Here is a 104,769-nt window from a genome sequence, read left to right as displayed (position 1 = left end):
GCGACCGGTTTCATAGCTTTTGCGAAATCTTTAAAACTACTTTATTTACTATAATTTATTTGTACGAACTCAGTAAGAATAGAAAATTCTAACGAATATATTATAAGAGCAGGTAATTGGCTTTAATACTTTCGTTATTTTTTAATATCTTTTTTTTTACACTTGTGACGTCACTTTTTCTTCCTATGGTTCGATAGTCAGATAGCAGAAGGGACCATCTGAATTTTTTCTGTTTTTTCGTTTTCAAAAGTTTTAATCAATATTTCAGTAAATATACATAGAAAACAAAGAAAAAAAAACACCACAATTATGAATGGCAATTCATTATTGAAAAGCAACACTAAAATATTTTGGTTTGGGGATTGAAGTCTTGAAATTGAGTTGTATTTTAGCTCTCCTGAACATTTTTGAAAATTACAGATGGTCCCTTCTGCCATCTGACTACCGAGTTGTTCTACAAAATCTGTGTTTTTTCTACTCTGGTCAAATAAGCGTACTTATTCGTAAATTATGACGACATATCTATGTCACAGGTGTATTTTATTCATTCAATTCTTAATAAAAATGCAACATTAAATGGTTAAAAACTCTGGCTTACGCACTTTGTGGGTAGTTTCATAGAATTATTATTTATAACAACTACGTATTTTTTGCTTATTTTTTTACAAAAAAATGTGTTCGTAAGTTTGAAAAATAAACTTCAAATAAGATTTTTTACTCTAAATAATGTGTTTTTTTATTTTTTTATTTAAACTACTTATTGACCATTTTTGATGGAATTTCAGTTTAAAGATGCCCATTAGAGGGTGAAAGCGATACCGACGTGAAAGTACAAGTACCAAGTATTTTAAAATTAATAACTTATTTGTAAATATAAGTTATTACATGACTAAATAATGTGTTTTAATTTTAACCTATTTTTAGTATATTATGCAAAAAAAATTATAAAAGTAGGTAGTTTAGGTACTGATATTTTTGTTATTATGTCAAAAAATACTATTGTAGGGATAAAATTTTTCACCGAAACTCTAAATTGACCGAAAATTAAAACAAGGAAAGACGTTATTTTTTCACCTAATGTAGGTACTTACCATAATATACAAAAAAATAAGGAGTAGACTTCAAATAATATGTATCTTGATATTGTCGGAAATCAAACCCAGGATATGCAGACATCAGGACTTGACATTGGCTGGATACGGGGACACTGTGGAATCCTTGGCAATGAAAAGTCTGACGAAAAGGCTCGGGAGGCTACGCTCAAAAAGACAGCCCCCGATTTCGCCGATTTCCCGCTCAGTTTTGCCAAAAGGAAAATAAGAAGCAGGACCCTTCAACTCTGGAACGATCGTTATTTGAGTGAGACTGCCGGAAGTATTAGTAAAATGTTTTTCCCTACCATTTTCCATGCCTATGATTTCAGGAGAATGCAGAATGCTGGCTACGAGCTCACCCAAATACTTACGGGTCATGGTGGGTTCATGAGCTACCTGCATCGCTTCAAGCTCTCCGAGATAGACAGCTGCCCATGTGACGATGAAACTCCTCAAGATGTCCCTCACCTGTTGATGCATTGCCCCTTTTTCAGCTTTCAAAGGCAACAGCTGGAGGCACGATGCAGAAGCCTGGGTGAGGTTCTACGCAACATCCCATTGGTGATGGGTAATAAAGAACTCAAACGAGAGGTAGTATCATACATGGTCAATGTAGTGCAGGCAATTGGTAAAATAAACCAAAGTAGGGAAGAAAATGCCGAACACTCCTCTAGTGGAACGGAAGGCCTGTTGACTACTGCCAACAGGCCGGCTTCTCCTGAAGAGTTTTAAGTGGTTTCCTCTCCACATGAGCAAATGCTGAGAAGTTACCGATTGGTCCACATAAGTATATCCCTCCTGATCCTAACAGTTTAGATAAATTTAAAGAAATTTAATTGCAGAAAAATCCACCTTTTTATATATAATCCTTGTATATTATAAGCAAGGTAAACAATAAAGCAACTCCCATATATATAAAAAAAAAACCCAGGATATGAGGTCGAGAATTGTAGGTAGCTTATAGTTTTAGCCAAATAGAGGGAAGGGATAAAATGAATCAATACATTTTGGGAATAATATAAAATATTCTCTTTTACATAATAACATTATGTTTATTATCAAATATTTTCGATTACACATACTAAATAATTACTCATAAAAATTTTATCTTTGAATAATAATTTTTCATTTGGACATGTTTCAAAGTTTTAAAAAATCTTAAAAGAAAACGTGTTATTATTTTTTTTAAATACAAAGAGTTAAGTGGCATTCCTCGGAATAAATTTGTATTAGAGATGTATATTGAGAATTCTTTATTTTTTTACACCAGACTTGATGATGTAGCAAAAGTAATGAAATCGGTAAATTGTTCCCAATTCATTGAATGAAAGATTTACCAATATTTTATAAATTTTTAATAGTGCTTACAACGTCTTTATAAAAATAATATTTTTATTTGAAATGTGATGGATTAATAATATACAAAAATGGTATGTTATGAAGTCGTATATTACTACTGTTTATATTATTAAATATGTTTATGGTAGTTTACATATATATATACGTTTAATGCTTAATTTGTTCTGAATATAATTTTAAATTAGTTCAAAAAGAACATAACATTGAAAATTTGTTTTGTCATAAAATACTGAGGTACATATCTAAAAATATTTTCCATAATCGGATTTTACATGAAAAAGTTATTAACATTAAAGAAACATTTGAATATGTAATATTACTATATACTATATGTATGTATGTATGTACATATACAAAAATGTTTACAAGGTATTACATTGGACGGGATTCTGACAAGTGCCGGACTCAGGCAAGTAAATTAAGTTAAAAAATGTTAGTTGAAATTGAAAATTATTAATAAGATAAAAGTCAAAAAGTTTTAAATTATGCAACTTAAATGACTATTTTTTGTTGTTTATAGCTGTACATTAAAAAAAATATTAAAAAAAAAAAATATTATCATAACTAATGGTTCTTATTAAACTTTATATTTATAAGGCCACTTATTTTTATTAACATTATCGGAATTTGTTAATTTTAAGTACTCGTCTAAAATATTTCGATAGGTATATTATTCTTAAATTCAATAAATTTCAAAAATTTTGTCGAAAACAAAAGTTTACGATACAAAAAAGTTGAGTTAATAATCCCAAAAGAAGAGATTTCAATGATTAAATTCAAGCCTTCTATAACTATAAACTGTATGTACTAAAAAAATCCTCTGCAAACAGTGCTGTAACGTCGGGTTACATGAAGCAAAATACGAAGTATTTTGAAATACAGATGGTATTTAAAAACAAAAAAACTAACACAAATATATAATGTTTAATCTATTTTCCATAGTTACTGTAAGTAATCACAAACTAAATTTAAGCCTGTTTAGCAAAATACGAATTATTCCCACACATGGGTTAAATATAACTCAAAATGTTGAATCGAATTTGTATTAATTTATTTGTTTCTTTTTAACCTTTCGATAACCGCTTCCATCTACATACATTTTATATTATAATGTTGTTACTTTAAGGCAAGAAATTCTAATGAAAAAGTATCAAAGTGATAATAAGTAAAAAACATGTTTTATTGATTTGAAATAAGAGATTCAAAAAATAATAATTGCCTATATACTTAATGACATTATAAAGAACTAATATTAATAGAGAAATCAAGAAAAAGCACGCTTTGAACAGTGTCCAATATAAAAATTATTTCCTCCAATATCAAACGGTAAGCAACATCCAACACAACCATTTTACTATAAAAACACAAGTGCATTGTGCTTTTTAGGTACATAGAAACATGGTTTAATGACAATTGTTTTATCTATCGTTACTCCATTGTTAAAATTCGATATCTATTCAAAGATTTTAGGATCCACTAAAATGATCTTGCATTGAACAATTCTTATCTTGACGCCAATTATGAGAAAAACTAAAATATCAATTTTTTGGGGGAAAAATGACAAATATTTACGCGGCCACGCAATGTTTGTTTTAGTCCTCCAAAATTTTGATAAAATGGAGAATACAGTTAATGTTATGGCAGGACTAATGGTATTTGATTTACATGGGTTAAACTGAATAAATTAAATTTTTTATCTTAAAAATAAATCTACGTTTTTCGGAACAAGATTACAAATTGTGACTTATATAATTTGTCTTAAACACCACTAAAGGCATTATTGAATCTAGGTACACCTAAAAATCATCAATTTCAAGGAATCTAAAAGATTTTAAGCACCGCGTAAAAACTTGCAAGAATTACATTTAGAGATACACGAAAACGCAAGAGTCAACCTCGGGTTTTTACGCAATATTACAAAAAACACATGTTGTGATTAAAATTTGACAAATGTTTTTACGCAGAGTTTCGAGATGGCGGCGTTCCTAGCGCAGAAGAAGCGACAGGGCCGGCAACAGGAGGAGGGCCGTGGCCGCGCCCAGGGCGGGGGCCCCGTTGCAGCCGTCGGTGTCGCAGGTCTCGCAGAAGAGCACCCTGATGTGACCGGGGCCCGTGGAGCTGCTGGAGCAAGTGCCGACCGGCTGGTCCGGCATCTGCCAGGCGCATGCGCGAATCACCGTCAAATCCCCGCTCACTGAAAAAAAGACAATTCAAATGGTTTAACGGGATATTTTTCATATTCACATTATTTTTTATCTTACCAAAATAACATTAGAAATAAAGAAAAAAATTAAGGCGTTAAATTTGACCAAGTTAGGGCAGGAAACCTCGAGTATCGGCTCGAAATTATGAAGGCGCAATTCTCTCCGATAGCGAAAGTATTTGCCTCCTAAACATGGTTTCAGTGATGTAAAAGATGTCGAACTCCAAAGTGATCATGTTCAGCTGCCTGACTGCTCTTCCATTGTCATCAATGGATGACACCTACATAATACATAAAACGTCATTGTTGACGTCTAAATCTAAATACAATTATTGATGGAAAAACCGCTAATAATTATTATTATTGTTAATGTTGTACCTTAGCACGCAGCATTATACTAAATTATCATATAAAAAATCAAAAGACTCCTACGACATGCAGAAATATATTTATTTAGAATACATAAAACTTAAAATGCATGTACACAAATAGTTGTAAAAAATATGTCTGTAAAAAATTCCAAGTGTTCATTATTTATGATATAAAAATATATGATGCATATACTTATAAAGGGTCAGTTTGTAGAAGTTAAAGAATATCAATAGATAAACATGAAGAAGTAGAGAAATTGAAAAAATAACATTTTCAGGCGTTGCCTAGTATGTAGGTGAAATAATTCAATTAGATGAATCTCACCCACATATATAAAGGTTTCAGCTCTTTAACTTCACAAACATCAACAGATGAAAGAATTGAAGGAATATAGATGTTCAATTATGGGCAGAATGGTGAATGTTACACAGTGTGTAAAGTTGCCACTTAAACTCTTGCATGGTAGGGAAACGCGCTGACCATTTAACCACCAGGCCACAATTATACAATATTGTAATAAATAATTCTCAATTCATTTTTGTTTTATTTTAACTTTGATTATTATTTTTTATTTATTTGATATATTCACGGACTTATTCAGTGCATTTAACAAGAGAAAATACATTCCTCCTTTTTTGAAATGATATGCATATGTATAAGTACAATTGAAATACAATACTATCAAAGAAAATTAACGCTATGACAAAAAAAAAATACCACCTCAAGATAAGATCTGATCAATTTTGGTGATTGTGAAAAACGAGAAAATTGAGAAAAACGTACACCAAAACAGTCCAGATCTGGACAGGATTTTGTCGCGTGTTTAAAATGTGACACAATCAGGACACCGGTGCACGCAAGCCATAGTTTGTGCTGTGCTGATCAAGGAACAGCACATTATTATTTCGCAACCCGCGGATAGGAACATTAAATGCTACTTGTTCCAATAACGACGATGCATCAATTAAGTAAATAAAGCATTAATATGGAGGCAATGTTATTTATACGTTTTTGTGGACTTGAGATTAAATTTGATTCGGCCTACACAGAAGAATACCAGATCACGAAGGCATATTCTAAAAGAGGGCGGACAAGTTAGCGTTAGAGTGCTTAAACTTTGAACGTATTTGTAAAGTCACTGGATGTTCTGCTAACAAAACCTACGGGTTTAAGGAACTTATTGATCATAGTATCAATGTGCTCATTAAAGCTAAGTTTACAGTCAATGATAACTCCGAGGTCCTTAATACTGCCGTCAAAAGAAAGAAGGACGTGTCTACATAAAACAAAAAACGGAGAAAATAAATATTTTATAACTCGGAGATTTAAAAATTCGCTGTGTGAAAAATACTACAAAAATTAAGTGTATTATTATGTGACAGTATGTATTATGGTTTGCCCTAACGGAATATATATATTAATTTTAATAAATTTTACGTTATATATTTAAAAATTACCATTTTCTTTTTAGTAAAAAAAATACAATGCAATGAAAAGACGTTTCTGGGCAGAAACGCGCTTTTTATTTAGTAATTAAGTAAAGGTCTTTCTTTCTTAGTCTTAATATGCCAATTGATTCTACTCAACTAAATAAAATAGACGCTACTGTCCATTTACTGCTTTTAAAAATAGTAACGCCGACCTAATAATCAATTAGCTTCGAAATTACCAGCAGATCTTTAACTTAATTGAAAACGAGTAGGTACTTTCATTTCAGATGTTTTAAAAACGGAATAGAAAAAAAACTAAGTATTTTAATCAGTCTTTTATAATTATATAAGTCAGAACAGACTTTTATATTTAGTTATATTCAAGACTTTTTGCAGTTTAGTCTCATTTATTAGTGAAAATAATAGGGTTATGGTTATTTTAGGAGGATATATGTATTTTTAGTAGATGCGTATTTTTTTCCTTATTCCGAATATGTATTTAACTCATTTTCGAAAAAAATGTTAGATGCGTCCTTCTTTCTTATCACGGCAGAATAGACTTGACTACATCAAAATTAATATTTTCGGTTTCGTAATCAAATGAGATAGGTTTTTCAAACTCTATAAAAATACATTATACCTACAATTAAAGTCCAAGTAAGTTTAAACACCTAATAATAATAAAATTACACATTATAAACATTATGAACTAACTCGTTTACGTCGTCACAATTGTAAATGTTTTGATTTCCGAAATGGGCGGTTTTGCTAGCCTCGTTCTTGTATCGAGATTAGAAAATACTGTACTAAACACCAAATTAGGGTAATAATGCGTTCTATTGCATAGAAGAAAAGCGTTGCAAATTGTTGGTTTAACAAACGGGTAACGGACGGTTTCATCGACGCGCTTGCGATTCTCAACCTGAGTACCGACAACCCATTGTTTTGCTGTAAACAATAGCTAACTTCGTGATAAATAATCCTAGACAGTTTTTGTTTGGCTCTGTAGTGTTATTATTACTCTGAGGCTTGATCAGTATTGAACTTCTGTCATAACTTTCATCTACTGCGCTTACAAGCGGTTGCAGTTATTATTTTTTAAATATATATTTTTTTATTAAATTAAAAGTAAGAACGCTAAGCAGTTAAAACGCTCATCGCATGATATTTTCAGACTTGAAAAAAAATATTTTATGCATATTTTTTTCCTAAAACCAGTGTACTCCTGCTAGTGTCTGATATCCCTTGAGACCACGGCCCTCAGCTTTGAATAAGACGATAAAGAAGAAAGAGGAATCGCCAACACATTCTCAACAGCCTTGTGGTGTATGTGGGTAGTGGTAGCGGGTAACATGTTATTCAGAAATATAAGGATAACCATCGACGAACAATACTGCCGTGCAAGCAAAAAGGAAGATATTTGCAAAAGTAATATTTTACAATATGACACTTTTTAGTATTTATTAATTTATTTTATATATTTGAAACTTCAAACACCAAAAATAAATACTCTGGCAGACTGATTGCTAAAAGCAATATCTTCCAGCCTACCATATAACAGACCGGTTAAAAATTTGTACTAAAAAATGAAAATATGTATCAAAAGATACATACCTACATGAAAAAAAACCTAATTAATTAAAAATGACAGCTATTTTTTAATGGGAAGATAAGGCTTGCACACATTAACTTAAATAAAAGTACATTATGTATATTTTGGAGCGCAAAGGTTTGAATAATATATCGTCGTTGCACATCAAATATGTGCCATGTGACTCGGAGCACATTCTGAGAAAATCGATAAAAACGATTTAAAAAAAAAAACTAAACCGAAAATAACACTTCTGTGTATGAACGAAGTAGGAAAAATACAGTGTTCTTCAATAAAGTAATATATTTATTTAAAATATTAATTACTTTATGCCAAAAAGTCGCATTTTGATGATTTTCTCAGAATGTGCTCCGAGTCACATGGCCCATATTTGATGTGCAACGACGATATTATAAAGAAGTGAGAGAGAGATATTGAAAGTTTATGCGCTGATAAAAACGAAGCCACATGAGTTCGGAGCGAAAGGATGATGCATGGTCGTACTTTTTGAGATTGAAAATAAAGGGATGCTTTGATTCTGCAAACGCTTCAGACGATCTATTAAGCTAGGGTTTCCTAGGACAGCGGTGCCCGTATTTTAACGGCCGTAGTGAACGGTGATGCAGTGGACAGCCGTCGTAAAGGTGACTAGAGTGTGGTTTTCTAGAAAAACGGTGTTATCAACACCATTTAACACCGTTTTCCTAGGAAACCACTCTCTAATCACCTTTACGACGGCTGTCCACTGCATCACCGTTTACTACGGCCGTTAAAATACGGGCACCGCTGTCCTAGGAAACCCTAGCTTAAGTTCTATATTGGCATCAAGATAGCGAATATTAGCATACCACAGAGAAGACAAGATAATAGATTGGAACTTTTTTTTTTGTTGTGGTTAGAAGAAAATTCTGAAGTCTTTTCAGTGAATGGAGGGTGCGATAAAACTTCTTCGCAGCCTCAGTAATCTGTTCTTGCCACGTTAAGTGTTGGTCCATAACAATGCAAGATTTTAAACTGTTTTTGTGAAAGGAATCCCATATTGGTCGATTTCTAAGGTAGGAAAGATTGTGAAATTTAGAAACGAGATTATCTATGCCTCCAAATTATAATCGCCTGGGATTGAGATGCAAAGTAAATGTATTTCCTTGAATTTGGAATATTACAGCGTTCCGCGTTGTCGATAATGCAGTGCTTCACAGTTAGAAGATAAAACAGAAAAAACCAAGATGGTGACATTACGTCAGATTTTTACATGGCCGAAATAAATAAAGAATATAGGTTGTTGGAATAAATCAAAAAATCAAATTGGAAGGAGATTGACTTAATTAACAGAAATGTTTTTTTTTTTAGCTTTTTACGGGTAGGAGTAATGATAAAAACTGTTAGTTTAGTTTGTTTCGTGATGTAAAACGATAAAATAAAAGTTTGTTTTTTTTACACAGCAACACAAGTATTTTATCGGTTAATCAATTGAAAGGAATTAATATTTTGTATGTATATCTATATTTACTCATTTTTTTTATGTGTGATATTTTAGAACTTTTAATTGCTTATTATTATTTTTTTGTTGTGATGCATTTTTGTCTCTATTTTAAATTATTTTGTGCACATAGAATTCAGAATATTCCAGAAACTGCATACGCGCATCAAACAGAATACGTCTAAACTACTCTTAAACGTGTAGTTTTACGTTTTGACCCATTAGTTTCTTTGTAGACGTCGCTCAGTATGCAACTTCCGATTTGAATTCAACTATGACGTGTTTAAAGTGTAGTTTCGTTTTAAAGTGAAGAAATACTGCTGGGTTAAAAAAGAAACAAGATGGGATCATATTTCATGTGTAAGTAGCAAATGCTTGACTTAAAAATTGAATTATTTTTCCATCTGTGATTGTCAAATCGTCAGATTGTCAGATTGTCAAAATTGTCACCTTGTTAGTGTTGCCAGGGTAGTCAATTTTTTACATTACTTTGCTATCATATATAGCATAAAAATATCCGCCCTATGTAAATTAAAAAAAAATAAATAAATAAAGTTCAAAGTTCATTAATTCCATTACTTTTATTAAATGACCCTTTCCTTATCTACTCTGTTGTGTCAATCAATGTTTCCGCGTGTACAATAAAATTTTAGAGGACTTTAAAAAATATATATAATTATCTTACATTTGTGTTATAATTATATTTTTCGCGATTTGGCAGCATTACGCGGTGACTTCACGCATGCGCGCGGTGAAAGTGGGGCGAGTGGTGTGTTTTTTGGACACAGTCCGACGTATTCAAGTATGATTCTACGCTCCTTTTGGACTATTCTTAATTCTATGTTTGTACACTCGCCGAACACAAGAACCTGACTTTTTTATGCAAGTTCAACCTGAATTGGTTTACTTTTTATTTCTTTATGTATTGTTTTTATGGTTCAAACAGGTTAACTAATAAAACATTTAAAAAAATATATATTTATTAAATGGTTCGAAATTTCTTGTCGAGCATTACCTCATATTTAACTAATTTTGTGATTTTTTACAAAAAACTGCCGTTTGGGTGTGGCGGCAGAATAGTCTCTAATCCATCTCAGCGGAAGAAGTTAAGATAACAAAATATAATAATATTCAAGGAGTTCTTTACCTATACACATATCAGTCATTATGAAGTCCTTTGACGGCTAAGCACTCTAACGATTAAAAGCAATAGTACTTATCTACCTAGTAAATAAAATTAGCACCTACTATGCATTCACGGAGATTGGACCGTTGTGCACGTACAAACCACGAGCTCACTGCGAGATGTCGAATGATTGGCCCATTTCGCAAGACGGAAAAAATCGAAAAAAAGATGATATGTGTGAAATAGGCTATTCTCCGTCGGATATCACGCGGCTGGTTTGTTTTTTTCGAAATTCTTACAATAATGAACAGACTCTAAGTAGCTACCCAGTCTACTCACCTACTTATGGATATAAACATCCACTACTGAAATTACGCTGTACTCATGGATAGTATTATTATTATGGTGGTAAACTCAACAATCGCATAGTATGGTTTGTAAATTTAGCGGAAATTGCGTATTATTGTAATCACACTACAAATTTACCTACATCGTCAGATATTATTAAATTTTATGTAGTTTTTGTGAGTAAATATAAATTCAAGGCTGGCGGATATATTATAATGATATTTCATCGCAAGCATCGTTCTAAAATAAAAACACAAATAATTATTGTCAAACGTTCAATGTCTGTCACGAATTGAAAAAGAAGTAATAATGCTTCGTTTTTTGGACAATTAAACTTGTTTTGCTTAACATTTATGAAATATATGTTGAACAGCCTACCGAGAGACGTGGGATTACCAGTTTTAGACTTTTCCTCTCTAACCATATATCAGAATGTGTATTAGTGACTTATTCGTTTTTGTTAACTATTGCTTAATAATCTATTGTGCTTTTTTATCATGTTTTTGTAGATACTTTATTATATCAAAATTCATGATTGGGCAAAATTGTCATGTTTTACGGTATGAAGAAATTCATGTGTTTCGTTTTCCACTATCAGTTTTTAGGTTAAAAAATTTTACGGCGATAAAATCAAAATATCTTGCATTTTTCGAATGCTGTAAAAACAACTTTGACTTAATGTATTTGACTTACCTACACTTAAATACTACCTACTGTAAACTACAATGTCTTGCCCAAAACTGTTATAATTTTAAAAAACATTTTATTATTTACTTTTATGTATTAAGTATTTTATCTTTATTTATACATATGTATATCTATAAAGCATTATGTAATTCAATACTTAAAAAAAAATATATATAAAGCGTGTTCATTAAACCCTGTCACATCCGAAACCAGGATGATCATTATAAGCAAGAAGAGATATTAGCGCATTAAAATACATTTTTGGGACAAATATATATATTTTTTAAATATATCAAAGAAGGCAAATGGTTGCCTACTTCTGCAGGGGAGAAATAAGGAGGGAGAGTCTTATACGCCGCTGCCGATAACCGCGTGACCACGCTCCCCTCGCTTCTCCCTTGCAGAAGTAAGCAACCGTTTGTTTTTTAAAATATTTTATTGAAAAAAATTCTTTGTTCCAAATATTTTTTTTAATATTCTTCTATGTCTTCTTACCCATACTGATCATCGTGGTTTCGGATGTGACAGGGTTTAAAGAACACCCTGTAAATGTTTACTACATACATATTTATTAGACCTACATATTATTGTCTTGTTATACCATGAAACGGTTGAATTTTAATATTGTACCTGCCATTTTAATGCCCTCTGGGCATAAATAATAAATAAATAAATGTAAATTAATAGAAACGAATCAAAATACTAAATTTTCTTATCTACTTACTTCTTAGAATCGCCGAAGCAAGCTTTGATTTTATTGACACTAAATTGTCGGTAATGACTAAAAAGTTTTATTGTGAGAATTTTTTAAGTGTTTTTTCTATTGTGTGCAAAATTATTAGCATAATATAGTGCCATGCTAAAAATACCCACCGCAGATAGAAACAATAATAAGTATGTGTAAGAAAACAAACCTTCATTGTTAACGTGGTTCAATACGATTGGCTGTATTACAGGTTAATATTTGCAATGTGTCATGCATGGACTGCATGCTTCATAAGCATTGAGTCATTTAAGTCTGTAAGTAGGTACACAATGATCTCTAGATTTTACAAATGGTTTTTCCTGTCTATTTATCCTTTAAATAAAACACATGTATTAGAGTTTTTATGATTTATGTAAAAATTTTAAATTTGGGGCCATTTTCAACGAGTTGTTAATAACTCACTGGTAATCAAATTGTGTTAAAGCGTGATTCAAGCTTCGGACCTTTGATTCTCGCGTCCGCAAAACTAGTCAGCAGGCGTATTTTACCACAATTTCGTTTCGTAAGATCGTTCGTTCGTCATATATCCATCGCTCTCGTTCCCTCTCATACGATACGTGTGAATTTACGAAACTAATAAGTTACAGAATAAGGCCACAGGTAACCACAACTCGATTCGAAATCGTAGAAATATTCAATTTTTCTCACTGAAGCGAGATGGAGAGACCCGAAGGAGAAGTACAATCTAAGGTACTGGTCGGCAAACCGCGGATCGCGAGCCGCATGTGGCTCTTGAGCCACTCGAGTGCGGCTCACACAACCCAAGTTTCACTCTTCGATTATTTTGTCAACGGATTCTAATGAAGAACTTTAAGGATTATTGCCACTGAAATGTCAAACACATGGCGAGGATATTGCAAACGCCGTCATTAAATGGACAGAAATATCATCTTACACTCGAAAAAATCGTTTCAATTTCAACAGACGGGACAAAAAGTGTGACCGGAAACAGAAAAGGTTATGTCTCACGAGATACTTGTTTATCATCTCCAGAAGACATCTCCAGAAGAAATTCAATATTTAGGAATTGGTTATCAAGATTGTAAACACAATTGGTCAATTTTCGCCAATTCAAAGAATTTTTAGTTGAAATAGAGAAAGAATACGCAAATCTTCTACCAAATAATAAGGTCCGTTGGTTTTGAGGAAACCTTTTTACACGAAAATAAATTTGGCTCACCAAAGAAATCTTTATTCTTGTTCCAGTTGTCAGATGGATAGATGAGGACTGGAGAAGGATAAAAAGGAAGCAGAAACTGGAAATGGATGGTCAGAGATAGGATCCGCTAAAGAGCACACCCGGAGAAGACCAAATCTTGCCATGAGATCTTGCGTCGAGATGAAGAAAAATGTATTATTTATTTATTTTTATCATATCATATACATAAAATTAAACAACGTTGCTTTGACTGTATAACTTGGGTAATTTTCCCCGTTCTAACAGTAAAAAAAAGTAATCAATACATAGATAAAATAAATAAAGGTAGTAGACATAATGAAAATATAGTAAAAACATTGTAAAATACATAGTAAAAAACATAGTAAAAAATGTAGTAAACGACATAGTAAAAAATGTATTACGAAACCCAGTAAAATACATAGTAAAAACAAAATACATTGTAAGAAACATAGTATAAGAAATAGTAAAATATGTATACAAATATAGAAAAAAATATATTTGAAATAAGATAGTAAAATACGTAGTAAAAACGAAAAAAATTTGAAAAAAACATAGTAAAAAACACAGTAAACATGTGGTTAACGATATAGTAAAAAACGTTTTTAGAAACTCAGTAAAATTCGTAGAAAAACAAAATTCATTGTCAGAAACATAGTAAAAGACATAGTAAAATATATTAATAAGTATATAACAAAAAATATATTTGAAAAAAAAAGATAGTAAAATACGTAGTAAAACCAAAAAACACAGTAATAATATACATTTTTTAAAATGCGTATATACCATGTAAAAAAAAGTAGTAAAACAGAGTAAAAAATAATAAGGATCTCCGAAAATTCAATCAATATAAAAGTAAACATGTATGATAACAATTCAAATAAAAACATGTGTTGGCCATCTAAAAGCCACAACCAACTCCTCAGACTCTCTGCGACCAATTTCACTGAGGAAAGTTGTCAGTAACTTCTTTAGCTTGTGGCTATTTCAACATTTCCGTGGTTCTGGCATCATATGTATTATATAACTTTGGTCCGATGTACATAGGTGTATTGTCTCTGTGCTAAAGAAGTTCTAACCATTTGTCGGGAAACCAGATTGCTACTGGAACTCCGAGTGTCATAGTCATGAGAAACTGATGGGTGTGTATCTCTGTTAGTGTGAGTGACCACCACTGCTACTACTACTACTACTACCATCACGCCATTTCCCCGTAGGGGTAGGCAGAGAGAATGGACCGCCACACACGTCTATCCTGGCATACACTCCTAGCCTCTTCCACATTCATACATCTTGTCATACATGCCCTTCGGTTCTGTCTGCTTTTGACATGACCAGACTTAAGATTTTGACCACCACTGCCCTCAGTAAATATTGCTGTCTGATTTCAAGCCCTTTAAACGCCTTGAATTGTTATCATACAATCACTTTTATATTGGTGAGGCTTTTTCTGAACGGTTCTTATCAATGACTTTTATGCTTTTGCTGCTGGGCACATGCATAATTGCTTAACGTATTATTGCTAATATTGCTAAACTCTATAATGACGTAAGGTGTAAATTACAGTGCGAAGTAGAAGGATTTCAAGTCATTGGGTCTCAGTATATGCCTTAAGGTAGGAATAAATGTATCATACGTTTAATTTCATATGAATTTGTTCAATATGCATATCCCATGAACTGAACTGATCCTATGAAATAAACTGAATCATTGAATGTAAAAAAAAACTGTGATGACTGTACTCAAACATTGTTATAAAATATAAAAACATATTTTTTTGTATACGTTCGTGATTGATTTATTGTACTATGAAAAAAAATAAAAATATTTATGACATTAATCAATGAAGATAAAGAACAATTGATTACTTTTTAAGGTAAAATAAAAGTGATTGAGTTAGATCTTCAATTAAAATCTTATGTGCCTATTATTTTTAATTATAATCAGTTTTATTGTAATGAAATTAACACGTTTTATGCAAGGTTTTGATTTTTATTTTATGACATTAATTCAAAACATCTTTAGGAATAAGAATTATGTCTTGATGGATCGATACAATTGAGAATATATATATATATATATATATACTCGTATATATTTGTATCTACACATACATAATATTTATAGTAGCAATTGATGTGTTCCAAATTGTATGATTATAATATGTTGAAATACCTACCCAATAATTTATAAATGTAAAGCTTGGCCCAATAAAGTAAAGTAAAAAAAAACAAAATGTGATGTTTTAGCTTACGTTTTTAAGCAACTAAATAAGTCCATTTTGACGAAAACACAACAAAAATTTAACTTTATATATTTTTTACTCAACTTTTTTTTAATGCAACTGGCCCTCAGTATTTTATACTATTTTACTCATATGTAGTTTGTTTATAAGGGGGTGATAATTAATTGACTAAAATTTTATTGTGGTATGAAAAATGAAGTCGAATTAGGTAACCATTTTTAAAATGTTTGATTTATATTGAATATCAATCTAATACCCGTATGCAGAGACAAAACTTAAGGTGAGGAAAGTACATTCTAATTTCAAATGCAGAGAATAACTCGAAGGTGAAGACAATAGAATGTACTCTTCTCACCTTAAGGTTTGTCTCTGCATACGGGTATAAATGTTTCAACGTACCAATCAGTAAAACATATTTCTTAAATAAGTCCAAAAAATCACCCTATTAAAATGCTTAAAACAGCATGTTGATAGCGCCTGCGTCGCATTGTAAACGCGTCTCAACGCGGAAAACTGATGACGTTACAAGTAAAGTCCAAATGACTTTTTAATATGGTTATTTTCGTACCTAGTTGCTCGGTCTTTTTGCAGACGGAGCGGGCGGCGTTGACGTAGGGGTAGGAGGCTCCGGCCCCCGTGCTGGGAGCGTCACAGTTAGTCAGGCTGTACCCGTGAGCCCCCCTGGGCACGGTGGAATTGAAGGGGTCCCCGCAGCGGGGGTCCAGATCGGAAGCGCAGGTCCAGCACTGCACGCCCCAAGCTGGAAATAAAATAAAGCATATGAAAAAAAAAACAAATTAGTCGGGATAGAAAGGACACATTAGTTATCATCTGAATGGAAAGATAACAGAATTGTCTCCAATCTATATTATAAAACAGACAATACAGTTTATATTTTTTTAAAATTTTAATGTTTGTTTGTCCGTTCGAAACGGCAAGCGTAGAGACGGTGACGTGAAATTTGAATACGACTTTTTAGATCCAATTTTTAGGTTGACCGTGTTTTTTTTTCCCTAAAAATTTCCCCGTGTTCTTTGATATAAAATCAAACTCAGTATCGGAAAGTCGTAGCGACTTGAAATTTAGAAACAACATTTAAAATGCCATTTCTGCATCAACCGGGGTTAAATATTTATAGGCCTTTGTCGGTATAAAATGATAATTCTGAACCGTTTTACTATATGAAATTATTAAAGTTTTAGTTATATGATTTTTTTAAACTCCACTATTCTGAGAAGAAATACCACAAGATTAAAAAAAATAAAAATAACTGACTAACTAAAAATATCGCAATATATTATATTTTTTACTTAAAATATAAGGATTAATATACTTCTTTTTCGAAAGTGAAAATATTATTCATTTTTATATCTAACAAAAAAATACATTTTTTATATCCCGAAAAAACTTAATATGGAATGTAAAATATGTAATACTGGCTTGAGCCCAAAAAAAACTCTAAAATGTAGTCGATGCTATGAAGTATTTCATTACAGCTGTACAGGAACAACAGCAGAAAATTATAAAAAAATGACGAAAATCTACCAAGATAGCTGGAAATAAAAATTATGTTTGAATCGATCTCGAGCAAAACCTGGTGATATATATTATCTAGTTATCATTTATGTAAATTTAAGTTTTCTGTTCTAAAATGTGTATATAATATTTGTATAAAACAATTAAGTATCTTCGTCCCTAACTAATTGAACATGTTCAAAAAATATAATAATACGTTTAATAAATATAGAAAATCAGATTTGACTTTACTTCCCATTGTATTTGGGGCCTGGGATATATTGGTGATCTTTAGGGACACGGCATAATAACACCGATAAAGATCGCTAGGAAATGCATCGTTATTTCATCCTATAATATTTTGTAATATTTTTTCAGAAACACGCTATGTTCCAATTCCATGCGAATTTTCTTGATAAAAGGCTTAAATACTCCAAATTCTATCTAGAACATTTATCTTTATTTAGACCGCTTAAAAAATGGTAATCCTGTTAAAACTATGAACAGTTGAATATTCACATAAAAAAAAATAAATTCAACTATGTTTTGAGTATGTCCAAATGTTTGTAGACAGGCTGGATTTCCACTCTAGGTATTACCCACACAAATAAACGCATTGAATTACAGGTTACTAGGGAAGATACTTCAAATTTTTCGTGCAAACATAGGTATTTTCATACAGAAAATTAGATTTGACTTTATAGACAATTGAAGATAATTCTGACGACTTCCTATTGTAATCGGGGCTCAGTTCAACAAAACTTCTTTAAGTACAGTAATTCCCTACGATTAATTGATTGATAACAAGTTATGTTAATTAATTAATGCAAAGGTTATTTCCATAACCGGTTGAGGATTATTTAATTTATTATTTCCATCATTCGGTTATGCGCATCGCTACTTCTTTTTATGAAATAATTGTCTGCATTCCACCATAAACTAATGTTTGCATTATAGAAATCAGTAAACAATAATCTGCAAATTATCATGCGGATAAAAGATGTTGAAATCATTTCAGTTTCAGTGATGCAGAGCAGCGTTTATTTGCTATTGTTAAAATACAAATTACAATTTGTTACCCATTAAGTCTAAAGGGTTACGTCTAAAGGGTTTTCGGTGGGACATATTTTTTTTTAGACAGGGTTTTTTACAATATTTTATTTGTATTTAACATATTTATTTTTTATCGTTAAACAGACAATGTAGAGTATTTCGAAGAGATTTCATCAGTCCTTTTTTTTAATTGAAGATCTTTCATGTTAATGATGGTTTGAATGTGTATATTTTAACACTTCGTATCCCGGAGCCGTGTAAACACGTGATTATATAATCATACGCTGTGTCCCGGTCCCGTGTTTTCAAGTGGTTTACCAGTTGCCTAAAAAAGTGCATTTTATTGACAGCTAGTGACTTTTATGAGTACTTTTTTGCTGCTGGTAAACCACGTGAAAACACGGGATCAGGACACAACACGTGTTTATTATAATCACGTGTTTACACGGCCCCGGGATACAAAGCACAAAAAAAGGAGTGAGGCCCTGTATATGTGCGAACATTGCAATGCGTAATGTGGCTCTCCATAAAGGCCAATGTTGTCAAAACTATCATACAAAAATGACTTATTTAATTGTTTTAAATAAATATGATTAGTTTTAATTCATTTAACCCAGTATTTTCATAACTATGACACTTTTAAGGAACCCTTCACAAAGCATAAAATTTAACAAAAATGGGCCGGGCACAGGGTAAATTCTATGTGTATCCGGCCGGTGCTCAAGGTGTTAATAAATTAAAAATAAAAGTATCTTGCACGTATAAACATATGAACTTATTTAAATAAAGCTAATCTGTAAAAAGTCGTATAAATCACTCTTACAAAAGTTTTTAAAATCCATGGGTAATTAAATTAATTTTGCATTTTTACACAGTACAAATTAAAATAAGTAATTTATTTTTAAGAAACAAAATAAAAACTTAAACTCATTTTGAATTGATACATCATAATCTTCGTAGAAAAGAAAATGTAGATATTAAGACTTATGATCTGCTTTAAGCTGGTTATATTAATAATTTGCACAATGGCAATGTGACAAAATGTGCAATGTGTTAATGTCAGAAACCATGTAATGCAGTCTCTCACAATCTCTTTTCAAAGCAATTTTTCAGTTTTTTGCTAAATATCTTTATGAAATTCTTCGATAGTTAAATTTAATACATGTCTAGAGAGATTTAGACATATACAAAATATTGTTGACAAAACAGCTAGTCCGTAAAGCCTATATAAACATTATGAATATTTTCAAGCTTTTAGTAGTAAAAAAAAAAAATATTCCTTTAAGTCCGCGTAGTGGCCTCGTGTTCAATGCGTTTGCCTACCATAAAGCAGGTTTTGCGTTGAATTCCCGACATGATTGACATAAAATATTTATTTAAACATGTATTTTTGCACTTGAATACACATAGTTCCTAGACTGGCACCTGAATCATAAGACTGATCATTTCACCTTCATGTGACAATGTTTCTTTTATCAAGATACGCTGCAGTTGGTATACATACCATACGATGGTAAATCAATGAGCAGGTATGTACGTGCACAAAATAGACGAAAGAATCGAAGGACTTTGGATTTCCAAACGAATTTTTTTCCGTATTACGATCGCATAAACAATATCGTAATTATATAATTACATGTAAATATTAAATGACACAGATCCACTTTGCTGTATTCCACATTCTAGTCAGTGATGTCGCGCAAATTTGTCTATTCGCTCCAAGGGCTGAAGCATTAACTTTATCTTCACACCATCGGCATTCCAACGTATTCTAGTATTATTTTATTAAAATATACAAATGTAAGGATTATTTAAACTCATGCACGAATTATAAATTCATTTGATTAGGTTACTCTGTTTTGACTAAACTTTTATAATGATTTTAATAAAAAAAAAAAAATCGTTCCCTTTTTGTGTTTAATTTAACTAACAAGCGTTTTCACCGAAATAGAACTGGTCCTATAGAGTTTTATCAAGAAATATCTACAAATAACAAAAATTATTTGTATCTTTTCCATTATAATAAGTCTTATTTAAAAACATTTTTATTAGCTTTTCAAATATGATTTGTTATAAACCCATCATTTTGATAATAATTATTTATTTTAAATGTTTGAAAAAAAAAATTAAAGTTTCAATTCCGAGATATTTTTTTCGTTTACCTATTTTTTTAAAATACTTACGGTGATCATGGACAAGAGTAGATACAACTGTTTTTTGGAAAGGAATATCGATTGCTTTCATTTTGTATTTACAGTTTACGTTATGATTTAGGTTTTATGCTTTATATCACTAAGCAATAATTGAAAGATCAGATCCGAAATTCTCTCCGTTTTAAGATTCAATCTTTATCTATAAAAACTATTTATTGTTGGTATTTTCGTCGAGCGGTATTGAAAACCGTCTTGTGTTTTTTTTTCAGATCCACACATTGCAAAAACAGTTTATTTTTTAGCTGTAATGAACTGTTTTTATTTTATAAAACTCCTTTGTTTACAAAAGTCGAGCGGCAGAAAAAATCAACAAAATGAGTTATTAAACTTATTCGCCAGCTCGCCGAGTCGAGAGGTAAAACTTGAGGTTTGTGGAGAATCTTCGCGAACTTCCAAATCGTTCGTTATAAGTTGTGAGCCAGGCCCCTTGCTCTGAGCGAACCTTCCCGAGTACCCAATCGTACCGCGGGCGGAGTCAGGCACCATGACGCTAACAATACACTAATATTTTATTGTGACTAGCATCACGTTTTAGAAATCTAACATAGATACGCGTTTGATCGATTCAAACTGTTCTTGCGGTGCGTGCAGTAACACAGTACCCATAAACCCACGTGACCCGAAACCGGAATTCTAATTTGTCTATGGTAATTACTTATGATGATTTTAGCTTTTATAAAATGTTTGGATTTTTGCATGTTTATCTGTGCAGGCGGATAAAAGATTATCTGTTTAGCATCTTTACGCCTTTAGTATAATAATAATAACTAATTTATTTATTTATTTTTACTTTTACATTGTTTGTATTCTATTTTTTACACAGAATAATGTTCCCTCATTGAGGTGTCCCGTGCTGAGGGAAACATTTTACAAAATGTGAAACATGCCTTAAATTAGTTATTTAACAAAGTTAACATAATAATAATAATACGTAATTAATCTAATCAACCTAATTATCATTAACATAGTAAACAATATAAACTAAAACAATCATAACAAACATAACCAATTTATACAGACCGATAGAACAAATATCATAAACAGTACACACATTTTACCTATTTGGCTTGATCCACTCATCGATCCGTGCGCAACCCACCTCCACTCTCCATTTCTTAGTAGCAATTTTATATTGAGAGTACTTATTTATTGTCCTTAATGGAAGTAGATTGTACACTTTAACCGAGTAGTAGGCCAATCCTCTTTGTTCTAAGGTTGTATTAATTATTTTTTTGCAGCATCAGGGTAGAGTATCCAGTAACTCTTTTATTTGTAATGGAAGATAGAGAATAATGTTTATGTGCGTTTAGTAACAGAGCTTTTACATAAAGTTGTTTTATAGATTTTACAGTAAGATTTTCGAATATACCGAGAGAGCTGGTTCTGATTACACAACAAAATGTTTTCAGCAATCAGAACGTTAATTTGGGTACTAATATAGCGCAGCAAATATCATTACGATGGTCATGATTCATCATTAACTTGCTTTTACTTGAGGTTTAAGAATGATGTTTAATGATTCATGTCATCTTCTAAGGTTCTCCATTTTTTCACTCCCACTTCTTCACTATTACTATCTTTAAATTAGTACCCTCGAAGTACGAAGCTACATTCCTTTCTCATGACGAAAGTATTAAAGACAATTTTTCATCCTATACGCATATTAGAAATATTTAAATATGAAAGACATCCATCATGTCATTCGCATTAAATACGTTAAACGTAATAATTCAGAATATCTTCATATAAGATTTGAGAAAAAGTCGTTATAATGTTCGCCGCTTATAAAGAGACGAGTATTCGGTACATTGAAAAAAAGATTGTATTTATAATGCTAGCAATTTATTTTGATTAGGTTCTAATGATTATGATTATAAGTAAAGAAGCAATACCTACCAAAGATATCCCAATGCATCTTTAGGGGTGTTTTATGGTTTCGGAGTCATAATAATAGTTATAAACATTTTATTCCAGAAAGCTAGTAGGGGGTGCAATATTGCGCCTTCTATGTACTGTAGTGCCGCAGAAATGTTTCGGAAAGGTAGGGTTCCTTCTTTCGACTCTCTCCTGAAATTCAGGATCCTTAAGTTTTAAGGGAGAGTCGGATAAACAACCTCCTAATTCTTGCAGTCCAACCATGGCTAAGTTCCCCAGTAAAACTGAAGTGGTTGGACTTATTAGGACCCTTCTGAAGGGTTTCTGTTGCACAACTCAATTTATATATATAATTCTTATGTACGTGTGATGTCACTGAACTCCTCCTAAACGGCTTAACCGATTTCGCGTGGTTTTCAAAGAAATGTAGATCTTTGCGCTGCGCGTGTTCGTAGATATTAAAATCTTTAATCTAATATGTAAAACATAAGTATGGCGCATAAATGTTTTATTCATCAATTTACCAGGGTTGCATTTGAGGAGAATGCATACACAAAAAATAGAAGGGTGTTGTTTTTTTGTGTATAAAAAAGTTTGTTTTTGAATGTTTACAAACAGCATTAGTTATTGTGGATCTCAATAAGATTCTCTCCTTACATTCCTTATAATTTCTACCCATTTATTTCTTTTTATTGGATTTTTAGTGAAACTGAAATAATATTAACTGACATTCAATACATTTTTAATAATCGTATACCTACATAAGTGCACCCTTCTTGGTGAGAAGATCGGAGTTTGACATTTGCAAAAAGAATTCCGTATTTGTAAAATATTTAATTTTATTTGGATACCTAGGGATACCCACTTAAATTCAATATTTGAATATTAATAATTCATCACACTTACAGAAAAATGATGTAATATTGCACTTTTTTTATTTTGCTTCGGGCAACAGCAAATCACCCAATGACGAAACGAAAATATTGAAATGTCGAACTCAATATCAAGTATATATAAAGTTTATCGAAAATTCGAATATCAAAAATATGTTTGGTGAACCAGCTTATAGAAGGCAAGCCAACGTTTGGGCAGGACAGCGTCAGTCAGGTCCGCTAGTTATTATATCTGTATCTTAAAGGCAAATCCAAACGTCAAATTTTCACAAAAAAAAAAACAAAAGCCTAAAGAATCTACTTTCTCTAAGCAATTTCTAGTAATTTATAGCATTCATTTGTATTTTCAGTATCTTAATACATTGGTTCTTTCATTATAAGAATGACATTTTTTCAAAATCAATGGACATGATCATAAACTGGATACAAATATCGAAATGTGATTTCTTCAAAATCTGGATTTGCACCCGTCTGCTTCTGAGATACAGGTATTTAATTATGCACCTATTAGTAATAACTATTGCTTTCTGGACGAATTAAAGTACTTATTAAAGTATTAAGCGACCTGATGTATTTCTTCAAATACCCTAAAATAAGCTTTATTTCATTAAATATTAAAAATTTATAACGCAATATGCCTTCAAACAAAAAAGTCTCAAGCAAAACTTTTTCTCGACTATTTATGTAAATTATTTGAAAATATAGTTTCCGGGCTGGCACTTGAATGAGGAAGCTAGCCCTACGGGAAATTGAATATACAAAATGTATTCCTACGCGCCGTAAAAATTAAAGCATTCAATTGTAGAAGTTTCTTGAAAATGTATGAAAAATATATACAAAAAAATACTAAAGTTCGTAGGTTTTCACGGCCTTCAGAATACAGATAGTGTTTTTCTGGGTTATTATGCCGTGTTTGTGGGCTTTGTATTGCCCACAAACACGGCATACAAACACGGCAATACAAAGCCCACAAACACGGCATAATAACCCAGAAAAACACTATCTGTAAAAAAAATACTACTTTGAATGACGTTACTATTTCTTGCGAATCAACCAAATTATAGAGTTGTGGTAGATTTCCGGTTTACGGGAAGCTTACTGACCAATCAGCAGAACTCACCAAGAAGAAGAAGAGAACTTAAAACGTCACACGCATAGTAATTTAAAAATTTCAAAACTTTACAAAAATCATAGCGCTGATAATACGATACACATTATTTATATTTTTTTAATTTGGCTTTGTTTAAATAGTCTATAAAAAACAGTTTTTTTTTTAATCACCGAACTTCTTCATTGTGAGAATAATCATATTGCCTATATAATAACTGATCAATTGATGCACCAATGCAGAATACAGTGCCGTATGCACCGCTACGCGAGGAAATGGTAATGATGATGATGAGATTGGTCCCCACTCTGTGAAAATGTTTGTTTATTTTTATTAAATTATCATAAGGAAAATCTAGTGTTTAGATAGTATGATTTGGATATACTAAAAATAGCGTTAATCTGCACTGAAAAGGACTGACACCGAAACCGAGCCGAAAATTAAATTTCATCACAAGAAAAAAACAGTTAATATTTCACATCTTTCCCTGTGCATGTCTAGCGACGCGCGTCGTGTCTCCACACTTGTTACAAACATAGGTTATTACTAAAGTGAACCCAGGGGTTAAATTAGTTAGAAATTAGATGATCCTGTACAATAAAAACTGGTGACTCACAAAACAAATAATCAAATTATTAGTCATACAAAGCTAATATTTTACCGCCATGATTTCATATTAAATTATTATTGATTGTCAAGTAAAGAGGGAAAAACGTTCATTTGTTTAAGTACTACCCCCATAATGTACGGCTGTCTATAAAAAAATCAAGTGACAGTTTAACCATTCTCGTGCAATGAATGAGTAGAATTATATTGGCAGTTAAATAAATGACGATTATAAATAAGATGTCTTTTTTTTGATAAATCAAATAATTTGAATAAAGCTTCGAAGTAAATTTTTTATCTTATGGATTTTAGTATTTTCTTAATTATCATTGATGTATTTTGGTTATTATATTTTCTTCTTCTAATAGAGATCTTCTAGACCATCTTAATATTTAAATTGTTTCTTTATCCTTCTTCTTTCCTTCCCATCCCCTCTCCTCTCTTCATAGTATAGTGTTAATTTTTTTTAAAAGTCAAATGTTTATCAAAATATCTATAGATTCAATTATAAATAACGATTATTGAAAAAAAAAATGACAAATTTGAAGTAAATGTAAAATCATCTTTAAAATTATATTGGACTGAATTATTTTAGATCTGATTATATTATAATAACAGTCAAAACAAATCACGAAATTCTTAATTTTTTTTATCGCGTAACAAGAAATTAGTGGCCAGTTGTGGAGTGGTTAAAGTGATAATTTATCACTTATGAAATTCTAGTTTTCGTTCCCGGCTAGGTAAACTGTTATTTAAACTTTTAAATACAATAATTTTAATAAAATATTTTATATGTGCGATATTCTGAATTAGCATTTGAAGCGTATTATTGATAATCGTGAACACATGACCTAAATGTACCTCTATTTACGTGTACACACGCTCAATATATGGCATGTAATGGTGACCTCCGTGGTGTAGTGGTCAAGACGCTTGACTCACACACAGAAGGTTCCGGGTTCGATTCCCGGTGAGAACACAACAATTCAAATACAATTTTTCTCAAGCCTGGGTGTACCGTGATGTAATCACTACTATAATTGGGGCTCCTGGCCTGTTGTGGTGTAAAAAAAAAACATTTATAAATAAATAAAATATATTTATATACGAATTAAGACGAAATATTTTGCAACATATTTATTTTTTTTCCTTAAGTAAAAACCCGTCAAGGCTTTATTTTTTAGGCCTGTAGTAATTGGAAAAGAGAGAATATGGAAGGAAACATAATCAGAATATAATGCAACACTTAGACCAATTGAGAAAAAAACTTTCTTGATTTTTTTTCTTGCAACAGGCAGGAATCGAACCCGAGTGGTCAGTTTCGCAGTTGGCTGTCTAACCAACTGCGCCACGGCAACTGTCAAATAAATTTAAACATTGACACACACAGGTTATTTTGTACGATTCATTCATCAATCATTATGACTCATGCCCTAGATTATATAAACATAAGTAACAGGTCTTAGTGTATATGTGACTTAGTAATTAGAATTGTATTATATATAGTGTATTTTACAAATAATCACCGGTATTAATTTGATATTCTTAACTACTGTAAACAACATGACACGTGTACCTTACGTTGTGTGTAATTAGAAAGACAATAGCGAAGTGTTGATCAAATAACGTCGAAAGGCACAATTCGTTTAGCAGTTTTTCCACGCCACTACAAAAAACACAATTATTCCATTGACGCAAATACTCTCCATACTAATTGGTGTCAACTGTGTATCGAAGGACAACCTTAGTCATTCGTGTTACTCAACATGGCACTTGTTATCACATTACTAGAATTATGCTAACTTTAAATTGCGTTTTTAGTTTCAAGATAATAAGTCGATAACTGAAGAAAATCAGGTTTTCTAGTTTGCAATGTATTTATCTATGTTCCACGTACAAAACGCATAATATAATTTTAATCGCTCCTCGGCGATAAAAGTGGCACAAGTCTATTTATGAATTAAGTATGCAGAATTGGCGGCCTCTGAGGTAAACTGGATGAGACACTCGATTCACGTACGGAAGGCTCCGGGTTCGATCCCCGGTGAGAACACAAAGGTGTGGTGCGATTTTTTACTAGCCTTGATGTTTTGTGCTGTTCACCACTGTAGTTAGGCCTCTTAGCCTGTCGTGGTTCAAAAATATTACAAATTGCAAAATTAAACGTTTCTGGATATATTTCCTACCTGCATAATTCTTAAAAATATTCATTTGATATAACATAAAAGCAAAAATGTCAATATTATATACTATAATTATTTTTACGAAACAATAGCAACAGAGTAATTATTATGCCATTGTTATTTTAGAAAACGTTTAAATACAGATAGCACTTTGATGAGTGAACTTTACGTTTTCTCTTTGTTTTAAGGGATAAATGTTAGTTTTTTGGCAGTGCGGATATGTGTGTAACTGCTTCTCTGTTAAAATGAGTTTTTGGAATTGTGCCATTATTGTTTCCCGGGTGCGATACGTATAAACAAAAATATGATAAAATGAATAAAGATACTAATGATAAAAAGTTATATTTCTTTGTATCATACAGAAAAGGTGAAAGTAACAAGATCTAGCGCAACGTTAATCTGACACGCATCATCATCATTCCCTTTCCGCACCTAATAGTGCTTAGGCATTGGTATACAAATCGCAGAGTTACATGAAGGTGAGGTGATCATTCTTACGCTTTGGGTGCCAGTCTAGGGACTATTCTGGTGTGAAAACACCCTTTTAAATAATATTTCATATCGAACATGTCATAAAATCGAACCCGAGACCTCTTGCATAGTAGGCAAAAACGCTGACCATTACACCACGAGGCCGAGTAAAATCTGACACTAAATGACATAAAAAATATTTTTTATGTCTTGTGCTTTAAAACGTATTTTATTGGATATGTTAATCAACAAATACTATGCAAATTAATAATGTTTGACTTTAAATCACGAATTATAAGGATTTAAAAAAAGTTTACCATGAGGAATGTTCCTCCTTAGTTTTGCCATATATGCATGTACACATTAATAACATTTAAATTTTTTTTTACATTTACATTTTTTTTTGCACCACAACAGGCCAGGAGGCCTAATTACAGTGGTGAATTACATCACAGAGCACCCAGGCTTAAGAAAAACCACATTTTAATTTTTGTGTTCTCACCGGGAATCGAACCCGGAACCTTCCGTGCGTGAATCAAGCGTCTTGACCACTACACCACGGAGGCCGTAAACTGTAAGAGCATATGTGTTATTCTTACTGTTGTATAAAATTGAGGGAGGGTGTCTCAAAATCTCTATGATAAACAAAATTGAGGTATTTGAAATGTGGTTATGCAGGAGAATGCCGCGTATCTCATGGGCTAATCGAGTTTCCAACGAAAGGGTACTGAATATAATGGAAAAATATAGATAACTATTACCAACTGTCGAAATCACCACATATTCCATGGAGAAAAATATGCCCCCTACAGCTCAAAATGGACGGGAAGATAGAGGGTAGACGTATGGAATATGGCTCAGGAATCTTCGGCAGAGGTTTGGAATACCAGATGCAGCAATTCTCTCAACTGGCGAATGGCCAAGGATCGAGAGGCGTCGCAATTTGCAATTGGTGGTCGCCAACTCTCGATAGGATCGGTGCGAGAAGAATAAGAAAATGATAGCTTTGTGTGATCGTAAATAAATCTACAAAGGAAAAAACATGGAAACTCTTAATTGGGTTTTTATTTAACATGAATTAGAAAGTGAAGACATAGTTCCTATGCCTTAAGTAAGATTAATTACTTCTTTGATTTTAGATCATTGATATTGGTCAGCAGTTTCCAGTCCCGTTGTTTTTCATTACTAAATTGGGCCACGTCCATCAGTTAATTAAGATGATTCAATTTAAAAAGAATTTGAGGACAGAGTGCAAATACCCTGTCGAACAAAAACTGTGGAGTAATTATGAAATAATAAAAATCAGCATTTAAACCTAATGATCGGAAGTTAATTTCGAAAATATATTTACTAACACAAAACGAGTAGTTTGTATGAATGCGTCCTCAACAAGCAAGAGCTCGCAGTCACAAAGACAAAATAACTAGATGAGCCTATTTATTATTAAAAAAATAATAACTGTTATTGGAGTAAAGACAAGCAGCGTGCGTTGTTGAGTCGATATACATGTATCTAGAATACAATATTTTCTGCGATAAACTTGCTTCGAGAAATCATTAAGCAATTTTTAAACCGGTTGACCATAGTAAAATGGGCGACCATTTTTGGCAAGTTATTCCAGCCTGAAGCCACTCTGCTGGAGATGGAAATGTTTTTGTGATTGAGATGGGACGATAGAGCTTCCAGCGATGACCCCGGAAATAAGTTTTGGATTAAATTGTGAATCTTTTGTAGAAGGCAACCATAATGACCATTCAGAATCTTGTACATGATCGCTATTAAGTCTTCACTCTATGTTCGTTCTTGCAACAAACTTAATCCAAATGTTGTCGATCTACTATAGTAGGGCACCTTTATTAGGAAGTTTGAGATTTTAGTAACTCATATTTATACTTTCTTCAGTTGCTCAGTGTTTTTGTTGAGTATGGAACTATATACATGATATTCATACAGTAATAGAGGTCCTATATTACGTCTTGTGTATTTTAAGTAATATATTAACTAATTTCAGAAACAATGTGTTACACAAAACTGAAATGTCTGTATTAAAAAGCTGAATTATAATGTTTAAAGTGTACGGCTTTCATTATTACGCAACAAACAGAAAAAGAGCTGATTTTTAGATTTTTTTTTCACTAAGCGGAGATTTTGTGGTTTGTCCCTTGCAGCAATAATTTACCTAAAAAAATTACTAAATAATAAAAAGACGATACTAGAATTGAATGCTAAATAAGTATAAATTTAATATTCCTCCAATAATTTAATCAATAAACCCTTATTTTTTTTCTTTCAAATGTTAATTTTGTTTATAACTGCAAGAACTGTATATGTTCATGTTGATATATGTTTATAGTCCCCATAATGCTAAATGCCCAAGAAGTTATTTTTACGAAAATGGCGTTTAGCAATCATATGCAACTGTTATTTATCAACAGCCGAAGAGATTGACCGATGCTAAAGACATAATAAACCCTAGCCCCCGAATAGAGATAAGTCAAAAACAATGGGGGAGACCTACGCTTCACAGTGGACAAATGCGGGCTAATAAATATGATGTTTAAATTATTCGATTATTCAAAGCATATAAAATAGTTGTTGTTACTGATGCGCTGTGGTAGGGGCTCTGTTCTAACTTAATCCACTTCTATTCATCATATCGTAATATAATAATAAATACCTTTTTTATTGGCTTAAGATTAACGCCATAGTAAACGTTCTGGGGCACAGAGTTATAGTGTAGATAATAGAAACATTACCTCGATGTTCTGGGGTACAAGAATTGTACACGGTACTAGACGCAAATCATAATCGGACACGCGGTTTTGATCAAGTAACCTCCGATTTTGATTCATAATTTCCATTTTTTTGCATTTACAAACATGTAAAAGGGTAACATTAAAGGTTACAAAAATATATAAAATTACAAATACGTACGTTCATCTGAATTGAATAGCAATTAAAATTATTAAATTGATATCCCAGAAATTTTGGCACATTAAGCATAATAATCAAGTGAAACTAAGAAAAAAATAATGAAAAAATGTGATTTTGGAATTAAACTTTTTTATAATAAAAAAATTTACCCACGAACCAAAAAAAAGTATTATAAATAATTAAAAATATATGTATATATATCGTGGGTATACATACTTAAATGATTTATTTTATCTTAAATCTTGAAATAGGGTTCACATATTACATGAAATAGAAATAAAGTGAAACTTTAGTAGAAAAGTATTATGTTAAAATACCACCACGTTTATTTTTATAGGTACAGTTAACATCAAACTAATGATACCTACTACTACCCTCTTAATTTTTTTCTCCAAATTAATTTGAGAAATACATTTACTAAAAAAAAACAAAATGACTTTTGGTAGTGATTTCTCTCTGCTTTTATTTCACCGTTTATTTCTAAGCTTACAATGTCAAACACCATCTTGAATGCGAATGCAGGAAAAAGGCAATAAAAGGCAGATGTTCGAACAGTTATGAGGAGTGAATATCACGCATCATGGCATCATGGCATCATGGCATCATGGCATCGTGGCATAATTACACGTTGATTTTATGACATCAGTGATTAAACAAATTATGTAAATCATTATGGCGTCAATTGCATTTTCAAATGTATCTCTGTTTTTAGGTAAATCATTGGACGTAACTAGTAAACCTTCGCATAAATACAATAATATAACATTATCCGTATTCAGTGGCGCAAAGAGCATTGCACTGATTTTAAAATTTGCTGCTTATTTTAATCATTTTTGCTACATAGAATGTAAAGTGACCAATTTTACACTTCGGGTGGCAATACAGGAACAATAAAATATCGCAGTGCAGAACCACCTTTAAATACCATATTACACCCCAACCCTGACAGAAATTTAACTTCGAACCTAATCTTGCGAACGCCCCAACCACTACACTACGAGGCTAACTTATTTCCAATCAATTTCTTTATTCAAGATTTTTCCTCGAGATCAGCCGTCGAGACGAAAACACTCGTCCGGGTTTCTGGTTCTATTTCACATACAGAGCTTTATTCTTTATCTCCCAGGACACAGAGTAAAATACGTACACACAAAATATACCTGGCCTTCAATTATGAAAGCTATCTTCATCTGTTTATATCGAGACGGTATATTTAACTTCTGTACCATCTGTATCTACCTCGCTATGTTCTACCTACTTGTCATCTCGACATCATATTATGATGAAAACAAACCAATGAATGACCGCAACAATTTAGTCCGCGCACCTTACGTCATTAACATTTAAAATAGTTCTCATTTATATTTTAAATAGGCTTCTGTGATAAAAAGTGCTCACTTCAAAGCGATTATAACTTTCAATGAGTCCCAATTCAAGATTACTAATTATTTTTTTATAGTGGCAACTTTTTTACGCCTAGATACTCTTAGTATTATTATTTTGTTTTTTGCATCTAGTCACTCGTTTCGGAAACTGACAGTTATGTCAGAATTTTATTTGACTTCAAAATTGACTTATTTCTCTCTTATATTTTGAATAGGCTTTTAAGAAAAAAAAGTACTACTTTGGCATTGACCCGACGAAATGTTCTTTTGTAATAAATAAATAAATATGTTTATCCTTTATTTGCTTAAAATACATAAATTAGGCAAACCATGTTAGGTTTGTTTCGTCTTTCTTGGCCATAATCGACCCACTTTCTCATTTCACACATATCACTCACATTTTCTCTCAAATTTCCTTCGTTAACTCCTAAACTATTGTTTTAGAAAGTTTAATACACATTACACATCCACCTAAGCAAATACAGACACACGTAAGTCACTATTATCATTATCATTTGATTCCAATAATCGTTATATTGACCGCCATTTTAACCCAATCTAACACATAGATAATGTGTATATAAGCGGTGACTTTTATATTCAATCACTGCCACGCGTTATGTATAAGTAGGATAAATAGGAATATAAATATGTGCATTGTAACGCGAGTTAAGATCATCTCATAAACTTGAATGAAAAAATATTTTTTTATCTTCGAATCTTGCATGCTAAGGAATTAGGCCCTTCGAGCCTCATGTAATCGGCCCCCCGGGCCTCTCTTGAACCGCCTAGGGCTTCGATTGGTAAGGGTCTCGAGCACCTTGAAATATCGCCGCTTAAGGCTTCACAATTTGTACTTTTCAGTGCAATCTAAACGTGATAAAGAAAAAAATTATCACTCAGAATAATGCTACCGAACCCGCACAAAATTTACAGATATAATACATTCAATATCTATACAAAAAGTTCGGTTAGTAAGAGATTAAAATTGAACAGCGAAGAATCTGTAGTTTAAAATAATAAAAGTCAGCCATCGTTAACTATTACATGCAAGTCAATTCAGCCCATCGGGCCTCATATAATAAGCCCTGCGGGCCTTAATGAATTTGTTCTAAAGGTCTTGGCTAATTAGAATCTTTGATGTGCTGTAAAGTTATCCATAATACAAAAAAACACATATTTATGAATCACTTTGTAAAGCGCTCTCGAGGGATTGCATTACGAAAATAGAAAATACGTTACCCATATTAATAATATTAAGAAAAAACATGTAGGACCTTACTTATTTATTTATTTATTTGTTCTTCTAAACACACGAAACAATACTGGTGTATGGTTAAATGCGACTAATCTCCACTTGATTTCTTTTAGCTAAAATTTCACTCGAGTGTAGAAACTAAATAAATTCAACCAAAAAGAAAATAATAAATAAGCCACCCAGAAAATAATAATAAACACCCTAGTTTTACCGGACCGAGTTTTGGCGTGATACGCGCAAAACAGGCCCGAGCATGACAGACACAATCAATAATTTTTAGAATAATAATATATAAGTATCTTAATACTGTTTCAGTATGTGCAATGTGAGTTAACATTATTTTTTACAAATCACGGACGCTCCCAAATGATTCATCGTGACCGGACTGGTAATTGTACTAGTAATTCAAATACCCCAAAGAAGATAAAAAAACAAACGTGATGTGTTTTTAGAATGAAAAAAGTCAACAACGCAGCTATTTTCTTCAAAGAAAAAAAAACCATTTACCACCTTAAACCGGTTCAATGATATGTATATTTAGGATACTATTAACACCACTAAATACTTTATTGAGTGTACCGATTTCAGGCCAGTTAATACTTGTAAATGCGTCATCAGTAAAATAAATAAAATTGCAAGATTTTTTGTTTAGAAACCTGTTTGAATTTCTCGTTGACAAACGCGGAAAGAGGCTCGAAAGAGTTTTCTGTAATTTAGAAACCATCCACCCACCACCCAGCGCGGTGTGGAGCCACCCAGCTTTGCCAACCCTACCGATTTCGGGAGCAGTCTATTGATCTACGTAATTCGACTCGGCTACCTCTTTTTTTTTTGGAATCAACCGATTTTTATTTGATGGGGGTCGACAACGCTGGAGCCACCGAATGTTTTTCTTATAATTTATTAAATTAAAAGTGCAATGTTTGGCACTAAAATTATTTTCAGTTGACAGCGAAGACACGACTTTTGTATATACATATACATATACGAACGAGTCTCTGCAAGTGAGCAAGCTGTAAATATATAATATTATAAGCTCTGACATTTGTCAGAATATTGCATTTCTATGGTTTAAATGCTGCTGTAAAAAGGCTAAATTCTTTTATATTTTCCCACTTTATCATTTGATTTTTATAATACTATATTTAAAAAAAAATAAACATGGCGTTACTAGTTCAATAAACTTATGTTTTTATGCCTCTTTTATATTTATTGGGAAATATTGTATATCTTCTTTAGCTGTCAATATTTACACTCGACCTCACTCAATCATAATATTCTTAAGAACTTTTTTGCTATAGCGGGTATTTTAATACCAACTATTGACTCATTTTCGAGTTATCCATATTGAAATAAACACGAATAATTGAATACCGAATATTTATACTCAGGTAAGCACTATGTACACAAATACGGTGTCTATCTAAAATCAATATAATAAATAAAGAGGAACATTATGACGAAAAAAGTAAAGTGAAAAATAAATGAACTATTACGTTTTTTCAACATGTGTACATTATCATGGTACCAAAACCCGCCATTAAAAATAATTTTAAAATTACGTCAGTCATATATTTATGCATATTTAACGACATTCTTTAGTATATTGGCGCTAACCAAAAGCAAACCTTTTTCTTTCATACCCGCTGTACTTGTCAAACATTAAACTTAAATATAAATTGTGTGAAATGTATGGCAAAATATATGAGTTTGCACAACCACTCGATTGTAAAGACGTTAAAATACTTATCAAATATTTATGCAATTGCTAAAAGAGTCGGAACTCACATCATAATACCCAATCTAAAGACGTAGTTGATATTAAAAAGGTTAAAATATTAATGTTAACCTTTTCAACGATTATTGAAAGCATTATTTAACCAAGAATTTAAGAAAAAAACTACAATATTTGTGTGATTTAAAATGCTCGTCCTGATTTTTAAAAACGACAATTTAAAATCTTCGAACGATTAGTACAAATTCTTCTTATGAGAACCAAAGTACCTTAGTTCAGTCTATATTTTAAGATGTGTAATCTGCCAATCAAAAATTAATTATATTAATTTTAGTTTTATAAAACTTTTATGTATACTTTCTATCGGAAACACCTATTGAAATCGTTGATTTTATCTAATGTTTATTTCATTTACTTTTTTAATTGCACGATTTTGAAAGAATGACGTGTTAAAATGGCAGAATTTCCTTACTTTTTCAGCCAGTCAAATAATGTACTCGTGTTTGACCTGAGCTCTTCATACTTAACACAAATTAGCTTATATATCATTACGACACAAGGACGAGACCTAAAAAATAACGATTTCTATTATTTGATTTAACTGCTACTCAATATCGGCAACTTTTGACCACCATTGTGCAATGTTGGTGTTGATCTTATATTATAGTAAATTATACTAAACGTTGACGGTAACTTGCTCTTACAATACATTATGGTAACTATCGTTCGAGTCAAGATAAGGTCATTCCACGTGATGATACAAAGTACATAGACCAGTATACACGAGTAATTCAATTTTGTAAACCCGATCAATTCAAGGATATTTTCTGTCAATACACTTGCACAATAATTCAACAATTATACGTTATATCGATTGATTGGGAAACATTCTGCTGGAAGTGCTAGGCCTTTCTCAGTCTCAACCACTCTTGCCTGCTTTACAAGACATCAGGGGTGGTATTCTAGATCTTCTCTGCCCCCTAGAGAGTGATTAATTTGGAGAGATTTATTTTTTTAAAGTGACGAGACTTGAATGCACACGTGAAATCAAACATGATGATTTTCATTTAGAACTTTATTGCAACCTTAAGCATTACTCAAAACACTTAATTAAGTTGAATTAACCAAATCGTGTTAGTTTTATTACCGTTTTTGCAGCAGTATTATACACCATTTGACGTTTAATAATCAGTGTGGCCATTATATGAAGCAAAGTGTCTTTAAAAATAAAATTCTTCAAATTAATCACTCTCTAGGGGGAAGAGAAGACCCTGAATACAATCCCAGGTTCTGGACGCCCTGCAGTGTGATTATGAACGCTTTCTAGAGGCTAGAAAAAGCGTTCCACTCAATTTAAATGCTTGCAAAGATTTTTTTACCCTCAGAGAGCGTTCAGAATCTCACTGCTGGACGCCCACTGCTTACAGTTCGTTGGGAGATTATACCTGACCTACTGGAAGCGACCTGAAGCAGGACGGTGCAAAGAGTTGTCCGGTTTTAGGATTTTTTAGGGACACGAGAAGATGAAACGCGGTCTCACTTTTCTTCATACAAACGTATTCCCGTATTTTTTCCCAGGATTGTGGCACTAAAGAAATGATTATTTTACACACTATAGGTATTTACCATTGACGTGTTTCTGTTATTTTGCCTTTTTAGCAAATTGTTTCTTACGGGAGCTGGTACCATCCCAAAAACACAAAAAAGTGCTAAATGTTATCTGTCGTCTTCGGACGTACTATATACAAACATCTTAAATAATTATGAAAAAGGGAAAAGGTTCTGACTAACACAGATAATTTAATTTTGTTACTTTTTCTTAAAAAAAATAAAAAAAATAATTTCGGGGTGTGGAAAACGGGATAGCGAAACGTCGATTTTTTCGATTACAACCGTGTAAAATTAATCCGACGTGCAGTTGTCTTTTTTTTAAATTTACCATTAAATGCGGAAAGGATATAATGAAATGAAATGAAATAAAAAATAAGTAACCCAAACATTTTTTTATTTTATTTTTAACCCTTGCTTTCAAGAATGATTTTTTTACAGTCTTTACTGTAAAAAAATCATTCTACAAACGTGGTTGTAACGTCGCGTTACATTAAGCCTTGTATATATGTGTACTTATGTGACATCACCAGTCACACCATCACACTATCACATTGGTAATCTACAAAAGAAAATGATAATCAATTTCTACCTACATATAACTACATGATATCTAAATAGGTAACGGCTTTTTTTTCTGTGGTTCTGTAAAAATCATCCCATACAAGTATTGTTATTAATTTCGCTTTATACGTAGCTTTATTCTACACTGTTTTAATACAACACTTGTACAAAAGTTTAATCAAAAATATTACAATGACATTCAGCAGATATTTCCATTATGATTGAAATATCAACACTGAGCACTTGCCGACTCCTTTTAAAGTAAATAATGCCACTTCGAACGCCACATGTAATATATTATGTCAACGGTATCCTATCAAAGAAAAACAGTACTTCGGAAATAATGTTTGAAATACTATTTTCCAAATAGAGAATCTTCAAATAATAATTGTAATCTGCAAGCTTGTTTTAGTACTAAAATACTGCGATTGGATCAAAGATGTAAACTATAGGGTACTTTTTGAATGGAGAAATAAGCTGAGGCAATCGGCTAGTTTCATCGTTCAATGAGAACGCGCTTGGCGCTGTGCGCTCCTCATGGATATTTTCTTTTGCAGGAAGATAAAAACGGTGGTGGAGATTTATAAAAAAATAGCAATTATTTTCTCATAAACGAACAATAAAACATTGTTGTTGATAGTTAAATATAATGGCGAGCTGTGCATAATCGCTTATTTGGACGATTCGCCTCTGGACATCACCAGACGAGAGTTCAAAAAATATATAATAATGAAATAAGAAAAAAAAACATGTGCTTGAAAAATTTGGTGTCTCCAGCAACCAGAACCACTTTTCGTGTAATTTCCTCTTTAAAAGTGTAAATACAGGTTGCAATACTGCTTTAATAACAGGTGGCTGTTAGAACGGTATGTTTTGGGTATATTTATTTCTAGCGCAATGAAGCGATACTTTGGAAAGTCGACGCAAAAATGTAAATATGTATAATGTACCATCGTAATAGACATAAATCATAATATTTTATTACAACCGCAGAATGTAATGGCTATCAAAGAAACCAAAAAAGTGTACCCGAGTGACGAAATATAGGAAAAGAAAATGTTATATTTTGATGATTAAGTTAATATTTTGTTAAAATTAAATAAAAGTTACCATTTTTCAAAATAAACTGAAGCTTCAGCTAACCTTAGAGTAATTTTTATTTAACACTCTAAATTTTAAATTTTTTGTTTTTTTTTTGTAAAAACCTAAATATTTCCATGTTAAGGACATTTTCGACGAATTGTAAATAACTCACCAGAGGAACATGAGTATCAAATTGGGGTAGAGTGGGGTTCGAACCTCGGACCTCCGATCCGTGAGTTCGCAACACTAGCCACGGGACCACAACACGATTCGGTTTGATTGTAATTTTAAAAATCTGTTCACGGGCGATCGGACGACGGAAGAATAAAGTCATTATCACCATTACCTTTCCGCACCTAATGGTGCATAGGGCACTGCATTGGTACACCAATCGCAGCGTATCTTGATCATTTTTGTTACGCTTCAGGTACCAGTTCAGGGACTATGAAATATTCTCGTGTAAAAACACCCTTTTCAATAAATATTTCATATCGGAATATAATTGAAGAATTAGGAATAAGGTTCTTGTATGTAAATAAGAGCCAGAGCCCTGGACGAATCCTGAATACGACCATCGAGTGAAGATAATTTCGCCTCGTTGTGTATTGGATGGTGGGATCGTCTACCGTTCTTGAGGTCTGGGTTCGATTCCTGGCAGGGTAGACGTTAAATATTGATTTTAAAGATTTATTGAGCAGCAACATTTCGTTATACCTGGTTGTAAGACTGATCACCTCACGGTCATGTAACAGATGATTGAAGTACGCTGCATTTGGTTTACCAATGCAATGCCCTATGCACTATTGGGTGCGAAAAGGGATTCCCCTTGATGATGATGATTTGTCAACATATTATACTAAAAACGTTGCTTAAGCAATCTTTTTAATGCTTCGTTCAAGTAACTTTAATGTAACAAAAAAAATAAATTATTTTGTACTTTAATATACAGTTTATATTTGAAGCACTAACTTTGTGGCTATTGTTTATAATAAAATAAATAAAACAACTTTGTTTTAAACCACTAATTTTTATTTTTCACCGACCGGTTTCAAAGCAAACAAGTTTATTTGTCAAGGTTTACGTAACTAATAAATTGATTCCTTTTTATTTTATTTCTATTATGTTCACTAAATACTACACGTGGACCCAATAAATCAAGTGTTTTTTTTCCTCCTTACACGGGCTTACCTACTACACGTGGACCCAAAAACCACTTGATTTATTGGGTCCACGTGTAGTATTACTGAAAATGATAGAAATAAAATAAAAAGGAATGAATTCATTAGTTACGTAAACCTTGACAAAGAAGCTTGTTTGCTTTGAAACCGGTCGGTGAAAAATAAAAATTAGTGGCTAAAAACAAAAATGTTTTATTTATTTTATTATATTGTATTGTACTTGTATTGTGCTTGTTGCAAAAAAGTTCGTGTTAAGAGGATATGCACATATGCAGTGGAAGAGAAATTTGATTAATAGTTATTTGAACACAGCTTTTCTCTCACTCTCTCGCAAATGACCCTCCAAAAAGACAACTGCACGTCGGACTAATTATGTATATCTAAAATCAACCAAATTGACGATTTTTGGTCCCGTTTTCCGCTTTTTTTTGAGAAAGTGTATCAGAATCAAATTTGCGGTGTCGATACTTTTTTCGTTTCTTTAAAGTATGTATCTCTCTTTATATATTGATAGATAAAAGTGAGCGCTATTATGGGTTTCTGGATGGTCTTAGCTCCAATAAGAAACAATTTATCAAATAGGCAAAACGATCGACACACGCCAATAGTGTGTAAAAAAATCGCTGATCTAGTGTCATAATCTAAAGCGCGTAAAAATAATCGCTGCATTTTTGTCATTATAAGAAAAATAATTTGGCTATGTTTTATTTCATTTTATTTATTTTGTGAGAATACAAAAATAATGGTATCGTAAATTGCAAAAACAAGGCTTTATACATTTTGAATGATAGCCATCATTTTATTAAATTACCATTGATGAATATAGAAATGAGAGAAAAGGTATAAATTTAATATTTAAGATAAAAATGACAATATTATTAAATTTTACATTCACGTTTTTTATGCAACTGGCCCTAAATGGGCAATCAATATTATGGATAACTTATCGTGTGATTTTCGCAATTTTGTAACCGGTACCTTAAGGGCGCTTCATAAAGATTATTTTACGCAAGAATACGCAATTCTTAGTTTAGAGAACAGTGGGTTTTTGATTTTTTTATAAACATTATTTTATCTTTAAGCTTTTACCTTTTTTCTATGAAAGCATTCCATGTCATGTGGCTTAACGTAAAAATATTTTAATTCGAGGCAAAAGTATACCTGATGTTTTTTAATAATTTTCCGTATTAATTATTTAGCGCTGGTAAGTGTTGCCTGTTCATACTGCCATCATCCCGATTTCGCTGATTTCCCGCTCAGTTTTGCCAAAAGGAAAATAAGTAGAAGCTCCCTTCAACTCTGGAACGATCGTTATTTGAGTGAACCTACCGGAAGTATTACTAAAATGTTTTTCCCTACAATTTTCCTTGCCTATGATTTCAGGAGAATGCAGAAAACTGGCTACGAGTTCACCGAGATTCTCACGGGTCATGGTGGGTTCATGAGCTACCCGCATCGCTTCTAGCTCTCCAAAATCGACAGCTGCCCATGCGACGATGAAACTCTTCAAGATATTCCTCACCTGTTGATGCATTGTCCCTTTTTCAGTTTTTAAAGCCAACAACTAGAGGCGCGATGCAGAAGCCTGGGTGAAGATCTAAACAACATTCCATCGGTGATGGGTAATAAAGAACTCACACGAGAGGTAGTATCATACGAGTACATAGTCAATATAGTGAAGGCAATTGGTAAAATAAACCAAAGTAGGGAACACAATGCCGAACACTCTTCTAGCGTAAGGAAGACTTTTAAGTGGTTTCCTCCCCACATGAGCAAATGCTGAGAAGTTCCTGATTGGCCCACTCCAGAATATCCTTCCTGATCCCAAAAACTTAGCTAAAATTAAAAATAATTTAACTACTGAAAAATCTTCTTTTTGAAATATAAACCGAGTATATTATAAGCAAGATAAAAGTATTGCAACTCCCACATATATATATATTTAAAAAAAAACTCCCATCAACGGTAAATGAGACAACTCAGTGTTTTATTTATTTGTTAGTTAATAGACTATTAAACTAAGCCAAAATTGAAGAAAAAAAGGTTTATCGTATGATCGACGATATTATGTATGATTATTAAAAGTTTTGTTATTTTGAAATGACTTCGTGTGCGACGTCTCAAGTTCTCTTCCCCTTTTCGGTGAGTTCTGAATGGTCAGTTGGCTTTTCGTAAACCGAAAATCTATCACAACTCTTTATCATTGGTTGATTTGGAAGTAGTAGTGACGACCTTCAAAGTACTTCGTTTTTATGAAAATCATTTTAATTATTTTTTCCGTCCATTTTCGAGGAACTTCGCCGTACAATAAAATACTCTTATTTAAAAAAAACATTTATGTCCAATTTCCTGTGTTCTCTCTTCTTTTTCATATCAATAAAAAGATGTTTGACGGAGAGTTAATTTTTTTTGTGTAGAGAAGGATTAGAATAAACTTCTATCATTTCTGTCCAAGCCATTATTGTTTAATGTGACGCCCATTAATTTTATTGTTTGTAAATGGCTTTATTATTGTTCTTTTTTATTAGAAAAAGTTCACATTTATAATTTAATGTACCTACTTAAATTTCCACAGAACTGAAAACGCAGCTTTTTGACAGGTAATATCGGGGGCTTAGGGTCATAAGGGCAAAACTACAAAAAATGCTGTTTTGAGTTAAGTACTAATCTGATATTCAAACAAAATATCCTGTTAGTGACAAAAAGATGAAACTCATCCGATAAGTAGTTACCTAGATAAATTTGTGTGAAACTACAAATGAAGCGTTTTGTTTAAAGTCAGAAGAATAAAACACCTTTTACATAATTTTGTTAATTTACTAATGTAAGCGCAAGTTAGGGTCATATAGACGAAAGCGTAGTTTCATATTTTTGTCTCTAAAACATTTTATGCTCTATTAGCTGTATTTTTTATTTTCTTTATTTGTTACCCTTAAAAGACAGTATTATTTTTTGAAAGCTGTTTTATCATTTATCTCAAAACTGTGTTTTTGTAGTTTCGCCCTTATGACCCTTAACCCCCGATATCAATCTCTCAATCTCTTTTAATTTTAAGCAACACAAAAAATACGAAAAATATCAATACAAAAAAAATTAAATAAAATTCAATGCTCTTTAGGAAACGAAATAAAAAAAACAATTAACAAATTACAACGTTTTTAGCAACAAATTTTTTTTTATTTTTTTATAGAAAAAAGTTTTTTAATATCTTTACTTATTTTTTTTTAAATATGTTTTTATTCGTTTCTACTCGTGATTAAAAAAAAAAGTAATAATAAAGTTGCTTCTACTCTTAATATCCTAATGGACATCTCTATTTTAATTAATATCTCCGCTGACTTCAACTATATAATTAATTATCTTCATAATGATTTCTAATATCATTGTTTATGAAATGACAGCATTGCATCTGCAAATAATCATTAATCGTTTACTTAATCAAAGAATAATGAAGTTAAGCAAAAATCAGTCACGCGATGTCTGAAAAGGATAAAAATAAATGGGGCCGAAAGTTTACTGAGGTACCCCACCACCCCCACCGACATAAAGGGCTTTAGTTTCGCTGGCAACGGGTTTTTTGTTGTTATTTTTAAACCGATGAAACCAGTTTTAACGGTCCGTGCAAGACACAATGCGTCATCTCGATTGTTAAAATATTATTGCATCTAGTCAAGAAAATCATTAGTACCTAAAGCGAGTCGTGTTCGACTACCGATAGATAAAAAAATCTAACAATAGTTTCAACCAGTTAAGACGAAGAATTTTCTATTATTTTAAAAATAATTAAAAGAAAAAAATAATGTAGTTATTAAACGTATTAACATATTACAACAGAGATGAAGAACATTTAAGAGAAGGTAATATAGAAGTCTAGGCAGAGAAGTCTACAACAGAGATTAAGAACATTTAAGAGAAGGTAATATTGACAGGTCATGAGCCCTGTAGATGCCTAGACTTCTATATTACCTTATCTTAAATGTTCCTCATCTCTGTTGTAATATGTTAATATACACAGCTCCCCAGGGAGTTGAATCCAGTCCTCATCTACAAAAATTTGGACAAACTCAAAATATTGTTGATAAATTACCTGGTCAATGAAGAAGTATAGAAATTGAAAAAATATTATTTTTAGGCGTTGCCTAGTATGTAGGTGAAATAATTCAATTAGATGAATCTCACCCGCATAAATAAAGGTTTCAGCGCTTTAACTTCACAAACATCAACAGATGAAAGAATTGAAGGAATATAGATGTTCAAATATAGGCAGAATGGTGAATGTTACACAGTGTGTAAAGTGGCCACTTAAACCAGCCGTTGACAGGTCATAAGCCCTGTAGATGCCTAGACTGCCATATTACCTTCTCTTAAATGTTCTTCATCTCTGTTGTAATATGTTAATATAAACAGCTACCCAGGGAGTTGAATCCAGTCCTTGTCTACAAAAATTTGGACAAACTCAAAATATTGTTGATTAAACGTATTGACCGACAATATTCCATGTTTATCCAAATGTTTATTATGTTCCCTCATTGAGGTGTCCCGTCCCGAGGGAATCATTTTACATTATTTTGAAACATGCTATATATTAAACAAAATTTTACTTTTATTACAATTATATTAATTACAAATAAAATGATTTTTTACCTATTTGATCTGATATTCTACTCATCAATCCGCATGCAATCCACCTCCATTATCCACTTCTTGACAGCATTTTTTATGGTGGAAGTACTTACTTATTATTGTCCTTATGAACGACAAAACTAGGTAGTTTGTTGACAAATACTGTTTCGCCCCCTAAGGAGTTGTTAAGTTATTTAACAACTAAAAGTATTGTAGATAAACAAACTGGTCCAGAAGTATAAAAATATTTTTATGTGTTGTTAGAAGGTAAAATAATTCAGTCAGCTAAATCTCATTCACATAAATTAGAGGATAAAACACGAGAGTTTACTTTTTACCGTTTTGAAGATAACATTAAAAAATTATTGAATAAAAGTCTATTTTCGTCGTAAAAATGCTTCCAAGTCCAATTTGTTTTATTGCAAAAAACATCAGCAGTAACATATACGTAGTTTTTTTTCTCAAAATAATAATTATTTTACACTGAAAATAATCATATATTGAAATTATTTCGTTTGGTTCAAAAGTTATCATGTTTTGAAAATTGCACAATCACAAAATTTTGTATCCAGAACATCTCGTTCAAGGTGACTCCCGTGGTTAATCCTTTAAAATAAGGGTTAAGCTTTTTAACTCCACAAAAATCCATAGACGGAAGAATAGAGCAAATTCAAATGTTTAAACATATGCAAAATTGTGAATATTATGGAGTATAAAGTAGATCCTTAAACCAGCCAGCGACAGATCATATGCCCTGTAAGTGCCTAGACTTTCATATTTCCTCCTCTCAGATGTTCTTCTTCTTTGTTGTAGTATGTAAATGAACGTGTTGCTTCATTTTTTCTTATATAATTTAAGTAGGTATAATAATAAAAACAAAATGATATGTTAATTTACCTTATGACGCCATTGTCGCGAGTAAAAACTCGAGGAAATTTGTTTAAATCGATTTCGATGACACATCCCGACTGTACACATTATTTAATTATACATGGTACCATTTTTTTAGAATAATCACATAATTTTCAAGAACAATGAGAGATTTTGACAAAATTATGACATATTTGTTAGTCAGAAATGAGGCAATATTTGAAAGAAAGAAAAAATACGATCGAAGTTTGAGGTAGGTACTGTTTTAACCTTTGAGTCATAGCTTAATAGAGTCGCCCATACGAATAAATACCATTTTATGATTGTTGAACACGAAGTTAGCTACAGATTACAGCAATATAACGGGCCGTAGGTACATGGGTTGAAAATTTCAATCGCAAAACGAAACCGTCCATTAAGTCCGTCCGTTTCTTTTTTCTCTGCTGCATTGGCATGTTTTTATACTTTTAAACTACTTTTAATTGCTTATATTATATATGTAAATAAAATCAATATATTGCTGCTCTTACTATAATGTGTCATTAATTTTAAAGATGTTTTTTAAATTGACTTAAATTTATTGTCTTATATTTTACTTAAAGATTCTTCTCATCGTTTCTTTGAATCCCTTAAAATAAATATGTGAATATTTATATTTTTACTTTTTGAAAAAAAATGTTATTACTATTTTATTTTAATTTTACATCTGAGCATGTTTTTCATTCTTTATTTCAATTCTTAATTTTTAATTACTCTTACAAATTTTCTTCATTTTTAATATTATTTCCATTTGTAAATACTCACTACAAACTTTAAAATATATTTTTTTCACTTAAATTTTAATTTTTAAACAATTATCATTTATGTTTTTCTTTTTCCTTCTCTTTTTTATACTTTCATAATTAACCTTACATATAATTGCTTTATAATATGGAAACTTCACTGGTCCATTAGAATTAAGTCTAAGTGTGTAAAGTATTAAACTTTGTAACTGTACTGTATGTTTCCTAAATAAATGAAAATAAAAAATAAAAATAAATTAATGAATAAAAATAAACCAAAACCAAACCAAATATTTGAAACGCTTTTGTTCTATGCAAAAGAGTTATTATTCTGAGGTTTTAACTAATATTGTTGATCATTTGTATGACACTTAAATATTTGAGCTTAAGGAAATATAGTATTCTAAAATACCGATTTTATAGTTTATATATTATAATTTCAGGTGGACAGTAAACTCAACCGATACGAATTACATTTGACAGATGTCTTAACCGAGATTGAACGTAAATGTACGTATAGAGTATACGAGTAGGAATACATATAAACAGTGCGTGGGGGCGTGGGAAAGAGATACTAATTGAGATAAAACATGCTCTTATAAAGGTTCCCTTTATTATTTTCATTCTTGTTGTTTGTAATCACTGCGCAATTCATTTTCATACCAACATTTCCATCCATAATTATTAAATATGTCAGAAAGAATACAAAATATAATACTTATGTCTACAGTAGTAAAGCTTGTCTCAAGGGACTACTGAAATATCTCAAAATAACTTTTGGTCACCTACTGCTTTTAGACGTTTAAAATAGACTGCCTTGAAGACGACAGATTATATCTTTAATAGCTAAACAAGAATATTCCTCTCGACATATTACGTATAAAAAGTGGAAAATAAAAAAAGGTGGTGGCATAATTATGGATATTTTACTACGCAAACAGCGTAATGTGATTCTAAATAACGTTGGAAAATAAAATCGCTTAATAGTAAAAATACTCCATTATTTAATATTAAAACAATTTGTACCATAAAGTGCTTCTGATATTTGATAATTTGACAAAATGAGTTAAACAGACTAATTAACATACAAAGTTTTGTACTAAAGTCATCTTCATGAAAAATAAATGTTTATAAGTAGAGTATCATCAGTCATCAGCATGTTTAAATTAAGTTTGGTTTTAACAAAATAAATATCTGTAATATAATAATATATTCTATACTATATTATAATAAGAAAAGTGTGATCAAAAAATGTACTAAATACTATTTAAAGTATTTAATGCACATATTATATTTTTATTTTAAAATTTTACATGTCATTTGATTGCACATGCGTCATTTTTACAACTAACGGCATTAAATTGCACTTTATTTTTTAATGGTGATCTATTTGCCACTAATGTTTTCAGTATGATATTTAAATTTGCAGTGCCTTTCCAAAAAAAACTTCATTCATATTTTGAATTGTAAAGCAGGGTCCCTAGAACGGAAATCTTTTTATGCCTATCTGAGAGCCTACTGCCTCATAATGTTATTGTGAGACGAAATTTAAAATTAAAATAATTAGATGAATATAATTTTTTTAATTGAACCCTACAGAGATAAAATGTTTATGAGTTTTATGAGTGAATTTAAGACGCAAGTTAAAAAAAGCTTGGAAGGTAAAAATAATTTGTAAGTATAGTTGGCATTCGTTTAAAAAAAATCAGTTACACTTTACGTAGATACATTGTTTGACGGACGCGATATTTGGATAGATACTTACGGTTTTCTGTTGTATAAGTAATTTGATATTTTCAGGGTATATTTATTCAATTCAAAGCGTTTCATTAAAAACAACTATTCCAATATTTGTGAATGAATATATAAACTGATTTGAAAACACCATGATTTTTATAAAATATTCTGGGGCAGGTTACTGAACTTAAACTGTTCTCAATTAGGTAAGTTAATATTTAATCTGATTTAATTCTCTTTGCGGCGTTTTTATAAAATTCTAAGCATTTTATCAAAAATAACAAGTATTTAACGTGAATATTTTATAAAATTGACCGATTCGAAACACAAATAAAACTGGGGCAGGTTGGTGAACTTAAACGCATTAAGGATTGAACTATCTAGTTTGAGGGGGGGGGGGGGTATTATTATTATGTATTTGAAGCAAAAGAGTGTCAACACGGAGTAAATTGACAGGTACATAATGTATTTGTCAAATATGGTTGAATTATTGATGGATTGAAGTGCTAATGGGCCAATGATTAAACAAACAGGATGTACGAACGTGGTTTGAAAAGTATAGATAGGGCTAATTGCGACTTTGCCCTGGAAATAAAACATTAATACAAAACAAAGTTCAAAATGCGATCGGTCATTATTGGTTAGTACTTATTTGTATGGAAAATAAAAGACGCAATAAGCAATTGATTTTAAAATCTAACTCATGAAGAAATATCACTTTACAAAATATGCGTCAAATAACTTAATATTGTATTTAATTATTTGACGCAATAATTTTATGCAAAATATTTCAAATTACGTCAATTACGACGCATGTTTAAACGGATTTTTTCAATAATGCTTTGTCATTAAATATTCTAGTAATGTCATGTGATATTCTTGTGTATATATTTATTTTTAATTTTTAAAGGAATAACCCGCTAAGCCTTTATTTAGAGGCTTGTCGGCAGGTAGGATAGAGGGTATATGGTAGGAGGTAACGAAAAATACACTACAACACCCAGACCAATTGAGAAAAAAATCTTTCTTGGATTTTTTCTTGCAACTGGCGGTAATCGAACCCGCGACGCCAATTTCACAGTTAGCCGTCTAACCAACTGCGCCACAGCGCCTGTCTATTACGTCATCTAATGAGAATTTTACTCTAAGCTCTGTGTCCAGGAGGATATAGAATACAGTCATGTGTGTGAAATAGAACCTGAACCCTGGATGAGTGTTTTTGGCTCTATCAATAACTAATCAACAAACAAAAAAGTGCAGAAAAACGACAGTAATAATTATTCAAATCAAATGCTAAATGCGGGTGTTCATTAAAATATACACGGATTTTTAAATTGTTTGACTCTCGCACCTAACAAAATTCAAAAGCGGCGAGTATATTTTTAAATTACTGGAACCCTTAAGTACATGACTATTTTTTATCGTATACGTCGGTAGTTAGAATTATACAGAAAATTTCGTTTTTAACTTGGACGCCTAGCTGGTTTCTGGCTGGTTTGATTGTTTTGGAGCGAATTCGTCGTCCTTATAAATGATGGTAAGGCAAGTTTTAAACATGTTTCAGTAAACTTGAGAAAATTTTAGTGATTAAACATATGAATATGTAAGATAATAACATACTTTCAATTATTTATGTTAGTCAATTATCAGTTTGAGACCCTTTGTTAACAAAAAAAATACATTATATAATTTCTAAAGCATAAAAGACCAAAAAAAAAAATACGAACAAAAAATCAGATAACTCCTTTAGTCTCAACAGGAATAAATTCGATGTTTCCATTTTTTATTATTCATTTATAATATTATATAGGTAATATTAGTTTTCATTATATTTGAAATCAATTATTGATTTATTACATCTTTACCAAATGTAAAATTACGTAAAGATTATGCCATCTCGTCATCGAAATTTCGATAGTAAAACTTTTACTTATTTCCAAGCTTATTTATTCGTTTTTTGTTTGTCTATGTATTTTTATTTTATTGAATCAATAGACATCATACATTTTATTCCATCCATTATTCATCAATATACCATATATGTACTGTATAAGAAATATGGTTCCTTCATGAAACATTTTTTTTATAAATAGCTTAATACATACATTGATTACAGTTATTATCCATCATAAACTTGTTTTTTTTTTAAATTAGATAATTTAATGTAACGAGTCTTAAAAAAAAATTTTTTTTTTTTTCAATAATTCGTTGCGAACATTCCTCAAAAAAAGAACGAAGGTAGGAAGAAGGAACTGAGAAAGGACAGAAAAGTCTGTGCGATTATAATTATTATTTTAACCAAATACGTATATTTGAAATGACACGTTACAGGCGAGCAAAAGTTGGCATTTCAAATCGTGGTTAATTGCCTTTCTTGTCTTCATTACCTAACAGACTTTTGTTGTGATGAGACGTGATGTTTCGTCGAAAAATGCCGCCTAGAGTAATTAGAAAATGCAATAATTACACTGTAATTGTAAAAAATAGTGAATGTATATTGTTTGATTCGAAAATGTAATCAACACAAACTAATTTAGTATTATACGAAAATGTCATAACAAATTTATTTACATTATGTAAACAGATAGATTCTATTTACGCTGACTTTAGCAAGCCTTTGAGAAGGTGTGTTTAAAAAATCTGGTCGCCAAACTATCTAAACTAGGAATAAGTGGTACTATGATTAAATGGTTTCAAAGCTACTTAACTGATAGAACACTAACGGTAAAACATTGTAACACTTTGCCCCAATCTTTCTGTGCGACTACTGGTGTTCTACAGGGTTCCCGTTTGGGCCCAATACTGTTCATCATCTTTGTTAATGACATAACGGATGTATTTGATAATGTGGGATATTGCTGTTTGCCGATGACATGCAGATTTTTAAAGTTATCAATACTGTAAATGATTGTGTGACTCTGGAACGTAATTAAGATAAAATGTTCCAGTGGTGCTTCGCTCATAAACTACAACTTACTATGAAAAAATGCCAGATAATGAGATTTTTTAGAATAAAAAATCCCATATTACTTGATTATCTGATGGGTAATATACAATTAGTCTCAACTTCTGAGGTCCGCGACTTGGGTGTCGTTTTTAAACAAAAAATAATTATTCTTCATTATCACATTAACAACATAACTAGTAAACCACTGAAAATGTCAGGCTTTGTGTTACGTGTGACTAAGGAATTCAAAAACATCGGCACTTTGAAGTTGATGTAAACTTTATTAGTGAGTAGGCAGTTAAAGTACAACTCGACAATATGAACTCCTTACTACAATTGTAACCAAAATTCTCTGAAACGAGTCCAAAAAAAATTCTTAAGGTATACAAATTTTAAACTTGGAATTAGTCGTAAATTTTTAAATTACGATTTTATACTAAAAACATTAAATTTGTTAAAATTAAAGATGAAAGAAAAATTATAGACTTGTTATTGAACTTATTCGAAATTGAGGGTTCTATTTGCAAACCCGGCAAAATCCATTTTTCTTTATTTTGAGCAAATCACAAAAAACTGATACAATTCTTAACTTTAACTTTTTTTAAACTTCAATTTTTTATTGTAATCAGTAAATATTTTATACGTAAACAGTGATGACATAAGCATGATTAAGTAAAAAAAAACAGAAGTGAAATAATAAATTTAATTTTATACATTCGCAACAAACCCGATAATCCAAAAGTCAAGTTCTCCAAATTAAGCCGTATTTTCAACTGACAATGTATAATTATTTAAAAAAATTGTATTTTGAATAAGTTTCGTTTTATTGAACTTTTTCAAAGATGGTAAATGGCAATTAAGCCTTTAGTATAATTGTTAAATGAAACAGTACTTTATAATTTTCTTGTTATATTTATCCTTTAAAATATTTTACCATTTATTTTAATTTTTACATTTATTTTTAATTGTTTTAAACTTCTACTGAATGTGTAATATAATTTTTAGGTATAATTTTTGTTTCTAAATCTTGCATATTTTTATTATGTGCATAGGTAGTGATTAAAATAAATTGTAATGCGTAAGTGGACGGGAGGGGGGGAGGGTTCACCTATTATATTATACAAACATTTTATAAAGTACTTCACAGTATTACGCTGATACCTGTTATGATTGCCAGTAATCACAGGTATTCGTGGTACGAAACCGGTTGTAGCGACACGGTTTGCACGCTTTGTGTATATTCCTATACGAGTATAATCACGAGTAGTATATAGAGATTTACCATCATTAGGGGGTCAATGATTGCGGCGAATCGAACTGGGTGGCTGTGAACGAATTTAACAAAACGAAGGTGTTAGCGATCGGTCAAGCGAAAGGTGGTTTTAATGTCGTGTAGCCGAACGAAATTCCACTTTTTTCACTATGGTTTACAAAAGATTCGCCAACTACTTAGCGAAATCAAATGTCAGAAATGCAAATTCTAAGTGAATCCATGCTCCGTACATTTTAAAGAAGAATATTTTGTTAATTGTTATTATTTAAAGCTTTTTTAAAACACAGACAATCTGTTAATAAATACTAATAAATATCATCAAACATATTTTTGAAGATTATAACATAAGAAATCCAACACCGATTTGAGTTTTCTGAACACTAAGTACCTTGAATTATTTAACTATATAACTATATAACTATATAAGGACATTTTGTCCGTCTAATCTTCACATTTATTTGAAAATACCCTTACAAGGCGAAACAATTGTCACAAATTTTTGTTTGTATATTTGTAAAAATAAAATAAAGTCTGGTGAAACGCACGCAAAATGAGGAAATCATACGATTTTGCCATTTTAAAAAGAATGTTTTTTTTTAATCGCGCAATAATAAAAAAAGTGAGAAATACCGTCTTCTCCTAACGACGTTGACAAGCAAAATAGTAGGTCACAGAGGGTACGGTAGGAGGAAATCATCCTGGCTACTTAATTAATAAAATACATTGGACCAGAATAGTAGCGTAAAAGAACTGTTTCGAAATTGGAAAACAGGGAAACATTTGCTACAATGATTGCCAACGTTGGGTTTGGAAAAAAAAGCATTTGTCAATATGGTGAAATGGCCAAGCATGTTAGGGATTGAAAAATGGTATCGGATTTGAATAAACGTTTCACCTTCGCGAAACGAAGTTTGTATTCGCACTCGTTTCCATTCCATGCAAATAAATCATATTATTACTCTTGTGCTAAGTGTTCTAAACCGGCGCGACATTGAAAGCCACCTTCGTAATAAAAAAAAACAGTTTTACAACATTTTGAAAAAATCTTGCAAAAACCGTTTGGAGAAATAACTCGTGTTTGAAAAAAATGTTTGGCAGCAAGTTGTTGGTACGTACCAGCAAGAGCGCATGCGTATAAAGTTGTTTCCTAATACTACAGTTGAACTGCTAAGACACAGCTTATTATATCATGTTTTTATCAGCTAATATTGCAAATATTGTAGAAATAAGATGACGGATGCAGTAACCTCCGGTGACAACTGTTCGTCGGAGGCGATTTTTTTTGTTAAATCATGATGTATCCTGAATGCGTTCCGAGAGTCTTAATACATGAGTTTTTTTTTCAGCAAAGGTGTTCAACTGTTTTAGCTACATTAGTTAGGTTTTAATCTAGTAATTCAGTACGAAGATCTTTATCTTTATCTTGGAGGGGGAGATTTAGCAAAATGTGAACTTTCGCCCTCCACACAGCAGCCGGGCTCTTAAAAGACTTGGGCTTAGAAGGCCAGATATAATTCACAAGACGCCAGGATTTTATATAGCCCTGACCCCTATTTAAAAAAATAAGAATAATACTAGCCAAAATGAACTCAATATAAAAAAATATTTTTTAAAACAATATCTACATTTTTTTTAAAGTACAAAGTAATTACGAGATGTTGTTTTTTATTCAATACGAACTTAACGAGTTACCGGAAAGTTAATTAGGACAATACCTTGTTATGTAAAAAAAAGTTTTCATTTATAAATAATTTCAATCCCCGAATCTTCATTAATGCCTAGTGCCTACTTTATAAAACGATTGCCACATTTTTATGACGGCAACTCTCAATTCGTAAAAAAAGGCTGATCCAAAACTGTCAATCTCTAGCCCAGTTTTTTAGCAAAAACTCGCCTATAGTGAGTAACAAAAAACGTATTGTTCGTTAGTGTTTAATAATCTTTTTTACGTATGTTAATGTACCGTCTTACATCATAAAAAAAAAAAAAAAAATATTATGATATGCGAGAATGTATTCATTTTTATATGTTTATCGGATATGAGGTACATATTAAAATTATTTATTGTTGGGTTCTTAGTTATTTAGCAATGACAGGAAAATTTTAGTAAAATTCACAGAAAATTTGTCGAACGATATTTTGTTTACATTCTGAGATTTTCAGTCAATTAGATGCTTATTTCGCATTGGTATAAAAGTTTCACATTAAAGGGTCACACAAAAGTGTCACATTTGACAAAAAACTAATAAAAACCTAAATAAAATTTCGTGTTTTTTGAGAGAAATTATTGATTGAATCTACCTAATAAATTTGAACTTGTAATGTTTATTAGAAATAAATGTAAAAAACATTTTTTCCCAAAAATGCATAAGTATGAGATTTTTTTCTTAACAGCTACCTACGATTCGTTGATTAAACATCGCCAAAAACCACGGCATTTGACAGCATCAATTATAATAGCGTGATTAAACTGTTTTTTAATGTAGTAACTACCTAAACAAGTCATAGTGGTCATACTTTTTTATGAATGTACAAAGCGTGGGGTGGGTGTAATAAAAAAGCTGAAATGATATATTCAAATAGTCCAACAAAAAATGATTTGATTAAATTTATACACTTTATTACCAACAGTAGTTATCAACAATCAACAGTTAAAATTTTGATGATTTTAATTAGGTAGTTAAGAGTATACTGAAAATTCATTTTTACAACTAGTAATGCCTTCACTAGTACATATTATATGTCTTCAATCCGTGCCTCATATCTGAGGATGGTGATTACGCCTGACTCCAGGCATAGCTCGTCTGTGGACAGTCTCCCTCCATCTGGAACGGTCTTGTGCTCTTCTATACGCATTCGTCAGTAATGATTCTGATAATTCAGTGACTGTGCCGCTTCATCTTGTCGGTTGACGTCCTCGCGACCTTGTCCCATCGAAACTTCCCAGAAGAATAGTTTTCTCCAAACTATCAGAGTTCCCCCTGGAAATATGCCCAAAGAACTGCAGGATTCTTTTCTCGCACATGGATGTTAGTCTTTCTCCTATGTCCAGGTCCTGGAGTATAGATGCATTCGTGCGTCTGGCCGTCCATGAAATTCACAGTATTCGCCGCCGTCACCACATTCCGAAAGCTTCGATTTTTTTCTTTTCAGATTCCCTCAGTGATATACATATAGAGATATCACTGAGGGATTATAAAGGGATAATAATAATTTAAACATACTGTTTGTAATTAATTCAAACAATTGTAAAAATCTAGCCTAAAATAGGCTTTGATTTCAGTTTCAGTTTCAGACTGACGAATTAGCATAACTCATCGAGAAGAAGGGGAAGATAACTTGAGATGTCACGAAAATACGATACTTATTTTTTTTAAATAGCCTAGTTGAATGTCTACCAACAAACATTATTTTTTTAAACCACTGAACTTCCTCATTACTGTGTTTTAACTCATGATTATTAACAGTTTTTTTTTTCAATTTGCATAAAGTTGATAAATACTGAAAAGTGTCTTATATCAAAACGTGACTTTTGCAAATAACTGCTTTTTGGCTTATGACGGCAGAATAGGTAACTGGCTTTAGAGGTATTTTACTGAGACTGGGTCAACGATTGCGTTTACTATAAACAGGAAAGTTGGTATTACTGCATACTACATTTATATAAATAAACAGACTTTGTATTTCTCGCACATTCGTTCTAGAAATGGAAAGGAATTATTCCAACGAGAGGAAAATATTTATTTTAAAACAAGTTTGCTCGTATATTTAAGCAACGCTTACGGGCATGTATGCATAACCTTTTTTTTATTTGTTCTTTTACGATTTATGTATGACTTTTTTTACATTACAGATAATCACCGGGCTGTCCCGTGCCGAGGGAGATATTTATATAATTTTGAAACATGCCTTATTACACATAATTAAATCATAATCTCAAATACATATAAAACATAATAAAAACACATGAAACTCACAAACAAAAGCTCTTTGAATAAAAACATATTTCTAAAATGGAAGTAGGTTGTTCACTTTAATGGAGAAGTAGACCAATCTTCTTTGATCGAAATTTGTGTTAATTTTCGATTGCTTTTGCAGCATCATGGTGGAATGTCTAGTTACTCTTGTAATTGTGTTTGTTTTTATGAGAGGTATTGAATATTTTATGTATGCATACATAATTAAAACTTTTGCATAAATTCGTTTTATAGTTTTAATATTAATATGTCGAGGGAGCTTATTCTAAAAGGGACTTTCGGGATAAATTTTATTAAAGCTTTTTGTGCAACGATTGGTTGTTTGGGTAATGTGTCATTTGCACATCCCCATCCATTTACCTCATATTCCAAAACTGATTGATATACTGCATACTATATTTTTATGTTCTTTTTAGCTGATTATATTTTGTATTGTTTTAAAAAAGTAAATATGTTTTAATAATAATACATCAAAATGATCCCTGAAAACATTAATCATTTACATATTTTAGTCACATATGTACAGTATGCGTGACTACATAAGGTATTAGGGTAGATTTAAAGGGTGTGTTAAATTTCCTACATGATATGAGGTAGATAATATACCGACTGTATAGATAAAACGTCAGAAACCGTGTTTGAGAAACTGTAAATTAATAAATAAAATTATGACTTCAAAGAATAGTGACGCACAGTAAATAAAATACATTAAAAAAAAGTTATGCGTGCGATATATGGGTATGATAAAATATAGTATATCGTTTATCTATTCTCCCGCTTCCAAATATGCTTTTTTTATGTTCTCGTGTACATTTTTCGTTTAACGATTTTTCACTATACTATACATAAACATAGTCAAAACATCATACCATTTTTTGTTTGTGCACGCACCGTGTTAATGTGATTTGTGTACAGTGCTTCTATATACATCATTAATGATACTTGTCACGTCCGTAAGTATTGACTATCAAATTCAACCAGTAGGGGTTGTATTGAGGTCAGTTATACTGTGTTTTCCCGGGTTAACAACCCCCTTTAATGTGCAGGTAGATAGTAACATACTACCTGTGTAGCAAACCAGGACAGTCTCTTTGTTCGTTGACCTAGTTATAAATTATCAGTTCCTTTCTATGAAACAAGGCGCTGAAAAAACCGTAAAAAACGTATGGATGCGGCGTAAACTATCGCATAATCTTCTACTTGTTCAAGCTCATTGATCTGAACTTGAACTGGAGTCGTTCTTTTAAGAGGTGAAGTATCATTTATCTTCCTTTTTTAACGGTTTTCCTGGCAGGCGATGTCCTACGGGTATATTATGGAGAATTCTTGTATTATCCATTCCATTCACGTGGTATCTCCAGTACCGCCGTATCACTCTCCAGTATCACTGTCTGACAGGTCCATCTTATTTCAGAATTTCTAACCCTGTACCTGAGAGCACTCCCTACTGTAGGGCGCAGTACTTTCATCTCAGACGTCCTAAGAAGGCTTTTGGTCCTGCTGTGTCAGCACTGGTTTCTATAACATACAGCGTCGTAGCTGGAGCCATGAGTGCCCCTGGCGAAATTTGTATTTTGCGCCCCCGAAGACTTATTTTCTAAGAAAAGAAAGATAAAAGAAAGCTGTGTCTGCAAAGTGCGCCCCCCCTGAGGGACGCGCCCCTGGCAGCCGCCAACCTGGCCAGCCCTTAGCTGCGACGCTGATAACGTATTATGTCATGTTGAACAAATCAATTTTTGTGGCCTCAAAAGTTTTCAATGTCCTGGATGAACATATTAAATTCTGCAAAACGAAAGCCGTTTTCAGGAGAAGTGTACAAGTTTGGATTTTGTCTAAAGGAAGAGACCATTGCAAGAGACTGCTGCGCGATATTGCATAGATTTATAAACTTTTAAGCGTGTTGTCCAGATGTTTACTGAAATACATATTTATTTAATAATTTGCCTTTTTTTTTTTTGCTAATACTACACTTTGCATTATGTTGTATCCCAACTCAATGCGGAGCTCTTGGCCTCATAGAGTTAGGAATACGTAATTATTTATTTATAATATATGTATTTGTGTGAATAAATAAATAAATAGTTTATGCCCCGGGTTCGATTTTAAATAGAATCAATGTTAAGAATTTAATTTAAAGGTGGTGCACTATAACAGTTCACTGGCCCTGGACTATATTACCTAAGCGTAAGACTGATTACTTTACTTTTATGTAACAGACGATCGAAATACACTGCATTTAGTGTACCAATGCAGTGCCCTATGCATCGCTGGGTACGGAAAGAGAATTGATGATGATCACACTATAATTGATGATGTTTTCTTAGCATGGGTTAGCTCGAAGTCTTATATATTATGTAGATCGTGTTTTTTTATTTTATTGTCCTTGTTTGTTTTTGCTACATGTATTTTGTTCTGTTTGTTTAAACGACCCAAGCCATTAAAACGATAGATAAATAAATCCTCTCGTAGAAGTTGATCACGATATGCTGCAGTTGGATTACCAATTGATCGAGGTATGCACCACTGGGATCGAATAGAGAAATGAGGAAGATTCTGGTTCTATTTCATACACTTTCTTTATTCTATTATTTGTCCGGCCGGACGCGAACAGAACAAAAACATGCATGGTTAAAAATAATTCATTTACATAGTTACCATACTAACACTTAATAACCGACCTATTATAACCTGCTAAAGTATCGTAATCAATCTAATTACCTTCGATAACCCCAAGCTTACCTGTTACCGCCTATATTAACAATTTAATTGGACTGAATATAGGTACAGGTATTTGACATCCACTGAGACAAAAAATAATTTCTGTATTTAAAAAAAATAATGTTTGAAGAACTAACTTTGTATTTATTAGTTATAAAGCATGATTAAAATTAAAAAAAAACAAATTCTTTATTTTGAACCACTTACCATCACCACTTTTAACCACTATTATTTGTGGTTTTATTTTAATTTTAATTATAATATATTGATTAGGTAATGTGTTCAGGTTTGGTTTTTAATTGACAAATTATGGCAAATGTAAAAGATTTTAAAAATATTTTTTTTTATTAATTTATGTTGTCATAGCACATACATTTATTGAATACAAAGACACCGATTATAGTGACACAACCAGGATTGACACATGCCTGTGAATTTGCCCGGACTTGCTAGAAAAACCACGTTGAGTCTCTGCGTTTTGTATATTTTTTTATTTGTTAAATAGCAACAGTAATTGAGAGAAGATAAAAAAGAAAGAAATATAAAATAAAAATAATAACACTGGTTATTTAACTTTTATTCGAATGTCTATAAATACTCGTTTGTAGATATTGATCAAATCAGAGTTTAATTTATACCTTTTAGAGATTTTTTTATGTAATACGAAACGTATCTTCTGTTCATAATACGTAAACAAAAAAAATACTTATAAAACACGTTATTACTGTCTACGCGTCTACGGTAATATTTAACACATAAATCTCGAATCAAAGTTCATAATGGATTGTAGTAATTTATTATTTGTCATAAAAGTACGCATTTTAATTAAATTTAAATACAAAATCGTATTTCTATTAAAAAAAATAAATTAACATATAACTCTTAACAAAGGCAGGATAAAAACACTCGGGAGGCTTGCGTAAAAATCTCAAGGAAAATTACAAACCTTTGTATTGTTTTAATTTATTTAATTTTATCACCAAAATAGGGAAATATCACATACTACGAATACCGATAAAAATATATGAAATGGATTCAAAATAATTTATTGGATTTTCAAAATCAATGTGGATATTGTTGAGAAATGTTTTCATACATAAATGTAAGAAATAAATTCAATAAAAATACGTTCGTAGAAAAACGCGACGTGTTTGGCCTTGGTGGTTGTGACGTCAAGATTCGTGATATTGTTCTACACAAATTTCAATGGCCAGGATCAAATAAACATGAATCGTGACGTATTAGGGGCGTGGCCAATGGAATCACCGTTTTGCGGGAATTCAAAATTACATATTTACAAGTATTTTTTATGCTACTAATAATTAGTAAAAAAATTATGGTATGGCTGTGTAATATTTGGTTACTCTAAGAAAATTTACTATTTATTCTGCCAATTATTTCAACTTACGTTTTCCTAAATAATGCAGTTCTGTGTGTGAAATAGAACCAGAATCCTAAACGAGAGGTTCTGACTCAATGGCTACTCTCAGATAAAACTCCTGAAAAGCGAAATCGAGTGGAAAAGAGTCCGCCTCGTAGTGTAGTGATTAAGGCTCTGGTTCGATTCCTGTTATGGATCGCTATATGATTCCTATTTGAAATATTTTGCTTTCAAAGGTAACTGAACACCGCAGTATTTCATTGTTTCTGCTTGAGATACGCTGCATTTGGTTTACCAATTCAGTGCCATACGCACCATCGAGTGCGGAAAGGGATATTTTGATTATGATGTTTTCAACTACCACGTCTCTTGCTGACTTTACACCCTGGATTTATGTAATGAACCTTATTTGAGTTTCTTCTCCACCCATTTCACAATTTTACACACACGCCTACTGGTGATTCAACTTAAGCTGCGTTCAGAAAACTCACACTAACGCATTTAAAATCTACGGGATGTTGATTTAAAGAAACGTTGAATTAATTTTAACCAAATGTGCTATCTTTTTTAAAATTCGGTGTTGGATTAGAAGGTTGTTTATATGAAAAAATAAAATACAATGGGTTAAGAAAAATGTAATATTAATTGACTAAAATACTTTGTTTCATTATTTTTTATTTTTCAAATATTTTTTTTAAATGTTGCATTTTACTAATTATAGTCCTTTCAAGGCCATTTAAATTTTAAAAAATTAAAAAAATTAGTCAATTACTCTAAAATTAGAATGCGAAATTGTGTAGATTGTTTTAAGTATATAAATAACAAGATTTATTGTTTATCAATAAGTGTGTTTACATATTTTCTCCGATATAATTTGAAATGGGCATTTTAACTACATTCTATTAATTATTATTACGATGAACACAAAATAATTAATAAAAAACATGCCAAAAGAGATTTTTAAAAACATTTAAAATAACAATATATAACATTAAGATTTTAAAAATCAATATTCTGTAAATTGAAAATGTTTTTGTGTAAGTTTTGCGAAAGCGCCATCACTACATAATTGACCTTTTCATGATTTGATTAAATAAAAATACCTATATATTAATAAACCAGTGTTTTTTATCCATAACTTAATACTCGTACATATTATTATATTTTTACTATTAAGAATCGCAGCGAAATTCAGACGAACGCAGAAGCATCCTGTGTATATTGTATTACCATATCATTAGCAACTAATAAAGCAATAGTTGTCTATGTCACGCTCATAAACGCGTCTGGGTGCGAGAGAGACAGAGATTATTTTCATAATGCGTATGCCGTGCGATGTCATTCCATGGGCTTATTCACGGATACTACATAATGCGTATGTGTAAGTACAGCGCACGCGCCAGCTTATGGCGGCCTCCGTGGTGTAATGGTCAAGACGTTTGACTCACACGCGGAAGGTTCCGGGTTCGATTCCCGGTGAGAACAAAAAAAAAAATTAATGAAATTTTTCTCAAGCCTGGGAGTTTCGTGATGTAGTTCACCACTGTAATTGGGCCTTCTGGCCTGTTGTGGTGCAAAAGAAAAAAATAAATAAAAATAAAAATCCACCAGTACACCACTCACATAAGGTGCACAAAAACACACATCAAACATAATAGAAATTACACCATCAATTGTAATAGAAAATTAAAAACTTTATGAAGTCACTGAAATTAAATATTTAGGTGTAATGTTGGATTCAAAACTTACATTTCACCAAAACGCTAAGATGATAACAAATAAAATTGCAAAAAAATATCAATTTTGGGAAGGATCAGAAGATTTATTGATGAGGACTCTTGCAAAACTATTTACAAAGCAATTATTGCACCACACGTTAACTACAGTAGTAGCATTTTATTTTTATCAAACAAAGAAAACATAGATAAACTAACTGTATTACAAAATAAAGCCTTTAGAATCATTTTGAAAAAAAAACAGATACACGAGGGTAAAGTCGATGGTAAATAAAATGAAATTATTAACATATAAACAAATAATATTTTACAATACAATGATATTTGTTCATAAAATTATAAACTCTAATAAAAAAACAGAATTTTGGAAAAAAATTGATCGGAACCAGCATGAACACGATCACAATACTAGAGAAAAGAACAAAATTAGACTTCCATTTAGGAAAAAGGCAAAGTCACAAAATTCAATTTTATTTAAAGCAATTAAAAAGTATTACGAAATGGAAAAAAATATTTATGAAGAAAAAAATATATCAAAATTTAAAATAATGGTCAAGACATATGTGATAAACAATTTATAAATTAAATATATTTGCAATGTTATTATTAGAACACACATAACAATATGTATGATATGTGTGCCCTACTTTAAGATTTAAATATAAAAAAAAACACAAAAACATAATATGCAGAAATGTATCATAATGGAATGACATAAATTTTCATTTACGCCAACAAAAAAACTTTAATTTCATGTGTATTTAATTAGTTTTTTTAAAAATTTAGTGAGTTATATTTAAAATAGACATTAATGCGTAACAAATTTTCTTTGTTCAATTTCCATTGAATGCATCTATTCGAAAATTGTGAAATAATGTGTTCTTGATGTATGAAATGTGTTGTGAGCAATATTTATAACGTATTGTTAAATAAAACACAGTTTATTTCATCAACTTCCACTAATGGTGATGTTCGCTGTCGTACACCTCCGCAGCAAACTCTTTAGTTACCTGTATAGGTACCGGAATATTGTTACGTCATTATTCTTTTATCCAACAAAAAAAAGTACTGAACATATCAAGCTAAATCGACAACGAACAGATAGCTATACGGGACTACTAAACCTTAAATTAAAACCACGATATTATATTGCTCACTTATCAATGAATAAAATAGGAATAATTTAACAGTAAAACATTTGTGTCAATGCAAAAATATATATAGTTCTTAAGTAAATTAACAAGTCTTAGTATTCAACGCGTGGTTGATGAATGTATCTAAAGCCGCGTTGTTTTTTTGTTTTGTTGACGCCCAGCACCGCTTCACTTGTTTACATTCAAAACTCGAATGCATTCGATCAAATTATGCTTTATTTACAGAACGTGCTAAAAAAAATTTATTTACTAATATTTGGTCGTAAATACGATGCTGTTGTTACAGATTTAGTGACATTGTCTAGGTTACTATTGTGCGTTGGCGCCGTTTGGGTTTTATTTAAAAATTGCAACAAGGCGAATTTAAAATATTAAAAAAAAATATTGTCTTAAAGTCTTTAGAAAAGTAATAATTGCGGTTAAATGGTCGTTACTAAATAAAAGCGCAAAATGACACGATTGTTGTTGATTGTTTTTAAAACAAGTAAAGGAGCGCAAAAAACAATTGTTTTAACGCTGCTGTTTCAAGTGATTTTTTTAGCGGTATTTGATCCAAACTACAGAAAAACACGTTGTTGACAATAATTTAAATGCATAATTGTAATTTAGATTACCTGTGGGCGCGAAAACAATCAAGAGAGAACAGGAGACGAGAACGGCGGAGGAGATCATTTTGTCACACGCGACGAGAACACTCGAATGACTGTATACAACTGTGCCTGTCGCCTGACCGTGCTCTGTATGAGCCAAGCGTCGGATCTGGGTTGGCGTTCTTCGTTCTTTCGTAGCACTCCTCACCGCTTCCCACACCTCCCTACTCCCTCCCTCACCTACACGGTAGTTGAGCAATCGCCGATCCATCTATACTTTCATTTTCATCTGTGAGTTTAGTATATTCGTACTACGTAGGTGTACGCGAAGGTATACTTTCAATTGAATTTATGAGCGCACGGCCCTGAAAACCTTAGGACAAAATCTTGTTATTAGAAAGCACGCATTCTTACGTACTGATGTACTGTACACGGTAAGAAGCAATCAATCACGCATGTCAGGTACTACAAATATGTCATTTTATTAGCTAAAATAATTAAATAAATAAGTTAACAATATTTTGAGTTTTTCGAAATGTTTGCAGACAAAAGACTGGAATTCACAACCTAGGGAGTTATTAAGGTTAAACCAACTGGTCCAAGAAGAATTATAAAACATGGAAAACTGTTTTCAGGCGTTGCCATAAATGCAATACAGGTTTTAACTTCACGAAAATCAACACATTTTCAATTTATTTTCAATTTATTTTCAATTTCAATTTTCAATTTTATTTATTTATTAATATATATGTACATTACAAAATGGAATATCTTAATTCATACATATGGAAATAATTAAGATAGTTAGGTAAAATTAAATATATATAAAAAAAAACATATTAGTATACATAATATCCAAAGAATAATATGTTAAAAAAGTAAGAGAATCTTGTAACGAAAAACTCCCTCAGAGACGTGAAAACTGTCAAAGTCCAAAGTGATATTGTTCAACATAGAAATAGCCCTTCCAACAGGCGTAACCATTGGCAGGCTGGTCCTGTATATTGGAATGTGAAACAGTCTTTGCTGACGCTGTCTAAGGTAATTATCCTGAACATAAAAGCTAATGCTCCGCATAATTTCAGGGTTGTCAATAATACCACGCAACAATCGTAAGAAGTGCGTTGTTAAATACACATTCCTTCTAGTCTTCAAACTGCTGTAACCAAGCATACCCTGGAGGAGCTCAGTGGGATAAAGCCATGGATAATATCCGCACTCCCTCATGTAGAGAAACCGAAGTAATTTCTTCTGAACCCTCTCCACCATAAGAGAGTACTTCAACTCACACGGTCCCCAAATCATCGAGCCACTCTCGAGTCTACTTCGCAATGAAAGATTTAAAAAAATATGGATGTTTGACATGGGCAAAATGAAAAAAATGCCTCAGTGTGCAAAGTGGCCACTGAAACCAGCCAAATAAAGGTCATTAGACCTGTAAATTTCTACACTTCTACATTTCCTTCTCTGTTGTAACGTGTTAAATAAAAAAATATTATTTATTCTAAACTTCCAATTTTTAAGCACCCATTAAAATTGATTATAGGTAAATTTATTCGTCCGTATGTCCATCTATCGAAAAATGACGTTGGCAAAACACCAAAATGATGATACGTTAAATTTCTTAATAAAAAGCAACCATGGGTGAGGACGTTTTTAAACTAATCTTGTTGAATGTTTATAATTTTGAATTATCACGTGTTTTAAACGATGTTTGGACGTGACTTAAAATTGACGGTGAATGCTTTTTTTATGTCACAAAAAAAAAAACGTCACACTTCTCAATTTCAGAAAAAATCTAATATAAATAATTTTACGGTTGTGTTCGTTTCGCAAATGTCGGTAACACATAAAATGATGAGTATGGTTCTGTTAAGCGTAATTGAACGTAGTTATGCAGAAAGCAGCCAGCCATAGAAAAGTGAAACTGAGATAATAGCACTTTTGTGAAAACACAGAATAATCCAGTCTACACAACAGTTGGAATGTTTTTGACTTTAACAAATGATAAACAATGAAAACATTAGTTTTTTTATTTGACAAACAAGAATTTTATTATGGATATGACCACTTTCAATGATTTTTAAAGAACCGTAAGATTTTTCTTATGTTGTGGGTGTTTTTAGCAATTGAAAAACGTCGCTTTTCTAATTGACACCATTTTCAGAAGGTGATTAATACAGTTTTTTGTATGAAAGCGGTCTCGCTGTTTTTAGCAGAACATAGAATTGACCTTACTGCACCTGATAACATTAATACCTAATTTTTCAAAATTGTGGACTGGCTGCTTTCTGCATAACTACGTTCAATTGAAACCGGTTGAAGTTTACTGTAATATCAGTGACGTCAAAACTGATTTCACGGCATTTTAACGCTTTAGAGACATCTCTAATCCAGGATAAATTATTATATCAATTATTCTTTAAATTTATTATATAAATAAAACACGAGTGATACTTTAATCCACAAATTTGGAATATCCAGTGACCGGTTTCATCGCTTTCGCGACATCTTCGAGACTGGTATATTTATTAAAAAGTTAAATGTATTTATACAGAACAGAGGTAAGGATACATAATTCAAAGTTATATGTAAGTAAATTAAATAAAGTTATTTTTATCTTAAGGATCATTATCGACAAATTTTCTATAGGTTAACAAATGAATGGATATAATGTTATTTTAATGAGTTTAAGTATTTTATTTTATTGTTGGTGTCCCATCCTTCGTGAGTGTGGTTTTGTAATGATTTCTGAAAAACAAGGGGTAAGAAGTCATTAGTAAAATTATATTACAATGGGTAAAGTAATGGAGAATGCACATGTGTTATCTGTTCATTAAGTAATTCTACGTCGGGTTTATTTTTTAATCTATTAATTTCGAGAATTTCTAATTTGTCAAGTTTATGGCCTTAAGTATCACTCGTGTTTTATTTATATAATAAATTACAATGAACTTCCATCAAGAATTTTCACTTACAAACTTAAATGTTTTATTCTTTAAAGTTAACCTATGAATTAATAAAAAAAATTAACACCAGGAGAAACTCTTAAACAAAAGGAATGCATACAATGAGAATGAGTGATATCAGACTGGACTGGTGTGATTCTAGAGGTTGACCGACCGAAACTAGATTTTCAGCTGAAACCGAATTTCGACTTCTGTTCTAGTTTCGGCCGTAACCATTAAATAACTGTTAAATTAAAAGGCATAAATTTAAGTGTAATTTTTGATAATTTTTAGCGATTTTTGGTTCGTTGTTATGCTGTACCCGTAACTTATATCGTCACGTGCAATAAAATGCACACGAGTATAGCCGAACGTAATTCTATACATCAGGACCGCAGGTTTCTGCTGAGCCGAAGTTTCAGTAATGTTTTGGCCGAAACCGGAACCGCGGCCGAAAATCGTTTTATTGGTAGAAACCGGCCTCAACTGGATTACGTCGATTACTAAACATAGCATCGTAAGACAAATCTATAAAGCGGGGGATCTCTCCATTGAACATAAATATAAACCGATGTCATATTAATCTATCGGCGAAAATTTTTCAGAAGAATATGTGTATTTATTTTGATATTAGTTTAAAAAAATTAATATCGGACATCAGATGGATTTCAATACGGCCGGACCTTCGAAATAAATAATTTACTATTATAGATTTCTGAAAAGCTTTTGACACTTTTCATTTACAATTAATTTGTATATTAGGGGAAATTCGCCTTATTTTTTTTTAATGGGAAGGAAAATGAGCAAAAATATTAAAAAATCATAAAGTTAAGGCTGGTATTCTTAACTGAATTGCGCGCGAAGAGGTCGCTCTATTAACGTGTATTTAGTACGTAAACACGCTTTAAAAATGCGTTTTCTACGCGCGCCTTTGCGTTCAGAATACCACCCCAGCAAGGAAATTATTATCATGAGTGCCTCGAGGATCTATTCCAAGTCCGAAATTGTATATAATTTATGTGTCAATGATTTTTAATGTAATAAAAGAAGTAAATATTTGCTGACGACACCGCGCTAGTCATTTCCAAAAAAAAACATTAACAATCTCAAGAGACACTTTAAAATGATCTTAATCTATTGTAAATGTGAGTTCATGATTATGGTCGTATTATAAATGCAAAAAATAACTAAATGCTAGTAAAATATCCTCATGCAAAAAAATCGTTTTGCCAAATATTATAGCACACTACACATTTGAGCAATTTTGCTTACATTATGGTATCTTTATTCCGTGTAATTGCGAACTTCTAGCTTTTGTAGGTGAGTTTAAGTATTTGAGATCCATATAGATCATCATTTGAAATATTATTTATAATGAATTGATAGTCCGGCTCTTTTGTCGGAGTTATCATTAAATGTCCCCGGCTACCGCACCCGTCACACGTCGAGCTCTCTATTTCATGTGCCAGCAGTTCGTACGAACTATGCCCAGAACTCTCCACTTATACGTTTTGCTAGTGAATATAATTTGAACTTTCCCTTTATTGATCCATTTGATTGTAAAAAAATAACATTTAAAATGCGCGTCTTAAAACATACTTTTTTGTCTTATACTTAGTTTCAATAATAAAGTTTTATTTTATTTTATTAAATTTTATCTCTTATTCTTAATATTTTACAAATATTTATATTTTCGATACCTGACACCCTCTTTCCAATATAACACCCACACACCCACCCTCTCACTCACTTACACTCACACAAACACACTAGTATGTATTGTACGTGTATTTAATGTATTTCTGTGGATATTTGTCATTGGTTTTATTCTCTGTATATGTTATTTGTTATATTTTTATTACATGTATTACTGATGATATCCCCAATAAATAAAATAAAATAAAAAAAATATAAAAAAAACACTTTGTTTTTAGAAAACTTAAGTTTATTTCAAAGCACTACTAGTTTCGGAAGGTACAGATCCTTTCATCTACAAGTGTTATTATAAACAATGTGATCGAAAAACTAAATTGGTCTATAAACAAAGCGTTTTATTAATTATATATTTAATCAGGTTGTCCGCCAAGTTAATGCTGAGTCAATCAATAATATCAATATTTTAAAACATTTAAGTTTGTAAGTGAAAATTCTTGATGGAAGTTCATTGTAATTTATTATATAAATAAAACACGAGTGATACTTTAATCCACAAATTTGGAATATCCAGTGACCGGTTTCATCGCTTTCGCGACTTCTTCGAGACTGGTATCTTTATTAAAAAGTTAAATGTATTTATACAGAACAGAGGTAAGGATACATAATTCAAAGTTATATGTAAGTAAATTAAATAAAGTTATTTTTTCCTTAAGATCCTTAAGATATTGTTAGCCGATCTTTCGCTGTCCATTCGTCCTACATTTCCAAACCAGCGCAGAGCTCTTTCTGATTTTGTCGATAATGCTTGTCTCAGCCTTACGTAAGGTACGGATCTCAACATTTGTGCATCTATCGTACATAGTTTTACCGCACATTCGCCTGAGAGATCGCATTTCGACAGCATTCAGCCTACTTTCATCCCTGTTTTTCCAAGTCCATACTTCGCTCCCATGCATCACGGTCGGGACCAGGACTCCGTTGTGAACTGCTAATTTTGCCTCTTGCGACAAACATCGTAACGAGACCACATCCCTAATTCGTTTTTAGTTTGAATGGTTCATATGTTTTCATTGTAGTTATTGTTTTCAGCTTTAACTAGCTCATATGAAATAAATGTATTAATACTTGAAACACTTTAATGTTAATTATGACAGGTCTTCATAGGCGAAAGTCATCGGAGAAAGGCCCAGAGGTGCGCCCGACGGAGGGTTAAATAAATATTTCATGTCAAACATGTCGGAAATCGAACCCGAGACCTCTTGCATGCTAGACAAACGCACTAAACACTGCATCACGAGGTTGACAGATTACTATAATCAAAAAATGTTTGTCAAATTCTTCCGGCATAGCGATTAAACAATTATCCACGTATGACGAGGTTAGACCCACATGGCTTTCAAGACCGTCCATGAAAATGTCAGCAGATACTATTTCGTTAGAAAACAATTTTCTTTGTTCACCGATACATTATGCTAGTGATGATAAAATAAATCAAATCTTCATTCTCTCATTCACACCAACATGCAACAGTGCGTAAGGTACCACAGATCGGCATTCCAGTCACAGCATATGAAATACAAGGCAAGACAAACAGTATCAGGCTTCAGGCGATAGTGCATAAAATACTGCAATGACAAACCACATACTGAACAAAAATTTACATCGATCCTACAGAGAATCGAACTAGGAACCTTCGGTACGGTAGGAAAACGCACTAACCTAGAAACCGCGAAGCTGAATAATCTCCGCTCCATTTTTTATTTAAATATAAGAGTTACAATCGTCGTGAAGGGTTCAGCTTCTATTTCACACCCAGGACCATATTCTTCATAGTTGTGTTCAGTTTGAAGGAATACATAAGATGCAAAATAAATTAATCATTGTTAAAATTTAGTCCGGTGACAACCTTCATCATTTTATTAAATAAAATGGTTCTATATTCTTTTACACTTTCGCGAGATATTGGTAAAAATATTTTTATTTTTACTGTGCCATTTTACAAATTGTCGCACTGCGTGTTATAAAAAATGAATTAATTAGAAAATTATATTTTACCCACAAGTGAATATAGGTAAGTGTTGAGTACTTAAATATGAAGGATGCGTGAAAAATATATAAGAACGAATGCCGAAAAAGGAAATTTTGAGATAGAAAGTTTTGTTTTTTTAACCCCTAGAACATTTCAATAAACTTAAGCCGGGATGTTCGATCGTTAGTACCTAATAGCAAAAAGTCGAAAGTAATGGCAATAATTTTGAAATGGATTTTTTACTTTTGATTTTTAATCATTATTAATGATCAAACGTCCCGGCCTTATAAATATAAAGTAACCAGCTTAACGTAAATTGCCCGTACTGTTTTATATCATATAAAATGGTTTGCATTAATATTAAACGACCGCTTAATTTTTGACTGACATCCATCCTTCATCCCCTCCTGTATACATGTTTTTATTGTTCAAGTATCTCAGAAAGTACATCCTTGATATCAACTTTTATTTAACGGAAATGTAGATCACGTAAGCTGCAGTGGCGAATGGTAATTTTATTTACAGGTCAACTATAAAAAAACATACATTTGTACCTACATAGGAGGTACATAAAACAATGTAAGTAATATATACTATAAATTGATATTTTTCTGTGGTTCTCTGTGAGATACAACAACTCTCATCCATGAAATCAACTCAAACGATCTAACTTTGTGATATATTATAGTATATAGATATATTATCCATTACTTTAATATATAATTCATTAAAAAATACCACTATGAATTCGGTCGATATTAGGTATTCAATTGCAAAATGTCAACTGGCCGAATTGTTCTTGTAATTAATAGTGCTAAAAACGGCCGCGTGGAGTGCTATATGTCCTGCAATATGACTCATGAAAGTAATTATGGTCTTATGTCAAAACTACCATCTCAAAGAAAAATAGTCCTTAAGAAACAACGTTTGAAATACTGTTTTCCAAATCAAGAATCTTCAAATAATTTGTGTAATCTGCAAGTTTAATCTAGGAGAAAAAACCCGCACTGGGGTTAAGACATTTAAAATATAGTATACTTATTTGTATGAAAAAATAAGCTGGAATAATCGGCTAGTTTCTTGGTTCACATATATATGATTAGTCTTACGCTTCAGGTGTCAGTTCAGAGACCATTCATTATTCCAGAGTAAAATCACTATTTTAAATATTTCATGTCAACCATTTCGGGAATCGAACCCGAGATCTCTTTTATGGAAGGCAAACGCGCTGACTATTGCCCTACATGGCCGAAATTACTATATTATATTAAATATTTAAAATATGAATATATATATATATATATATTCATCATGCGCGCTACGAGCCCAGCTCCAATTATAAAGCATCCTCCACTCCAACGTACAAAATATTAAGAAGTAGTATATATTTATTTTTTAAATAAATTAAGGTGTCAATCCGATAAACTGCACTAGAGAGACAATACGGGAATACGTTTGTATGAAGAAAAGTCGGACTATACTTACAAAACTTTACCCCATAATGCTTTTTTAATGCATAACAAGGTGGGCAAACATTTTTAAGGTAGACAGGGGGAATGGCGCTCACTGGGTAATGGCGCTCACCCCTGTAACTTTGTCAAAATGGAATATAGCAACATTGTGCGTCACGTGAAGCGCGAGGGGTGGGGGTCCCTAATAGACAGCGATACGTACATGCAGTCAGCTCATGGCACGCGATCGTGAAATACATATCTCCGTATACGACTGCGCTGATCTAATTTTTGGTTCGGTATTTTCGTCAGTAAGTCCAGACTTTTAATACTGATATAATTATTGATATAACTTTTCTGAATACAAAAATATTCCATTTTATGATAATGTAACCAATTTTAAACAATTATATGTAAAAAAAAATAATTTCAAGTTAAATACAAAACAACCGTTAGGGATACCGTTCACCTGAGCGCCATTACCCCTTGTAGTGACTTTTTTTCTTTCTTACATGTATGCCCAGAAATCGTCAAAGAACCACCGCTAAACCGCCGAGCGAAAAAGACCTTAAATCTGCTAAAACTGCGATTGAAGAAGGGATGTCCAAAAGAAAAGCCGCAAAACAATTTAACATATCATTTACTACTTTGAGGGATCGACTAAAAAATGAAAATATGAGCAACCCTAGACTAAGTCGAAAGCCCATTTTCACCCCACAGTAAGAAAATTACATTGCTGAACAAGTTAAGTTGCTGGGTTCGCTATATTATAGGACTCAGCGTCACAGATTTGCGTAAACATGTTTATTAATATGCTGAGCTCGACAATATCAAAAATAATTTTGATTGAAGCAGCAAAACAGCTGGATTGGATTGGGTACACGGCTTTATGAGACGCAACCCTTCAGTTTCTGTACGCAAAGCTGAATATATAGCTGCTAATAATCATTGAAGATCATTTGGTATTGAAGATAATACTATATTCTTTTAATTATAGTGTAAGGCTGATCTCACGTACAAATAGGGATAATTAATGCTAATTTGTGATTGTAGACTTTACACTAATTGTTTAAGGTTGATCTTACACATACTAGTGTAATGAAAATGGGTCTTACTAGATATATTTCAAAAAACATGTTTGAGCGTCATTAACCCTTAGCCTGAGCGGCAATACCCAAAGTCAGGGGCAATGGCACTCAAACCTGATTTTTTTATTATGTTTTTATATTTCTTATAAGTTAAAGATAAATACGTTTTTGTTAAAACGTTGATTAATGAATAGTTAAAGAACTTGATTAATGAAGAGTTAAAGAATAGTTAAAGAGTTAAAGATCGTAAAAATAAAATTAGTATAACTCTTCTGGATTTTAATTTTAATAATATTTACCCTCGCTACGAGAAGAATGAATGTGACGCCAATACACCAAAAAATATGTATGGGAGTGAACAGGAAGATAGAACTCATAACAAAAAAGACAGAGACGCTGTTCTGTGACCGGCGTTTGTGAGAAAAGAGATTCAGTCGGTTATTGACAGTGATGAGGGATATGTGCGTAAGATGACCGGCGTATTTATGATTATTAATTTGTTTTGCTATAACAGGGCTAAATTACATGTTTATTTTTTTAAACTATGGAAAATTATTTATTTAACGGAATGTCTCCTTACTGTTTTTTTTTCAAATATCTGAACTATAGAATGTTACGTATTTTGCTTGTGGTAACACGATGTTACATCACCGCGCGCAAAGGAATTATTTAACGCAGTCTTTTAGGAGTTAAAAAGCTATCAGGTACTGTAAAATATTAACCTTTGTTTTTGTTTTTCTGTTAACCTCCCAAAATGCAGATTCGATGGTACACGTAGGTCGTAGGGACCGTCGAATTGTTGTCGTTATAAGATATTAAAAATTGTATAAATATTCTTAAAAAAAATATATATTAAACTCATGGCTGTCGAGGGTGGGGCAACGCTGTATACATTTCTGATTTCGGCCGATTCTTCAAAGAGCAAAGACATAATTTATATATGTACATGCAAACAGTATTTAAACTTTTTCGCTAGATGTCACTCTTTAAACATTAGAGAACGTATACGCTACTCACCACAAGATGTCGCTAATGGAAAAATCCAAAAGTAAATATTAGTTTTACAAAACAAATTTGGATTTCTTCTATTCCAAGGCGAATTAAAAATATTTTCTCAAAATTCATATCCATTATTTTAGTGGGGTATGCGAAAATAAAATGGTTATGCCAAGGAATGTTTCACAACCCATAAAAAATATGTTTATTACTACTTTGTTTATTTGCTCTACTCATTGAAATGTCTGCCTCAAAGGAAGTTTTATATAGTTACGCATAATTCAGAGAAATCTGTCACCAAAACCGTTTTATGGATTAAGAAATTGTTACAATTTTAATAAATCATTATTATTACATATTTTAAATTTTCATTTTACGATTTTATTTAATACCTTCATAAATTTTGCACGTATGGCGCATTTTCGCAAATATGATTCCGATAAGAAGGATAATTAATTGCTGCAAGATAAATGAATTATGTTCCTGATAATATGATAACAATAAGCACTTAGATAAGGGCATATAAAAATGTTAAATAAAATAACACCATGTTACGAGTATTTTACTGATTTTTTTTTAAAGAAAAAAATTCTTTTTATTTATTTGATTAAACAAATAAAATAATTTTCCTGTTTCCTCTAGGAATGTTTCAAAAGAGATGGATATTCTGTAAGAATATAACATTCTAGGCATTTACGGGGCTTATAACCTGTCGTCGCCTGGTTTAATCGAATTAAGTGGTTTATGTGCATGGTGTAATACACATAGAATTAAGAATAGTCCAGAAACCGCATACGCACATCAAACAGAAGGCGACTAAACTACTGAAAATGATTTGAATTCAACTATGCCGTTTTGTGTCCTTTTAAAGTGTAAAAATACTGCTAGGATCTTAAAGAAACATGATGCAATCACATTTCATGTGTTATTTGCAAATGTGTATGTAGCAAATGCATTACTTAAAAATTGAATTATGTTTCCATCCGTCAGATTGTCGAAGAAACAAAATGAACATTTCGTTAGTGTTGCCAGGGTAGTAATTTTTTTACCCTACTTTGCTCATCTAATAAGAGAACTAATGAAAATTGGATCTCGGATTAAACAACTCTATCGTGCACATTTGACGGACATTATCTTTAAAATATCAAATATTATTTAACATGATACAAAAATATCCGTTTTATGTAAAATAAAATTTGTTTTATATTTTAAATTTAAAGTTCATTAATTCAATTACTCTTATTAAATGACCCGTTACTTATCTACTCTGTTGTGTCAATCAATATTTCCGCGTGCACAATAAAATTTTAGAGAAATTAACATATTGCTTTTTTTACCTTATAATTAGTGTTATAATTATATTTTTTCCCATCGTGCAACATTACGCGGCAGCATCACAAATGCGCGTGGCGAAAGTGAGGCATAGTGGGGGAATTATTGGATACAGTCCGATGTATTCAAATATGATTCTACGCTCGTTCTGGACTATTTTTAATTCTATGGTAATTCATAAACCAGCAAATGACAGTCCATATAACATCGTGAGAATTTCTTCGTAACTGCTAAGATTTCAGTTTACAGTTTCAGTGCTGCAGAGCAGCGTTTATATTATAATTTTAAAAATACAAACAGGAATTTGTTGTCCACTAAGTCTAAAGACTTTTCGGTGGGACACATTTTTTTTATGACATGTTTATTTTACATTTATTTTATTTATATTTTACAAATTTATTTATAAACAGGCTCTATAAAATATCTAGAAGATATTTTTTTGGTTCTTTTTTTTCATTTGAAGATCTTTCATGCTAATGATGGTTTGTGGGAGATCATTGAACAATCTTGGAACAACGCAATTTAATTTTCGCTCTCCGAAGTAATTTGTAATTCGGGGAACAAACGGGGAGCCCTTAGTTTTTAATCTAGTGTTGTGAGTATGGGAAACTCTTTTTTTATATTACGGATCAACAAAGTGATCTACAATCAATTTGTAGTCACAAAGTTGTTTTACCGTCAGGACATTACAGAATTTAAAATTTAGTTTATTCGTGGTATATTCTAAGGAGCGTTGCCAACCCTACCGATTTTACGGCAGATCCTCCAATTTTATGGGCAAGCTATCGATCTACCGAATTCGATCGAGATTTTACCGAGTTTAAAACAATTTCTCATATAATAAAATACGTTAGATGCAGCACTAAGCAAGCACCCGTCTTGTGTTCCATTCAACTTAAGTTCCGGAACTTGACTTGTAGTCAGTAAATGTGAAGTAGCGTTCAGCAACATTCACAGTAAACTGGCATGGACCTTTTACCTTTTTTAGTCTACTGCGCATTTTGAACGGCAATGTTGACGCGACAACGTCGATTTTTCAAAACATAATTTCAAACTACCTAGAACTAAACTAATTTCAAACAATCTAGAACTAAAACTTCTAGAAATGGTTTTAACGATTAAATTTGGAAAAGTTGTCCATTAGAGCTACAATAATACGGACACGGACCGCGTCGCTAAGCATTTATCTTAATGATTTATTTTACATATACGGCAAAAATGAGCATAAATTATCTTACTGACAGATATTGCGCGGTTCAAGTTGGAAAAGAATCCAGTGATCTAGGTAGGATAACTTGTGGAGCTCCACAGGGGTCAATCCTTGGTCCACTTTTGTTCCTCATATATATTAACGACAATACTAAGTAGAGTCTAAGGGGTACTGTTCAATTGTATGCCGATGATACTGTTATTTTTTACAATAATCGTAACCTGAAATAATTCGAAAACATAATGGAGACAGATTTCAATAGTCTAGCCGACTGGATGAGATAAAAAAAATTAAGTTTTAATGTTAAAAAAACATGTTACATGATGTCTGGGCACAAACAAGACTAAAATATCAATATTTCCCTCGGAACTGGCTATATTGAAAAGACCAATGTAACTAAATACTTGAGACTATTTATTGACTCAAAACTTTCATGGAGCTACCAATTTGAGCATGTAAAATCAAAATAGCACCCGTAACTGGCGTTTGTATAGACCTCGAGTCTTGCTTCCTCATTCCGTTTTGTTTGCCGTCTACTACGCTTTGATTCATTCCCATCTATCTTATTTATCATACATATGGGGTTTTGCCAGCAAAAATCAGATCTCGGAAATACAAGTTCTTCAGAACAGAGCTCTAAGAAACATTTTTGGACTTAAACGGGTTTCCCATGTCAAGGATACCTACCGACAAACAAAGATACTTCCTTTCAAGATAATGTCACTGCATGACATAACCAATACTATTTTAAATATCATTAACTTTTCTGCTCACTCAAATTTAAAATACACATTTGGTCATAATATTCATAATTACAATACGCGTTATTCAAGGAATCTTAATGTGTCTAAGTTTCGCTCAACAAAGTTTGGCAGTAGGTCTTTGGAAAATATTGGCCATTCCGAATATAATAAACTGCCCGATGAGCTAAGACACGAAAAACAAAATAAAAAAGTGTCGCAATTAAAAAATATTTCTTAAATATTTTTGATATCGATAATTATTGATGTAGTTTATATAAGATGGTGTTTTATGTTTCTTATACAATAATGTTTTCTTTTTATTTCGGATGTATTAATTTGTATGATATTATGTATTGTCAAAAAAAGGTTTTTTCTTATGTACGGTCCCAAATGAGTTTCTAATAACTCCTGGGAGTATAAACTGTAATTTTTGCATTATATGTTTTATTAATAATAAAAAAAAAATATTTAAAAAATTGCCTCATAAACATTGAACCATGAAAAATGAAAAAAATATGTATTCAATAAAAATAATAACGTTGCATGGCAAAAGTAAACAAATAAATTCACAAAAGGAATTAAAAATATATACGTAAACAAGAAAAAGCAAAAAAAACTCAAGAGAAGAGTCCAAGACTTATATTACGAGAAAAGAAATAAAATCAAACTCGATTTATAACTTAATATCAAGTCCAGAACCAAATACATCAGCCTATTCCTTGAACTAATTACCTTGGATCTGTGGAGCTTGGGAACAGGCGAGTGCATAAGGTAGTCGGTTGGCGGGTATGTCGACCGGGCACACGAAGGCACACCAACTCCAGCAAATCTGGACAATCGATGAATGAGTTGATTACTTTATAAAGTAAAAATAAGTATCTTAGAATTCTTCTTTCGGAGAGTTTCAAATATTTAAGGAAGGTAACAATTAACTATAATTAAATAAAGCTGCCTGAATACGCAGTATGAAATTGGCATGTTTTAGAAATTTCTTCTGGACGCGCTCTAGTGAATCAGTAGCTCAATCACAAATAACTGCCGACGTGCTTAAAAACATGCTAAGCATTTGAGCGATCATAATGAACAATAATGAACATTCTAAAGTTATCGCAGTCAGAAGTCAACGCGTGTGTAATTTTTAAAGACTTAGGTCAACGCTCGTTTCGGTTTGTTTTTTGTTTTCCTCGTAAATAAATACAGTTCATTGGCAAAAAAATGGCGTTTACTTTAAAAAACAATATAATATATTACATTTGCAAAATAGTAAGGAGTATCTAATACAAAAAGTGAATATTAAATTACAATTACTATGGCGACTGCTTTTCTTGACATTTGGCTTGCCAACCGCCCGGCTAAATGCAATGAATAGCATGATAAATAATACATAAATAAATAAAAAATAGCAGTTCTGGAATATTTTCTATATTTACGCCGATGAAATTCAAATATGTGATTGCGCAGCAGGATTATACGTCGCGAAACATAAATATTTCGACTTTTAATATTAGGTGTTCGCGGATGTTTCATTGTGATCGCGAATACGATAAAAAACCATGGTGAGAAATTGTTATCACGTCGATAGTTATTTGTGATTGAGCAACTAGACGTATAATATTATTTAATAGGGCGACCAGAGTGGAGAAATATTTTTTATAGGCAACTTCTTACATGTAAAAATATTAAAAATGATATTAATGAAGAATAAAATGAAATAAAACTCTCACATTTGTTTACAAAAAAACTGTATTTATGTTAATATAGGAACAAAAAAATACAAAATGTGTACAAAAATAGGTTACGGTTGTGATTATTATTAAAATAAATAAAGTGTTATATATTCTTAAGTGAAATGTAAAAACTATCATACAGTTGTCATTACTACTTCAAAGGTAAACAAACTTAATAAATAGCTAATGCTTTTTTTTATCTTAAAATGTATAAACAATTTGGAAGTTTATCTTTTAAAATTATAATTACATTTAATACTACGTTTTGACAATCGTCTAAATGTCGATATTTTAACTGCGGTATCCAGCAATCCCAGTAATTTAAAATCTTACTGAGAGCCCATCGTCAGTGTCTCTTCAATAAACCAGAAAATCAGTATAAAGACATTAGTTCATTATAATGTTCAAGTCCAAAGAATAAGAACTATGGCAGACTTATTGCTAAAAGCAATACCTACACTTATTCTTTTTTCGATAAAAATATCTTGGTGGTTTTTCACGTTTTTTTACGTGTCAAAAACATAGATAATATGTATGTAATAATGTTTTTCTTAGTTTCTACAGATCAAAAGATTGACAAACGCGTTTGATTTAAAACTTGGGGTACCCAGATTAAATTCACTAAACCATCTAATAGAATTATTTATCACATTTTTGTATCCGTATCCTTCAAACGAGGAAAATAAATTAAACATAATTAAAAAGGAACATGGTAACAGCTAAATTTAAAAGAATCGTAGAAGTGGTATTAAAAGGACCCCCAAAAGCCAAGACGCTGGATGGGACAAGGTAGCTAAATTGCACAAGTCTTTATTATCACAAGCTTTGCATGTCTCCACTTCTCTTTGCGCGAAAATTTGGCAAAGTTTCTCATCATTATTGTCGTCAGTCACCAACTGGCATCCCCGTTTAGTCTTCTTTGTATCTCCATCTGGAAATTAACACTAAATTAGAATTGAAATACAGATGACAGCTTTCCAAAACACAATATAACTAATATTAGCTTGCTCGGGCGGGTAGAGCAATACCCAACCTGCCACATGTTTAGTATAAAGTAAAAAATAATTTTCAAAATATAAAATTGTTGTCATAAAAAAATTAAAACACATATTTAAACTAAAAAGTAATGTGAAATTAAACAAAACGAAGGTATGACATAAAAATACAATGGTCGCTGTGTCCAATGCTGTCAAAACCTTGATTCCCTGGCTAGCTTATACTAATGAATTACGCCGCAAAATATTTTTCAGTCTGCTCTCACTTAAGAGGTTGCAAAAATTCTTACCCATTAATACTAAATGCACCCTTGTACAAGCATTACTATTACCCATTCTAGATTACGCTGATGTTTTCATGACTGATTTAAGTTGTGAGCAACTAGATAAACTTGAACGACTTCAGAATACATGCATAAGGTACATTTTTGGTCTTAGGAAATATGACCACATTTCTGAGTATCGTAGGCAACTGAAGTGGCTCAACATTAGACAGCGGAGAGACTATCACTCCCTCTCACTTCTGTTCAATGTACTTCATAGTCCTAACGCTCCTATATACTTGCGTGAAAAATTTCAACGCTTATCAGTTCATGGTTTACCTCTTCGTTCTAATTCTCAAGGCACTCTCTTAATACCCATCCGATATTCCTCTTTCTTCTTTAACTCATATAGTGTCCATGCGGCTCGACTGTGGAATCATCTCCCATCCACCATCAAAGATGTTAATACATTATCTCTGTTTAAATTACGTCTGAAGAAACATCTCCTTTCTCTTCCTTAATCTTTCCTCCTTTCCTCCTATCCTCCTTTCCTCTTTCCTCTTTTTTTTCCTTTTTCCCATTGAGTAATAGTTTTGATTTAAGGTTATTTATTAAGTTTATTTTTGTTTTAATATATCTTTAACTTTTTAATCTTTTTTTCTATTGAATATGTTCTGTAACTTAAATTGTAAAAATAAAACTTTTATTTTATTGGTTGGTTGGAAGAAATTGCCATTTGGCAATAAGCCCGCCAATGTACAAATAACATTATGTACAAAAAGTGAAATAAATAAATAAATAAAAATTCCCAGAATTGTTACACCAGTTAGCTGATTTCTAATATATATATTTTTAACAATGAAAAAGAATTCCATACATGCAACAATGAGAAAGTTGAGCACTACGGGAAATTAGATTTAAAAAATGTTTTCTTACACGTGGTAAAAATTACAGCATTCAATTCAGTATCAAAGATACTCAAAAACGAACTTCTTTTTTAATTGACCTGGTTCGAATTACGTAACAAGCTCTTAAGAATCAACCAATAATAGTGGTGTGATAGATGCCCGGTTTCCGGGAAGCTAACTCACCAAACGGCAGAACTCTCCGACTAGAACTTATGATGTCACAGGGAGAGTCATTTCAAGATTACACCACTTAAAAGAATCATAGTATCGATACTGCGATAATAAAAATTAATGATATATTTTTACTAAGTTTCATAGTCTATTAACAAATTTAAAAAAAAAACACTGAACTTAATCTTTATGCCTATACATTAGACATAAAAAAAAGGGTAATTTGTTCTACTCGTATACAAGTATTTAATAAAATTTAGTAAAATATTTGACCACAAAGTTAATGCTTTAAATATTAATAAATATAACAATGTTCAAAATTTTTATACTTCTTCATGGACCAGGTGGATTTATCAACAATATTTTGAATTAGTCCAAATTTTTGTAAACAAGTACTGGATTCAACTCCCCGGGGAGCTGTTAATATTAACCAATTACAGCAAAGATGTAGAAAATTTTAAAAAAGGTAATAAAGAAGTCTAGGCGCCTACAGGACTTATAACCTGTCATTGGCTGGTTTAAGTGGCCACTTTACACACTGTGTAACATTTACCATTCTGCCCATATTTGAACATCTACATTCCTTAAATTATTTCGTCTGTTGATGTTTGTGAAGTTAGTTAGCCTAGTATGTAGGTGAAATAATTCAACTAGATTAATCTTATCCGCATTAATAAAGGTTTCAGCTCTTTAACTTCACAGTTGAATCCGACCCTTGTCTACAAAAATTTGGACTAACTCAAAATATTATTAGTCTTCAACATGAAACATTTATAGCCTTATTCAAGTTCACAATGAAATTGTGTCATGATGTTAATAAGAAATTGTGTAAAACCGATTCGAAATGAAGTGGAAAATAAAACTTATAAAACTGAGTAACAGTGTAAATATTAAAACAGGAATTAGAAGAAGTTAGTATTAGTGTGGGGTTTGAACCGTCAGTAGGGTCGCAGTGAGTCACGTCTTGCTGGAGGGTGTGATTCTATAAAATGCTGCGAACGCCCAGTTGCATTCCACCGGCAACACTACTGACTAGTCCAACTCGTTAGCGCCCACGCCACGAACCCTGGGCAACGGGATCACACTCATAACGATGTGATCACGGCAGATAACGAGGGGATGAAAGGCGAGTTTCTGGTGCTCCAAACCAGAACCAGCCAGCCAAGGGAAGATAACCCTGACAGAAAAATCCACCAGAGAAGGCAATGGGAAACCACTCTGGTCATGTTTTCTCAGGAATCACTATGGCGAGCACATCTAATAAGCAGCTGTCCTGGCTACGGAGTAGCGCAGGACCGAGATGCTTCCGCTATAGTGATCGACAACGTCGGGGGACCTGATAAGGCACCACAAGAAGAAGTATCATTGTAAATATCAATGAATCAATGGAAATATTATTGAAAAATATAAAAGACTCACCCTTGTATATGATCTTCATACATTTGAATTTTTTTTCATCCTGTGACAGTTTTCTTCCGAAATATCTTATGTGGCTGTTTCCTGATACCTGAACTACTTGGGGTACCATCGGACTATCTTTCGGAGGAGCTGGTGCAATTGGTGGTTGTGTGGGTGGCTGAGTTGGTGGTTGAGTGGGTGGTTGAGTTTGTGGTTGTGTAGGTGGCTGTGTTGGTGGTTGAGTCGGAGGCTGTGTTGGTGGTTGTGTGGGTGGTTGAGTTGGTGGTTGTGTTGGTGGCTGTGTTGGTGGTTGAGTCGGAGGCTGTGTTGGTGGTTGTGTGGGTGGTTGAGTTGGTGGTTGTGTTGGTGGCTGTGTTGGTGGTTGAGTCGGTGGCTGTGTTGGTGGTTGAGTCGGTGGTTGAGTTGGTGGTTGAGTTGGCGGTTGAGTTGGGGGCTGTGTTGGTGGCTGCGTTGGTGGCTGCGTTGGTGGCTGTGTTGGCGGTTGAGTTGGCGGTTGTGTGGGTGGTTGAGTTGGTGGTTGAGTTGGTGGCTGTGTTGGTGGCTGTGTTGGTGGCTGTGTTGGTGGTTGAGTTGGTGGTTGTGTGGGTGGTTGAGTTGGTGGTTGAGTTGGTGGCTGTGTTGGTGGTTGAGTTGGTGGTTGTGTGGGTGGTTGAGTTGGTGGTTGAGTTGGTGGCTGTGTTGGTGGCTGTGTTGGTGGTTGAGTTGGTGGTTGTGTGGGTGGCTGTGTAGGTGGTTCTATCGCACACTCTTCCTTCGTTGTTTCATTTGTTATTTTCTCACAGTCGTCACAGGTATAGCACTCTAATGCGAGCCCTGTAATTAATTATAGAAAACGTCATTTAGTCTTCATTTTATTGCCCAACTAAGTTATATTAATAAACTATCACTGAAAAAAAAAATCTCCACGATGAAAACCTTTCTTATTGTGCCCTTCATTATTCAGCTAATTTCAAACCTTTGCTCATCGATCATTACTGTACGGAACAAATTACGTCCTTTCCCTCACAACGCTAAATCATCAAACGGTGATTCTAATAAATGTAATCTAAAATACGTTATCCGTTTTTTTCCATATTTTTTCCGAATATTTAAAAAAAAGAAAGAAATATTACATAACACAACACTGAAGTTACTGAAAATCAGTACTATCTTACCCGTGGTGTGGTGGTTAAGACGCTTAACTCACCCAAGGAAGGTTTCGAGTTCGATTTCCGATAAGAACATATTTTTTTTTTTTTAATATTCTCAAGCTGTTATGTGCTGTAATTCACCACCGTATTTTCATTAGGTGTTATTACATAGTTATAAAATAAAATAGTTTCTGCAATCCAATACATTTTTAAAAACATGAGTAATTTGTTTTAATGTTTTTATTTGTAGACCTAATTTTTACAATACACTCAAAACCTTGGAGGGGCGTTTTCGATTCAATCCTGACTGAGGAAATCGAGTGAAGAAAGGTCCGCCCAGCAGTGTCGTGGTTGGCGAATTTGCCAGCCATGGTTGACTCCCGGGTTTGATTTCTGGCGCGGGTGACATTAAATATGTTCAAAAAGTGGTTTTACAGTACAACATTCCATAATCAGACAAAAATGGCATTGATAATCTAAATTGTTGTAATAATTTTTTTATAAAGTGGCATAAAAGTAATGGGTTTTTGAAATTGAATTGTATTCACGTAATCGCAATATGGTTATAAAGAAAAATGACTTATGGACGGATATAAAAATAAAACATTTTGAAGGAATTTTTTTATCGATAGAGTTGTAGAATACCTCCACTAAATTTCAAAGAGAAATACGAAAAACTTCAAAAGTATCCGCGCGTGAACGCTTCTCCTCCCCATGCGTTACAAATGGAAATAGGAACGTACGCCAAAATAAATTCTGAAGCAGTGATCGGAAGTGAATACAGCGACAGGAACGGCGTAACCCTTCACAGACGAAAGAGGCCCCTAAAACCAGAAGGGGACAATTGATGGAGGAAAATCAGCTTTACGATAAAGATGAAGGCTTATTGTATGGGCCTGATATAGCCGGTTAACCCGTGTGTAATTTAATCATTGACTTGTCAAAACTCAACACGGTTTTCTCAAAACTGCATTTTCACAACTGCCGTACAAGATTACCTAAAAATTATTCAACAGATTTCGTTCAAACTTTGCGGATATATAAACTCGCTTCTCTATAAATTAAATTGTATTAAAAAATAAAGAAAAAAAAACATAAGTAAAATATTACAAAAAAATTGCGAAAATTATTGTATTTATTTTTCAAAGCGAGCAAATTTTTTAAATTTGCATTTTATGTAAATTTAAATGTATTTTGTTTTCATTTTGTTGAATATCTAAATCTACAGCAACCTACATCGTAGGGCAACTACCGTGGAAACTTTCTGGGAAGACTGAGTCACAACTCCGCCATTAAAAAAAATAAATAAAATAAAAATCGTTTTCTTTAAAACATTATTAAAGCGCAACTAAAGTTTTGCAAATTTAGAACCATTAGATTTTTGTTAAAAAATCCTGACAATTGGATAATTTTTGCCCATCAAAATGTATATACATATGAATATTCCTTTAGAAAAAACGCGATTCCGCTTTTCTGAAAACAAAAGTATTCTCGTATTTTCTCCCTGGATTATAGCACTAGAGCAATGATTTTTTTACACACTGTAGATATTATCTATTGGCGCGTCTTTATTTATTTTTTTGATAAATTGTTTCTAATGGGAGCTAAAACCGTGCAAAAACCCACAAAAGCGCCTAGTTTTATCTGCCGTTTTTCGCCGGCGTTCGATATACAAATACAAAAAATAATTTCGAAAAACGTAAAAGATACCGTCCCCTAAAATTTTATTCTAAAAAAAAACAATCGGTTCAGTTTTGGGGTGCGGGAAACGAGACAGCGAATCGTCGAATTTACAGTGAAAGGGGCAATGAAAGCAATATTAAAATAATTACCAGTTTATGAAATCGACATTTCAATAAGCTACTCGTTTGACTAAAAATAAGTTTTTTAGTATGACCGCCGATATGAAGACCATCGGTACTTCGGGCGCGAAGGGAGTGCTTCCTCTGTTATTTTTCTTTGGTGGGCGAGGATAAGAGTGTAACTGTACTACTTGGACTGACTATTTGTACCACTCAATGAATGATAGACATAAGTCTACTTATGTTACTGGGACCATATTGTACCATTTGTGCCACTGAAAATATGACACAAATGTGGATTTTTATTTTATTAAAACCAAAGTCCAATAAACACAATGTTCATTTTTACGTAGTAGTCATATACGGGTACTGTTCATACCATTGACGCAGGCATACACAGGGAACATTTTCTCATTTGAATCGTAAAATGAACGAAAATTCAGTTTTACCGAAGATCTCATTGTCCCCGGACTGACGCCTGAATCGTAAGCTTGATCACCTTATCTTTATGTTAGACGGTTAAAAACACTTAATATATAAAACATGCGTACCAATGCAGTACCGATGCACCATGGGGTTGCGGATGTGGATACGATAATAATGATTTTTATTTTTTATCGATACTTTCTAACAAACTGTTACATTTGAAAAAAAAACCTTTAAGATTTGAACTATACTGCGAGTTTTCTATTTAATTTTTAAGAAATCACCCGACTCGCAAAAACGACATATCGTATGAATAACACCGATCATTGAATCATTGTTATACTTTTTGACACGTTTAAAATTAACTACCCGAGGAAAGCGTGTGATTTGTGATTAATCTAACGTTTAAACCAAATGACTGATTGATAAAAAAAAATCCAACAAGGAGGGAAAACATTTTTGAGAAGGGAATATGGTAGTCTAGGTATTTACATGGTAAACCAGCCAATGACAAGTCATAAGCTTTGTACATATTCCCCTTTTAAAATGCAATTTAGACCTTAGTATCTCCCTAGAGATTGAAATCCTGCCTGTCTGCAAACATTTGAACAGACTCAAAGCATTGTTAATACTGTATCGAATCAGAATTATACCAAATTTAGTTCAACTTTTTAAAAATAAGGAAATTCAATACTTCGGTGTAATTTCAAAATTAATAAACTTTGAAAAAATCAAAGCGCTGATAAGGCGGTGCATTAAAATAAAAATTTACAAACTTATTTCGATAGTCAATTAACGAATATATTTTTTTAAAACCACTGTTTTTTCTCAATCACTACTTCTGTTTTAACATCTATTTCTTAGATTTCATCGGCCGTTTTCCCCGTTTCCCTTTCTAAAATTAATGTTTTCCGTCATTGTTGTAATATTTGATAAAGCTAGTTTCACACTTAAAACACAAATAGCATTAGGACCTGTGGGAGTCAGAAGTAACACCAGCAATAGAACTGCAGGAGGTAACATGATGAGATGGAAATTGATAACGACACCAAACTAACAACACTGTGGAATATTGTGGCTTCTGCTCTCCTTATATCGATCATATCTCTCTTATCGTCATGTGTATTTGTGTAGATAAAAGAAAAACATTCCATTGAAAGAATATCGAACTTTTTCAAGCCCGCATTTTATTATAAAGATACCTGTACCGAAAATTAAATATTTGATAAAGTCTATTCTTAGTATGTCCAAATGTTCGTTAGTAAATATTTAAAAAAATAGGTTAGTAAATAAAACATTAGAAGAACCTACTTAAGGATGAAGAAAAAAGATAGGACAATATGACAACACTGAATTTGGGCAAAGAGAAATCGGGTTTCTGGGCCCCAAAATATTCAATATGTTACCCAAACATTGCAAAACCGACCCGGATTCAATTTGATAAATTTGTAAAAAATTGGTTACTGTGGGTTTAGGTCGAGAAAAAAAAATCGGGAAATTTACTCAAAAACATTCTTAGATAATAAATGGAAAAAATTATATTGTATAACTGTATAGTTAATTAAATATTATTTTAAATTCATCTTTTAGATGATGAAGTTGGGTTAAGATTAATAATAAAAAAAAAGAGTTTTTTCACTTAACTGAATCCTTAATAATTATAGCAGCCAGCGACAGAAAAGTGAAACTGAGATAATATCACCTTTGTAAAAAGAGTGAACAATCAAATCTACACAACAGTTAAAATGTTTTTGACATTAACAAATGACAAACAATTTTTGTTTTTTTTTTTCATTGTCTTTTTTCAATAAAATATATACATTATTACAATATTAATACATTATAAAGAAAACAAAGTATTAAAATATATTTTGTCCCGAAAAACTATTCAATAATAGTTTGTCATTGGATGCTCAGACATAAGTTTTAATTAATTATAAAATATAAAAGTACAGACATAATAATGTATATGTATAAAATAATGAACATAAAATAATTAACAGATAAAAATAATTTAAAGAAATATTTTTTTTTAAAGTAAGAAAAGAGAGCAAAATAATACAATTAAAATTAAAGAATAGCAATTATCTTGAATAGATTTTAAATATAAGAAAAATAAATTAAACACATAGATAGTGTGTGCTCATAAATGTAATCAAAACAAGATAAAAAATAAAACAAAGTAAATCGAAAATTTCAATTCATATCTAGAGAAACAATAAAAATAATAAGAAAATTAAAAGTACATATTAAAATTAATATCTAAAAAATGTATGTGAATATTTTTTTAAAAATATATATTACAAACTAGAATCGAATGATTTAATTGAACAGTTTTACCTTTTATTAGATTTTTCTATCTGTGTGGGTGTTATTGCAAATTGAGAAATGCCGTTTTTGTGTTCGACCCATTTTCAGAAGGTGATTAATACATTTTTTTGTATGAAAGCGGTCTGGCTGTTTTTAGCAGAACATAGAATTTATCTTACTGTACCCGATAATATCAATATCTCATTTTTCCAAAATTGTGGACTGGCTGCTTTCTATATAACTACGTTAAATTCAACTAAATAACTAACCCTTAACTTAACTTAAAAAGTTAAGTATTTAAAAAAAAAAATAAACTTAACCCAACCTATTCTAGCCTAATCCGGCAGTTTATGGTTCAGCCATTTCAGAAGGACTATCTAAATTTATTAACGGAAACCGAACCGGCCAAGCCATTCAGGTGAATGCCAACAGCCTAGCCGCTCTGTTAAATGGCCTATTTAACTATTTGGCGGCGACATAAATATAATATTTAGGGACTGCCGAAGCGAGTACAAATTAAGTGGTATATTTGAATGAATGATTTTTCTAATAGTTAGTTCATTATAATTCAAAAGGTACTTCGTAGGAATTAAGTTTTTGTCTGTGTCCGGGAGGATAAAGAAAACAGTTCTACGTGTGAAATAAAACCAGAATACTGGACGAGTGTTTTTGACTCGGTGGCTTCTCTCAGGTAAAATAGTTGAAAATAAAAATCAAGTGTGGAAAAGTCTGCCTCGTAGTGTAACGTTTGGCATGTTCGCCTACCATGCATGAGGTTTTGAGTTCGGTTTCTGAAAGAGTTAACACGAAACATATGCACTGAAAACTGCAATATTTCCCTGTCCCTGGACTGACACCTGAAGCGTGGTGAGGAAATTTGATGGTTTATCTTTTTTTTTATTTGTTAATGAACTATTTAGCTAAGCCAATAAAAAAAGTTATCTTATTATTAGCTATGTTTTTTTTAAGTTTTGTATTTCTGAAATTACTCCCTATGTGACGTCAGAGATTCTCTTCCGTTGATTCTCGGTCAGTTGTGCCGATTGGTCCTTTGACGATAAGTAAATTGGATATCTCCCACACCTCTCTTAACATTGGTTGATTCATATGAACTAGTGACAGGCGCCGTGGCGCAGTTGGTTAGACGGCCAACAGTGAAATTGGCGTCGTGGGTTCGATTCCCGCCAGTTGCAATAAAAATATCCAAGAAAGATGTTTTTCTCAATTAGTCCGGGTGTTGTGGTGTATTTTTTATTACCTCCTTCCATATCCCCTCTATCCCACCTGCTGACAAGCCTCAAAATAGAGGCTTAGTGGGTTATTCCTTTAAAAAAAAAACGTCTCTCAAAGTAGTTCGTTTTTATCAAAATATTTTTTATTGTTATTTTCGTACATTTTCAAGTAACTTTGGCGTATAATTTAATGCTCTTATTTTTACCGCGCCTTAGAAAACATTTTTTGGATACAGTTTCCCGTACGGCTGAAGTTACTTATTGAGATACAGTGCATGTTTTTTTCCAATGGAGTGCCCTATGAACAGTCAGGTGCAGATAGAGGTTTGATGATGATGGTAAAAATCCATTAAATACATTAATTATGCAGACCGATTTCTGAACTTGACCTTCCTTTGTCGAGGTTTAAGCTAACACGAAATATTTCAGAACTTGACTGTTCCTTTGTCGAGGTTTAAGCTAACACAAAATATTTCAGAACTTGACTGTTCCTTTGTCGAGGTTTAAGCCAACACGAAATATTTCAGAACTTGACTGTTCCTTTGTCGAGGTTTAAGCTAACACGAAATATTTCAGAACTTGACTGTTCCTTTGTAGAGGTTTAAGCTAACACGAAATATTTCAGAACTTGACTGTTCCTTTGTCGAGGTTTAAGCTAACACGAAATATTTCAGAACTTGACTGTTCCTTTGTCAAGGTTTAAGCTAACACGAAATATTTCAGAACTTGACTGTTCCTTTGTCGAGGTTTAAGCTAACACGAAATATTTCAGAACTTGACTGTTCCTTCGTCGAGGTTTAAGCTTACACGAAATATTTTAAATGTTACCAAGCCTAAACCCAAATTACAAATAGGTTGTTAAAATATATCTACTATAATGTGTTTAGTGTTTCACGCCTAGACTTCAAATTCTCAGAACAGTAATAATCAAGTAGCTATTAGATTAAATGTCATTAGAATTATTATACATTTTTACTTAAGAACTGTTTTCATATCTCCAATTTTGTTATTAACTGTACGAAGATAGAGCCTTAACATAGTAACAGTCATGTTCTAAAACCGGTCCGTATGTTAACTTTATTTTACGGATTTTCTAAAAAAAGTTTATAATGTATTTTTGTAATTTCTTATTTTTTTTTTACATATTCATATTATAATATACACCCCCGGCAACATAAAGAGCCGAAAAACTAATTAAATACAAAAATTCCCGTTAGGTGTTTAAAGTAATTGAGCCTAGGTTGGAGTCATGGGTTATCACTTCTAAGAACAAATTAATAGCTACTTACGAACCTGGAAAGCCCTAAATTTCTTCAGTTATACACCTGATTTGGTAGTGATTAGTCGTTTTCTCGGAGTGTCCCTATTTTATTAAAGCTAAATGTCTACGAGACTTAAACTCTCGTTACAAAAAAACACTAATTTTATTTTTAAAAAATTTTGTAATCCATGTCAATTTGTAACTCTTTTGTATCGTATCCTACTGGTGCATGACAGTTTTCGGACGTCTGCTATCATGATGTTCAACTTTATTTTATTTAAGTTTCACTAAAGACTTGACATACCAATGCCACAAGTTCTTCAGCCAAAAAGTTCTTCCTCTCCTATGCCCCCTTCTGTTTGCAATTTTGCCTTATACAATAAGATGTAGGATCTCATATTTCTCCGGGTGTCTTATGATGTGTCCAAAATAATGCAAGTTTTATTTTCTTTATACATCTTACTCATCACGTCTTCATTTCAGACTCCATCTAGCCATTGAATTTTGAGGATCCTTCTGTATCCGCACGGCTCAAAGGCATCGATATCAACCCCGTATTACGACACTGAAACCACTACTAAAAGTGTGTTCGTGATGATTTGTTTATTGGAATCTCTTTCTACCACATTGAAAGCTCAATAAATTATTAAACAAATGTTTTTAGTTAACGTAATCATTTTACCCTTACATTTCGATGGTTTATCGCCAATTAATTATTATCTCAAATAAAATTTTAATATTCGTATATTTTAATTAATATTTTTTTTCTATTTTATTTTATTTGGAAGTTCAACAAAGTTACATACTATTTGTAAGTAAGCATCGGTATCATTCTTTATAAAAATCCTCAGTTGTGGAACTCCACCGTCTTTCATAAATTAAATAAAATAAATGTGTGGCTTAATTAAATAAATTTGAGTATTAATTAAGATATAGTTAAATATAAGACTCATTGTTTTTTATAGAAATGAAAAGAGAAAATAAGAAAATACATAAAATAAAATATTAGACATTTGATTTCAGAAACACAGCAATATTTTTAAAATAATCATTCAACATATTACAACAGAGATGAAGAACATTTTAGAGATGGTATTATAGAAGTCTAGACATTTACAAGGCTTATGACCTGTCATTGGGTGGTTCAAGTGGCCACTTTACACACTGAGTAATATTCGCCATTATGCCCATATTTGAATACCAGAAACTTAAAAGGGTGTAAGTGCCATAAATAACGAAAATGATTTTATTTAAGAAATGGATAGTATGTGCCAAGGCCAATGTCCTACAGAAGGGTATAAATGCCATTGTAGTACAAATAATATTTTATAAAAAATTCTAAAGATGGCGTTGGTTGTAAGTACCAACATCTGTTTTCCTTTAAAAGGTGTTAAGTGCCATCGCCAGTCATATGCTATTTGTATCAAAATGGTTGACAATGAACCGGTCTCTGTGAATAGTGGTGGCGTTAAAAGACGTAAAAAGGGGGAAAAAAGTGCCCAAGTGGCCCGAAAGAAGCTAAAAGATTCTGGACAAGAATATTTTACATCCAATAGAAAGTTGATTCCTGCAAAACGACCCCCAAATCAAGAGGTTTGTACATTGTTTTAAATCTTCACCGGTTGTCTCTACTAGATAAAATGTCACTCATCATGCGCTAGGGATGTGCCAACCTGTAATTTTCTGCCAACCATGACATAGTTTAAATGGAGTATTTGTATTGAATTCAATTTTTTAAATCTCCCGGTCAGAGGTATTTGGGTGAAACTTTATTTTTACTTGTTTTTAGGAGAGCAAAAAAAAGAATTTAAAAATATATTTTTTATTATAAATTCGTTTAAAGATAATTAAACCTTAATAATTATATTTTCATGGATATTTTCGTAAATATTATTATTAATGTGTAAATAACTATGTTAACGGCATATCAGAAAATAAGTTACGCCCTAATGATTGCAACCGGGAGAAATTACTATATCATTATTACACTCCACCACATTTAGTTCCTCTAGTTTAGTTTCTACTGAGTGATAGATATTGACCCTAAGTCCCTAAGATACGCCCACGGTTGCGTACCTATATTATCTATGTTGCTTTCATTCACTTCATTTTTTATTTTAGTGTATCTGCAAATGCAGCTATAACTGCAAAGAAATACCTTTCGAACAAAAGATGTCATTGTTCACGGAATTCTATGCGTTAAAAAACAATGAAAAGCAATCTTCTTTTCTGATGGGATTAATCCATTTGACAGAAATTAAAAGAAGAAGGCATGGAACCTATGAATCTCCTGCTCTAAGTAGGCGACAATGCACCGCATATTATATGCTTCCAGATGGCAAGGGAAATGTTGTCGGTGTGTGCAAAGCAACGTTCATGAACATTTTTTCCCTTTCTCCAAAAAAGATTCAAGTACTACTCGATAAAAAGAAACAAGGACATACAACCTACTTGGAATCAAGAGGAAACATCAATAAGAAAAAACGAAAATATTCAGACGAAGATGAGGATGAAATTAAACAACATGTAAATATGTTTCCCAGACTTGTAAGTCATTATGGTCGAGCGAGATCAGAGAAAGAATACTTAAGTCCAGATTTAAATATACATCGTTTGTTTAAAGCATTTAAGATATCTTTTCCGGAGTCAAAAGTCACATATAAGTTCTACTCTAAAATTTTTGGAAAGGAGTTTCCGAATTTAAAATTTGGCCAGAAACGAACTGATACATGTGCAACGTGCGACCTCTATGTTGCTAAAATAAATGCCGATCCATCTAATAAAACAATACTGAAGAATCAACTTGAATTACACCATCGAAAAGCAGAAAAAGCAACAAAACAGATGTCACTTGATATAAAAAAATCACAGATGCCGAGTAGTAATATATGCACTGCCGCCATGGACTTGCAACAAGTTTTGCTGACACCAACTTTAACTCATGGGCCCATGTACTATTCGCGACAATTATCAAATTTCAATTTGGGTGTGCATATCGAAAATACCGGTGATGGGTATATGCTTATGTGGCATGAAGCTATTACAGGAAGAGGGGGAAATGCGATAGCATCCTGCATTTACAAAATGTTTTCTAATAATTTTATAAGAAAGGAGAATCTCATCATGTGGAGTGACAATTGTAGTGGACAAAATAAAAATAAAATGATGATATTTTTATGGGCATATCTTGTGTATAAAAAAGTTTTTACATCGATAGAGCATAAATTTTTAATGAGCGGGCATTCATTCCTTAGCTGCGACAGGGACTTTGCTTTAATCGAAAAAAGGAAACGAGTAACACATTCCATTGTTCCTGCAGATCTTGTTGATATGATGAAAAATACTCGTGACAAGCAGCCTTTTAATGTTATTTCAATGACATCACATGATTTCATGGATTTTAAATTGGCTGCCGAAACATTTTTGAATACTACCACAATGCAGATATCGAAGGCTCATCGCTTGAAATTCGTAAGTGATAATCCTTTCGTTGTCAAAATGAAAGAGACCCACAACTCTATGGAGCCCTGGAAAATTGTAAGATTATTGAAGAAGAACAAAAAGTTATCGGATTTAGATAATTATTTCTTACCCATGCTGAATTGCAAGAGCAAAATAACAGAAGATAAGAAAAAAGATCTCAAAAATCTAATACCTTACTTGCACACGGAAGAACATAAACAGTTTTATAATAGAATTTTAGATATACACGATGTTGGGTGCTAAATAGTAATTATACTGAATTATAAATACCATGGGAATTTTCATCGTCGTCACATCACTATTATAGATAGATGAAACAGTGGATGTACCTATTTCTTTATTCTCACTAAGGCACTAACACCTTTATTGCTTTAGAGAGCAGGGCACTTTGGCCCTTTTAAAAGAAACTAACAACGGTACATGAGACTTTCTTTTAAATTATTTGTTTTTTTGATTTTATACTTAGTTTAATATGTCTTTTTTATATATTTTTTACTAAACTACATTAAAATATGCTCTTTTGTTGATTTGGCATAAAAATAAAATAATGTTTTCTTTGAATTATTATGTGTATTTTTAATTTCCCGTCTGCTTTCCTTTTTTGTCCATGGCACATAGAGCCTTTTAAGTTTCTGGTATTCATTTGAACATCTATATACCATCAATTCTTATATCTGTTGATGTTTTGTTTTTGATGATGTTTATTGTTGAATAATCATTTACCCTGTCAATATTTCTTTTTTTTAAGTATTTTGTTATAGTCTCGACATTCTTGCAAGAGGGTTAAAACATGCCATTTTGTATTGGAAAGTAACACGTGATCTCTGACGCCTACTGGCAACATTCTGTTTTTATTTTAAAAATAATGTGTTTGTTTAAAACAATTGGTAATTTTAAAAACGAATTTGAATGTGCTTATGGCCTGAATTGTTGGTTTAAATATATTTTGGCTTTTATATATTGATTAAACTTCTGAATGTATAAATAAAAATGAATGAACGAATATATGTAGTAGGTATTACGGGCGAACCGTGTATAGAAGCGATTATGCGCAGCTTACCATTATATTTGACCAACTATAATAATGTTTTATTGTAACTTTATTTACAGAAAAACAAATAAATAATGAACATTTATTTTTAAATCATTTCCACCGTTTGTATTTTTATCCTAATATAAATATAAATTTTAATAAAGCGCGCCCAGCGCCTGCGGTGAGCCAATAAACTAGCCGATTATTCCAGCTTATTTTTTCATACAAATAAGTATACTATATTTTGAATGTATTAACCCCAGCGCGGGTTTTTTCTCCTAGATTAAACTTGCAGATTACACAAATTATTTGAAGATTCTTGATTTGGAAAACAGTATTTCAAACATTTTTTCTTAAGGGCTATTTTTCTTTGAGGTGGAACTTTTGACATAAGACTATAATTACTTTCATGCGTCATATTGCAGGACATATAGCGCTCCACGCGGCCGTTTTTAGCACTAATAATTATTAGAACAATTCGGCCAGTTGACGTTACAATGGAATACCTAATATCGACTGAATTCATGGTGGTATTCCTTATTTATTTTTTAATGAATAATATATCTTTATAATATAATATATCACGAAATTACATTGTTTAAGTTAATGTCATGGATGAGAGTTGTTGTATCATACAGAACCACAGAAAAATATCAATTTATAGTATATATTGCTTACATTATATTATGTACCTCATATGTAGGTACAAATATATGATACTTTTTATAGCTTACCTCTAAATCAAATCACCATTCGCCACTGGTAGGTATGTATGAAAGCCTGTGACATATTCAAAATAAAACGTTATGTGCTATAACATGTATATACTCTAAGGCTATAACTTACTACTGTAATTGAGCGTCTTGGCCTGTTGTGGTTCAAACAAAGTACATTACAAAAAATAAATCACCGGAAAAAATAGATTAAAATAATAATTAGATTAAATATAATTATTTAGCTATGCTATCTCACCTGTTTTATGATACGATTAAGATATTACAGGATTTACCTACTTCGGTTTAAATTGATTATTAAAAAGAACATTTTATTTATTAGTAAAATACAGTTTTTTTTATAATTTTAAAAACCAGCGAAATTTATAAAAACATATAAGATCAAGTCATATCAAGTGTCGTCCGGTAAGTAGTTAGTCATAATTTGCTTTTTAATGATGATTTAAATGTGTCTCCAATATAATTTTTCATGTATTCAGGCATGTCACTGTAGTGTTAAAGTCCATTGAATAGTATTTTTTACTGTCGTGTATTTATTCTTGCTATTTATATGTAGTAAAGATGTTGTTGTCTAGTATTCTATGTAGGTTTTTTATTGATATTGTATGTATAATTTTTATCGTCTCAATTTCTTATCAAAGCTAAAGCATGTATATTTTGTTGTAATTATTACATGTGATTTTTTAAAACATTAATAATACACGTTTTTTATATTAAATGCCTTAAATTAGAGAATTAAAGAAGACAGCAGTATTACATTCTTAGGACCTCTTTCTGCTGTATTTTTTTTATGCTTAGAAGACAATCTTTCAATTCAATCGGGAATATATTTTTGGAGGAGTTAACACTCTCTCCAGGTAACTTTTTTATTTGCATTATAACAGCCCAGGAAGGCCAATTACAGTGATGAATTACAGCACAGAACACCCGGGCTTGAGAAAAATCACAATTATTTTTTGGGTTCTCACCGGCAATCAAAGCCGGAACCTTCTGTTTTCATATGTGTTGCAATAAAAAAAAAATATATATATAGTTATTAATATAATTTCTATAAATAGTGTATAATACTGTATTATTTGTTTCTAATATTATGTTTTCATACTTTTTCGGATTATAAACTGATATTATGTTTTATCGCAAAAGTGTTTTCTTTTTATATTTCGTTCTAAACTATTTTTTTAACTCCCGGGAGTACAACTTTTTGTTAATGTATTATATTATACGTTTTAATAGTATTTAAAAAATATTTTCATAATAGTTTAATAATAAATAACCGCAAGATTTCCTTATGTTATTTGTGTATTTTAACAAGTTGGGGTTTTGATCGTGAGTATTATTTAACAAAGTTCTTTTTAACATTTTAAATAACTGTTCTAAAAGAAATGGCGTATCTTATTTACATATTTTAATTTTTAAAACCAATGACTAAATATATATAGTCATAATCGGCAGAACAACGTAAGCGACATTTTTGGCGAATTGCGTTTTTTTAAGGAAAAGTGTTCCTTACTGCCCCCTGCACAAGTGTTAAAAACATCATAGCTCTATAAAATTCACCTGCCACATTGAGGGAAATTTATTTTTATTTATTTTAATTATCAAAGGGAAACAGCAGCCACTATGACAACAAAAAAAACAATATTTACAAACAAACAAAAATATAGGCCAGTTATAGTTTTCTATGTATTACTTCGTATCATTCAACTCTTAAAAAAAGAAAAAAAAAATTTAAGCTAAGCAAAAAAACGTAACCGATGACAATGTACGCGGTCACGCTAGCTCTCACCATTGTCAGAGTTATAGGAAAAACAGCGTAACCGCCACTATCTTAAAAGCGAAAGGTATTTAAACAATTTGGCTGTAGTTTTAGTACTGGAAGTAACCAACCATTAGTACCAAGTAGGTTTAGGTAGAGAAAAATCTGAAAATTTACTCAAAATACATTTTCAAATAATAAATTAATATTTTAAAACTGTATAGTAAATTAACTAGTAGGTAGTAATGTTATTGTTTATTTTTCATAAAAATGTCTGCCTTAAAACAGATTGTACCTAGTTAGGTAGACTAGACATGAACCAGAGAAATCTACTACCTGAGTGTGTATTTAGTAGATTTTTTTTTTTTTTTTAAAATTTATTTGGAAGTTCAACAAGAATATATAAAATACATACATTTTTAAGTAAGCATAACTAACGTTCTTTACGTATATTCTCAATTATAGAACTCCAACATCTTTTATAAATTATATAAAATAAGATTGTAAAATCAATTTAAGTAATGATAAAGATTAAGTTTAGTGAAAGGTAAAAATAAAGAAGGATTTTTTTTTTTTTTTAAAGAAAAGAAAAGAGAAATTAAAAACATATAAGATATAATAAAATAGACTAAAAATAATTTACATACACAAAAATAAGGTTTAGGCATTTGATTTAAGATACATAGTAATGTTTTTTTTATAACCATTTGCTCTATCATGATAAATGTCAATGTTAACTTTTTTTTCCATTTTGTTATAGAGTCTTAACATACTTGCAAGAGGGTTAAAATGTGCCATATTGTTTGTAAAAATTGGAAGGTAAAATGTATTAGGTGATCTAAGGCGCCTACGGGGAACGTACAATGACACATTTTGACTGAATCAACATTATTGTGAATTATATTATACAAGTACATCATAAACCTTATTATGTTTAAAATTTGATTTACTTTTTATATTAATTTTTAAAGTTCTCGTATACTTTTTATTTCAAACTTTTGTTTTATTTAAACTTTTTTTTTTTTTTTAATATTATGTTATATAATTTGTAGGCTTGATTATTGTTCCTTAGTTTTGAGTGCAAATATGTAGTTTAAAAAATATCAAACCTTATATGTTTATATTATAAATTTGTAAAAGGCAATTATGCCGTGTATGTTAATAAAAATAAAATAAAAATAAAAATAAAATTATCTATAATTTGTCTCCTAGTTTCAAACTTTTCAATTTTAAAATACTCCAAGCGCTCTTCATAACATTGAAGTATTCTGCCCATGTTACACTTAAACGACAAAGAACGAAGAAATTTTTTAGATAAAGTTATTGTTATTTTTGTTAATAAACTATTATTAGTATTATTATTATTCATATCATAAACCCCATTTATCGAATTATCTTTAAAAAAATTCATGGAACAAATTTTAAAAAAAACCCTTTCCTGCATAATTCACTATTTGTCGCTTACGTCGTTCTGCCGATTATGGCTAGATATGATAATTAATTTAAAAAATCAGATATTTGACGGTTTCTTTTAAGTCAAAAGAAAGATTACGTTTTATAATAGTTAATTAAAAGCTAAACAAAGCAAAGCTAACAAAGATATGATGAGGGTAAACAATTGGTTGAACGACAATTTGCTTAAGCTAGGGTTTCCTAGGACAGCGGTGCCCGTATTTTAACGGCCGTAGTGAACAGTGATGCGGTTGACAGCCGTCGGAACGGTGACTAGAAAGTGGTTTCCTATGAAAATAGTGTTGATAACACCGTTAAAAAATAAAACCACTCTCTAGTCACCGCTACGACGGCTGCCTACCGCATCACCGTTCACTACGGCCGTTAAGATACGGGCATCGCTGTCCTAGGAAACCCTAGCTTTACTCTCAATGCAGAAAAAACAAAGTTTATCTGTTTCAGCCCATCTTCGGTGGGACAACCAAACTCCGGGTATGAACTAAAATTACATCATTGCATAAATAATGTAAATTGTAAATGTACACTATTGGAAAATGTCACCAGTGTAAAATATTTGGGTTTAAAAATAGATAAATTTATGAGATGGAACCTACAAACTAAAGAAATTTCTAATAAAATAAAACGTTTGATTCATTTTTTCATACCTTTAAGAAATATACTAACGATTAAAGAACTAAAACAATTGTATTATGGATTGGTAAATTCAATACTGACGTATGGTCTGATTGGCTGGGGAAGCTGCACTAAAACGACTATGGCTTCAGCAGCTTTAGCTCAAAAATCAGTGTTAAGAGTTATATTGAAAAAACCATACCGATACCCGAGTGATTCGCTCTTCAAAGAATTTCAAGTGCTGGATATTCGTCAACAGTATATATTGAGGTCAGTAGCGGTCACACATCTCAACAGGGAAAAATACGCAAGGGTTTGTCATGTTCATAATACTAGACACTCCAATAAGGATCTGATTCTACAGAGAGGAGTCAATACTTTTTTAGCTCAAAGGCAGCAATATTATATAGGCCCGAGGGTATATAACCTTATCCCAGTTTCGTGGAAATGTGGTGGGATTGCCAGGCTGAGGAAGGTGTTGACTGCATTCTTAATCCATATTGGTCGGAGGGAGTCAGAGAATTTGTTGTTCGATGTAGAAGGACGTAAGCTGGTTGCTTGTTTTAATAGTAATGACTTGGGACTTAGGATATAGAGATTTTGGTATTATTTATGTTTTCTCTGGATATTCATTGTTTACCTTTAAGACTGAAAAAGCACACATTATGATAAAACTGTAAATACTTTTAAATATCATTATAAAATACATAATTTACTGCCTTAGAACGGGGAAGCTATCCCTAGTTAGGCAGTTTAGATGAACCAACAGCAAAAATAAAAAATATGTATGCTTACTTTTACTACTGAATTAATGTGTTGTATAAATAATTACTTGTATATTGCTGTAATAAATATGTAAAATAATAAAAAAAAAAAAAAAAATATTTGAAACATATATTTAAACAGCGATGTTTTTAACATATACAACAGAGATAAAGAACATTTTAAAGAAGGTAATATAGAAGTCTAGGCATCTACAGGGCTTATGACCTGTCATTGACAGGTTTAGGTGGCCACTTTAAACACTGTGTAACATTCACCATTCTGCCCATATTTGAACATCTATATTTTTACATCGATGTTTTTGATATATTTTCAATTTCAGATATGTGCATTTTAAATTCTTTTTTGATTTGTAACAAGTAGGTAGGTAGGCTAGACCTCAATGGGTAAGTGTTTTTATATATTATGAATATTGTATTTATTTTAGGTGCATTAAGTTATCTGATTATAAAAAGATAATATCAAAATGCGCTATCTACATTGAATGTGTTTCTAATGGACAAAAATAAGTCGTAGCTTTTGTCACATCGCTTCTGCTGCACTTTGGTAATACTATATTAGATATTCATGTTTGGTACATCAGCGTCAAGTTATTTGAAGAATTTGAGATCTTAGATATAAGTCAATTTGATATTTTTAGAATAATAATGTTTGTGAAAGAAAATTATTCTATCGAATCCCAAAAGGAACACTCCCACTCTACCAGAAGTCAAACTAGAGGATGGGTCACAACAAACTCTGAATTCGGACAAAGAAATTCCAGGTTTCTGGGCCCCAAAACATTCAATATGTTACCCAAACATTGCAAAACCATGTCCCGGATTCAATTTCATAAATTTGTAAAAAAATGGTTACTGGTTTTAGGTCGAGAAAAATCGGAAAATTTATTCAAAAACATTCTTACATAATAAATATTATAAATAAATATTGTATAACTGTATAGTTAATTAACTAGTAGATAGTAATATTATTGTTTATTCTCCTATTTATTCATTTAGACAGGTGCCACCGTTTTGTATCAACAATTTACGGACAGTGTATACTTGCAATGCCATATTGAACAGACTCCATGAACTCGGCAATAGTTATTCCCATGTATTGGATATATTACTGTAAGGTATTATTCCCATAGAACAAACCTTTTGAACTTTTTCAAAGATGGTGAATGGTAATTATATTTATTTATTTATACATTTCATAATAAATACAATTTTTTGTTCACTTTGCCCAGTTGTATGAAACCTTACTGACGATTTTCTTGTTATATTACTTTAAAATATTTTTTTTTATTAATTCTTAAATTGTTAAAACTTTCTACTGATACTAATTTTAAGGTTTATTTTTTTTTATAAATCTTGGGTAAAAGGAAATTTATTTAAAAAAAAAAAAAACACATTGAGCCAAATATGTTTGTATTATAAATTTTTGTAAAAGGCAGATTTGCCGTTTATGTAAATAAAATAAATACAATAATAAAATAAAATGGGATGTCAAGTAGACGAAAGTGAGCATTTTTGACACCTCCTGTTCGTGTTCAATCGAAGGAATAACGCTGTCTTTGCCACTTACGATATCAGAGCAATGCAATTTGTTGTAAAAAAAAGAAGGTGAAGAATGAATTTTTGATTACTTTAAGTAATTTTTTATTTGTTTAACTTCTTGTTCTCTTAAAAACGGACTCTATTTATGTTACACCAAATTATAAAAAAAAAAACAATAATGTATATATCACAGAGTATATTTACCAGAAGTCGGGTAGAACCTAGTTTGCATACATCGCACCGTGTCCAAAAGTCTGTCAAATGTACCTGCCTTGCACAACATCCCGCCGGCGCGCATGCTTAAAGTCGCTTCGTAATGTTGCCAGACCGCGAACAATATATTATCATAAGACAAAAATAAGATAATTTTCTGTTATTTTATGTGATATTTTACCACAAAAAATATTTTACTGACTGGACTATAAAAAACAGTCACTCGTATTTTTTTACATGAAGGTGAGATGATCAGTCTTACGCATCAGGTACCAGTCCAGGGACTATGAAAGATTCTAGTGGAAAAACACCTTTTAAAATAAATATTTCATGTCAATCATGTCGGTAATCGAACCCGAGACCTCTTGCATGGTAGATATACGCTCCGACCACTACGCCTTTCACTAGGCAAACGCAAAAAAACCATCAAATAATAATTTAGTAATTAAGTAAATTAATGCCAATTAATATTATTATATTAAGGCTTATTTTATTTATTTATTTACATACATAAGTGTAACAGACGCGGCGGATCACTGGCTTCCGTAGCAATCGCACCAGTCACAAGAACTGTATACTATAGGTGCTGATGTCAATGCAGAGTGGCCGGGCGTAGGCGGGCCTCGGCCGACGAACGATAAGCTCCGGGGGAGGTATCACTGCCTAGAGATCCCTTGCGGGGTCGCTAGTGAGTAGCACCGGCGGCCACAATCCTGAAGCAGGCAACCGGGTTGTAAGGCCGGTATCTCTCCGTCGGCGGGAACGGCGAGGTGTGTTCCAAGGAAGTAGCCAAGGGTCCAAATTATCCGGGGTCCAAAATCCAATCCAAAGAGTATCCGAGTTCCAAGTCCAGGGGTATATTCCAGGTGGCGGTGAGGTCCGGTTTGAAGCGAGGCAGGGAGACGAGGTGGAGAGTAAAAGCCCTTAGTAGCGTGACGATTTGACTGATTTATTATTTGCCCGGCGGGGCTATATATACAATACATTTTGCCGTGCGGCGGCGGTGCTGGGCCAATAGCGGGCGGTACTAGGTTGACCAATCACGCGGCGAGAGATATAGCGAGCACATTCGCCCGCTCTATCGGTCTCTCTTACGCCACGTATAAGGACGCCCCCTCCCGCTACCCGGCAGCAGTTCCCCGCCGACCGCGCGGCGATCAACATTTACACAGAATAATAAACAGTTTATTTTATGATACATTAAATAACATAGTAGGCAGTCAATAATATTACATTAAATGATTCCTAGTCTATACATGCTTCAGTATGGCGATGACCACCCCCGAAAGCGACAAATACTGGTCTTTATCGGAGAGGTAGTACCTCGCTTACACATACTGAAGTCCCTATGCTAAAATTATATCGAAAGTTGACATAGGCCGCGTTACGTCGGCAACACATAAGTTTATTGTGTATTATTTGAGACCCAACTCCATGGTTCTAAAAGTCCTGTGTTGAGATGGGACTAGCAATTAGTTGACACATACACATGAGTATGTCACCACAAATATAGGATCAGAAACATTAATATATATATATATTTAAATAATTTTAAATAATAAAATTTATATATAGATATATATAAATATATATGGCTCATCAATATGGTAAACAGTAAACTCAAACATTCGGAAAATCATCAAGGAGTTTCCTACTCAAATCCCTCCCACTAAGGAAAATCCAGTCCTTAACTACTTACTTGAAAATAGTTTTTGTCCTTGAGAGCTTAATCCTCTCTTCCAAAATATTGAACATTCTCGGTGCGATAAGTGAAAATTCGACTACCCTGGCGATACTTACAAAACGTCCACATTGTTTTATTTAATAATCTGACAGACAGTAAGATAATCGAATTCGTCAATAATATTATGATTTCCTTAGATATGAAATGAGATTACTTGAATTGTCTGATCAAGTTGAGTTTAGCTGATTTGTTATTCTTATTTAAAATAATGAAATCGATAATTGACAGCCCTGCTCTGCTTGAACTACATTTTAAGCCCAGCCCGTACGGTGACAGAGCGCGAACTTTCATTAAATGTTATATAAAATTACAATGAGCTTCCATTAAGAAATCTGAATAACTGATTTGATTGTTTTATAAATTTCTTTACATAAATAGGCGCATATTGGATGCTAACATAAGTTGTGTTCGTTTTTTTTCCAAATTTAAAAATGAGCACCAAAAGTAACACAAAATGGTAAAAATTATAAGTCTTTCAAATGATAATTTTCTGCTCTACAAGATTTTGTGTTCACTTTTATTTATTGATTATACAAACCTACGTCATACAGTTACATAAACAAACATATATACGAAAAACTGAACAAAAAGAACGTGGTCAATAAAATACTGGTAAACAATGTACTCTCTTAATACCCATAAACAATTCCTCTTTCTTCTCTAACTCATATAGTGTCCATGCGGCTCGACTGTGGAATCATCTCCCATCCACCATCAAAGATGTTACTACATTATCTCTGTTTAAATCACGACTGAAGAAACATCTCCTTTCTCTTCCTTAATCTCTCCTCCTTTCCTTTTTCCCCTTTCCTCTTTTTTCCTTTTTCCCATTGAGTAATAGTTTTGATTTAAGGTAATTTATAAACAAATACGTTTATTTCTATTTTTATATATTTTCAGCTTTTTAATCTTTTTTTTTCTATTGAATATGTTCTGTAACTTGAATTATAAAAATAAAACTTTTATTTTATT

General features: G+C 32.0%; 2 protein-coding genes and 1 long non-coding RNA gene across 3 annotated transcripts; 1 reads left to right on the top strand and 2 right to left on the bottom strand.

Annotated features, from left to right (window-relative positions):
• Positions 1 to 2,997: 2,997 nt before the first annotated feature.
• Positions 2,998 to 63,506, bottom strand: LOC148278265 (UPAR/Ly6 domain-containing protein crok-like). The gene is made up of 3 exons (XM_088231659.1): positions 63,353 to 63,506; positions 16,447 to 16,638; positions 2,998 to 4,647 (listed from the first exon to the last, which is right to left on the bottom strand). Exons 1-3 carry the CDS (start codon positions 63,408 to 63,410, stop codon positions 4,439 to 4,441), a joined length of 459 nt encoding a protein of 152 aa, XP_088087785.1. The 5' UTR covers positions 63,411 to 63,506; the 3' UTR covers positions 2,998 to 4,438.
• A 15,794-nt stretch (positions 63,507 to 79,300) lies between these two features.
• On the bottom strand, positions 79,301 to 83,765 carry LOC148278264 (uncharacterized). Its single transcript, XM_088231660.1, has 3 exons — positions 83,703 to 83,765; positions 82,265 to 82,999; positions 79,301 to 79,439 (listed from the first exon to the last, which is right to left on the bottom strand). Exons 1-2 carry the CDS (start codon positions 83,763 to 83,765, stop codon positions 82,358 to 82,360), a joined length of 705 nt encoding a protein of 234 aa, XP_088087786.1. The 3' UTR covers positions 79,301 to 79,439; positions 82,265 to 82,357.
• Positions 83,766 to 91,845: 8,080 nt separating this feature from the next.
• LOC148278263 (uncharacterized) lies at positions 91,846 to 94,501 on the top strand. Its single transcript, XR_015823238.1, has 2 exons — positions 91,846 to 92,018; positions 92,547 to 94,501. It is a non-coding gene; the product is annotated as an uncharacterized LOC148278263 (long non-coding RNA).
• The last annotated feature ends 10,268 nt before the right edge of the window (positions 94,502 to 104,769 follow it).

Source organism: Micrasema longulum, unplaced genomic scaffold (genome assembly GCF_059751315.1).
Source record: "Micrasema longulum isolate JH-2025_06_02 unplaced genomic scaffold, ASM5975131v1 h1tg000900l, whole genome shotgun sequence".
In the NCBI taxonomy this organism is placed as follows: Eukaryota; Metazoa; Arthropoda; class Insecta; order Trichoptera; family Brachycentridae; genus Micrasema; species Micrasema longulum.
Note: the sequence above shows the minus strand (reverse complement) of the source record. Positions and strands in the feature narration are given on the sequence as shown.

What these genes read in the sequence shown, in the direction of transcription:
- LOC148278264 (XM_088231660.1), bottom strand. Translation starts at nt 83,765, where the DNA reads ATGGCTGGCAAATTCGCCAACCACGACACTGCTGGGCGGACCTTTCTT. An exon ending in TTCTTCACTCGATTTCCTCA is followed by an intron (nt 83,000 to 83,702) that starts GTCAGGATTGAA and finishes AGTGTGCGATAG; the next exon opens with AACCACCTACACAGCCACCC.
- LOC148278265 (XM_088231659.1), bottom strand. Translation starts at nt 63,410, where the DNA reads ATGATCTCCTCCGCCGTTCTCGTCTCCTGTTCTCTCTTGATTGTTTTC. An exon ending in GATTGTTTTCGCGCCCACAG is followed by an intron (nt 16,639 to 63,352) that starts GTAATCTAAATT and finishes TTTTATTTCCAG; the next exon opens with CTTGGGGCGTGCAGTGCTGG. An exon ending in CAAAAAGACCGAGCAACTAG is followed by an intron (nt 4,648 to 16,446) that starts GTACGAAAATAA and finishes TCTTTTTTTCAG; the next exon opens with TGAGCGGGGATTTGACGGTG.